Here is a 141,126-nt window from a genome sequence, read left to right as displayed (position 1 = left end):
TGTGTTTATATGAGGTTCAAGAGCAAGTGAATGTCATCGATGGTGACCACACTCAGAAAAGTGGTGGAGTGTGGATACTGACTGGAAAGGAGCACAGCGAACTTTCTGTGGTGATGGAAATGCTCTGTGTGTTCCACCCATGGGCACACTGGTGAAAATTCGCCAAGCTTTACATGGAAAGGTTTCTGCATTTTATTATGTACTAATTAAACTTTACTGAAAAAATCGATTGTCCCATATGGGGGTAAAATTTGGGGGAGGGGAACGAACCAGCATATTCAGCCTGTTGTCAGGGTTCGGCCAGAGCTTTAAACTCGCTTAGTATGACAAGCAGGCTGAACTCACAGGCTTTCATAGATTCATAATTCAGCCATTCTGACTATTCAGCATTTGGGTGAGAAACCATTCGTTCCCACCCAGGCCTTAGGAGAGGGGAGTTCAGACACATGGGGCGACTTAAAATAAATTAGCCTAGGATGACCAGAGGAACTTTCTAGTTGCCACACAAAATGTTGCCACAATTTCTGTGAGAAAGGAGATTTTTAGTTCCTCTTAAAAAAAAGAAGAAAACACTACTGGGATGTAGTCATGTCCATCTTTATTAAGCAATGCCAGATTATCTTCCAAAACATTGTTAATTTATTTTCCCACCACTGGTGAAAATATAAGAGTTCCAATACTCCCCATCCTTTCCAAACCCTTGATACTGTTGGTTTGAAAACATTTGTTTCAAGGGTTCATTTTAAAATATACATCAGGCCTGTGACACTTCTCTCCTCTAAAAACCCTCCCTTCAGAGTTACAATGAATCCCAATCCTTCCCGAGCCCTGTGTGGCCTGGCCTTTGCTTGGGCACCCTCCCTGCTTCGCCGTTTTCCGCAGGTCCGGCTTGTTCCCTCTCCCGAAGCCCTTTGCACTCCCTGTTCACACTCCTCACAGCTCCCTGTAACTTCCCTGCCTTGGCACTTCATGAGCACCTTAGGGAGACCAACTGAGTGTTTAAAATAAAAATATCTTTGCATCACAGAAATATGTAAGAATATGTTGACTGTTAACAGATATTTTCACAGTTTGGACTCGTTTCTTGCTTAAGTTGTTTAGATATTAGAAAAAGATACACTTACTACAAATTAATAGAATAAACTAAATGAGACCCAAAAATGGGCTTTTGATTTTAAATGTTCAATTTGTTCCTATAAACTTTGTCAATAAAAATAATCAACAATGAAGAACAAAAAAAGATTGGAAGTTCCACAAGGAGGGAGCAGGTGTGGCCTATCCCACACCATCCTGCGGGGTCCCCTTGAGTATCTGTTGATTGAATGAGGAGCCTTGCCAGCCAGGGGCCCCCAGTAGCCTCAGAAGGCTTGCCTGCTTTCCTTTTTGGGCAACAGAAGTGGGGACTGACGCCAAAGTGTGTGCCGCCCCATCCCAACTTTTTTGTATTGTGGCAAATGCATGGACTTAACATGAATGGTCCGAGCAGCTGTGAAGCGGAGAAATCAGAGCTGGGCAGCCGGCACCTGGAGGGACGGGGAGTTCCCAGGAGAAAACAAGACTGTGAAAGCACTTAGGAAGGTCAGCAGTGGATGACTTCTGCTGTTTTTAATGCATGTCTGGGGACCTCTGATCTTTGGTCCCTGTCAGCAGCAACCCTGCGCCTCCGTTTACACTCAGTGCAAGCTGAGCAGCTCAAGCTCCCAGGAGCAGCCCAGCCATGGGTTCCCAAAGCCAGGGCTTTTGCCTGCTGCTCTACTTCTGTGCTCTCCCCAAACTGTTGAGACCAGGGCTTTTCCTCTCCCCAATAAAGCAGTCAGTTACTTCAGGTGCCTCTTGTGACATCCCTGATGAGGGACGTTTCCATTGGAGCTTTGTGTGCCAGCTCCTGCCTAGCCCCTGCCTTCAGTGGCCACTGTGGGCTGCCCACCAGAAACTAGGTTTCCTCAGCAAGGCCCCTCACTCCCATTCTTTGCTGTATAGAGTTGGGAAGGAGCACACCAGAGCCAGCGCTGCGGGGGCCCCTGTGGATGGCAGCCAGGAGCCCTGGGTGAAGCTTCACCTTGACCCTGGGAAGCCAGCTTCTGCATCTCCTAGTCTCTTACCCCTGAGCCCCTAGGTAGTTCAGAGAGCTCACGGGCCCTTCTGTGCCCTGGCCAGTCACAGGCTTTGAACCAGATAGACCTGGACTCAGATCTCACCTCCATTCTTGATGTTGTGACCTTCACTTCTGTCCACATTGTCTTCCCCCGAAACCCCTGCCTGCCCCCTCCAATTATGCCATCCTTATTGGACTCTGCTGGTTCCATTCCCTAAGGGCTTTGTGGTTTGGCGTGACCCCAGAACTTTGAACTGCCGTGAAGGGGCAGCCGAGGTTCTTGAACACAAGAGTTGGAGAGGCCTTCTCTGCCGCTGCGGCCAGCCGCCAGAGGACCCTGGAAGGGCTGGAGCTCTCAGCGAGGGGCATGAGGCCCAGGGCTCAGGTCATCACCGGCCAGCCCGATTTGGACCGGAGCTCGTGGGGAGAGGCAGGCAGCCAGGAATAAGTAATCCTCGTGGTGCTGGGGCCAGGGCCCAGAGGCTCTGCTCTCGGCGCTGTCCTTGACCCTTGCCCTCGCTCCTTTCCTTAGGGCTGAGCCCCAAAGCGCTGGCAGGCAGCCTCTTTTCCCTGCTCTTGTCAGCCAGGGAAGCACAGGGCCTCGGGCTCTCAGTGCCCCGGCAACCCTGGCACACATTTAACCCATGACATACAGAGGGAGACAGCCCAGAGGGCGGGCTGGGTGGTGGCAGCGCTGAGCCTGGCACCCCGGTGTCCCTTCACGGTCATGCTCTCTCCCTGACATCAGAGCCAGAATGTATAATCTGCATTTGAGAGAGAAGAGGGCAGGTTTCAGGGCCCAGGCCCAGCGCCGTTTCCCTTAGAGCCTTCTCACTGGTGTCTGGGGGCACGAGAATGCTGGTTGGGGTGTGGGTGGAGGAGTCATAGCCTCGGTTCCCTGAGATCCTCTCTGGCATAATTTTCAGTTAGGTTTCACCTTAAAGTAACCTCATATATCTGAACTAGGGATGTTTTTGTTTTTTAAAAATATTTTATTGAGTTTGTTATACATTTGTTCCACAGGACACAAGGAAATGAAAGGACTGTTTCCTTACAGGAAACAGGCAGAGAGCTGAGGAGGACCAAGATGAGTCGAGGGCCTTGAAGGGCGCATTCCTGGGGTAGACAGGGCGCCCCGTAAGGAAACTGGACTAGGGACTGTGTAAACCTGGTTCTTGCAGTGATTTGCCATGTGACGCTAGAGAAATCACTTTCTATTCTTATTTACCTTCTGGGTAATAAGTGAGGAGTGTGGGCTAATCTCATCCTCTGAGGACGCAAATTAGGAGAGCAGTGCTGTCTGTGGAGAGTTAGAGGCTAGAGCCCTTTCTTTTGTTTACCATTTGGTTATGTGGGCATTGCCTCTACTGCCAGCCTTGTCCCTTCTGGGACTTGGGGGCAGACCTGGAAGAGAGCGTGTGTGCATGTGTGCAATTTTATCTGCACATTATTTTTCCTCTCTGCAATTTCAGGGTCATGCTGAGGCAGCCTGGCGCCTGACAAGTGAGGGGAGCCTGCCAGGGGATTACTGCGAGCAGGAGCAAACAGCGAGACGGCAGGACGGCTGGCCCCCGGGGAGCAGGGATGGGCAGAGCAGCCTCTGAGTCCGGGCCAGAAGCACCAGGAAGGAGGCCTGGGCCCTGGCTGCGAGCTTGGCACATGTTCTGCTGACCTGAACTGGGATCAAAGCAGCACCCTGCTGAGCCGCAGCTGTGCCCAGGCCCCGAAGGACTCCATTGCAGCAGCAGCTCTACAACCCCTTATGAAACTGCAGCCGGCGCTGTGCCCATCGGGAGAAGGGACCTGTACCTCGGATGGGAAGTGGAAGAGCAGAACCTAATTCAAAGAGGATCTTGGTCTTGACAGCAGTTTTGCAACACCCATAGAGCATTCTGGTTTCTTCTCTCAGGGCTAGGGCCTGGTTCCCCTCCCCTGGCAGAGGGGTTGGGCCGGGAGGACCATCTGACGGGTGGATGTCTCTTGCATGGAATCAGTGCTGCCTGAAGCCCTCATGTTCTCTCTTGTGACTGGGATTTAAGGGCTTCCCTGCTGCAGGGGACGAGGGGCTGCCTCGGCATCTGCTCATGAACCACAAGGACCCCGACTACTCCAGACTGGACTGTTTCAAGCCACCAAAGAAGGGGGCCCCCACAGCAGGCAGCCAGCAACCCCAATGGACTAGAAGGCTGGAATGGACTGACCTCCCCCTCTCTAGGGCAGCGGGAGAGGCGGAGCACCTGTGGCCGAGCTAGTGACAGAGAGACCCAATGAAGCCATAAGCAGCAGCCCAAGTGGCTCAGGGACAGGAAGCCACTCCTGCCCACGTGGTTTCCCCTTACCCTGAGAGAGCACGTGGCTTGGGACTCCTGCTGCTGTCCCCTCTGCAGCACACGCCCTTATGCCCTAGAACAGGCAGGCCCCAGCTGTGGCTGGCCTGCCCGTGGGCTGGGGAAGGAGCGGCCACAGCGGCACCCGGCTGCCCGCCGGGCTGGCGGTCCAGCTTCCAGGGGCCTCGCACCATGAAGTGCTCCCTGCGGGTGTGGTTCTTCTCCGTGGCCTCCCTGCTGGTGTTCATCATGTCACTGCTCTTCACCTACTCCCACCACAGCATGGCCACCCTGCCCTACCTGGACTCCGGGACCCTGGGGGGCACCCACCGGGTGAAGCTGGTGCCCGGCTACGCCGGCCTGCAGCGCCTCAGCAAGGAGGGGCTCGCTGGCAAGAGCTGTGCGTGCCGCCGCTGCATGGGTGACGCCGGTGCCTCCGAATGGTTTGACAGCCACTTCGACAGCAACATTTCCCCTGTCTGGACCCGAGAAAACATGAATTTGCCCCCTGATGTCCAGAGGTGGTGGATGGTGAGAGAGCCGTGGCCTCTCCTGCCTCCCTTTACTGCTCCTCTCCAGGGCTCTGTCCCCCGGCCCCGTTTGGGAGTCACTCTGAGCCCCCTCTTGGGTTTGGGCTGTCCGTCTTCGGAGCCCCGGAGCCTTGACAAAGAAAGAGGCCCGTTTAACCAGAGCCGTCGGCTGGGATCACAGATTCTGAAGGGCAGAGTGAGCTTTGGCCTGGAAGGAGAGAGAGCTAATACTCTCTAGTGCCTGTAGGGGCCGAGCATAGACCAGAAATGCCTGCTGGACCAGGCAGGTGACGTAGACGAGAGAAGGGTCCGAGTGAGAAGATGGTGAGGAGTGAGGACCGTGACAGCAGGGAGAAGGCCTGCCTTTTACAAGGAGGCAGCCCCTCTCAGCTTCGGGAATTGTTGCAGTGCAAGGATACGACTCATCACTGCTGGATCTTCCGACCCTTCGAGACAGCCTCGAAGTCCAGCTTTGCTTTTTTTTATTTCCTAAAGTCCAGATTTTTTCCCCTCATATTCAGGGAAGCTGTGAGGATAAGCCCAAGGCTTATGCTTCCTGGCCCAGACTGTCAGATCCTAAGGCTGGGGGGTTGTCAACAGTGGAGGGGTCAGCGCGAGCTCCACAGGCCTTTCCTGTGACAACGTGGAGCCCTCGAAGGTTCCTCCTGCTGCTCATAGTTACAGCCTTCATTTTATGGGGAAAATCAAAGGTCAGAGAGTGCACAGAGCTTGTCCAAGGCCCCAGGTCCCCGTGGTGGCCGCCTAGAGCCAGAACAGGACTGCAGACAGAGGAGGACCTGTGGGCAGGCCTGGCCTCCTGCCTACAAGGATGGGCATTTTCAGCACCAAGCATGCTCCTGAGCTGAGATCCAGCGGAAGCTGCTTCTCCCCCCTGCCCCCCAGTGCCCCCCTTTAACCATGAACTTAGGAATTCTCATCTCAGAGCTAAGCTCTCTCTCTCTCTACGCTGAGTTCATGCTCTTGTTCTCAGGGGCCCTTCCTGTGCTCAGAAGAGGCAGAGAGGCAGGCCCACCCCACCCTCTGTGTATTCTGTGCCCCGAGACTGCCTGCTCGGCCACAGACCTGAGGGAGTACAGCGCAGAGCACAGGACATTTTAAAGCCCTAGTTTTGACCTTACCAGTTGGTGGCCCATAGGCCAAGGCCAGCCCACTCAGTATTTTTAAAATACTTGCAATAGTTATCAGCGTTTATGAATCAGGATATTTCACACGAAATTCACATTTTCACCTTCTCTTGAAAAATTAGAAAATTTGGTTCCTCTGGGCTCCTAGTCCCACATAGCGACACTTGACTAAAGTTATCCCTTATTGATGAATGAGTCCGCCTCCTGTTTGCCATAGGTCCCACCTGCCACTTCATTCCTGTGTGTCACCTGCCTGGCCCTGTAGGCATTTGAGTGCTGCCTGGGCCTCATTTTGTGGGTTTTAGCTGTGACTGGTGGTGGGACAAGCAGGGGACCAGTTCCATACCAGCTGTCCTGGCAGTGAGAGAATTTCTGTCCTCCTGCCTTCTCTGGAGGGCCCAGGGAGCAGCGTCACGTCCGCCATGAGTTATGCCCCGCGCAGCTTCTGTCACCCCCAGCCTACAGGCTGAGTTCCGGGGACACCCTCTGCAGACCGATGGGCAGTGAGCCCCTGCAGCTCAGCTGGGCTTTCCACATCACCTGCACCTGGAAATGGCCTCTTTGTGTGACTCAGGGCTGCCCTGAGGGGACAGTGGAGCAGGGGCCTCTTCCTATATGGGGAGCCCACCCGAGAAGCTTCTCTGCTCCTAGCACACGCCTGCAGGTCCCTGGAGAACATGCCTTGAGCCCGGAGCCCCTTCCAGGGCATCAGAGCAGCTCAAAAGGAGACTTCAGTGTTGTTGAGGGGAGGGTCTTCGCTGCGTAGAGAATTCCTGCTCCCTGACAGCCTGGTTAGGAGTCGTGTGTGGCTTGGACGCTGGAGGGTGAGGGCAGGGATGAGAGGCAGGCAGGAGTCCTTCCCTGTTTACACCTTCTCCCTTCCCCTCCTGTCTGCAGATGTTGCAGCCCCAGTTCAAGTCGCACAACACCAACGAGGTGCTGGAGAAGCTATTCCAGATAGTACCAGGCGAGAACCCCTACCGTTTCCGGGACCCCCAGCAGTGCCGGCGCTGTGCTGTGGTTGGGAACTCTGGCAACTTGCGGGGCTCTGGCTACGGGCCAGATGTGGATGGGCACAACTTCATCATGAGGTGAGCTGCGGGGAGCCTGAGGGTAGGCCCGGGGCAGGCCTTCTGGGGCATGGGCTGGACTCCTTGGCCCTGTCTGGCAGTGTAGGAGTTGCCAGCTGCTGGGGTTGCTATTGGTCTCTAACACCCAGAGCCTTCTGTGGTAGGTTCTCACTTTTGTTGGGGTAGATGGGGAGGCAGAATTCCCATTCTAGACTTTGCTTGACGCCTGTACTCAGTTTCCAACTCTGAACTACTCTGAAAAGAGCTGAAACTAGACTCTTGGCTGACTGCAGGTGAAAGCTCCCACCAGAGGCCCTGCTAACCGCCTGGTCCGCTTAGTAGTTGCACCAGGGGCGAGGGCTCCAAACCAAACCAGCACCTTGCTTGATAGTCACAGGTGATTCCTCCTGGAAGACTCATAGGAGACGGATGTCCTGGGCAGGAGAAGAGGCTGTCTGGTGCCTGCTCCGGGCTGCTGTCCCTTATGTCTCAAGGTTTAGATTATATGGAGGCTCACTCATTCAGTAAGACATTGGTGCCCAGCCTTGATGAGAGGAGAGCTGGGACAGAAAGGCTGAGGACAGAGATATAGAGCAAGAAGTCTGGGGGTGAACAGGGACTAAGAGGAGACTTGTGAGCTGATCATCAGCCGCTGCTTCTGCTCTGAACCTGTTTTCTGACTTCTTCGCTGGACTTGGGGACAGGAAATGCCGCCCGCTCCTTGGAGGAAGAGCCTTAAGAGTAAGATACTGAAAATGCCCAGTTTTCACAAAGCATCTCTTAGGATGAGCATCCAGGTTTCCCAGGAGGCGGAAGGAAGGGCTGTGTCTTAGAGACTGTTGCTATCTCCATAGCAACACCACATAGCAGCAATGTCTCTGAGGCTTTCCACATTCCTTGCAAAACCTTTCTTATGTTGAGAATGGTGGGATGTGGGAGAGGGTGAGTTCCATCCAGAAACTCAGAGCCACCTGAGATTCTTCTCATCGTCCAATCCTGGCACCCAGAATGCCAGGGAGGCAAGCTGGGAGCTGAAGAGGGGCCTCTCTTTACCCAGAGACGGTGGCTAAGATTGGGGAATCACTCCTGTGCAGCTCTAGAACACTTGGGAAGCCCAGGGACATGCTCTAAACTACCAGAAGGCCCTGCCTCCCTTGCCCAGCCATCTGCATCTTGGTGATGGCTGGGAAGCTCCAGGGTAGAGCACAACAGATGAGCAAAAAAGGCTTGGTTGCTATGACACCTGGGTGGCACCTGGTCAGGCCAGCTGCAGAAAGAAATTCACAGATGTTCCCTCACAGGGACTAGGCTTGATGTGGTATGTTGCAGTGGACCCCAGAATCTATTTGTGGAAGGGGTGACCCAGATGTTAATTGGCTGTCTGCTTCCCTAGAAGGAGCCAGTTAGCAGTGAAGGTGGCTCTTTGCTCATAGGCAAATCTTGGTTTGGAACCAGTGGGGAGGCCTCCCTTCCTGCAAGTAGGACCAAATATAAGACCCCACTGTGAGGGCCAAGCTGTGTTATGATGAGATGGTGGCTCTACCCAACTGCCTCCACCCCCAGCCGCCGCTGCCTCCTGAATGTCTTCTGAGCCCTGCTGACAGCTCCAAATGGAGGTGAGCTGGTCCTGCCTTAGCTTTTCTGCAGATAGAGCAGTTCCTGGCGTACCGTAGCCTTGCTGTAAATATGTGAATGAGTGGAAGGAACTAGGCAGCAAGAGCCCAAACCTTAGGCACGAATGTGTATCTCCCCTGCCTGCGCCCCTGCCCCTATGTGCTTCTTCGGCAGCTGGAGGCAGCCAGGGGCAGATAGAATTCTAGAATGCTTTGCCCTTGAGATACAGGGATACAGCTCATCCTCTCTGTCTTGCTGTGGCCTCTTTCCAGGGCTTGGCTTCTTCAAAATGAATCAGAACCTCAAAGCGAAATTCTGTCTCTGAATGCTCGCCATGTCCCCCTGTCTTGGAGACTCTGAAATATCTTCCAGGCTTCTCATTTGGTTCATTCCCAGGCTTTTGAAAATTGATGCCTGCCCAGCAAGTGGGAGGAACCTGAGAGAGGTGGAGGCTCTGCAGCAGGGCCCCCTGAAGAGCGGGGGGGGGGGGGGGGGGCACAGTGGTGCTGGCCAACAGGTCCAAGGAGGGACTTCCGCCGGAAGCTCTGGCTGCCAATTCAGTGGAAAAGGCAGATGGGGGGCTGCCTTCCGAAGCCAGCATGGGGCATCTGTAGCCCTTTGATGTTCAGGACCAGCTTGGTCTCCTCATTTCTGGTGACATGAGATTTGTTTCTTGAGTCCTCAGAAGATTTAAACTTGACCCCAGCTCCTGACGAGCCCAGGGCCCAGCCGACTTAAGGGTCACCAGCCAAGACTTCCGCTGCCTGCTGACCCCTTCTGTACCCCCGCAGCGGAGAAACACCATCCCTTTTAAGCCTTCTTCCCCGACCTTCTCTGTTCCTCACAGAAGTGAGGTATTACTGGGGGAAAAAAGAAAAAAAAAAAAAACATCAAATTTTTATACAAAAAAAATGAATTAACTCTCCCCAACCCTGTCTCCTGAGAGTAAGAATTATTAACAATTTTAATACCATTCCAGATTTTTCTATTCATATTCAAAAGTGTTTTTTCTTTTTCTTTATTGAAAAATAGTATACTATTTAGCTTTAAGTTTCCCTTTTCTGGGTTGTAACTCCCTCCTGCTGCACAAAGTAGGTATTCAAGAAATACATATTATAAGAAAAGAAGTGGGATACCTCACACTACTTGGTTTTTTCACCGAGTAGCTCTTGGACTTATTTCTTACCAGTACATGTAAATCTATTTCATTCATTCTGATGGCTGTATTCCATTATTTGGGCTAAAATATATTAACCAGTTCTTTATTGTTTGATTGATTGTACTTTTCACTATTCTAAGTGACATTTCAGTGAATATCCTTGTACACATGTTTTTACACATTTACACACCCATCTTATAGGTTGGGTTTCTGGAAATGGAATTGCTGGATCAAAGTGTACATCCATTTATATTTTTGATGACTACCACCAAGTCGTCCTCTAAAAATCGTGTACCAGTTTCTATGGCAGTTTCTTCTCACGTCAACCTCTTGTCCCTACAGAATGAATCAGGCGCCAACTGTGGGCTTTGAGCAGGATGTTGGCAGCCGAACCACCCACCATTTCATGTACCCCGAGAGCGCCAAGAACCTGCCCGCGAACGTCAGCTTTGTGTTGGTGCCCTTCAAGGCCCTGGACCTGCTGTGGATCGCCAGCGCCCTGTCCACGGGGCAGATCCGATTGTGAGCCGCCCTGTGGGCTGGGAGTGCAGTATGGGTGACGGGGCCACCTTGGGAGGAGCCTTCCTCGGGACTAGATCTTAGAATCCCTTTAACTGAATATTTTGGCCATGGGGAGCTTATGAGGAGAGAGGCAGAAGTAGAGAGGGCCCCACGGCGGGCGTTAGCTAAGGCCTGAGCATATTCTTTGTCAGTCCCTACATGGCTACAGCCAGCATATTGGTGGTGGAAAGGTGAGGAAAGAACAATCCCATTTTAGTCTCCTTTCCAGGAGGTGGTCCCTGACTGGCAGCTCTGCCTTCTGAGAACTTCCTTCTGGCCTATTGCCCTGTCACGGCCAGGAATCTCGGAAAATTCAGTTAAACCAAGTATTTTTTAAACAGCTTTATTGAGATATATAATTCACATACTGTACAATTAACACACTTAAAGTGTGCAATTCAATGGTTTTTAGTCTAGAGTTGTATGACTATCACCACAATTAATTTTAGAACAGTTTCATATTCTAAAGATGAAAATCTTTAATCTAAAAATCTAAAGACCTAAAGATACCCCTGTACACCTTAGTCATCACCCCCACTTCCTACACTTCCCGCCACGGCAGCCACTAATCACCTCTGTCTCACCATGGGTTTTGTGTGTATGCAGCAAAATGCAAGTAACTTAAAATTTACAGGGTGTTTTTTTTTTAGATTTTATTTATTTATTTTTAGACAGGTAGGTTGGGAGGGACAAAGAGAGGGAGAGAAACAATGTGTAGTTGCTTCTCATACCCCCCATACTGGGAACTTGGCCCACAACCCAGCATGATCCCTGACTGGGAATCAAACCAGCAACCCTTTGGTTTGCAGGCTGATGCTCAATCCACTGAGCCATACCAGCCAGGGCAAAATTTACAGTTTTAACTGTATAGTTCAGTAGCATTAAATACATTTTCATTGTTTTTCAAGCATCATCCCTACTCATCTGTAGGAAGTTTTTCATCATCTCAAATGGAAACTCTGTAGCTATTAAGTAATAACTTTCCATTCCTTCTTCCCCCCACCCCCAGATAACCACTGTTCTTTCTGTCTCTATAATTTGACTATTCTAAGTACTTCATATAAGTGGAATTATACAGTGTCCTTTTACATTTGACATTTCACTTAGAATAATGTTTTTCAATTTCATCCATGTTGTAGCATGTGTCAGTATTTCATTCATTTTAAAGGCTGACTAGTGCCCTGGCTGGTGTGACCCAGTGGACTGAGTGCCAGCCTATGAACCAGGGGGTCTCTGGTTTGATTCCCAGTCAGGGCACAGGCCTGGGTTGCAGGCCAGGTCCCCAGTAGGGGGTACTCAAGACGCAAATGCACATTGATGTTTCTCTTCCTCTTAAAAAAAATATGTGTGTGTGTATATATATATATATATATATGAATGATAATAAAGGCTGAATAGTATTCCCTTGGATGGATATGCCATATTCTGTTAATCCATTCATCTGATGATGGACAATTGTTTCCGTCTTTTGCCTGTGTATTTTTAAACACTGAAGTATAAGTTCCCATGTCCTGACTTTATGTTTAAAAGCTGAAATAAATGCTATCAAGTATAAATCCCATATATTCTTAGAAAAGGGAGTGTGGGTTATGGGTGCCATGGCTGGCTAATAGAGAAGGAGGGATTTGTGCCAAATATGGAGAGTAGGGAGAAGGTTGGTGTGGGCACAAGTAAGAGCACACATATGGTGGGTTTGAGGTGATTGCCTAATTCAAGTAGAGAATTCACAGCTGAGAGTTAAGGGAAGAAAAGTTGGGGCTGGCTTATGGAAGGCCCCAATGCATGTCTAAAACACCCTTATTTCATCCTGAAGGGCGAGGGAGCCATTGGAGGTTTCCGAGTGAGGTAGTGCAGTGATGTGGTGTGGGAGAGCAGTCTGGAAGCAGGGCGGCCTGTCGTGAGGCCGTCATCACTCAGGCCTGAGCAGGAGGAAAGGCATCCCTGGGCCCCATAGGGCCATCTAAATACTTTTTGTTTGTTTGCTTGTTTGCAGCACCTATGCCCCAGTGAAGTCCTTCCTTCGAGTAGACAAAGAAAAGGTAAGCTCCCTCCTCCGCCCCCTTCTTTATCCCCGCTTCAGCAGAAACAGTGCAGACCTGACTCCTGGTGTGCCAGGTCCTGTTGCTCAGGCATCAGCTAGTACCCTTCCAGAACCTTCAGTGTCCCCATCCATTGGTATGCCTGACCTCCGCAGAGGCTGCAAGGAACCAGGGAACACAGATGAACAGGTCCACAGGCAAGCATGGAGGAACTGGCAGAAGCTGTTCAGAGGCCAGCCTGAGTCTTAGGACCCCAGGAGCCCCTCATATGCCTGTCACATTTTCTTCACCCAGGTCCAGATCTACAACCCAGCCTTCTTCAAATATATCCACGACAGGTGGACAGAGCATCACGGGCGGTACCCTTCTACAGGGATGCTGGTGCTCTTCTTTGCCCTGCACGTGTGTGATGAGGTGGGTAGCCCAGTCTGGCGGTAAAATAGTGGGACCCATGGCACAGAAGGAAAGCAGCCCTTCTCAGGGCTTAGCGGTGCCTCGTGAGGGATGCGCTTCTGTGGGCAGAAACCAAGCGGCTTTGATTCCCAGTTTCTAGGCAGTAATGTGTAGCTCTGAATTTCCCAAACCTACCACTTTAATGATTTTACCAAATCTGGAATCACTTCATTTAAAAGTTAAATTTATTTACGAAGGAAATGTATTACCACTACCATAATTGATATTACTTGCCATAAAGTAACCAAAAATATAAATAGAACGGAGATAGTGTGATTGCCTCCCATAGCTGCGGTCCCCAGGCCTACCATCTTGTGTGTTAAAAACGGAAGTCATTCAAGGAACCTAATCTTGCTAGTGGGCAGGGCTACTGTGCCATGCACTTCAGTGCTCAAGCCCATCACACCCACTTTTGCCAGTAAATTCTTCAACGTATGGCATTGGGTACTTGACCAGCTTACAAATAAAAGTACTATTTTTTTTTTTTTAAGAGGAAGTTAGTAAGGGTTGGACTAGCCCTGAGCTGGGACGTTATTCTTGAAGCCATCAGAGGAGCAGAAGGAGAGCTGAAAAGGAGCAGCATTCTCCCTCTTGTCAGTGTCCTTAGCCCAGGTCCAGATGTCCCCTCTTCCCGTGCCTCCCACGCTGGCTCTGGGGATGGATTAGCAGCCGGCCTCCCGGGTTGTCACCGGGTTGCCATCGGGTCGCTGCAGCTCCTTTCTCCCCCATTACCACCCGAGGCTCTCCTGTGTCCTGTCCAACATGGTCCTCTACATGGAGTGACCTGCGCCGTCCTCCCCTACAGGTGAACGTGTATGGGTTCGGGGCCGACAGCCGGGGCAACTGGCACCACTACTGGGAGAATAACCGGTATGCGGGTGAGTTCCGGAAGACCGGTGTGCACGACGCCGACTTCGAGGCCCACATCATCGATATGCTGGCCAAGGCCAGCAAGATCGAGGTCTACCGAGGCAACTGAGAAAGGCCTGGCCGCGACCCTTTCGGCCCAGCTGCCAAGTGCCGGTGCATACTCCGGGTGGGGACTAAAGGCTAGCCCCAGGGCAGCATCCTCGGCCTGGCGCGATGGTCTCCAAGCAGTCCCAGGACACGGTCTGGACCGAACAGCGAGCGCCGGCTGTTCCCTGCCAATCACGAGACACTGGGGGCCTGGCACCAATCAACGCTGCAGTCAGGCGGAGCCTATCTTAACCAATCATGTGACTCAGCTCCTTGAGTCAATTTCCGGCGCCCGCCGGGCGTCTCCTCCAATCAATGGCCTTTGGAGGCGAACCGGTGGCTTCTCAAACCCCACTCGCCTATGCTTTTGGGTAGGATTTTGTTTCACGCTTTTTAAGGAGTAGAGGTGGTTTCTGACCTCTAAGTACTTTATTCAGGCTTGGTTGGAGCTGTTGCAGTCACTTGCGGGCCTGACCCCCGCCAAGGACGCCGAGAAGGAAACAGAGGGGAGCGGCAGCGGCTCGGCTTCCCCTCCCCGGGGTCCCTCGTGGCCGAGGGGGCGCCGAGGAGCGGGCCAGGTGGTTTCTAGGAAGCGCTCTTTCACCCCAGAGAAAAGCCAGAGCCCTCCCGAAATGCTCCAGGCCTCCGAAAGAGTTTTAGACCCCGTATTTCTGTTATCAGGCCGAGATGGGTGTTAACCCACCAAAGAAATGCAGTGAGAACCCAGAGGGCGCGTGCGTCCCCTCATCCTCCCACCTCCCCTTCTCCGTCTTTGGCCACCCTATGGAATGGCCTTTCTGACCAGGGCATTTAGTGTCTCACTAGAAAACGAATTGTGTTCACCCTTTTGTGGGGGGGGCAGAATTCGCCTAGGGCCTAACTCTGGAGCATAGGTTTAAAGAACTGGGCAGGGGACAAGGAAGCCCCCTCACATCAAATGTAAGGTGCTTCTCTCTCACATGTATCCTTGGCCCCTACTGTTCGCTACAACCTTTAATGTCTCTCCTTAGGCCCTGGGCCTCCACACCAGCCTACTTGCTCTGGAAAAAGAAAAAAAGAAAAAAAAAATCTTGCCCTGGGACTGATTGGGGCACTGCTGCTTTTCTCATTCAATCTCTCGCTTTTCTTCCTCCATCTCCCCCCCTTCTCTCTGTCTCACACACACACACACATGCACGCACAAACACACATGTCTGGCTGGCTCAAAAGAGGGAGCATACATGTAGGGGGAAAAGGCTGGCGATGAGGAGCCCAGCTGCCTGGTGCATGCACCTTCTTCACCCACCACCCCAAAGAGGAGTAGGAAACCTCTTGCTTGGGGGTGCAATTTGCTTTGGGCTCATAATTTAGTTAACCTGAAATTCCCAGATATGGCTGACCAACAAAGATTCTTTAAAAATTCTGCACTGGCCATGGAAATAGCCAGGAGCCTCGCTGGGGAGGAGTAGACTTGCCCCTCTGCATGCCTCCTCCCCGGCCCATGGGTCCCGTCCTTCCTGCTCACCTACTGCCTTCTTGCTCTAACTCACTCTCCATTTCCAGCTCGGGAATGGGCTGGGAAGCTAACAACCAGGGATTACATCTGGAAGCTACTTGCATGACTGAACCCAGCTTAAATTCCTAGAGGAAGCTGCTGATGGTATTCTCACCCTTCAAGGTTGGAGAAGTGTAGGAGGGGAAAAAAGCTTCCGTGAAGCTTCCAGACCACTAAGAGGACCCCCCACCCTGCCCAGCAGTGACAACACAAATACCATACCACCCTTTTTCTTAGTGAGTTGGTACCACCAAGCAGCCTCCTGGCCATTGGAGTAGTTCCTGCAGCTGGCTGAGGGAACAGTAACCAGGAGGGTATTAGAAGAGGGTTGGAGCGGAGCAGTGGACACCCCCAAAAGTTAATATATTGAGAATTTAGTTTGAGTCTGTACCTTCCTAATTCCAAAAGTAGGTAGAATAAAGAATGGGGATGGATTTAGGGGGTGGCCTCGGGTGGATTGCCTCTCAGGGCCTCCCCTGCCACTCTGGAGAGCCAAGGCACCAGCCACTCTTGCCCATCTCATCTCAGTGCTTCCTGAAGAGGCTGTTTTGAGTGTTTAGAAGATGAAAAAACAATGGAATTATGCCAAACAGTATTGAGCAGAATAATTTATTTCTTTTTCTGTTCTTTTTTGTTTTAAAACATTAATAAGTCCCCGTTCTGAAAGAGCTAGGTCCCAGCATCCAGCCCACATCTCCTTTTCTGCAATAGTTATTTAAACAAATGTATTTTTATTTTCTTTCCTTTCTCTCTTTCTGAATTAAAAAGAACAGAAACATTGTATAGTCGTTTGCCTGTTTTGAAATGTTTCACTGGGGAGCTGTGCCCGAGCAATGACTAAGATTGTTGGAGGCATGCTTGAGTGGGGGTTGGGTTGGCTCCCCGACACCTTCCCCTTATACATGAGGCCTCCCAACCCTGGACCACTCGCTATGCCCTTGGGAGGGTGGTCCTTGACCACTGTCCTTCAGGGTACCCAGATGAGTAAGCAGGGAGGAGGCTGTCTACTGCCAGGGGTCAGCATAGCACGCAGATCCAGCAGGCACTGGCATGGGGGCTTTCCCCTCCATTTCCAGGCTCTCGGGAACCTCGCATGATACCATAGGTGTGGGTTGGCGGGAAGTCAGCAGTATGGTAGGAGCAGGTGCCACAGGCTTCTGAGATACCTGTCCATGTTATTTCCTGGGGCCATCTGGACCCACTCGAGCCTACTTCCATTATGTTATGGAATGCCACTGAACCAGTTTTATAGTTTGGCGGGTCAGATAACATGGACCTTATGATGGACCACTTAGGATCTATAGTCACTTGGTGTCCCACAGTTCAGTTTCTACCAATGCCCAAAGAGTTGCTTTTCAAAAGAATACTTTTTGTTGGAGGAGGGCATTGGTCTTTACCTAAAACCCTAACGCTCTGGTCTGTAGTTCTGTTTGGAGTTGTCAGAGACACTCCAGTAGCATTGGGTTGGCTGAGTCATAAGGCCTGGTGGCAGGATGGGGTGGGCATAGCCTGGACTGCTGAGAGCCATTTTTGTCCAGGCCTCCTACTCAAAGCTGGCTGCCTTATGTATCATAACTGGTTGCAGCAGCACTCCCTAATGTATCTGTTGCCTCCAAAACCAAGAGCTCCACCAAATCATGTCTTTTGCTTTTCTCCTTTATGTTGGCCAAGGACTGTGTTGCTTTGATCCAGCAAAGATACCACACCTGGAACCACAGGTTGGCATTAACAACTTGATTACATTTGCAGTAAGATACTGTCATTCTCCATGACTCAGACGGTGAGTAAATGGGACTAGGAAGAGAACACCCAACGCTGTATAGGTCAGGTTTGATGGCAGCACCGATCTCTGCAGATCCTGTGGAGATGTGGTACTGACTTTTGACCGATTATCTTGGAGATAGTTTCAGGGACTTCTTTGGCCCATCCCATCATAATCACCCTCACTTCATAGGTCAGGTTGCCAGTATGGGGATTTTGCCAGGTAGAAAATATCTCTTTTCCTTTTCGGGACTGAGGAAATTACATTAAAGTGGGTCAATGGTCTCATTAGACCTGCCATTAATTGGACTTCGACCAGAGCTCCAGCTATCACTTGCCATAATAAGCTCTGACTCTGATTGGCGGACCACACTGGCACTTGGGTCTGAGAGCCTGTACCTGATAACTCCTTCAGGTCCTGGTGTTTCCCTTTTCCCCAGTGCTCTGTCACTCTGGGAAACAGGTCCTTCAGGAAAGGCTTGGGGATAGACTCACCTCTGAGCTATGTTAGAGGGTCACTCCTTAAGACCCTTGGAATTCCCTTGAAAAAGGGGCTTCAGATGTGACCTGAATTAGGTCTGGGAACTGGGTAAGAAGCTGTGAATCCCCATCATTGTGACTCAGGTTTCTTAGCACCACTAAAATTTTCCCTTCTACATACACTAGGTACCTTAGTAGGCTGCCCAGCATCTATTCAATATTTCATTTCTAAGGACCCGAATGGTCAATGAACCACTGTCCCAAGTCCACATTAAGTCAAAACTCTAATCACCATACTGTGGTTGCAGTGAATGTGCCTACCTGTCTCAGGTAGTTAGGTATGTCTTTCTGGCTTTTATTTTACTGGGATCCCATTTTTCTCTGACTTACAGATGACAACCACTGCAGAGGTGCTCAACAATATTGGTGCCCAAATCATAAATGCATTATTAAAATTAATTTTTAAAATGCAAAATACAAAAACATATAGCTTAGCCCTGCCCCGTATGGCTTGTTTGGAGTGTTGTCCCATAACCAAAAGATTGCAGGTTCAATGCCCAGTCAGGGCACATACCTACGTTGTGGGTTTGATACCCAGTCTAGGTGCAACTGGGAGGCAACTGATCGATGTTCTCTCCCATCAATGTTTCCCTCCCTTTCCCTCTAAAAGCAATGAAAAAAAAGTCTTTGGGTAAGATAAAATAAGTAAAAACATATAGCTTAATGAATTGTTATTTTTTAGAAATTTATTCAGCAAAGATAGAATAATGTATAATTGATATAGATATAGACAGGATTATATAAATGTGTATATAATTTCTGTGGTAAAGGCAAACAATGAACAATTTCCACTGCCATTAGGATACCAAAATTGACTGAAGAAAATGAAAAAAGAGGTGGTTGCACATATTATATGGGAGAATTAGAAGTGCTAGATTTTTATTTTGCCATCTTTATTGAAATATAATTGACATGTAATATTGTGTAAGTATATAAAGTATACTACATAGTGATCTTATATGTATATATATTACAGAATAATTACTATAATGTTAGTTAACTCTTCCATCACCTCATATAGTTAAATTTTTTGTGTGTAAGGAGAACTTTTAAAATCTACTCTCAAACAACCCAATTAAAAAATGGACAAAGGACCTCAATAGACACTTCTCCTAAGAGGACATGCAAATGGCCCATGGACATGTGAAAAAATGCTCAACATCACCAGCCATCAGAGAGATGCAAATTCAAATCACAATGAGATATCACCTCATACCTGCCAAAATAGCTATCATTAATAAATCAACAAACAACAAGGGCTGGTGAGGATGTGGAGAAAAGGGAACCCTAGCGCACCGTTGGTGGGAATGCAGATTAGTGTAACCACTGTGGGAAACAGTATGGAATCTCCTCAAAAAATTAAAAATGGAACTGCCTTATGGCCCAGCAATTCCACTGCTGGGAATATACCCTAAGAATCGTGAAACACCAGTTCAAAAGAACGTATGCACCCCCATGTTCCCAACGGTGCTATTTGCAATAGCCAAGTGTTGAAAAGCCCAAGTACCCATCAGTGAATGAGTGCCTTAAAAAACTGTGGTACATTTACCACAGTGGTAATACTACACAGCAGAAAGAAAGGAGGAATTTCTGCCCTGGCTGCTGTGGCTCAGTGGATTGAGTGCTGGCCTGCAAACCAAAGGGTCACCAATTCAATTCCCAGTCAGCGCACATGCCTGGGTTGTGGGCCAGGTCCCCAGTAAGGGGTGTGTGAAAGGCAACCACACATTGATGTTTCTCTCCCTCTCTTTCTCCCTCCCTTTCCCCTCTGCCTAAAAATAAATAAATAAAATCTTTAAAAAAAAAAGGAGAAAAGGAATTCCTACATTTTGTGACAGCAAGGATGGAACTGGAGACTATTATGCTAAGTGAAATAAGCCAATCAGCAAAAGACAAATACCATACGACCTCATTTAGAACTGGAATCTAATGAACAAAATAAACTAACATGAAAAATAAAACTAGAGACGTGGAAACATGGAACAGATTGAGAGTTGTAGAAGGGAAGAAGTGAGGTGGGGAATAGAGGGAAGAAGGGGAAAGGATTAGTCAAAGGACATGTATGAATGGCTCATGGATGTGGACAACCGAGAGGGGATTGACTGTGGGGGAGAGGGGTGGGCTGGGTGGAGGGGGTAAAAGAAAAAAATTGGGACAACTGTAAGAGAATAAACAGTACAAAAAAATAAAATCTCTCTTAGCAACTTCCAAATATAGGAAATTATTTGTTAACTGTATTTGCAAATATTGTTAACTATAGTCATTTATCTTATAATTAGAAGTTCGTACCTTTTGACCGCCTTCATCCCCCCACCAATCTCTGTCTCTGGCAAGCCCAGTCAGCGCTCTTGTTTCTGTGAGTTCATTCATTTTTTTTAGATTCCACATACAAGATCATCCAGTATTTGTCTTTCTCTGTGTGATTTATTTCACTTAGCATAATACCCTTACGGTCAATCCAAATGACAGGATTTCCTTCTTTTTGCTGAAAAAAAAAATGTCTCTACATTTTCTTTATTCATTCATTGGTGGATGCTTAGGTTGTTTCCATGTCTTCCATGTAATAATGCTGCAACGAACATGGATGTACCAATATCTCTTTGAGACAGTGATTTAATTTCCTTCAGACATGTACCAGAAGTGAAATTGTTGGGTCATATGGTAATTCTAAATTAATATGCAAAACCATGAAGCTGGACCCCTATCTTACATCACTCACAAAAATTAACTCCAAATGTATTAAAGAGGTAAATGTAAGGCCTGAAAGCACAAAACTACTAGAAAAAAAAAACAGAGAAAAGCCCCTTGACATTGATCTGGCAATGATTTTATGGATATGATACATAAAGTACAAGCAAAAATAAACAGGTGGGACTATCAAACTAAAAAGCTCCTGCACAGCAAAAGAAACAGTCAACGAAATGGAAACACAACCTATGGAATGAGAGAAAGTATTTACAAATCACATATTTGATAAGGGGTTAATATTCAAAATATATAAGAAGAAACTCCTACAAGTCAACAGCAAAAAGAAAAAGAAAACAAATCTATTTTAAAATAGCAGAGGATCTGATTTCTCCAAAGAAGATATTCAAATGGCCAACAGGTACATTAAAAGGTGCTCAGCATCACTAATCATCAGGGAGATGCGAATCAAAAACAGATTTACGATGATGGCTATCATCAAAAAGATTAAAGATAAGTGCTGGCAAGAATGTGGAGAAAGGGGCGCCTGTGTGCACTATCAGTGGGAAAGCAAACTGGTACAGCCCTATGGCAACAGTATGAAGATTCCTTAATGAATTGTTTTAGTATGAGCACACATGTAACCACCACCCAGGGTGTGCGAGCAGACCAGAGGCCTCCCCACTGCGTCTTCCTTGCCAAGGACAACCCCTTCCTTCCCTGAAGGTGACCACTATCCTGACTTTCCATATTCACTTGAGTCTATTTCTGGATACTCTATTAAGTTTCATTAGTCTGATTGACTAGACCCAAGTCCATATGGAAATTTAGTTTATAATAAAGATGGCCTCTTGAATCACTTAAGAAAAGATAGACGTTTAAATAAATTTTATTGAAATAATTAGACAACCATTTGGAAAAAGATAAAATTAGATGCCTACCTTAAATCATTCACCAAAATGCCGAATGAATCATGAATCAACTAAATGCAAAAAATAAAATCCCAAAAATGGTAGGTCTTTGACATCTTCAAACAGATCACATATATCCTTGTATATCAGCTTTGTAGTTGGTTTTTGGATTCACATTTTTTTTCATGCTCTATAGTTTCCCATATTGCTAAAAAAAGGGAGGTTTTTCATCTTTTTTTGTTTATTTCAAATATTTTGTTAAATCTCCCCTTCTGATGTAACTGCTCTCATTTTATGTGTCCAGGTGAGTTTATACCTTTTTTATTCCTTCCCTATTTCATGAATGATAGCGAGGTCATGAGAGGGAAAGTTAAGTGTGATGGTAAAGCATCTAATTAGCAGACATCTTCTTTGATTCCCTCTGCCTCTCTCCACACAGTTGTTTTTTTGTGGTTGCTTACTTAACCCCTCTCTGTCAATGAGGAGGCTCTTTAAATCACTGAGAATTGAAGGCTGTTCTCTCTTCCGAAATAGTGAATCGAGAAGCTGCTTGGGAATTTTGCGTACGTGTATGGGATGTGGCTTACCTACCATCTGGGCGGGCATTAGGGTTGCTGGGCAGGAAAGCAGCCATTCCATGGCCTGTGGGGTGGGTTAACGATAAGCTAGGTTATATTACTAAGCACCCTTCAAGCTCCCAGGGGCTTAAAATAACAGTACATTTTTACTCTCGCGTCACGTTTTCATCAAGGGGCTGTGCTCATCATGGTCACTCAGGGACCCAGGTGGACACTGGCACCATCTGTGGTGGATCTGTGGCCTCGGGGGAAGGGGAAGAGAATCTGGTGAGCCACACGCTGGCTCCTATAGTTTCTGTCAGGTTCCAATTTCTTGATATCAGAGAAGTCCCATGGCCATGCCTCCGTCTGGTGCCATGTTGGGTAGTACAGTCTACAGTAATACAGTCTACAACAGAGGGCTCTTTGGAAGGGGTGGGTGAAGATACACCGGGGCTGGCATGCTGGCTGGATGCCAGGGGAAGGGAAGGAGGCGGTGGAGTACTTTCCCCACCCCAGGGACCGCTGCAGCCTGCCGTTCTGCAGACAAGGAACTGCTTCCTGTGGCATGTTTGGCAAGGTAAGAAATCATTCCTTGCTAAGGTGAGGGGAAAGGTAAAATCCTAAAGCTACTCTAAGAATCAAATTATTGCTGTCTGAGTGTGAATTAGGAATCAATGTTCCTTCTCACTGCCCTTCCCAGAAAAATCACAGCTTCTGCAGCAAGCCTTGCCCGGGTGACAACTAACCCACATAAACGCAAGAAAATGCCACCTCCCCCCATGCTTGCTGCGCCGTGGGTATCATGACCAGCTGGTCCCTCTGAGAGTACAGAATTCACACCTTCCCTCTAACGGGGGGCGATGCTCTTGAGAACAGTGCAGGCTTTCGGGCAGCACGGCTTCTCTCCAGGGAGGAGGCGTGGTGAAGTGGGAGGACCGTACGGTGCCTGTCTGCATTCAGATGGATCTGAGTTCAGTCCTCCCTATAACTGTCTTTTCTTTCTTTAATGAAAAACAATACACATTCATAACGAAAATAATTCAAACAATTCATTATAATATAGAGTCAGTTATGGAAGGCCTTTGGCAATTTTTTTAATCTGTAATTTGTCATGAAATTGGCAAAGGGACCCCACAGAAGGAAAAGAAAGCCAGATGCCCTTGAACCGATGTTCCTGTCTCCCAAGCTGTGTCCCCACAGCTCTTCCTGCGAACCTGTCTTCATGAAATATCACGCTAAAGACCACTTAAGGGGACAGTCTGGGATCTAAGCTTTCTTTGCTATAAGTGAAATAACTAAATTTTAAGACTTGAGCATATTATTTTTTAAAAATATCAGTCACCTTAACCAAGTGGTCAGTCTTAACATCGCCATTCTATACTTGTGAGACCAATTTTCCATCCAGAATTCCAAATGATTTGTGTAGCTACTCCACCCTCAAGGAGGAGGAGCAAGAGGCCCACTCCTTAGATGTGCACTGTGCACAGTGACTTCCCTCCAAAGAGTAAAGTATGCAAGGGGGGAAGAAAGAAACCTGACAAACACTGCCTCAACCAGGTCATCGAGGTCAACATCAGTGACTTCGATGACACTGTTGACCCTGAGGACACGGATGTTACATTGACCATATGTGCCTTTGATGTGATGTGATGAAAATAGAACTGCACCTCTGTGGTTTTTCTCCCCTAAATCTATAACCCCAGTCCCATCATGAGAACATCAGAGAAACCCCAAGAGAGGAGCATCCTTCAGAATAGCTGACCCATGTTCTTCAAAATTGTCGAGGTCATCAATGACCAGGAAAGTACAAGGAACTGTCACTGCTCAGAGGAATCTAAGGAAGTTCCTACGTGACAACTAAATGTAATATGGTGTCCTGAACGAGTCCCTGAAATAGAAGACTGTAGGGGAAAACTGGGGAAATCTGAGTATGTACCAGTATCAGCTCATTAATAAATGTATCATGCTAAATAACACTAGGGGAGACTGGGTGCAGGGGGATATATGGGAACCCTCTGTACTATCATCTCAATTTTTATGTAAATTTAAAACTGTTCTAAAAAATAAAGTCTAAAAAATTATTATTTTTAAATGGAAAGAGTCGGGGAGAAAAGTGTCCAGTAAAGTGAACCAAACACATTCACTTTAGACTTTATGGGAGCAAGAAATAGTTTTATTGTGTGAATCTACTGAAATTTATTTTATTCTTGTCCTTAAATCAAGGATATTATGATTGAAATCTGTGATTCTCATTGAGTTTATTTCTATGACTACCTTTTTCTTTCTTTTTTTTTTTTTTACTCCTCACCCAAGGTTATATTCATTGATTTCAGAGGAAGGGAGAATCATCAATGTGAGAAACACTGACTGGTTGCCTCTCTATGTGCCCTGAACAGGGATCGAACCCCCAATCTTTTGGGTAGGGGATGACGCTCCAACCGAGTCATGTGGCCAGGGCCTACCTTCGTCATTTCTAGAATTTCCAATCCTGTTTTATTTCTGCCCAATGGTATGCTGGTAAACTGCCCCATCCAAAAACAAAAAACCCCCCTCTGATTTGTAGCATCTGCTGACCTCTGTGGTGTGTAAATACTCCTAGCATGGCCCAGTTTTGAGCCACCAGTGAACTAACAGTTAGCACTAGTGAGCTTCAACGTGCTACTGCTTTTGTCTAAAAAATCTCTTGCTCTTGCCCTGACCAGTGTGACTCAGTTGGTTGGGCATCATGTGCAAAGCAAAAGGTCACTGGCTTGATTCCCAGTCAGGGCACAGCCTGGGTTGCAGGTTCCACCCCTGGTAGGGGTGCGTGAGACAACCAATTGATGTTTCTTTCTCCCCCTTTCCCTTCTCTTTAAAAATAAAAAACATTTGTTGCTCTGTTTTAGTAAAATGTATTTTCTCTCTTTGAGCATAGAAACATACATCAAGTCTCTTATCAGGCCATTCCATAAAATAAATTTTATCTGGGGTGAATTTATTTTGATGTTGTTTGCAGTCTTTCTTAGCATTGAATTTCTTCTATCCTCACAGTCCACAAATGGGTTTAGCAGTTGACTCCATCCAGCTAACCCACTCCTCTGGCCCTTGTTCTAGCACCAGGCCTCCTGGTACTTGGTGATCTGGGGATATCAGACTGGACAGGCAGTCAACTGAGCTGCTTGCTAGTTACTGGTGGCAAGGGATCCCCCAATCCAAGTTCTCCTGCTGCCTTTCTGGGCCCAAGTTTTAGCAGAGCCCTCTTGTCCGGCCAGGGTGCAGGCCAAGTTCAGTCCAGCTCCCTCCCTGCAGCGAGCCGTTTCGGTCCGGCCTTGTGGACAGGGCTTCCAGTCTCCTCCACAGACCCTAACAGCCTGTAGCCACTCCATTTCTGGACTGGAGCCCAAAGCTTTTGGCTTCAGCCACGCTCACCATTTTGCATCTTTGCCCCATTGCTAGACCACAGAAATATTCACCTTGTTTTTGGCTCAGATGGTCTTTTCTGTTTTCTACTTTTCTGTATCACTGTTGTTTTGGAGTCAGCACGGGCATCACTTCACCAGAATACTGGCACTCCCTCTTCCCTCCACTGCCTCCTTCCCATGCCCTGCCTGTGTCCTTTAGGAGCGCCCACCCACCTCACCTGGTCCCCGGCCTTGCTGGAATTTGCTCCCTTTTCAACCACAACCTTTCTTTTCAGAATCCCTTCCCCCACCTCCAGCTGTGGCTTGCATCTGCCCCTCACACAGACATCTCCCTCTCCCTCATATCCATTCCCGTCGGGGCCCTTTGTATCTCTCCACCCCCCCAGTCACCATGGCTCTAGCCCACACAACACAGCTTTGGCACCATTTACCTCCTAACATGACCATGATCACTCACAGCCAATGAGCAGAGCAAAGCATTTTAAGACCTACACAAATTCAGAAAATTTACTGCCCAAGAAGTGCCACTGCAGGAAACTAGACTAAGTAATTTGTAATACTGAGAAAGGACAAGCTTTTCTAGCCATGATATAAAATCCGTATTTCTTAAAATATCAATAAAATGTAACATTAAAATTAAACTTTTGTGTAGCAGTAAGAAAAAATGTTTGTAAAGACAAACTAGGAGAACATGTACCACTCAAGACAAAGTTTAATTTCCCTAAAATAGAAAAGTGGCTAAAAATTATTAAAGATTGACAATCCAATAGTAAAATGCTGAGACAAGTATGGGCAGTATCCCAAGAGAAAATACAAATACCCAATACACTGAAAATTTGCCAAACCTCACAAAATACAAAACAAAAAAGCAATGATGTAATCAATTTTTGCTGTTCAGCACGGCAAAGTTTTAAAAATTAGTACTGTACAGGGCTGGCAAGCAGTTATGAAAATAGGTAGTATTTTTGTATAATTGCAATAACATAAGTTGATAAAAATCTTTGGCAAACTAACTTAGCAATGTATTAAAAGGTCAGACGTCCCTACTCTTTGACTCAACAATTCTACTTCCAGGAACACGTCCTAGAGTGAGTCTCCGCAGGGCGCAGAGATGAGCAAGGGTATTCACGTGGCACTGTGGCAACGCAGCACAGTGGAAACCACTGTATGCCTATCGCTAGAGAAGCCATGAAATAAATGCTGTGCAGCTACACGCTGGAATGATGCCAAAGTATGCTGGTAAGTGAAATGGCAGATTGCACAAGAGTGTGAATAGAATGTTCACATTTTTAAAAAGTGGGCTGATATATGCAAACAGAAGGCAATATATTGAACATTCACCAAGCTGCTAGCAACGGTGACCCCAGAGAGGTGGGGACAGAGGACACTTGCACTGTATTTATATAGGTATACACTCAAATATATATTTTATGAGCATATATTAGTCTAATAACCAGAAAAATACAAATAAAGACAAATCAAGATTAGTAAAATGTTTCATAATTATTTAAAAATTTTTTAACATAATGAGTGATGGGCATAGCTCTAATTAATTTGTCCATATTCATACCATGTATGAATTAAAGTAACCAACAGACCCACTATTACAGATGAACAGCATAATCCAAGTTTCCATAACTTCATTTCCGGACTGTGCTGCTCACCTGCAGGCACAGTGTGACACCCATGGGTAAGAGCCAACCCACGTGCCCGGGCATTTGTCAGAAAACTGCCCAGTCTGTCTCCAGGCTGCCATGACGACTACCGGCTGCCTGAGCGGAGAGACAACTGCAAGAGGAGGTCAGGCCCAGATCCTTGAAGGTGTCACCTACCCTCGCCAGACAAATCCCTCCAAAGGTTCAATGACTTCCATGTTTCTCACCCAATCTGAGGTTTATAAAAGTAGCCATGATGCTCACCCAGGGAGAAACACGGGTATCTCCTCTGGCACAGAGAACAGAGGTTAAAGGGATTATTAACGGGAACATCTCTGGATTTAGGAAAAGGAAGATGGCCCCCAGGGCAGGAGACACTGGTGACTGATCTGTCAGGGACAGAGGAGAGGGACAGCTCACAGGCCTCACTGCCGGCAGAGGCTCCCTCATGTCACAGCCACGTGCCATCCACGTGGTGGGCCTCTCCTCCACTCTATCATTTCTTCAGGGGCTGAAGGTTGGTCCCAAACCACTAGCAGGAAAATATGAAAGAGATCCTGGGGCCGGTGATTACCAATAGTGACCAGATATTATAAAGAGAGGGGAAACGATGGCTTTAAAAAATGAGGGGAAAAGGACTAAATTTTCCAAAATGCAAAATTTTCCTTCTACCTTTCCCAATTATTTGCATAATTTTTGTCAAGTCCAAACATAATTTAAAATGAGGTAGGTAGTTTCTCTCTACGCATGTCTTTATCTTTTGCTGACTGTCCAGGCCTGCGTTGTGAACGGACGAGGTTCCTGGGCAGGGACTGGTGGAGCTCCTCAGTTGGCTATCTTCTCAATCTCGTCCAAATCATCTGTGTCCAATCTTTCTATTTTCTTATCTGAGGAAAAATAAGAAAGATTCAGAGAGAGAGAGCAACAAAGGCCCACTGTGGAGACACGCACCTAGGGGAGGCAGCACAGCAGGGAGACAGGGAGGACAGGTCTCTGCCCGATCGAGCCCTGCCACTGGCCACATCCTTCCTTCCTTTAACCCCAAGGCTTCTGGTACCTGAGGAACAGACACTGACCGCAACAGTCAGAGCCCGAGGCCCCTCAGCCTGGCCAAGGGGGACCTGTCATTCGAGTCCCCGACGCTGACTCTCCAGGTCTGCTCTTTGAGGACGTCCATATGGCAGGGATGGAGGGCAATGTGGACAGGGACAAAGCTGCTTTAGGGGTCACAGGAAAACTACCCTATCGCCACCCCCGGATCGGCCCCTCTAAGGAGAGGGCCCTGGCACAAGACACTCCCAGGGACTCACTAAAATGCTCCTGGATTCTGTTGAGGATGTTCATGCTGTGCTTGCTGTCGACCATGTTCACCGCCAGGCCCCTCTTGCCAAAGCGGCCAGTGCGCCCGATCCGGTGCAGGTAGGTCTCGTTGTCGGGGTTCCCGTCCTTGTCCACGGGAAGGTCGAAGTTGATGACAACAGACACCTGTTCAACATCGATACCTGCACGGAGGAGAGTTGGAAGACGGTTAAGGATGGGAGGAAAAACATCCCTGCCTCACCCACAGTCCGGCCACCAACTTCTGATGGAAGGAGCCTGGCTGGTCCGACTCTGCGATTCAGGGGACAAGGGGCATGTAGCAGAACCCAGAGGGAAACCACAGAACTTGGGCAGGTGCTAACAAAGTTAGGAAGTCAGTAGGAGAGCCTCCGCTGGACACAAGTGTCTGGAGATGCGGCTGACACCTCAGCGGCTGCCCCAAGAAGGACAGGCGCCGTTCTCAACCGGTCGGGTGCCTGCACTTTCCCTTCCACCCGGTCCGGACTCCGGGCTTCTGTGGGAGTTCTCAGCTGATGAGGGAACCCAGTCTGTCCTAGAGAAAAACGTCACCACCAACCCCGCCTGATCTCTTCCGAACCGTCTGAGTTTTTCACATAGAGGATTTCTCTCGCTGCCCCGAGTCTGGCAGACCGCGACAAGTTCTCTGCTCACCACGGGCACACACGTTGGTGGTCACCAGCACCTTCTCTTTGCCCTCTCGGAAGCGCTCGATCACCGCAGCCCTCTGCTCCACCATCATTTCACCGCTCAGCAGAGCCACCTGGTGGCCTTCTTTGGAGAGCTCTGCTGCCAGCCAGCTGGCTGTTTTGCGGGTCTGAAGGAAGAAAACATTTGAGAAATGAAGTTCCCTGAAGGAAATATTTTTGATCTGGAATAAACTTGGAAGCTAAGGGTTAAATTTCCTAAAACTGATAACATAATGGTGTACCAGAAAGTAACAATGTCATCTGAGTAGTAATCTTACAAAAATATTTAACCTGAAAATAAACACAAGCGCAAAAAATCAGAGTAAGTCTACTTACTAGCCTGGAATCTTTTAAGGCATCTGTGTCATGACAGGTGGAGAAACTGTTCTAGATTAAGAGAAACTCAAGAGACAGGACAACTAATGCAACAATTTTTGACTGGCTCTTAGGCTTAACAACAGCAACCAAAAGCAATCAAAACCTTTTTGGTAACGAGGGAGAAAATGGAATATGGATGAACTGTTTGGGGGACAATATCACCATCACTGTTAAAGGTGGTATTATGGTCACTTAGTAAGTATTTAGGTGTGAATTGTTACGATGTCTACAACTACCTTTAAAATAACTCAGCAAAAAAGGTACAGATAGGTCACACACATGGATATGAATAAAGCAAACGTAACTAAGTGTTGACAATAGGTGAAGGGCATAAGTATTCATTTTATTTTTTTCTTTTCTATAGGTTTGAAAGTTTCACCTGAAGTTGGGAGAGGGTTGCCACTCCACTGTCTTCCAACAACAGAGTAAGATTTGTCTTATTATGGCATCCTTTAAATAGTACTCTGAAGTTTTCTTCAGAAATCTTAAAGATTCCTGAAAAAAACTTTTTTTCTATTATACATGGGATCTAGCCTTCCATTTTCTAAGTGTTCACATTTGAGACTAAAAAAACTAATTATTTTGTATTAACTTTATAACCAACCATTTTGTTTATTTTATTTTTCTGACAAATATCAGCTGATTCCCTTGGTTTTTCTAGTAATACATCATACAAATAATATAAAATTCAAGAGGCTCTATTAGGTTATATACCCCTCAGGAGCCTAAGAAGAAACTGCCTCTTACATCTTCACAAATTGTTTCCTTCCTGGCCACAGAGGAAACCTGTCCCCCTCAGCACGCAGGTGGAGCTGGCTGAGGAGGGAGCTGGGCAACACCTTCCCATGGAGCCCCTTCCCAGGCAGGCCTGCTGCTGCTGCTGCTGCTGCTCAGGCTGCTACTCACATGGCAGAAGATCATGGCTTGAGCAATGGTGATGGCCCCGTAGAGGTTACACAAGGCCTGGAACTTCTCATCTCTGTTGTTGCACAGGACATAGTACTGCTTGATGGTGTCCAGTGTCTCCTCCTCACGCTTCAGTTTGATAATGTTGGGGTCTGGGACCACTTTCTGGGCAAATTTCCATACAGAGTCTTCGAAGGTGGCAGAGAAAAGCAGCATCTGGCAGTTCCTGGTCAGCATCCTGCAAGGGAAGGCCCAGGTATTTGGCATGACCCTGTGTTTATCACTGGAGCCAACAGAAGCACAGCTTCCCCAGGCTTGGGTGGTCTACGTCCCTGGGAAGATGGCAGAGGTGGAGAAGCACTGCGGGGAAGAGGCAGGAGCAGACACGGGGCAGGGACGAAGTGGTGGTAGATTCCCTAAGTCTTTTTCCTCAACCCAGGCTGGTGTGGCCCATCAAGCACATGCTTCTGAAGGTTCTGAGGCAAAGAACCCAGCAGGAGCAGAAGAGGAGCTGGGTATCACAGGACGAAACATCAAGAAGACTTTTACTTGTGTATCAGGAGGCTGAGAAGTTCCTCCCGGGTCCAGAGTCCTACCTTTGGATGCGGATGCTCTGATCTTGATGGCCCTGAGTAGCTATCATCACATCAGCCTCATCCAGAACAAACACCTTGATCTTCTTGGGGTCAATGAACTTGAGCTTGGCGCACCAGTCCAGAACAGTTCCAGGGGTGCCAATGACAATGTGCTCACTTATCTTCTGACCTCTCTCCACTGTGGGGACAAATATGTTCTGTGGGTATTTCCATGACAAAACCTGCTTTGGAAACCAAAGCTTTGGCCACACTTCCAGAGCTAGTAGAACAAGTTAATTCCAGATTTTAAAACATACAAGAGTGTTTTCCAAGTCTTTGTTTTTTCTACTGTAAGTGCGCATAATGACACCTACTTCGTTGCATATAGGTAGGATTAAATCCTACACAGTGAACCCTCAGCAAGTGCTGGTTTCCCTTTCCTACCTTGTCCTATCATTCAACATGGCCCAGCTCTTCCTCTTTAGCATGACTCTTATTCTTTTCATACCATTCATTCACTCACAGTTCACTGACTTCCTCCCAAATTGGTAATTTTTAGCCCCAGGATTCTGGACCAGTGATTTTTTTTTTTTTTTTTTTTGCTTTGTTAAATATTCTAATTGTGTAGACAAATTTCCTAAGTACAAATTCTCTTTGATTGAAACAATACATCATTCTCAAACTGTAGCTGACGGGAGTTGAAAGTGATATAACCATCTATCAAAATTATTAATGCATTTAGCCTTTGACCAATACGTCCACTATTAGGAATTAATCCTGTATATGTATTAATATGTGTGAAATTATATGCATGTATCAATAGTTCACTAATTAAGCAAAATATGATACATGCAATGGATAACATCAATAAAAGTATAAAACCATTTAAGAACTGATATAGAACAATCTCAAAAATATGTTATTACATATAAAAAACAAGATAGGTGCAGTTTGTATACCAAAAGGGGTGAAAAAGAATACATGTGATATACGTGCAGGTACTAAGTATACACATGTTATGTAGTTACATACTCTTAGACATACACTATACACATACATTATTACTTAACTGTAGCTGCAGAGTATCTCTGGTAGAACACATGAGAAACTGGTTAGTACTGGGTGCCTTTAGGAAGGAGAAGTAGGTGGCTGGGACAAAGAAAAGTTTCTATCATATATCCTTTCAATTTGAAATGTGTGAATGTCTTAACTATTTTTAAAAAAGTTTAAAAACTTGGGGAGAAAAGGCTTTTTACTAGAAATTCATCAACTATCCATTAGAATAATTTAAAATTAACTTTAAACACACTGTAGTTCTCAACATTCACTGCCCAAATCAAAATTGAAACTTTAAAAAATGATACATTAACCCTGGCTGGTTTTGCTCAGTAACTTGAGCACCAGCCTGCGAATCAAATGGTCGCAGGTTCAATTCCCAGTCAGGGCACACGCCTGGGTTGTGGGCCAGGTCCCCAGTAGGGGGCATGCAAGAGGAAACCTGTCGATGTTTCTCTCGCACATCGATATTTCTCTCCTCCTCTTTAACCCTCCCTCCTCTCTCTCTAAAAATAAAATCTTTAAAATAAATGAGAAAAGAATGCCAGTCTCTTCAATGAATACAATCAACTGTATTAGCTGCCATTATAATGTTTAAGCTTTCAAAAGAAAATCAGAATTAGAATTTAGGAAAGCTTGTATGTGCCAGTGTAAGTCTGAGTTTCTCAATGTGCACAAACTTCTCTGATGAGTTTGGTGGTGATATTAAATCATGTAATTAAAATTTTTGTATAATAAAATAGGTCAACATTTGGAAGATCAGCATAATTCATTAAGATAGTATTTTTAAAATTTTTCAAATGACCAAGATATGACATTAAAAATCTTTCTTGGGCTAAGGATACACTGAAAGTGCAAGAGAAACCAAGGAATCTTAATGTAACAGTATGAAAAGTTCATTAATGATTTCAAATATCACACTGCAACTTTTTTTTTTTAAGGAAGAAGGAAGGGAAGAAGAAGGAGGGAGGGAAACATCCATGTGAGATAGAAACATTGATCAGTTGCCTCTCTTGCATGCACCCCAACTGGGGACCGAACCCACAACCCAGGCGTGTGCCTTGACCAGGAATCAAACCAGCGACCATACCAGAGACAAATCAAAGTTGCTTTGTGCGACAACGCCCAATCAACTAAGCCACACTGGTTAGGGCTCAACTAACTTTTAATTAGCACTTGCTAAGTTTTGGTGTAGCACCCAAAAGAAAAAAAATCTAAAGATTTCCTTCATATTCTTCAAAAGTAAGTACTTGAAAAATTTCTCAATTTTAAATTTTAATAAGGCAAATATTGATAAATATAACCAGTGTAAACAAAAATGTTTTGGGGTCGTATGAGTGTAAGAGACCAAAAAATTTGAGACCCGTTGCTCCAGGCAATTATAAACTACTGGGTCAAAGGGATGTCTCTCCAACTTTTCTCGGTAATGCCAACTCTCTCTTAAAGTGTTGTACAGTGTACACTCCCCACCCGGAGTGTGAGCATTCCTGGTCTGCATCCTTACTAATACAGATTTCTTCATTTTTGCCCATCTGAGAGGCATACGGTGGTTTTAATTTGCATTTTTCTGATGACTAATGAAGCTCATCTTTTCATGTTTACTGGCCATCTGAATTCCTTCTTTTATAAAGTGTTTTTTCAACTGGGCCTCTTTTGTCTAACCTCTTCTTAGATTGCTTCCTTTTTTCTTAATGATTTGTAGTTTTTTATGTTCCAACAACTTCCTAATGACCTACTTTCTAACTGCCCCACCTCCCCATTTTAACCCATATTCTCTACATTATACTCTGTGGAGCACACGAAGAAAACTGCTGATTTTAGTAAGACCAAGTAAGCCGTACATGCTCTAGGTTTACTCTTGCTAAAGCTGTGCTGACTTTTCAAGAAAGGTATCCGACCTCCACCTACATCCTCAGTGCTGCCTCTCTAAGAAGCTTCCAGAGCTCTGGATGCCAAATTCAAAACCCCATCTTTTCAGTGAAGAACTCCAGAGCCCACGGATTTTCTAACAATACAAAAATCTTATTTTAAGAGGGGAGAGAACTGTTAACAAATTAGCAAGTAATTAGGTAGATTAGCTAAAAGCATTAATTGGAGTTCTAAGGTCAGACTGAATCAGAGTTGAATAATCATCATCGCATCTTCAACATCCAAACCCACACCACCCTACTGTGCTCATCGCTTAGGTCTCACCCCTTTATACTCACATTTATTGCCTCGAACAGCATAAGCAAGCTTCAGTTCTGGATGAAATTTGCCCATCTGCTCAATCACTTTTCCTGTCTGAAGCGCCAACTCATATGTTGGGGAGAGGCACAGGCACTGATAGGGAGATTGTAAAGGATGAGTTTAGGAGAACTTTTTAGTAATAAACAGGCTCTAAAGCAACAAGTACGCTGATGTTATTACCACTTGAACGGTGCAGGGAACGACATCATCTCCAACCAGACCTTCCAGCTTGGCTGGCTGGATGCTTTCGAAAGCTATTGTCTAAGGCTGCTTCCAAATGAATTCTACTCAGGTTCTGCTCTGCCTGAGCCACGGTTTGAAGCATAGGAAACATTCAGACCCTCTAGGGGCACCCTCATCAATCTCCCACCAGATGGCGCTGCCCTTCCCAGGGCAGGTAAGTCAGCGCCCCAGGATTCCCCAGCTCTCACCTGGGGGTATTTCTCTGCCAGTTCCACTCGGCTGAGCATGGCCAGGACAAAGGCAGCTGTTTTACCAGTACCAGACTGAGACTGGGCAATCAGGTTCTGTGGACTGGATTAAGGAAGAAGAGGGACAAAGGTAATACTGGTTAAATGCCAAAAAAGGTGTCAAAATGTTTTTTTCTGGGAGGTAAGAATATAGATTTTCCTCCCTTTAGTCTAGGTTTTCTGAATTGAGCACAATGATAAATTTTTTATATATTGTTCAAAAACTGCTTAAAAATTATAGGAAATAATGACTGTTTTAGATGGGTTCACATGGAGAAAGCCTCATTCTAGATGCTAGCATAGCTGGTGCCCTAGTTTTGTACTCTATGGGCCCTGTGGACATTAAGACTGCAGAGTAAGATCTGTGCCAAGACGAATCCCCAAGGACATTTTTTCTGCGCTATAACGTGCCTCCAGGACTTGGCTTCTTCTACATGTTCTCTTTTCCCATCTTTATGGAAAACGTAAGATACCAAGTCAGACAGATGCTTTAGAGGGAGCTTTCACATTTCACTTCATGCAACTCACTGTCATGGAAATAGGTGGCATTTTGGCCATTAAAAAAATATTGTAATTGTCCTGGCTGGTGTGGCTCAGTGGATTGAGCTCTGGTCTGTGAACCAAAGGGTTGCTGGTTCGATTCCTAGTCAGGGCCAATGCCTGGGTTGCGGGCCAGGTCCCCAGTTGGGGGGTGCGTAAGAGGCAACCACACATTGATGTTTCTCTCCCTCTCTTTCTCCCTCCCTTCCCTTCTCTAAAAAGAAATAAACGAAATCTTAATCCCCCCCCCCTCCCCAAAGAGGTGCATACTCACGGCTCAGCAAGCATCAAAGGCAATGCATTCTCTTGTATCTTGGATGGTCGGTTGAAGCCCATGGCGTAGACTCCCTGAAGAAGCTGTGGTTTCCTGGGAGGCCAGGGAGAGAAAAAATAGATTCCTAGTTGTTGAGATTGTTCTAAAGGCCTAGAATTTTATCATTCCCTACATCTAGCAAAGAATGATGCATCCTATCTTTGTCAGATATATCTTCCTAAGCCTTAAAAAAACACTATCTAAAACAAAATGAAACCATCTTTTCCTATTGAATTTTAACCTGCAACTATTATACAAATCATAAAATATAAAATTAATTTCCTTTCTTGGAGAAATTCATGCTTTCAGCAGACCCACAAATGTGATTGGCCTTGGAGGACAAGTGCTCTCTGGATACTGTGAGGGTGGTATTTATTAATTCATGGTATAAAATAAATTATAAAAGACATTTAAAAGTAACACTGCTTCCTATGCTGCTAAGATATAAAAGTCCCTTTGGAGAATGGGATTTCAGTTTTAATTTCTCAGTGCAGATAATAAATTGAAACCAGTCATTTTGTATTCAATGGTCCTGCCAAAGCCAGCTTGGAAAAATCAAGAGGTAACATCAGGTCAAAATCAAGAACAGAAAAGCCCCAACTTCTTATATAAGCAGCTACACCACAAATACCAATTAAAGTTGCTATTACGTTACATTTACAATAAGCTTTCTACTTCCTCTAAATTGACAGGGTGTTTAACAAAAATCATACTAGATTAATTACAAAGAAAAGTCAAACTGAGTCAAGCCTTCTGTTCTCTAAGCCTTCACTGGAGTTCAACAGGCTCTCCAAAAGGCAAATTATTCTGGCCTTTGTTGGTTCTTAGACACAAAGAACTTTGAAAACATAACCTTTGATGTCTGCCATTTGGAAGAAAAGGCTTTAATGCCAGCAGATTCTGATTTGGTTGTCAAGGAAACAAAGTCACTAATGAATGAGGATTTTCAAGTGATCCAAGAACTTTCAGTGGCTCATTTTTTTCTTTTATTTTGTAGATTAATTCAAATCTTTTACGTACAGAACAGACCAAGTATATTAGGTGACCTAGGTTTCATTCTTTGTTTCCTTTGGCTACCAACAGCTAAGTCAGAGAGAAGTTGCCTTTTCAAAGAGGACAATTCATCACTGGTTGAACTAAGAGCTCTAGTCCTTTAAATGAAAGGAACTTAAAAAAAAAACACAAAAATAACCCATTGATACTTAGAAAAGCAAACTGTCAGAAAACAATAGAGCACATGTAGCTGCCCTAATACAGTTGATGAACAGAGCAGAGATGACAGATTTGCTGAATGAAGCCCCTGAGAAATAACAGAGAAGTATAATTTCCTGAAATTATTTAAAAAAAAACAAACCCAAAAATAAATAAATAAAACACTGTTATTATCTATTACTTCACTAACAACTTGATTTGGTTCTAGTTGACGCTAATATTTTAAGTGACTTTTACTCTAAAGCAGTGGTAATAGCTGGCAGAAATGTGGCCCCTATTTGCTCACAGTGCACATACTATGGATTTTGCTGAACAAAGGCAAGGAACACCTTTATTCCACCACTTTCTTATTCATCAGCTATTTTCTGTGATTTGGGTGCTGGCAGGCAGCGAGAGTAGTAGTTATGTCTTGCATTATTCGTAACACACAGCACAGTGGCATGTACATAAAACCAATGATCCATAAACACCTCTTTACTACCTTACTGAAGAAACAAAAAACGTGGTATGACCTTTCATAATTACCTCTTTAAAATAATGACACGTTAGAAGTCATTCTTAGCACAGTGCTATATGTGTGCTCCCCTAAGACTTAATTCTGCATTCTGGATTTTTTAAACGCCAGAATGTTGAAGGCTACTTTCCACTGCAGGTCCTGGGAATCCTGTACAGGCTCTTTTGACGGATTTTATAAAAGCAGGTAAACTGTTCTTAAGATCATAAACCCTATAGTCTAACAAAAGGGCTTACCTAATAAGAAATGTTCCTGACATCCAGAAATCACCTGTCAGCCAATATTTTATTGAAAGTTCTAAGAGCATAAAAGAAAAAAGACTTTCAGCTACGATGAATAAATCTGTGGCATGTAAATATCCCTATCAAGAAAAGGAGAAATGGGAAGCCAAGAGACAAGGGTGTGAGGGAGACCATAACTCTAACCTTTTTCATACTTTTTGATGTTTGCATCCTATGATTTATTAATTAGTCAAAGAAATAAATACGTTAGGATCTTTTTAAAAAGTTAAAAGTAAAATTTCCCCAAGAATCTCTGAGATGCTAAATTTTATAAAAGAGGAACTGGTAAGAAGCAGCTCAGAGGAACAAATACTCACAGCCGAAGCTCCTCGAAGGACTTCACTGAGTAGAGAGGGGACTTTGGATCCCGCTGCAGAACTTCCACTTGGTTGGTGTTATCGACCAGGTTGTTTCTGATGAGCTTGTTGAGTAAGGACTGAGCAGCTCTGTCCTCTGTTAGGAGAAACGTGTAGATATTCTTTATACTCACCTGACAAACTCCACCCTCATGACACCCCCCTTCCCCTTGATGGAACATCCCCTAAAAAAGCTATCTATGTTCGTCTCCGTTTCCTCTCCTCCCCTTCTGTTGAATGTACACTGACTAGCTTTTTATTAAGCCTCTCCACTTCACCTTAGCCCTTGTCGAGTTCACCAATGAACCCTACACTGCCAAATCAATTCAACAGACAACATTTAGTTCTCTTAATCAACTTGTTACCTATATTTAACTCCCTGCTTTGGAAACATTTCCTTCTGATTTCTGGGAGACCACTGTCCTTGGTCCTTCTACCTCACTGACTCTGTCTTCTCAGCCTCCTTTGTGGATTCCTCCTCTTCTTCATCTGACAACTCAGAGTGCCTCTGGCTCCAGAACAGCAAGTCCTGAGTCCTACTACTTTGTCTCTTGCTACAGGGTTTCATGAGTAGTTACCTTTCTCTTCTTCATCTGCTTTTTCTGCAGTGACATTGGTTTTGATAACACCTACACAAGAAAACAGCTGTCATAATCAAAAAGGCAGATATCAAAACCACCCAGAAGGTGGGACAATGTAACTATAAAAATTATTTAAGTGGTCAAAAGGTAAATAGTTGGCATTTCTTTGTGTTTAATAAATTTTTAGTAAGTTTTTAAGTGCATAAGAAAATTTCAAATTTCCAGAGATTTTGGCTGACTTCAAAGCAATCAGAATGTCACCTCTGGCTTACTTTTCCTAATATAAAATATAGCTTTATATTGGCAAACATAATTAAACGAGAAAATAAAGGTATTAGAAATTAAAAGGAAGAGGTAAAATGATCACTTTTTATAGAATGTATGACTATAAACTTGCAGGACTAAGTATTAAGTAAACAGAAATCAGCAGCTTATATAAACACAGAGATGTAACTGAAAAAATCCTATTTATAATAGCAACTAAAAAAGATAAAATACTGCACCTAGAAATAAAGTTAACAAAAAATATGCAAGACTCACATGAAGAAAACTTTAAAATACTCATAAAAGAATGCAAAGAGTTACAGCTAAGAAGCCCACAAATAAGTTATAATGGGACTCTTAAGATATTCACTTAACCCAAAAGAAGGCAAGAAAATAGGCAAAGAAACAAAATCTGAGGAGACAAATAGAAAACAAATAGTAAAGTTGCTAACCTAAACCCAATGACATCAATAATTACATTAAATGTAAACAGATAAAACACTCTAATTAAGAGATTATTAGAATGGATTTAAAAAAAAAAAGCAAGATCCAACTGTCAGTTGTCTACAAGAGGCACACTTTATAAAGACACAAAGAAGTTGAGAGTCAAGGGACGCAAAGAGATTATCATGCACTGTAAGCACAAAAGGCTGGAGTGGTTCCCAAAATGCAGAATTCAAGACAAAAAGCATCACCAGAAATAAAGGGGAATATAAAAGGGTTCATTCATCAGGAAGACATACATGTGTATATACCTGAAAACATATCTGCAAGACAGATGTGTTTTTTGGACAGAAGTCCTAACAAGACAGAATTAAAGAAAGAAACAGACTATCCCATAATTGTAGTTCAAAGTTTTAACACCGCTCTTTCAAAAATGAAAAGAACTAGACCAAACAACAATCAAGACTTAGATCTCAACACCATTAACTACATTGGCCTAATTGACATCATAGGACACCATACACAATAAGTGCAAAATACGTATGCTGCAAAGTCAAATGGCAAATATAGGTGGCAAAAGTATTATCAACTTCTATCACAATTAAAGGGTTAATCTTAAAGTACAAAGTTCTTCATATTTAGAAAAAAGACAAAAAGCCCAATAGAAAAATGGGCAAATGACACAATCAGTTCAGGAAAGGGAAATACAAATTCTTTTAAACTTATGAAAATATTCACCCTAATGATGACACACAAATTAAAATATATTATGTTGATCCACCATTTTTTATTTAGCAGATCAGCAAAATCCCGTTTTTGACTAAAAATTCTGTAGTGAGGCTGTGGGGAAACAGACTCTCATGTTTTACTGATAGAAATATAAATTGGCAAAATACTTATTGAGAGTACCTTGAAAATACTGATAAAAATTGCAAATGCATATCTTTGACCTCATAAATCCATTTTGGGGCAATTTATCCTATAAATATATTTGCATTCATATAAAAAGAATTAAGTCCAAGGTTATTCCATGAAGCATTGTTTGTAACAGCAAAAGAATGTGACCATCTATCAACAGATGACTGGTTAAATAAATTGTGATGTATTAACACAATATAATATGATGCAATTACAAAAGAGTGAGAAAACTCCATGTACTGATAGGGAAAACTTGCCAAGGTATGTTGCTGAATGAAAGTAAGTAAGTATACTGTGTATACTATGCCATCTTTTGTGGAGGGTGGGGGGCGGAAGAGAGAGAGAGAGAGAGAGAGAGAGAAATGAACTGTATTGTAGTCACTTTTTATAAAAAGCAGCTTTGGTCCTGTGGTGTGGCTCGGTGGACTGTGTGCTGGTCCACAAACCAAAAGGTCGCTGGTTCAATTCCCAGTCAGGATACATGTTTGGGTTGTGGGCCAGGTCCCTAGTTGGGGGTATGCAAGAGGCAACTGATCGATGTATCTCTCACACATCAATGTTTCTCTCCCTTTCTCCCTCCCTTCCCTCTCTCTAAAAATAAATAAAATCTTTTTTTTTAAAAGAAACTTTGGAAGAATATTAATAATCCAACAGAGTGGTTTAGTATTATGGGTTAAGTCATGAATCATCCCCCGCACCCCCAAAATTCAAATGTTTAAGTCCTAGGAATGTAACTAAAAAAATGACCTTATTTTGAGATAGGGTCATTGCAGAGGTAATTAGTTACCATGAGATCATTAGGGTGGCCCTTAATCCAATATGACCGATGTCCTTATAAAGAGGGGAAATTTGAACACAGACATGCACACAGGGAGGACGCCATGTGAAGAGGGAAGACAGATCAGGGTGATGCTTCTATAAGCCAAGGAACACCAAAGAGTACCATATCCTTCCTCATAGCCCTCAGAAAGAACCAACCTTGCTGACACCTTGATCTTGGACTTCTGGCCTCCAGAACTATGAGACAATAAATTTCTGTTGTTTAAACCACTCAGTTTGTGATACTTTGTTATGGCAGGCCTAGTAAACCAACATAGGTAAAGACTGGGTAAATAGTGGACCAGATGAGAGGAAGGCCTCTCACCTGTTTATACTTTCTGAATTTTGAACCCAGATTAACCTTAAAAAAAAATTAAATAAATTTTAAAGAAATATTAGCAAGTGAACAGAGACAGTACAACCCAAAAGTGATTCTTGATTTCAAGGAGTCAGGAGCTAAATAACATCTGGAAGAATAACGTATACCCCTCAGTGTGAAACCGACTTTACTGGCTGTCAAATCCAGTGCTGACATTTGCAGAACATGCTAAACGAAAGCTCCTTCTCACATGACAGCTATGAGTACAAAGCAGATGCAAACTTGTAGCTTGTATTTAGTTCACAGTTACTAGTGACTCACCATTGGTATCTGGTTTGACTTTCTCTTCCTTGATCTGCAAATTACTCATCTGAATGGAAATAAAAGAAAACACTTGAGAACAGAGCCACAGAATAGCTTAATACCATGAATTATTTATTAAGCTAACGTATACAAGTATATGTAATAAAATACAAAGGGGAGGGTTTTTACCAACTATTAGGAAGCAATGTTTTAAAACATTAAATTACATCAGCCTCCTGATAAGCAAATCGGTTAGAACCAGATTCCAAGTATGTTTAGGCCTATGTGATATTCATAATATCACTGCTAGATTAGGGTCCTGGGTTTAAAAAGATCTGAAACCACTTCTGTCTTTTAGGGAAGATCTGATGCTAAACGCTAGATTGTAAAATTTAGAGTGCCAGAACCATATACTATATCATATTTTTTTATTTCTTTGTGGATAGCTGCCAGTTTTATACCTTTAATCTGACTGGTCCCTTGAACTCCAGTACTACATTTCCAAATGCCTGAGGGGTACTGTGCAGAAAAGAGTTAACATTAAGAGACATGACTATTATTCTTAGGAAAGCCAGGTTGCAAAGCTGGCCACTTGCTGGCATCTGGGAATGCGGATTGTGAGAGGGTTCCCGCTATTCCCAGAACTGTTGAGGGGTTCACTGACTATGTTTGCAAAAACATGTGGTTTATGTTAACATCTGCTTTCCTTTGGGAGTCCAGAGTTTTGGTACAGGCTGGCAAAGGATGACTATGGGACAGCCCCCCTCTCCCAACCCCAGCCCAATAAAACCTCTTAAGCACTGAGTCTCTAATGAGCTTCCCTGATACTTCACATGTGTTGTTACACTCTGTTGCAGAAAGAATTTAGCACAAATGTGGAGCGTGTGACTTCACTCTTAGAAGCTTGTGCTTGGCCGCTACTGGTGTGGCTCATTTGGGTGGGTGTCATCCAAAAGGTCACTGCTGTGATTCCTGATTAGGGCACATGCCTGGGTTGTGGGTTCAGTCCCAGGTTGGGAAGTGTACAAGAGGCAACTGATCAATGTTATTCTCACACCAATGTTTCTCTCCCTCTCTTTCTCCCTCCCTTCTCTTCTCTAAAAATAAATAAATAAAGTCAATTTTTTTTTTTTTTTAAGAAGCTTGTGCTTGGTTTTCTCTGGACCCCATGTGCCCCTGCTTTTTGCTAATTTTGCTTTGTATCTTTTCATTGTAACAAATCATAGAGGCTGAGCAGAATTATATGCTGGATCCTGTGAGTCCTCCTAAGAAACCATCAAACTTGGACAACTCTTGGGGACTCCCAACACAGGTATTTACCAAGATGTCCCCCTTACCGCAAATTCAGAACAGTCAAAAGTGAACTCCCACCCTCCATATCAAATCTGCCCTTCTTCCCAATTCCCTAGGCCTGTTATTAGCACTTAAAATATCACCTGTGGGATTTAGGTTGAAAACAGTAATCTTCGCCTAGATCTCCATTTTCTTCTTTTTTCTAAATCCTTCCAGTTATACCCCACAATTATCTCTTGAATCTATTCCCTCATCTTCATTTTCACCACCCAATATACACCTTCTATTTCTGAGCTATTAGAGTAACTTCTACACTAATCTCTTTTCCTTTAAACATCACTCCTTCTAAATTCTGTTCTCTGAAGTCCAATAAATCTTGCCAGCTCTCAATTTAATGTTGTCAGTATCCTGAAACATCCCCAAACTAACCAAATAAAGCAAGTTTTGTAAGTTATCAAAGTCCAAAGTACACTCACTACAATATTTTCTACATCACTCCTACTACAACCCAATAACTCAAGCTGCAGTAAAAAAAGAGTTCTGATTCCTGCTCTCTAGCCAAATGTGCATTCTATTTTCCTAAAATGCCTTCTATTTTCCCAAGATGTGTATCCTCCTTCATGTATTCTATTTTCCTAAAATGCTTTTCACCTCCATCTCTCTTAAAATGACTCAATCTCTAATATACTGCTCAAATGTAAGCTACTTGAAAAATAATTTCCCTGATATTCTTACTCATAAATGTCCTCTCCCTGCTCAGAGTTCAGTTGCCACATTATTCTTACCATTTTTCACAGCACTTCCCACATTCTAGCCTTCCTAACTAGACACTGAAGCTTCTTCCCGTTCTCCACTGAATTTGGCCCATTTCAACTGTATGCTGACAAATTGACAACCCTCCCAAAACAATTAAAGGGTGACTTGAGGAAAAAAAATGCAATTTAGGCATTAAAAAGTTATAAGATTTCACCCTACAAAAACAAAACCACCCTCCCATACAAAAAAACAAAACCAAACCCAACTATATTCCTAAAATCGTCATTATCACTAAACAAACCTACATTTAGATATAACCGAAAAATCACAATTTACACTATAATTACCTTCCAGTTGATTGGATCTTCATTAATAAAAGAAGAACCAGCATATGTAACTAAATGTCACTTTAAACATCAAAGAAACAATTCGCAGTGCCTCCCGCCCACATCTATAGTAGACTGAAATATATAAAAACCTGTATCTGTTATTCTGCTGAGCTACAAATTGCCAACGACGTTAATTTAAGCATGGACCTAAAAAATGTTAAAATAAGAGTAGCTCAGACTCGTTCTACTCTTCATGAGAAAGAGAATCAGCATCTAAACTTGCCTTTCCTTAATAACCCCACTGAGATGCAATCCAGGAAAGACAGCGCACGTAGCGGGGACAGATCTGCCACAGGATAAAAGTCTTTAACCGGCCCAGGTGAAGAGAAAAATCTCGATATTGATCTCTCTGGGCGCAAATCAGTTCTGATTCCCCGTGGGCCACCGGCCTGCCCCACCCGTGGTCCTCCCTGTATTCGAAGCAGGGTCCGCTTGGGCCCTCCTACTTCCTTCCCCCCCTGGATCTGAGGCCACTGACCGATTTGACAGCCGCTTCCTGCTCGTCCACTGCCAGGGCCCACGAGTCGGTGGCCATGGTCCAGAGGGAGAGAGGGCAGCTCCCGAAAAAAATCACCGCACTGCGCGCCAACACCGGCCCTGAGCCCGCAGCAGGCGCGAGGACCACACTCACGCGGACCGGAAGCGGCGGTGCTGAAGTGACGTCAGTTTCTGCCCGGCTCGAGACGTCACCATTCCGCGCCGGGCTTGTCTCGGGCCGCACCTCTTCCCGTCAGGCGCAAACCTGAGGCGTGTCTCGTCAGGCGTGTTCTCTTGGTGATTTACTTCCCGCTGACAAACCCTAAGTTTTATTTTCAAACTTGGCACGCGTCACTAAATGTATAAATCTCTGAACTCTAAAGCCTTACACAAGGGTAAGTGCTATGAGAATACTACACAATGTCAGTTTCTACTGTTAACAACGCTTTAACAGGTAAGGCAACGAAAGCCAAAACGAAACCGGAAAGCCCTTAAGTCTCTCCGCCCCCGCCCTCACCTCATGGTCCCAGCACTATAAAAAATACAACAGCGGTATCATTTTCTCCTGGGTCATTCCAGTCTTTATGCATACCCATCATAGCACAGGTATTTTACATAGTCCTAAAGAAAGTGTGCATACGATTTAAAATTTCCCCTTTTTATTATACGGCTAAGTATTTCTTAGTGTCATTTTTTAAAATCAATGTAATGATAACAATAGCCCATCAAGCCCTTACACATAAATTGTATAACTCGTTTCTGATGTTTTGGCATTAATTGATAATACTTCAGTGAGCATTTCCACGCCATCAAAAATCATCTTGTTGCCAATTTACTTTGTCTCTCCGCACTAGAATATAAACTTTAAAGTATTTTTTATAAACATTGACTTTTTTTTTTTAAAGCTTTATTTTCAGAAAGGGGGGAAAGGGTGGGGGAAAGAAAGAAATACAAGTCGGTTGCGTCTAGTACACAATGACCAGGGACCCAACCCGCAACCCAAGCGTGCGCCCCGGCTGGGAATTGGACCGGCAACGTTTTGCTTTGCCGGGCAATGCCCACCCCTAAGCCACACTGGTCTGGGCTCTAGATCTTGATTTTTGGTTACTTAGATGTATGAATTTGTTAAAACTCAGAACTGTACACCTCATTTTATCGCACCTCACTTTATTGTCCTTCACAGGTGCTGTGTTTTTTTACAAATTGGTGAAGGCAATCCACCAGCAAAAAGATTACCACTCACTTTATTGCCATACCTGCTTTATTATGGAGGTCTGGAACTAAACCCACAATATCTCTGAGGTATGCCTGTATTTAAAACGTTATTGTATTGTATATAAATTATACCTTTCAATAACATTGATTTACAAAGCAAAAGAAGTGAACTGTTGATACATGCAACAACACAAATCAGTGATTTGCTATCTCAGACATTATGTTGAGTGAAAGAATCCAGACACGGAAAGAGTACATGGTACATGATTCCATTTATATAAATTCAAAACAAGTATATCTAATCTATAGTGATAGAAACCAGAACAGTGTTTGCCTGGGGATGGGCTACAGTCAACAGGATTGATGAGAAGGGCACAAGGGAACTTTCAGGGGTGATGAAATGTTCTGTATCTTAACTGGAGTGGTGGTTACTCATGTGTACAATCGTCAAAATTCAGAACTGTCCACCTAATACCTGTACATTGTTCTATGTATGTCAATTAAAAATGAAACAAACACATTGTAATGAAAAAATCAGTTTAAAAAATACTGGTAGTAATAATTTCAATTTATTTGTACTGTAGAAAAGGGGGTGGCGGCTAAGAATGTTTTCTCAGCTCTTAGCCACTCATTAAAACAGAGGGCATGCACACACTATGCTACAGAAGTGAGAATGCCAAATGCCATATTATCTGCCCAAAGGACTAGTCTAATTCTCAGCGTCCTCACCAACAGTGAGCTCTTGCTAGGAGACAGCACCATAGTCTCATTCCATTTTTGGCAGCAACCCTGGGAGAGACTGTTAATTGGTTTTCTGAGGAATTGATGCTCCTTCTGTCCTACTGTTGAAGTAATCACTTTTCAGGAAAAAACACAAAACCAAATTTTGAGGCACCTCTCCCTCTTACTCTTTATCTCAGATGTCTACACAGCAAAGCCTTCAACAGCACTAAAAGAGTTCAATTGGAAGTTCTTTGTCGCAGAGCTCCATAGAGGAAAAATTGAGGTGTGGGTGCCCACTGCCCCCTTTCCATTGCTATTTCACTACAAAGTGCAGCTGCTCTAGCACTGAAGGTGATTCCTACATTGCTTCCACTTAAACCCAATTCCTAGGGCTAAATGTGGTCACCAGAGTTGAAGGTAGGATTTTTGCTTGCATTGGATTTGTAGGACATTTATTGACACTTCTTTTTATTATTTCTCTTTCTGCGCTTACAAGGCGACTGATTGGCATTTGTTTAATCCAGCCGAGTGCTGTCAGGGAGGTCTAGGCTGAGAATCCAACTGGGACAATGAAACCATCCCCGCCTGTTTGGAGCAGCTTTGCCAGGACCACCACATCCTCCCCTCAGCTAGCATTTATATTCCAAAAGAGGGGCGTCCAGCCTGAAGCCAGTGAGAATCCCACTCATGAGAAGGGTTTTCCTAAGCAGCCTCCTGCTGTGAGTCAGATTTGGTTAGACTGGGCAGTTATAAAACATTTTTTTAAATGCATCTTTACGATTTACTTGCATCACCCCATTTAATTCTCACAGCCTTCCTGTTATCTCCATTTTACAAGTAAGGAAATGGAGGTTCGGAGAAGATGACTTCCAAGATAATATGGCCTAATAAGTAGCAAATACACTACTTGAACTCAGGGTAACCCAATTCGAGAAAGCAGTGGGCAACAAAACCAAAAACCAAGGGCGGAGTGAGAGACCAGCTCTTTTGGGACCTGGGACTTTGGTCAAGAGCCCAGCTGGCCTCTGAGTGGCCGAGGCCAACAAGCCAGCCAGTCACCAGAGGCCCTTCTCCGGGCTACTTTCTAAGTAGTCATTGGAGGGAAAGTAGCTACTTTCTCCAGGCTACTTTCTAAGAACCTGATACCTATACCTGGGCCCAGGAGAAACCTGAAGAGGGTCCCTGAAGTCTACAACAGTTTGGGTGGTGGTAGTGAAGGAAAAGGGCCAGTCCCTTCTTGCAAAGGTGACAGGCCTGGTATCATACAGGCTGTGTAGGAGACTCAAACATGATGTCACCTGTTCTTTCCAAACTTTCCAAATGGGCTTCTCCCCAGAATTATTTTGTATAGTACATCTAATTATTGAGTTACAAATCCTTTTTGGAATAACAATAGATTTTTTTAAAAAGCCTGCCATTCTTCCTTATAATATCTTTCTAGTCCACTTTCTTGTGCACTTTCAGTACAACCAATGACATCCTGGCATTTGCTGTGTGTTGAGACTGAGGGAATAATCTGGTTTCTCAGACGCCAGCCTTTTCCAGATCCAGTATGTCCTGTAGACCTCTGCTAGACCAATTTTCCCACCCAGACGCCCCAAAAAACAATTTAATCATTTCCTGTGTTTTAAGGATCTATGATAATTTACTGGTAAATCCAAATCCTGTTCAATCATATCTTCATTTTCTACCTAACAAGTCTTTTCTCTGCCCACACAGCTAGGCTGCTCACCTTACTACCCTTGCTGCATACTGTGTTCATACTGGTGAAGTTACTTTAGTCTTCATAGGACCAGTCTACCTAAAGCACTCTTCTTGTCGCTTGAAATCCCACTTTTTTCTCGTAAGCAAACTCCTCTCCTTTATGAATCTTCTCTAACCTCGGAAATCTTTACTTTCTGAATACCAGTGGCACTTCGAATGAAATGGCCTTGAAGTTAAATAATAAACAATGCCCTGGCTGGTGTGGCTTAGAACTGTGAAGCAAAGGGTGGCCGCTTTGATTCCCAGACAGGGCACATGCCTGGGTTGCAGGCCAGGCCCCCAGCAGCAGGGGGCACAGGAGAGGCAACCACACACTGATGTTTCTCTCCCTCTCCTTCCCTTCCTCTATCTCTAAAAATACGTAAAATTTAAAAAAAAGAATTTTTTAAAAAGTTGATTTTTAAAAAACAAAAAAGTGATGGGGACGACACAGGAGAAGAGCTTTCTGATTTTTATTCCTTTCCTAGGACTAGAAAAGTAGAATGTAGGGACTTTGTATTTGCTGGCATCGGCCTTCTTCCTGATTACTGTATTTTGCTGTGTACAATGCACACCCACATTTTTGGCCCAAACTTTCAGGAAAAAAAATCTTTTTTTAATTCAGTTTTTCATTTATTTATATTTAGATACTTGTTTTTCGTATTATAAAAGAATTTAGCATTTCCTTTTGAATGGAAATCATTACAGATATTGTTACTCCTTTCTAGTTATACTTTTAATGCATAATCACAAATAAAAGAATTAAAAACATTCATATAAATATCTATTTATATAGAACTACCCATGTAAAATGTGCACCCTTATTTTTCCCTCAAAAATTTGGGCAAAAAAAGTGCACATTATGCATGGCAAAATACAGTATTTAGCCAGTTTTCTCTGGTTTACCAGCAGGAAAAGGGGAATGTGAACACTCCTTTGGCAACCAAGTATAGCTCTTGGCCTATGGAGCCATCCCAACTACTTTACGTTGAAATGTCAGCTTTGAAATGGAACAGTAATATAAGGTGATGACTAGCTTATGGAATATGTGAGTCTTCACTTATATATGATTACTAATATCAGCAACCAAAACATGTTTCCTTCTTATAGTCTGATATCTCAGTAACATGAATGTCACAATTAAGTTGCTTACGTATTCTATTGTATCTAATGTATTCTATTAGTAAAGAATACATCAACAGTTGATTAGTTCTTATGCATACAGCCAATGAACAACCCTCAAAAAACCAATACAATCTGTTGTTTATAGATAATGAACATATCCAGAATCTTCCTTTGGATTGAAATCTCCTTTTCCCAAGTGAATTTCTGTTTTCTAGGGCACAGTTTATCATTGCATATATAGGAACTTGCTAAAAACAGTAGAAGAAATTCTGGGGACTGAAGTTCACCAAGAGCTCAGTACATTTTATATCATCGATGTCTCAAAAGTGGACATCGTCACAGAAGCAGCTGAGGTCCATTGAGCCCTGGGAGCCAAGCACTGGAGGCAATGAACATGGTCTGCAAAAGAATACGGACTGCAGTGACGCTGGGGAGACATTCCAGAGCCATCCATGACAGTTGAGTCTTACCTTTTTAAAACACACACACTCCTTTGGGAGTCTCTGCCAGGAAGATGCGTTTTAACTCAAAGTACTGCATACACTTCAGTCTCCACAAAACCTATCCAGTGAATTCTAAGGGGCCCAAGCCACCAGATTAAGAACTGGTAATCTAGGTTTTTACCAGATCCCATTTACTTCTACTATTGAAGAGTCTGAAGCTCTTCCCTTCCCATTTTCCTGTCCATATTTAGGGCTACTCAAGTAGACAGGTTGTACATGTTGTGAGAAGGTGGGGGTATGCCTGGTCTACAGTCTTGTGAGTTTACAGTCCTTTAATTGTTCCCTTTGTTTCTATTTATTTCAGGGTTGGTCCATAGGACTTCAAGAGTTGTGGGGGGAGGGGTGTTAAATCTCTTCTAAGGTTGGTCAAAGTTGGCCAGAAGCATAGAAAAACTCTGTAGAGTCCAGTGGAGGAATGTGGAGGACAGGCAGAGTGTTAGTCTCTCTGCAGTATCTGTAATGTTAGATTAAGGTAACCATCTGGAAGCTGGTAGTGGCCCCTTCCTTTCCCAGGAGACAGATCTAGCCCTAAAACAGAAACACAAGGAAGGTCTGGGATTGTAGTAGTACTCCTCACAAAACACCCCTCTTCCAAGCCCAGTCCTAGGTAAAGTGGCCATTCTGTATCAAAGTCTAAGAGCAAAAGAGGACTCCTTTTGGCTAGGGTTTCATATTGTTCTTGCAACTCAAGTCTCACATTTGTGCTGTTACATTGTGGATACGAAGTCTTCTCCAGGTATGAAGGAATGTCCGTTACTATTTGCTCTAACTACTCTGCACAAAGATGCCAAGTAAGTTAAGGACAGAGTAAAGGTTTGACAGTTCCTCTTGCCTTGCATAGATAAATGGCTGTAGTCCACCTAGTCCCTTAGTTGTACTTGTTTGTATTCCAAGCACTGAACACAAATGTACAGTAACCCTTTAAAATCAAGATGTCAAATATGTGAACTCATTCCCCAGCTCTTACAAAACTTGCCTTCTGGGATCTGAAAACAAAGCAAGAATTTGTGACTACTGCAGATTACTTCTGAAGCTGGCCATTTGTGACTTGAACCCAGTTTTCACTAAGGATCCAAAACTCAGATCACCTTTTATTTGCCTGGGGCTACTAAAGGATTAAGGTGATGGTAGGGATGTAAAAAAGATGGGCAAGTGCCTGTGAGACCAGGTTTTATAGCAAGCTAGAGCCAGCTCTGATTCTCCATAATGACTTTTTCACAGGATTTGCTCACACACAAGCAAGGTACCCACTAGTAATCAGATGTGGACCGCATACAGGTTGCATGTGCTGAGAACAGGTCATGGTCCTGCAACACAAACTTGCATACACTGAAGATCCCAGGATGGCATTTTGGTCTGTGCTTAGCAAATCCCTTCCTGCTCTGGGTATCAGAACAGAACTGGCTAACAACGCTCAGATGAGCTTGCCCACCCCAAACCCAAAGCAGCAGCTCACAGGTCTCCTCTGGTGCCTCTCACCTTACTCCAAACATGATGGGAGGCTTACACACTTATCCTATTTGGGCGCCGCCCCCTACCCATGTTCCCTCTTCACCTCTATTCTGTCACTTCCACTAGGGCCAGGGTTGGCCTGAACACTCCTACCCCAAGAATGGGCAGGGGTGGTCAGAGAGCTCCTGAGCAAGTGATTAGCCACAGCATCTAGATTAGTGTAACAATGGGGAAAACGCTGGCCAAAAAAAAAAAGACAAAATTTCCAAAAGGTAAATTTCTGTGTATTCACGCCTAATCTTCAAAAGCTGTGTCAACAGTTGTTTCTACCTTCCCCCATCATTTGCACAATTTCTGTCGAGTCCAAACGTAATTTAAAATGAGGTAGGTAGTTTCTCTCTACTCGTGCCTTCATCTTCGCGGTGACTGTTGAGGCCTGTATGTGAAAGCACTAGTCTCCCTTGTAGGGGGAGCCAAGGGCGGGCACCAGTGACTGGCAGAGCTCCTCAGTTGGCTATCTTCTCAATCTCGTCCAAATCATCTGTGTCCAATCTTTCTATTTTCTTATCTGAGGAAAAATAAGAAAGATTCAGAGAGAGAGAGCAACAAAGGCCCACTGTGGAGACACGCACCTAGGGGAGGCAGCACAGCAGGGAGACAGGGAGGACAGGTCTCTGCCTGATCGAGCCCTGCCACTGGCCACATCCTTCCTTCCTTTAACCCCAAGGCTTCTGGCACCTGAGGAACAGACACTGACCGCAACAGTCAGAGCCCGAGGCCCCTCAGCCTGGCCAAGGGGGACCTGTCATTCGAGTCCCCGACGCTGACTCTCCAGGTCTGCTCTTTGAGGACGTCCATATGGCAGGGATGGAGGGCAATGTGGACAGGGACAAAGCTGCTTTAGGGGTCACAGGAAAACTACCCTATCGCCACCCCCGGATCGGCCCCTCTAAGGAGAGGGCCCTGACGCAAGACACTCCCAGGGACTCACTAAAATGCTCCTGGATTCTGTTGAGGATGTTCATGCTGTGCTTGCTGTCGACCATGTTCACCGCCAGGCCCCTCTTGCCAAAGCGGCCAGTGCGCCCGATCCGGTGCAGGTAGGTCTCGTTGTCGGGGTTCCCGTCCTTGTCCACGGGAAGGTCGAAGTTGATGACAACAGACACCTGTTCAACATCGATACCTGCACGGAGGAGAGTTGGAAGACGGTTAAGGATGGGAGGAAAAACATCCCTGCCTCACCCACAGTCCGGCCACCAACTTCTGATGGAAGGAGCCTGGCTGGTCCGACTCTGCGATTCAGGGGACAAGGGGCATGTAGCAGAACCCAGAGGGAAACCACAGAACTTGGGCAGGTGCTAACAAAGTTAGGAAGTCAGTAGGAGAGCCTCCGCTGGACACAAGTGTCTGGAGATGCGGCTGACACCTCAGCGGCTGCCCCAAGAAGGACAGGCGCCGTTCTCAACCGGTCGGGTGCCTGCACTTTCCCTTCCACCCGGTCCGGACTCCGGGCTTCTGTGGGAGTTCTCAGCTGATGAGGGAACCCAGTCTCTCCTAGAGAAAAACGTCACCACCAACCCCGCCTGATCTCTTCCGAACCGCCTGAGTTTTTCACATAGAGGATTTCTCTCGCTGCCCTGAGTCTGGCAGACCGCGACAAGTTCTCTGCTCACCACGGGCACACACGTTGGTGGTCACCAGCACCTTCTCTTTGCCCTCTCGGAAGCGCTCGATCACCGCAGCCCTCTGCTCCACCATCATTTCACCGCTCAGCAGAGCCACCTGGTGGCCTTCTTTGGAGAGCTCTGCTGCCAGCCAGCTGGCTGTTTTGCGGGTCTGAAGTAAAAAGAATTGTTTTAAATGAAGATACCTGTAAAACAAAAAAATGAAAACACCTGCAGAAAAGTGGCTTTTGCCCATCATATACATGAAGGCCCTGCTGTATTCCGTCAGCACATTAGGCGTAAATTTTTCAAATGGAATTTTAGCTATGTGATTTTTTGGGGTAAGTTACTTAAATGATTTTAGTGTTCATCTAGGAAAAGTGTGGTTTCAACCAAAGATTTTCATACCTAAAATGTCTGTATTCTTAATGTTTTAACACTGTTTCACTGGATTTTTTAAAAGATCCAACTATATATGCTGACTATAAGAAAAAAATTTTTTAAAAGATTTTATTTATATTTAGAAAGGGGAAGGGAGGGAGAAAGGGAAAGAAACAACCAGTTGCCTCTCACACACCCCCAACTGAAGACCTGGCCCGCAACCCAGGCATGAGCCCTGATGGGGAATCAAACCAGCAGCCAACACTCACTCCAGTGAGCCACACCAACAGGGCTGTTTCTCTGGATTTTATTTGAGGTTTTTTCCAAGTTCTCTCTTTAAGAAGTGGGGTCAAAGAAGGTTCAGATTTTTAGTCTTCCCCTTTTAATTCCTCATAGTTTGAGGAGAATATGCCCTGGGGCTGGTGGAAATGATTCACTTCCTTTCTAGTCCCACAGAAGAAACCTGTCCCCCCTCAGCACTCAGGTGGAGCTGGCTGAGAGGGGAGTTGGGCAACACCTTCCCATGGAGCCCCTTCCCAGGCAGGCCTGCTGCTGCTGCTGCTCAGGCTGCTACTCACATGGCAGAAGATCATGGCTTGAGCAATGGTGATGGCCCCGTAGAGGTTACACAAGGCCTGGAACTTCTCATCTCTGTTGTTGCACAGGACGTAGTACTGCTTGATGGTGTCCAGTGTCTCCTCCTCACGCTTCAGTTTGATAATGTTGGGGTCTGGGACCACTTTCTGGGCAAATTTCCATACAGAATCTTCGAAGGTGGCAGAGAAAAGCAGCATCTGGCAGTTCCTGGGCAGCATCCTGCAAGGGAAGGCCCAGGTATTTGGCATGACCCTGTGTTTATCACTGGAGCCAACAGAAGCACAGCTTCCCCAGGCTTGGGTGGTCTACGTCCCTGGGAAGATGGCAGAGGTGGAGAAGCACTGCGGGGAAGAGGCAGGAGCAGACACGGGGCAGGGACGAAGTGGTGGTAGATTCCCTAAGTCTTTTTCCTCGACCCAGGCTGGTGTGGCCCATTAAGCACATGCTTCTGAAGGTTCTGAGGCAAAGAACCCAGCAGGAGCAGAAGAGGAGCTGGGTATCACAGGATGAAACATCAAGACTTTTACTTGTGTATCAGGAGGCTGAGAAGTTCCTCCCGGGTCCAGAGTCCTACCTTTGGATGCGGATGCTCTGATCTTGATGGCCCTGAGTAGCTATCATCACATCAGCCTCATCCAGAACAAACACCTTGATCTTCTTGGGGTCAATGAACTTGAGCTTGGCGCACCAGTCCAGAACAGTTCCAGGGGTGCCAATGACAATCTGCTCACTTATCTTCTGACCTCTCTCCACTGTAGAGACAAGGTGGTTTTCATGGGTATGTCCATGGCAAAGCTAGCTCTCTGAGAAAGTCTAAAACTGTGATGTAATTTTTAAAAAACTTTATTTATTTTTACAGAGAGGGGAAGGGAAGGAGAAAGAGGGAGAGAAACAATGATGTGAGAGAGAAACCTTGATGGGTTGCCTCTCACATGTCCCCAACCAAGCACCTGGCCTGCAACCCAGGTATGTACCCTGACTACAAATTGAGCCAGCCACCATTCAGTTTGTGGGACGATTCCCAACCCACACAAGTCAGGGCCTATGATGTACATACTTTAATGCAATTGTTTTGATGTATGCATTAATATTCTAAGGAAAGGTTAGGATATCGTTACAGTATTTAATGGACACACACACACAAAAAGACAATGCTTAAAAGATACAGTAAGGATATAAACAATGATAAGGTAAAAAAAAGCTTCAGTGGTATTTTTTCATTCTATGTTCTCTTTTAAAGATCTGTTATCCTTATTTCTTTTTTGGGGACATTGTTCTTCCTAGACAATGATTGCATTTCCTCACAAGTAGACTTTTTCAAAGTTCTCAGTCTAGTGCACTCTGCCCCTAGCTATCCCAGCAGATATATCAAATAAGTCGGTTGTCTTTACATGCCCAAGCCAGGGTCAGGAAATAAGGTTCTTTATGAAAGCCTTTGTTTTTTCAAACACAATCTACCTCTTTTTAAAGTGCTTCTCAGACTAGATACAATCTTGGCCCTACACTCTGAGAATCTGGTTCTTCATTTTCAATTGGATTGTACTTACTGATTCAAATTTTACTACTTCAGTTGTACTCTTGACCAGACATGTACAAGCTCCCTCTAGTCACAGCCAAAATTTTGCCCAAATGTGATGTTGAGTCAATTCGAAGCTAACAAATGCTTGCTTCTCATTTCAGTAAACAAATAATTTCTGCCCCCATAAAAAATTATTCAGAATCCTCTGCCATTCTAACTCAAATCCAAACTACAATATTTTAAAGGTCTCATGATAATTTTTCACTAAGTTTTATTTTACTTTTGTCCTCAGAACTGACTTCACAGCAGGACATTGTATGCAGAGTAGATTTCTGCAAGTCATAAAGTCATAGGTTTGTGTTAAAGATCCATGGGACTCAACCAAACCTCTCAGAAAATTTTAATTACTTAAATTTTATCAGTTTGTTGTAAAACAAAAGTAGAAAATATGAATAAATAAAATAGAATAAGATACATCAAGGTTGCAAGTTTGATGCGTGGTCAGGGTACATACAAGAAGCAACCAATGAATGCATAAATAAGTGGAACAACAAATTGATATTTTTCTCTTTTTCTCATCCCCTTCCTCTGTCTCTCTCTCAAATCAATACATAAAAAATCAAAAAACAATAAAGCTCCCAGAGTTAACTGCCATGAACATTCTAGAACATTTTTGTTCTAATGACATTAAAAAGAAATAATTAAATAAATTCAGAATTTGGATTATTTTATAAGCAAAAATTTGTGTTCAAAAAAATCAAATGTGCCCTGGCTGCTGTGGCTCAGTAGATTGAGCACCAGCCTGCAAATAAACCAAAGGGTCACTGGTTCGATTCCCAGTCAGGGCACATGCCAGGGTTGCAGGCCAAGTCCCCAGTAGGGGGCATGCAAGAAGCAACCACACATTGATGTTTCTCTCCCTCCCCTCTCTCTAAAAATAAATAAATAAAATCTTTAAAAAAAAAAAAAACAAAAGAAGAAGGACCTCACTTTATAAAAAAGAAAAGTCAAATGTAATGGCAGGGGGAATGTGAGGGGACTATTCTAGATTGAAAGAAGCTTAAGGAGATACAATAACTAAATGCAATGCATATACACTGATTCAATCTTGGTTCAAAAACAAAAGAGCTATAAAGAAACACTTTGTGGATAATTGGGAAAAAATGAATATGACTAGGTAGTAGTTATTAGAGAATCTGTTAATTTTCTTGGTTGTGCTAACGGTATTGTGGGTATCCTGAAGAGTGTCCTCATCATGAAATGCATACTAAAGTGTTAGGAATAAAAAGTCAACAATGTCTGCAATTTACATTCAAGTAGTTCATCAGAAATATCTATATACATGTGAAGGAAAGATGACAAAATTATGTTAAGTTTTTAAATCTAGGTGGGGAGCACACATGTTTATTGTATTATTGCAACTACTGCATAAAGTTTTTCAAAATAAATAGAAGTCATTAGCTTAATGAATTAGGATTACATATTCATACTCACATTTATTGCCTCGAACAGCATAAGCTAGCTTCAGTTCAGGGTAAAATTTGCCCATCTGCTCAATTACTTTTCCCGTTTGAAGGGCAAGCTCATATGTTGGGGAGAGGCACAGACACTGGTAGGAAGAGCGCAGAGTGAGAATTCAAGACAATTGCTCTTTTGCAATGGGGAATTACCATCAGGATTTAGTTAGTCTTCCAGCTAAGGCTAAAGGAAAGAATATATAAAGTATACACTGTTTGATTCTTTAAACTGCAAAGTCATCAGTGAGAATTCTTAGGGGTCAGAACTCTGGCTTGGTAAAAACACTTGAAAATAGTTCTTGGCCAGTAGAGTACCAAAACCTACAAGTAAGTAAGGATCTAAAATTCAAATTGGAGATTAGCTTCCTTTTCCCTTTCCCAGAAAGTTCTCAACTTTCTAATGGATGAATAGTTGTAGTTGAAAGAGATTTTTCCTGTAAGTAACAGAGCCAAGCATAGCAGCAGTATCCCAGAACTGGCAAACCACAGAAGGGAACAGGATTTTCGTTGTTAATAGATCAACTATGGTGTTTGTGCCCAACTGAAGGGGCTCTAGTTTACATAAAAAAGTAATACAAGACATGCCTTTTAATCCATCACATGGCATTTCTCTTCTAGCTATGCGTCAGCAGAAAATCCAAATTCACCAAGCCCTTACCTGGGGGTATCTGTTTGCAGCTTCTACATGGCTGAGCATGGCCAACACAAAGGCAGCTGTTTTACCAGTACCAGATTGAGACTGGGCAATTAAGTTCTGTGGACTGCACAAGGAAACAAACTGTTTAGGAGCTTAAATCTCAAGTGTCCTTTCAGTTAATAAAAATGAAGAATAGTCGGGGGAGGGGGTATAAGGGGACTAAACGGTAATAGAAAAAATATAATAAAGATTTATATATATATATATTTTTAAATAAAGCTTTATTAAAGAACTAATAATCGACCCTGGCTGGTGTGGCTAGTGTACTGAGCACCAGCCTGTGAACCAAAAGGTCGCCTGTTTGATTCTCAGTTGGGCACATGCCTGGGTTGCAGGCCAGGTCCCCAGTTGGGGGCATGTGAGAGGCAACCAATCTCGCACACTGATGTTTCTCTCCCTCTCTTCCTCCCTTCCCCTCTCTCTAAAAGTAAGTAAAAAAAATATTAAAAAAGGAAAAAAGTGAATAATCAAAATTAATTGTATTCTGTAGCAGAGTTATATATGCAAGCTTCACAAATACAGAGCACTATAGAGAGAAGATTTTATGGTGGGATTTTATCTAGCCTTGAAATAGCAGCCAGTGATTCTTTTAAAATGTGAGTCAGCTCATATCAATTCTCTGCTCAAAAACCTTCCAATCAATCCCGATTTAATTCAGAGTAAGTTAAAATCCTTATAAATACCCTTGTGGGGGCACAGAAAATAATTTTCCTTCTACCTTCTAAATTCTAGCTGGGCTGATGGTCAACATGAGGCAGATTACAGTTAACAGGAGAAAATGTCCAAAATTTATTCTGGATGTATATTTCGCGGTGCCATAAGAATATGAGACCTGAAGATGCATTGGGCAGTTGAGGTTTATATGCCATTTTGGACAAAAGAAAGTGGGGAAAGGGTCTGGGATTTCAAAGGAAAGGGTAGGCAAATTATAGGAAGATAAGAAACAGCAATCATGGTAAACAAACCCTGGCAGCTCGACCCAGAAACAATGGGACACAGAAGTAAGTTCAACAAACAGGCTTTCCTGAAGTTTCTCCCTGTCTGCCACATTTAGGTCGTATTTTGAAGCTATGATGTATCCTTCCTTTAAGCAGGTTTTTCTATCTCAATTCCTTCAGGAGGGTCAAAGGTTCTTTCTGAGTCTTTTGTTTGTTTCTTTCCTTTTTTTTTAGATGGAGGCGAAGAGAGGGCTCAGAGGGAGAGACATCTCGATGTGCAAGAGATACTTTGATCAGCTGCCTCTTGCATACCTCCTAGTGGGGACCTGGCTTGCAGCCCAGGCATGTGTCCTGACTGGGAATTGAACCGGCAACCTTTCAGTGTAGAAGCCAGCACCCAGTCTGCTGAGCCACACCAGCCAAGGCTCTTAGTCTTTTGTTTCTTAATAACTAGCTTAAAATAAATACTCCAAAGGGCACATTTTGAAATGGCAAAGCTTTGGTCTTTCTAACCATATAACATCCTACCCTGATCTGGCTCCCCATTACCTCTCTGCTCTCATTTCCTACTACCCTTCCCCTTTCTCCACCCCCCACTGTGGCCCCAATGCTACTGTGAAAACATTCCAGCCATGCTCCTGTCTTAGGGTCTCTGCACCAGCTGTACTCTTCCTGGGACAATAGTTTTCAGATGACAACATGTCAACTCTCTCCTCTCCAAGTCTTTTTGCTCAAATCTTTTCTCCTTCAAGTTTTTGCATCACCTACGTGATGAGATACTTCCCTATGCACTGATTTAAAGTTGCAACCTACTTTGAAGTACCTTCACAAACAAGATTGGTAGAGAGGTATATTATGAAGTATAGTAGTAAAATGTTAGTGGTAGGCTCTAGGTGATGGGTATGTGGGTGTTCACTATAAAATCCTTTCAACTTTGTTGTATGGTAGAAAATTTTCGTAATGAAACTGCAATCAGGGGCCCTGGCCAGGTATCTCAGTTGGCTAGAGCACTATCTCCAATACACCAAGATTGTGGGTTTGATCCCCCATCAGGGCACATACAAGAAGCAACCAATGAATGCAGAAATAACTTGAAGAACAAATCAATGTCTCTCTCTCTCTTTCTCTCTCTCTCTCTCTCAAATCAATTAAAAAAATTAAAACACCATCTGGAAGCTTACTAGGAATGGTGAACCTCTGTCCCCACTTCAAATCTACTGAAATGAGAATTTGCATTTTAACAAATTCCTAGGCGATTCATATGCTATGAAAGTGTGAGAAGCATTGCACCAGGAGACAACCTTAGTAATTTTACTATCTGGTATCCTAGAACACTGTTTGGTTTTTGCCTACTATATTTGACACAATACATTTCAAAAAAATTTTTGTAAGTTTTTAAAAAATCTTCACCTGAGGATATGTTTACTGATTTTTAGAGAGAGAAAGGGATGTGAGAGAGGGAGAAAAACATCAATATGAGAGAGAAACATTGATCAGTTGCCTCACCTCTCCCGTGTGTTCCTTGACCGGGGATTGAACCCACGACCTTCTGGTTTACAGGACAATGCTCCAACCAACTGAACCACCCTAACCAGGGCTGACACAATAAATTTTATATATCCATATAATAAAATTATGGTGTATATGAATGATGTAAATGTATATTTACCAATATAGATGATCTTAAAAAATTTTGAAAAGCATATAAAATTTTTATATCCACCTAAAAATATATATATAGCCCTGGTGGAGTGGCTTAGTGGATTGAGTGCTGGCCTGCAAACCAAAGGATTGCTGGTTCAATTCTTAGTCAGGGCACACACCTAGGTTGCAGGCCAGGTCCCAAGTAGGGGGCATGCAAGAGGCAACCACACATTGATGTTTCCCTCTCTCCTTCCCTTCCCCTCTCTCTAAAAATAAATAAATAAAAATCTTTTTAAAAAAAGATAAAAATATATATTTTATATATACACACATATGTAAGCCAATATAGAAAAGAGTCTAGAAGTCTCTACTCCAAGTATTAATAGTACGTCATTGATGGAGATTACAACTGATTTTTTTCCTCACTTTTCATTGTTTTTTTTAAACATGTTTTTCTAAAATGAACATGTATTACTAGTATAGTTTTTTTTAAACAGTAAGTTTCTAAACAGTAGAAAATTAAAAATGAGATAAGGTTATGTCAGGACACATACGGCTCAGCAAGCATCAAAGGCAGTGCATTTTCCTGTATCTTGGATGGACGGTTGAAGCCCATGGCGTAGACTCCTTGAAGCAGCTGTGGCTTCCTAGAAAAACAGTTAATGATGCAAGTCAGTCTCTTTGGTTGAGGAAAGAAGCCAAATATCTGGGAATTTTTTTTCTCTTTTTATCTGCTATTACCTACAGGTTATAACTAACAATACTCAAACTGTGCTGAACTGAGCCTAGTGTTTAAGTGCAGATAAAATTTTTATAGATTACCTGGAAATTTTACTTAATTGTTCAAAGCGGCTAATTAAAAAAAAAAAAATTAAACTTGTGTTAGCTAAAAATGTTCTACTGTGATGAAAAAATATGTATAACCGGCCTAGGATTTCTATCTAAACATAAAGAAAGGGGAGAGTAAAAAAGCAAAAATATACTCACAGTCGAAGTTCCTCAAAAGACTTCACTGAGTAGAGGGGAGAGTTTGGATCCCGCTGCAGGACTTCCACTTGGTTGGTGTTATCGACAAGATTACTTCTGATGAGCTTGTTGAGTAAGGACTGGGCAGCTCTGTCCTCTGTCAGGAGAAAGAGAGGAAAGAATTTTAAAAATCCATGAAATCCACCATGAGCTCATCTAAATTTAATTGTCCTTGGTATTTAAAGCAGTAATATATGTACTGGGACTTCTAATCAAGGTATATCATCGTTTTGATTTATAAATATATTTAATTTTTTTACTAAAGAGAAAAGTTATGACCCTAGCTGGTGTGGCTGAGTGGATTGAGCACAGGTCTATGAACAGAAAGGTCGCTGATTTGATTCCCAGTCAGGGCACATGCCTGGGTTGTGGGCCAGGTCCCCAGTTGCAGGCTTGTGAGAGGGCAACTGATCAAGGTATCTCTCACACAAACTGATGTTTCTCTTCTTCCCTTTCTCTTCCCCTCTCTCTAAAAATAAATAAATATATATATTTTTTAAAAGAGGTTATGATACTCATATCATCCATTTGGGCCTGATATTCTTCTTCAGAACTCTATTCCTAATAACTGTCCTTTCCTGAGATTATCTATTCCTCTAGACCCAAATATTTATTCTCCAATTTGCACTTAATATAAACTTAAGATGATTAAAATTTAACAAATATATCACGACAATGAAAAAAACACAGAAATTAAAGTCTGTCTTGTATCATATAAGCAATTTGCATCTCGTTATCCATGTTAAATATGCTGAAATATCATTAAGTTTAATTTTATTAGACAATGGGGATGCAATTTAAAACTCCTTTTATAATGCCCTGTAAAAAAATAATTATTCAGGGAATATTTCCTGCTGCTGCTGCAGTTCATCACTTGTTCAAAGTAAAATTTCTTTAAAATGCAAACAATCAGAATTCTTTCACCAACGACTGTGTTGAACTTTTATTAGCACTGTGATTCTCATTAAAGTCAAGCCCAGTTAGGTGTAAAAAGGAAGGCTCTTAAAAATCCATTCTTAGCCCTGGCTGGTGTGGCTCAGTGGGTTAAGGGCCAGCCTGTGAACCAAAAGGTCACTGGTTTGACCCCTGGTTGGGCCACATGCCTGGGTTGTAGGCCAGGTCGGGGGTGTGCGAGAGGCAACCAACTGGTGTTTCTCTTACACATCGATGCTTCTCTCCCTCTCTTTCTCTCTCCCTCCCCTCTCTCTGAAAATAAATAAAATCTTTTTTAAAAATCCAATCTCTTAGACTGTAGAACCTTAGTAATATAGCTCTCAGGCAGTGTTACCTTTCTCTTCTTCATCTGTCTTCTCTGCATTAGCATTGGTCTTGACAACAGCACCTTTATCAGACACAAAGTGGCTGTCATTCAAAATCATATCCCATACCCAACAGCTGAGACAATTCAAATTCTACATTAGAAATGTAAAAGCCTGAGAAGCAAAAAAATACAATGAGGAAACCAAGCCACACATAAAAACATATTATTGTTCCTGAATAAATAAAGGTATGAGACACTGTGGCTTATATTTTAATCCTTTCCTATTCTGAGTCCTCTCGCCATACCTAAAAATGTTAATTTTTACATTTTTACATTCCCTCACACCATTAATATTTATGAAATGTTATATAAAGATGATTACAGAAGTCACTGATCAGAAATCACCTTAATGCTCAACAGAGGAATACCTATACAAATCAAATTTCATCAAAATATGAATACAATAATGTCATTAAGAATCTATATATAATTAATAGCAATATATATCAATGTTGTAGTTATGTAAAAATATGCAAAACACAGATTGTAAGTGAATTCAGTGAGGTACATATTACAATTTCCCCACTATAATATTAAATATAAAAACAAAATTTCAAGGGAAATCTTAGATTTTTGGTACATGATTTCATAATAATTACAATAGGTTAACTCTCAGATTGCTCATACTTTGTCTAGTTCATCTCAAATTCAGGAATATTTTTAAAAACGAAATAATCTTTGTCAGTGTAGTCTCCTGGTTAGTAATACATTTAATAACGTATAAGTCAATTAGTCATCATCGTGCTTATATGAAACACAATTAAAACAAAAGTCCAGTTTGTTGATTTCCAAGTCAAATAACTGCTAATATCTGCAAGCCCCTGTCTAGTTAGTTACATATATATTTTTCCAGACAGTTATGTCCAAAGAAATACTGAAGTAAATCACATTTGCTTTCAGACTAGCTTTTAGTTACTCACCATTGGCATCTGGTTTGATTTTCTCTTCCTTAAGATGCAAGTTGCTCAACTAAATGGAGAATATGAGGGGAGGGAAAGTGTCAGAAAAATCACTTAAAAGATTTTGAATCAACAGAGCCTCCCCAGTGACGCTGGAGTGACATGAGCCCCTCTCAAGGCCTATTCATTAGACTCTTCTGCTGAGCTGTTTTTGTAATCCCTAATTACAACCCCTAGAATTATAACTTATGAGTTTGTTTAATTCTCTGATTACAAAGATCTCTCAATAGAATATCATTTGAGTTGTCATGCTCTCATATTCCAAACAAGAGGAGATTTAAAGAGATAATGGAAAATGCATCTGTGAGCAGGATGTTGCAGGACATGTTGGAGCCACAGGATCACAGCAAACAGATATGCAGCTTCACTCACATTGAGGCTGCCTTGTGCTGGATGTCTGGTATTTTCAACTAGGAACAGCTTGGAGGATCATGGCACACTGTGTAATCAAAATCCCCAGCAGGCTGAAGTGGGAATAGGTAGCAAAGGACAGAGCGAAGAGACATTTCAAAGAAGGAATTTTCAAGACTTGGGTCAAACACTGTAAATTAAGAATATCCTGTCAGGATTTATGTCTCCTAGAAGAATGAAAATACCCTTTTGGTGGTCAATCATACCTCAATAAAGCTGGGGGGGGGGGGAGAAAAAAGAAACTACCTTAAAGACAGGAGATATTTTTACTTCTAATTGATCTTCAGATATAACATAAAGCAGGTGCTATAATCTTTAACATATTAAGTGGTGCCAATGACAATCTAGTGCAGGTAAAAGTATGAAAATCACAAGAATGGATATTTCTTAAAGCACCACCCACATAGGTTCTTTATGTCTTGAGGCTCATTTTTGTCTTTTCTCAAAGACCACGAAGGGGGAAAGATAAGGGAGGAATGAAAAAGTTGTTTTGTTTTTTAAAGATTTTATTTATTTATTTTTAGAGAGAGGGGGAAGTAGGGAGAAAGACGGGGAGAGAAATATCAGTTGCCTCTCATATATGCCCCAACCAGGGACTGAACCGGCAACCCAGGTATATGCCCTGACCAGGAATCAAACGCGGGACCTTCCACTTTGCAGGACGATGCCCAACCAATTGAGCTACACAAGTCAGGGCAAATGTTTGTTTTAATGATTGGTTAATTAGGAATGGAGGAACTTCTACTTACAGAAACTGAAAAGGGTGTTTCTGGTGTCTCTGCTTTGGTGTTTGGGGGGAGGGGAGGGCACACTGGAGAGACTGGCAAAAAAGGAAATTGGCAAAAAAAGATCATCAGAAAGCAGTAAATATTCTTCATTAATTTCGAAGAATAGATAGCACCCGAACAAATAATGAATATGAAGGAACCAGCACAGTGCATGGTATATAAGTGGGTTAGGCGTTCAATATTTTTTAGTCTTCACCAAAGCATTCCTCCTCCACATCCTGCCAGTGAACCCAGTTTAAGTCCAGTAGTAGTCAGGGTTGTTAAAACAGAGACAGACTTATTGGCAGTATTTACAAGAGTAAGGTTAATAGTACCCACTCCTACAGTGATAAATGCTATTTAAAATAAATGATAGGGCTGAGGTCTAAATAAGTTAACAATGTATAAAAGTTAGAAATATCCATTACTGTAAAGCATTTTAATATTCAATGGCAAGAGGATAAACCATCCTTTTGTTGACAGATTGTTCAAATTGAAAAGTAAATAGTTAAAATAACTAAAATACAATGTGTAGGAAAAGTTGGTAGCAACAATGTAAATGAAACAAATAGATGTTTTAATACAATGTATCAGAATTCTTGAGAGGTTGCAGCAGAATCTATAAAACAAACAGCCTTCATTTGGCTATAAGAACTCAAAACCTGTAAGGCAGAAGCAACAGGAAAGTGAAGTTTGTACCCACTGCAGTGTGAGTAAACTAGACATTGACACTTATGTTGAAAGTAATTGGTTCAGATACCTCCTTCTGCTTTATTTGGACCAAAAATGAAAAACCAGTTTCACTTGCATCTTCATTGGAAACCATTTTAAAATTCAGGAAATTAACCAAAAGGAAAAAAGGCAAAAACACCCACCTTATAATATTCACATTTTTAATGCCTTTAATATTTTAGTTTTTAAGATACATTAAGATAATTGAAAACTTTAGTGACACATAGCATTTGATTCAAAAGCTACCTGAGATCCCTGGGAAATAAGGAAGATTTCATGGTAAGTGACTACATTGATTAGGGAGGGCCTCAGGCAAAATGGGGAAGTGGGAGTCTTTCTTACTCATCAAAGAAATGAAACTTAATGAATACTTAAAATACAGTAACCCAGCACTGTATATGTCCCAGTCACCTATGTCATGCACTGCCTGTGGGGATCCTCAGTGAGAGTTCCATAAAGGCAGAGGGTAGCAGAGGTGTTTTTACTCATTTGTTCAGTTTTGGAATATTGTGATCTATTATAATTTACTTGTGAATGGTTAGTAGAGTTACAAATTCTATTGAGGGTCAACTAACTAATCCATGAAGTACAGACAAGTAATTTAAGATTCCTGCAAAGAAACTGAATTACAGATAATAAAAATAATAATAGCTATCACTTATATAGCCCTTATATCAGGTGTGTCTATAACTCAATAAGGTAGGTACTATGATCACCCTCATTTTACAGATGTGGAAACTGAGGCACAAAAAAGTTAGGCAGTTTGCTCAAGGTATATAACTAGTAAGTGAAGGACCCAGAATACCAATCCAAGTCTGTTTAGATACAAAGTCTAAGGTCTTAATCTCTGAACAAAAGTGCATCTCATAGATAACAATAACCTCAAAGAAAATAATAATCTAAGGATGATACGATGGTGTAGCTGCTTTGGAAAATAGTCTGGCAGTTCCTTAAAAGTTAAACACACAATTACTATATAACCCAAGAGAATTAAAAATACTATATGGTCACACAAACACTTGTGCATGAAATGATCATAGCAACATTATTCATAATAGCCAAAAGGTAGAAAGAATCCAGATGTTCATCAGTGGACATAATGAGTGGAAAAATAAACGTGGTATATCTATACACTGGAATATTATTTGACAATTAAAAGGAATGAATACTGATACCCACTGCAACATGGATGAACCTTGACACATTATGCTAAGTGAAAGAAGCTAGACACAAAAGACCACAAACATATTTTATGATTCCATTTATATGACATGTCCAGAATAGGCAAACCTAAACAGACAGAAAGTAGATTAGTGGTTGTCTTGGGCTGAGAGGTTAGAGGAAGATAGGGAGTGACATCTAAAGCATACAGTCTCTTTCTGGGGTGATAAAAAAAGTTCTACAATTGTGGTAATGGCTGCACAAGTCTGTGGATATAGTAAAAATCAGAGAATTGTATGTTTTCAATGGATAAAATATATGGTATGCAAATACCTCAATACAGCCATTATTTTTAAAAAAAGATAATAGGGTAAAATCCCACCATAATACTCTACACGTAGGGTGCCAGGATTCAATTTTGTAAAATCCAGGGTTTTGTTGTTGTGAATAAAATGGCTAGTATAGATCTGCTGAAAATGATAGGAGCTAATCATATTATGTCTATTTCATTATCACAGGATGAATTATGAATTTTCTGTTCTGTCTTAAAGACAATTCTAACCATGCAAACTCAAACAAATAAGAAAATGACAAAGCTACCAACTCCTAATAAACTCTTTTAGGCATATTAATGCGTTAAGAGAATGACAATCTAATCTGACCTAATAAGAAGTTAGTGTGTCCTGGCTGGTGTGGTTCAGTGGATTGAGCACTGGCCAGCAAACCAAAGGGTTGCTGGTTGGATTCCCAGTGTAAAGCATATGCCTGGGTTGTTGCCAAGTCCCCAGTAGGGGGCGTGCAAGATGCAACCACACATTGATGTTTCCCTCTCTCCCTCCCTTCCCTTCTCTAAAAATAAATAAATAAAATCTTATTTTTTAAGTGAAAAAATTTCAAAACTACTTGAAATATATATTCATATTTACAGTGGCTATTAATGTTTTTTTCTAAGTGTATATTGTACCTTGAGATATTGAAGTGTAAAGCCTGAAAAGGAAGCACAGTAAAACATTTTAAAACATTGTTTATTTTATCTTTATCTCAGCTGTTATTACTTTTGTATCTGTTTTATAATGTACATGATATATTTAACAAAATAGTATAGTATGCAATTTCTAAATAGATATATATATATTCAGAATTCATGTCCAAAAGTTTCTGATAGAGCCAGGTAATGGAAAAACAGACTATACAGCTTATTTATTCAATTAACAGTGCCTGCTAGGCTAGGCATGAGAAATGCTGAGATGAACAGGCTAATGGCCACAGCAGAGAAAGTGGATGCCATGATGAAAATGGGAACATTATGTGAAACCAGGTATACCGAGTCCTGAGCCCTTCTCCTGCCCCTCCACTCACACCCCTGACCACTGACACTGACTCAGACCCCTGCCCTCCAGGCAGGAAGTCTGAGGACCCCTCTCTGCAAAGCCTGGCCAGTCAGGAGAAAAGTTCTGAAGACATTAAAGAGATAAAGGTCAGAATTGGTAATCCCCACTCACGTATTTAGAGCTTTCATTTTTTTAGTCACCTACTTTTAAATATGAGTAGATAAGAATTACAGACATCTGAGAAGTCTCCGTCATGAAGAAATAATGAAATAGATAAAAGCACCTAATGAAAAAAAACTAATATTATCCTCAAAAAGATGAGAGGATATTATAGCCATGGAAGCAACACAGGATATTGTTTATAAAAAAAGGAACACTTCCCTGACTCTTGTGGCTCAGTTGGTTGGAGCATCATCCCATAAACCAAAAGGTCCTGGGTTCAATTCCTGGTCAGGGAACATGCCTAGGCTGCAGGTTCAGTCCCAGTCAGAGCACATACAAGAAGCAACCAATCAATGTTTCTCTCTCACATTGATGTATCTCTACCTCTCTTTCCCCCTCCCTTCCCCTCTCTCTAAAATCAATAAGCATATCCTCATGTGAGGATTAAAAAAAAAAAGAACAATAAGGGGGAGGAAAGTTAGCTCTTGTAATTAAAAACATGATACTAGAAACACAAAATAGGCCAGAAAACGATTGAGAAAAATCTCCCAGGAAATATGGCAAAAAAGACAAAGATGGAAAAAAAAAAAAAAGGAAAAAAAATAACTCTTTTCAACAAATGACACTGGAACAATTAGACATGTGAAAAAAATGAACCTTGATCCATACTTCGTACAACATAAAAAAATTCAAATGGATCATAGGCAGTAAATGTAAAATTTAAATCTCTAAATCTTCAATTAAAAAAAAAACAGGTTAAAAGTTTTGTGGCCTTGGGCGAAGTGTTTTTCTTAGAACACAAAAAGGATTAATCATTAAAAAATTGATAAATTAAAATGAATCAAATTGAAAATGTTCTTTGAAAAGTACTGTTAAGAAAATAAAAGGACAAGCTGCAGCCTGGAAGAATATATAGTAGACCTCCTTATCCACAGTTTTGCTTTCCATGAATTCAGTTATCCACAGTCAACTGTGGTCTGAAAATATTAAATGGAAAGTTACAGAAATAAACAAGTCATAAGTTTTAAACTATGTGCCCTTCTGAGTAGCACAATGAAATCTTGTAGCATCCTGCTCTGTCCCTTGAAACATCCCTTTGTCCAGCGGGTACACACAATACAGTAAGTTATTTTGAGAGAGAGAGAGGTTCACATAACTTTTATTATAATTATTGTTATAATTGTTTATATAGGAAAAAACAGTACATATAGGTTTGGTACCATGTGTGTTTTCAGGCATACATTGGGGGTCTTGGTAAGTATTCTCCCTGGATAAGGGGGAACTACTGTGTACACAAAATACAAATCTATTAAGGACTTATATCCAGAATATATAAAGACTTCTCCCAACTCAATAATCTGATTTTTTTTGTTTCTGATATCTCATTGTAGGTGTACCAAAATACTTTCAATCTCTGAAAGCTTTCTTTTATTATGGAAAACTTCAAATATTTACCAAATACGAAAACACTGATTCTCATTTACCAATAAGAAAACAATCTGATTTTTAAAATGGACAAAAGATTTGCAAAGTCACTTCAGAGAACTTACATGGATGGCAAATAAGCACATGAAAATATTCTAAACATCATTAGTCATTAGGAAAAATATAAATTAAAATCACAGTGAGATACCACTACACACCTATCAGAACAGAGAAAAAACTGGTTATGTTGCGCTGGTGGTGTGGAGCAACTTGAGTTCTAATTCATCACTGATGAGAATACAGTATGGACGGTACAGCCACTTTGGAAAACAGTCTGGCATTTACTAATTTAAAAGAACCCAACAAATCCCATTATTAGGTATTTATCCAAGAGACATGTAAACATAAGTCCATACAAATATCTACCCTAATGTGACAGTAGCTTATTCATAATTGCCAAAACCTGGAAAATACCCAAATGTCCATCAATTAAGAAAAATAATTAAATTGTGTACATTCAGACAATGGAATATTACTCAGCAATTAAAAGGAACAAACTATTGATACATATAACAACATGGCTGAGTCCCAAATGTGTTATGCTAAGTGAAAGGAGCCAGATTTTTCAAAAGATCACATATTGTATGATTCCATTTATATGACGTTTTGGAAAAGGCAAAACTATAGTGACAGAAAACAAATAAGCAATTACCAGAGATGGGTAGGGGGGAGTAAATGCAAAAAGTTTGAGGGAACTTTTGGGAGGGGGTGATGGAAATATTACATATTTTGATTGTGGTAGAGGTTATACAATTAGATGCCTTTGTCAAAATTCACAGAATAAGAGTAAGTTTTATTACATATAAATTATACCTCAGTAAGTTTGACTTAAAAAAATTAGAGGGCCAGTCAGAGAGATCCACCATTCAACTAATAAGAATTCTTGAAAAAGGGAATAAAGAAAACACAAAGGGGGAAAAATCAACAATGAAATTTTTCAAGAATATTTCCCATAACCAAAGGACCAGAATTTGCCAGAATGAAAGGGACCCACCCAGAGCCCAGTAAAATGGATGAAAATAGACCCATACCAAGACATATCATAATGAATTTTCTAATACTGGAGATAAATAGAAGATTCTCCAAGATTAGAAAGGGAAAAACAGGTCATATCAGGATTCAGAATCAACAACAAATATAGAAATCTTAAAGTCAAGAGAAAATATGCCTTTAAAATTGGGCAGGAAAATAATTTCCAGCCACACTGTCAATCAAATGATAGGGCAAAAGAATATATTTTTGGAAATGCAATTTTAAAAATTTACTTCCTGTATATTTCCAGAAAGCTGATGGATGGCTCCAGTAAATCAAGGAAGATGAAGAGCGGAGATACAGAAAGGACAGGATTTAATGCAAGAGAAGAGGAGAGAATCCCCAGTTGTATTGTAAACATAGTGGGAACTAGTCTAGTATGAAGCAGGCTAAAAGACCTAGGAAAAATGGAATTGATAGACCACTTGATGTGTCTGCATATCCTGAGATAAACTTAGACAACTAGCAAAGAACTTAGGGTGGAATTGAAGTACAAAGAATAGAAAGAAAACACAAGACAATTATAAATTCCAAGCAAAAACAAAAAGCTTTATAGGAAAGTAAAACTATTCATGTTATTAATAATATAAACTTGAAATACTGATGAACTAATTGAAAACTACTATATCATAATGAAAAGATAGGGAATGACAAGGTGCACATGTATGGTGAGGAAAGGAGGATGGAGGAAAGATTCAAAATCAATAAATGCTTAAAATTGGAAATTCAGGAAGCAGCAAAACAAGCATGTTATTTAGGGAGAAAGGTCAATATGTAAATCACTTTCTTTTTTTAAAAAATTTTATTTATTTATTTTTAGAGAGGGGGAAGGGAGGTAGAAAGAGAGGGAGAGAAACATTAATGTACAGTTGCCTTTCTCCCGCCCCCAACTGGGGACCTGGTCTACAACCGAGACATATGACCTGACTGGGAATCTGACCAGCGACCTTTTGATTCACCTGCTGGTACCCAATGCACTGAGCCACACAAGCCAGCCTGGGTCTTTCTTTCTCTCTTTCTCTCTTTCTTTCTTTTTAAGATTTTATTTATTTATTTTTTAGAGAGAGGGAAGGGAGAAAGAGAGGGAGGGAAACAACTACACACATCTATACATTGCCTCTCGCACACCCCCTGCCGGCAACCCAGGCATGTGCCCTGGCCTTTGGTTCTCAAAACAGCACTCAATCCACTGAGCCTCAACAGCCAGGGCTAAATCAGTTTCAAGAGAAAGTCTCCGGGGAGGGGAAAAAAACTAGTCGCGGTGGGAACCAGTGTTAAAAATTGACTGTTTGAACTATTTGTGTTATTACGTATTTATCAGTTATAAAAAATAACACAAAGCTCTTGTTCTCGAATTCACAGAAATAAGTACTAACAGAAGACGTATGTTCAAAGCAGTATAAGAATTTACGAGTGAGTTTAAGAATTCTCTAGGTGAGAGAAATTAATTCCATACATAGTAACGTTTAACACATATCTTGCTTACTGGGTGTCAGGCCCAGAACAAAGTTAAAGCAGGTCAGGAGAGGATTTACTGACTGCCAAGCGTAGTGAGTGGCTCATTCATCATCACTTAACGAAGATGAGGAAGCACATAGGTATAGGTAACCCATGGTTCTTAAGCCCAAAAAGCTCAGAATCGGTAAGCGGAAAAGGGCACATACGAAAGTGATACAATCCATGGTAATGAGTGCAATCTACCATCAGCCCGGATTCTAGGAAGACAGGCAGGTGCCAGGGCTCTTTATAGATGGGAACCCTCACCTGCGCTTATATAACACGGGAGGTGGGTGGGTAAACAAAGCCAGGCCAGGATCCAGGCTCCATCCCCGCCCGCATCCCAACGGGTCCCGACCAACGCAGGGAGTGTTCATTCACTGGGATTTGATTGCCAAAACTGACCGTCTGAGCCTTTTACGGCTGACGGCCAAAACTGACCGTCTGAGCCTTTTACGGCTGAAACCAACTCACCGACTCGGCCGCCGCTTCCTGCTCATCCACCGCCAGGGCCCACGAATCAGTGGCCATGGCCCCGGAGGTGGTTGGGATGCTGGTGCTGGCGTACTCGGCGGCTGGCGCCGAGCGATCGTGGGCTCCCGGGGGTCGCGGTGAGCCCGGCTCCTGCCCCACGGAGGGGTAAGTCATTCGCTCCGGCGCAGGGGACCGGAAACGGCGCGCCGCAGTGACGTCGGAGTCCGCGTCGGCCCTAGACCCCTCGGGGCTGTCCCTTCTGTCGCCTCAAGATACGCACCCTCACCCCTGCTTAGTCCACGCTTTCTTATGTAACTTCCAGAATCGCGGACTGAGGTAATTATCTTAAAAGTGCCTAAACTCTTGTCAGCTGGCTCCAACCGCAGAGCAAAACCATAATCCCGCCCAAGACAGTGAGATAGAAGCAGTTGATACAGACTGAAGATACCGAAACACAAAACCGTTGCAGATAGTCACCAAAATGCATATTGAAACAAGCAGATCTTTTTCCTCATTTTTCAGGTTGGTATTTTCAAATGTCCAGGTGCTGGCCAGGGTGTTAGGAATCATCCCTGTTAAACACCGTTTGGTTAAATATTTGTCCCACAGACTATGTGGCAACACCACTTAGAGGAATTTCGCCTTGAAAAATGCTCAAGGAAGGTCCGAGGGAACTGTGTTCCAGATAGAGGATCGGAGACAGGAAAGAGCAAGGATGTTTGTGGAGCTGAACAGACACGGAGTTTCTGCGGGGACTGAAAAGAGCAGCGAAGAAGAGGTTGTTAAGAAGTGGATGAAAGGTGCAGAGCAGCTTAACGAGCAAAAGAGTTCACTCCAGGGAACCCCTCCCATCCGGCATGACTTTTGAAGTTAACTGTGTATAGGTTAGAGTCCCAGCTCTCCCATGTAAGGATTTTGACTGGGAAAATTTTTTAAAAGGCAAAAACACCGTGTGCTTTTAGAAGAGGTAAAATAAGGGTTAAGTGTGACAGATGCTTTCTGCTAACTAGAGTCATACAAGCTTCTCTCCCCTTGTTACTTCACTAGAAAGAAGTTGGGCATTTTCCTGCAACCTGAGAAAAGGAATCCCCACTTCTCCCACTTTGTCAATATTCCACTACAATGAATTAATTTCAAGCAATAGTGGTCTCTCTGTGGAATTTTACCTGGAGAGTATGAGTAAAAATGGGAGAGGATAAAGCAGTTCCCAGCCATCCTTGTCATGATTCTTTCCCTCCTGCACCCTTTAGGGGGTTAATTGGGGGGAAATTTTTTTTTTTGGATCCTACAGATGAGGATGTACAAAAAGAAAAAGGCAAACACATAGCCCTGGAAACCATGACCTTCATCTCATCATGTAAGAAGCAATCCTGGGAATAATTTTTCAGAGGAATATTGATCACAGGGCTAAAGGAAGTTAATGAATTTTTTAAAAAATATGTAATGCCCTGACTGGTGTGGCTCAGTGGATTGAGCACTGGCCTGTGAACCAAAGGGTGGTGGGTTTGATTCCCAGCCAGAGCACTGTGCCTGGGTTGCGGGCCACACCCCCAGTTGGGGGCATTGAAGAGGCAATCTATTGATATATCTCTCTCACATCAATGTTTCCCTCCCTCTTTCTCCTTCCCTAACCCCTCTCTAAAAATAAATAAATTTTTTTAAAGTTTAATGCGGTTAAAAATTAAGTTATCTAAGGTGCCACTGTATATAATAGGATACACTTGTGCAAAACAAAACTTGAATATATGCTAGTACCTACTATACAAAATATTTAAGACACAAAACTGATAACAGTGGCTGCTTCTAGTGAGGGACTCTAGAAATCTGGGGTGGGAGAGACTTCCTTTTCATTATGTATACCTGAGCTTCTGAAATTTATTTTCCATGTGTATGTTTTCATTTTAAAATTATGAGTATTTCAGACAAGAAAGGGAATAATATAATGAACATTTAGGTTCCCACATCAAGGCTTAAGAAATAAAACAAGACTCAGTTGAAGTACCTGTGTATAGCCATCCCATGAGATAGCTCCTGAATTTGGTGCTCATCCTTCTCATAAATGCTTTCAGCATATGTTGTTTATTCTTTTTAAAAAGGAAACTTAGCTCTGGAAGGTGTGGCTCAGTGGATAGAGCACTGGTCTGCGAACCAAAAGGTCACCAGTTCGATTCCCAGTCAGGGCACACGCCTGGGATGATGGCCAGATCCCTGCTCTGGGCATGCCAGAGGCAACCAATCAGTGTTTCTCTCCCTCTCATTCTCCCTCTCTTTCATCAGTGAAGGTGCTACCCTAACAATAACTCTGGCAACATAACAAAGTTATGGAGGCTACAACCTATATTACTTTATTTTGAAAGTGCAATTTGTATAATTTTGGCTTTCATATTAATTGTACTGGCACAGAATTCTGACCTATTTCTCAGATTGTTTGGGCTAAATATGCCTAATCTTTTTGGGCCCATTTGGGTCAGAACAAACACTAGTCTCTCTTGGTTTTGCCCTTTGCTGTCTTATGCTCTTAGTGCCTTCCTTCTCCCCTCTCTATAAATAAATAAAATCTTTTTAAAAGAAACTTAAAAATAAGCATCAGGATTCTAGACTCTCGTACCTCCATCCACTATACCTGCACAATGTGAGACTCCTGCTAAGGGGGAATCTGGTCTCTAAACTGTAGTATGGAGAGAGGACTCAGGAACAAAGAGCATCACATTTGAATTAGGCAGCCTCTTCTCTGAAATCATAGGAAGTACCCATCTTACCATCTGAGGATTCAACCAGATCTCAAGGTTACGGCCATCGGTCCAGCGCCTGGCCTATGGCGAAGGCTCAATAAATATTAGCTATTATTATAGTGGTGATGCAAGGAAGACACCTAAATGTGGGGGAAAAAAGTCGCGTTTCTACTCTCGGAGATACTCACGGCGCGCACGGGCAGGGAAGCAGAAAGTACCCCAGGACACGACGTTGGCCTCCGCTGCCAGCAGCCCCAGGCATTACCAGGCAGCATGGCGGTTACCTCCACCAACGGCCTCCCCAGCCTCATTGGCTGAGGTGTGGAAGCCAATCAGCGTGCCCACGTACCTTGGGGCAAAGGGTCTAGGCTCTAGCAGGGGCGCATTTGTGTAAGTTTTGTTACTTTTTGCTTAATATATCGCTGTCTGCACTGTCTGGCTAGACTGGGAACTTCTCAGGGCAGGACAAAGCCTGCTTTCTTTAATGCTGCTCTTCAGTACTAATGCGTAATAGATACTCATTTGGTGAATAGATAGATTAGGAACACCCACCCCTTGGGGAGAGCAAACTCTAATCCTTGTCTCTGAACAAACAGGTGAAAGACTGCATTCTGGAGTTTAGGCCCTTGCTACTCCAAGTGTGATCCCCCAGAAGCATGGGTGTCCCCTGGGAGTCTATTAGAAACGTAGAATCTCAGGCCCACTTCAGACCTACTAAATCGGGATCTTCATTTCAAGATCCCAGCTGACTCCTATAGCATCTTATGGTCTGAAAACAACTATTTAGTCATTTCCATTTGATCTTATAGCAAATAAATGAACATTCTAAGTCCATTTTATAGATGCTAAAAGTAACTTCGGTGCCATGGGAGAGTCAGAATCTAGGACTAGTATTTACAAAACCAAGTATTTAATTATCTGGAGCCCGTTATCTTCCTCATGCCCCAAGATGAGGGTCTGCCCATGTTCAATTGCAGAGCAAGCCATGTGTATAGATAGTATTCTCTCTTATCGATAGGCCTATTTGCTTAATCCAGAATAAGAAGTTTCCTAAAATACACAATTTGCACATTGTATTGATATAGCTTTCCTTCTATTATGTAGTTGACATCTACAAGAGAAAATTATCATAGAGAACTGGGTAATTATCTGAATAATTCATGTACAAATTCATATTTAGAAGGATGTGATTTTGGGGCCTCAAATTACAATTTCTCCTTGTTGCTATCGGATGTGATGCCTGCGGGAAAGTCCCGAAGGGAGACTCAAACCCTCAGCCAGGACTGTTGTTTGCTTTGAGCAGGAAAGAATTCAAAAAGCAGCTGGACAAGAGGTTAAAGCAGAAGCAAGTTTATTGAGCAGAGAAGATAAGCAAGAAAAGCCACTCAGCGTAGCAGACTCTTCTCACAAGAGAAGAAAGTGAGACCCCAACTGTCTCCAGAGGTTGAGCTTCTATCTGTTTGCAGTTTCTTTGGAAAATTGCTGGTACAGGGAAACAGAATAGGGGGAAAAAGTTGCGATTAACTTTAACCTTTACGAGGTGAAAGGTTAAAGTCCTTGTATTTGTTGTCCTTGTGTTTTATTTTATGGTATGTGTACTTGTCCTTTTATGTTATGGGAAATAATAAGGTACTGGTGAGTAGCTATTAATCAATCTTTGCAGGAATTTTCATTGTTATGGAGGCACCTCGTGGTCTGCTTGCATCTCTGGTCAGCCACGTTCCATGTCAGGCAGCACGTAGCACGCCCCTGACTTAACTTTGCTTGACTTTAGTTAATTTATATAGTTCTTGTGCCTGTTTCCTATATTAGGTGAATAAAAACATTTTTTAAAAAAATCTTTCATCAGTGAAGGTGCTACCCTAACAATAACTCTGGCAACATAACGAAGTTATGGAGGCTACAGCCTATATTACTTTATTTTGAAAGTGCAATTTGTATAATTTTGGCTTTCATATTAATTGTACTGGCACAGAATTCTGACCTATTTCTCAGATTGTTTGGGCTAAATATGCCTAATCTTTTTGGGCCCATTTGGGTCAGAACAAACACTAGTCTCTCTTGGTTTTGCCCTTTGCTGTCTTATGCTCTTAGTGCCTCAGTTTCCTCAGCTGCTAAAAGCAGATACTAATAGTAACTCATTATAAGGTTATAATGATCAAAAGCTTAGATCAGTGCATCCTGCATATGATTGGTCAACAAATGTTAGATGTGATGATGATTACTGAGTTGCTGAGAACTGGGAACTTATGGTGACTTATTTTTTACTTCCTTTTGATTTTTATCTATTTGTATAGAATGCTATTTTACATAAAAAAGTAAAATTTTTCTTCAATATCTTTAACCCTGTTATGAACAGTAGCACAATTTCATACCCAGGTATTTCGATGTATCAGATGATGTATGTTATAGAGTATGGGTTTCGGGGTGAGATGTGGGTTTGAATCCTGGCTTTGCATCTTACTCTTCAGTGTGAACAAGAGTAAGCCTCCTTACGAAGCAACGTAGTAACATCATCGATAAAAAGGGCATGCCAGTTGACCAGCCTCATACAGTTTAAAAATAAATAATCTCTGTGAAATTTTTAATATACCTTGCATACAAACGTAAACTATTGTTTCTCAAAGGCAAACCGAGGGCTAGATGCCAAATCAATGGTCCCTCAACGATTAAATTACTGCTTCCACAATAAATCCAAGAAGGACTGACAAGGACAAACGTATCCATAGGCTCATTATATCAAAATCTTTCAGGTCTGCATACTATTCTGTAATTAAAATAAACTCTACGCGAAGAGCTGTGACCTCTAGAAAACACGTGTCACCGTTTCTTCTTATTAACCATATCAACTGTTAGGACTTTTCATATGGAAACCAAAATGTCAGCCTCCAGGAGTCCGCATCCTACCCTATCCTGTGACGTGCTCCGATCCTTCTTTCCCCGCCATTGCATCAGCCAATTTAGAGCTGCGTTCCCAGAAACTGACTAAGAAGTGCTGATTGATTGGCATGTTTATTGACCAATAAAGACTCGTAGAGTTAAGGGGCTGTGGGGCACTTTCCATCGGCGCGCTCTGGTTGGACGGAGCAGTGCGCGTTGCAGCCGGTGTTGGCCGGGAGCCGGTACTTCTGCGCGTCTGCGAGAACAGGTAATCGCCCGCTACTGGAGGTGGGCTCTGACAGGGGAGTGCGGGACGGCGACCCTTGGGAGAAGGACGCGGGTCTCAGAAAACTGTACGGCGAGAGCGGCTGGGCTCAGGATCTGAAGGCGCAGCGGCCACAGCGGGTCCTTGGCCCAGGCCTCGCGAGGCTTCTGGAAGCGGACTCTGGGCTGGAGCCGCGGCCAGGGCAGCTCCCTGGAGCACACGGCAGCCGAGCGCTGGGAGTGGAGCGGCCTCGGGTAGCCTTGCAGAGGACCACGATCTTGGGAGGATCACGGTTGCCATTGACTACCCACCCAAAGCTGAGGTTTTATTTCCTAGGGGAGGGCGGAACGTGGGGGAGGGTGGTCAAGGGCGGAATCTCTGTGATCCATTCTCTAAATTCTTAAAATTAGCTAAATTACTGATATTGGTCCAGGCCCCATTATGTTCAACTGTTACTTTCTCAGACAGTTTTCGTTTCCTGTGTGCTTTAAGTCCATTCAGAGTTTGCTCTTAAAGATTTGTTAATAACCTAATCATGAAATACTTTGTTAGCAACCACTGTACTAGACGCTGAGGACGTACTTGTAATGTTGAGCAAAAAACAGCCATGATTTCCACTGATACGTAGCTTACAGTCTGATGGGAAGATGGACATTAAACAAGCCTCCAAATGCGTAAAATTAGGAAGGAAGACACCTGGGGTTTGGAGAATAAAATATGGAGAATCTGATCAAGAAGGAGAAGGCTTCCTTTAATAAGTCTCTGAAATTGAGATATCAAAAATGACTAATTAGGAAAAGAGAAAGAGTAGGAGTAGGGTAGACAGCTCATCTGGCAAGTGAAGAGCTTGTTGAAAAGTCCTTAAACCGTAAGGCCAGTGAGACCCAAGGCACTCCAGGCTTTGACAGCTTCTGCTGAGAAGTGGCATCTGAGGGCCCTCCTTTGTGCTACCTCTGAACCCCTTAGAGCCTGCCAGTTTATTTAGACATATATTGAATAGGTGAATCGGTGGTGGTGACACAGATTTTAGTAGTCCCAGCCTTTATTTGGCTTATTATTGTCAATATAGTGGATTCTGTTACATCATACTGCAGTTATTTCTGTATATGACTTTCTTCCCATTAAAGACATAGACTCTAACTCACTTAAGGTCCTGGTACCATAGTACACATTCAGTAAGTTGAATGAATAAGCCACAATGGAAAGTACATGTATCTCGGAATTTCACTTATTTGCCTCAGGTAGTCCACATAGAGGAGGAGCAGCAAACAGTGTAAAACAGCTAAAATAGTGCTGCTCAAAATTACCACTGTAAATTCATTTTTGTGACCTTTATTGAGATTGAGAGCCATGATGAGGAGGGATAAAAAAGAATGTGGTGTGACAAAGTTTCTAAAAGCTCTAGCCTGGACTCCTTAGCATAGGCACAGAGTCCTCAGATATGGGAATTGCAGTCAGCTACTTGGCTCCATCAGCCAGTGTTTCACCATCTTTTTATCCAAAGGGCTTTTGTTTGAATAATGAGTTTACTGAGTTGTGAGTAAATCAATTGAAATTTTGGTTGAAACAAAATCTGAGCCCTGACCAGGTGGCTCAGTTGGTTGGAGCTCTGTCCTGTACATCAAAAAGTTGCAGGTTTGATTCCCAGTCAGGGCACATATCTAGGTTGTGGGTCTGATCCCTGGTTGGGATGCATACAGAAGGCAGCTGGTAGATGTTTCTCCCTCACATTGATCTCTCTTCCTTTCTCTCTCTCTCTCTCAAATCAATAAACATAACGTGAAGTGAGGATTTTTTAAAAATCAGGGAGTTTCATGTTCACTGTATACATATTTATTGAATCTTACTCACGTTAAAGCAGGGGTAGTTCTAGGATAAGGGCAGAGTCCGAAAGGAAGCGTTTGTTCCTTTGGATTGGTAGTAGACAGTAGTCTGGAAAGTTTGTTTGTAAACAAGAAGCAAAGGCTGCTGGAGTTTCAATAGCAACTGCCTGTTGTCTTAGGTAATCACAGAAATAGCCCCTGGAAGTTAACTCAAAGTTCCAACGTACACTCAGGAACTGGGCAGTTCCTGTCAGATGGCCCCAGCTCTTAACAGCCTAACTTCTCTCTGCTTTTTCTCACTCTCTGGCTTGCTGTAATTTAAGTTAGAACAACTCAGACCTTTTCTTTTTCTTCTTATCAGAAGGAAGAAAACTTGGACTAAGTAACTTAACAGCATCCATTCAGTTTCTTTAGGGCTTTCTGCTTTACAAATTGCTTCCTAATACTGAGTGGCTTTTGAGTTTCATACCCCATTCAGGTATGGTGGGCAGAGTAGATACTACTTTTCTACAAAAAAGGGAACAAAGAACAAAGTGACTTATTTAAAGTTTAGAGTTGGGTCAAAAATTCTAGAGACTTTTTGTGAATGAGATGGTTCCCATTTTTTTAGGCGCCCAGTACTGTGTGGTCCTGCAGCCCCATGCTCGTAGATACCCTCCACCAAAGCCCATCACTTTTCCCCACCTGCCTCAGAGAAATCATAATATATATGAAAGAGCTTTGACATTGTAAAGTTGTTTTACTTCTTAATTTTCCTCTCTTCCCCTGACTCAGCCCTACTTCCTCAGAGTGGCTACCACATTCTCACTCCCTAGTAACCTGATAGCTGCGAAAACAGCAGTTTACCCGTTGTGATTCTGGGGTGCTCAGGCCAGGTGGAGGTGGGGTCATGCCTGCTCCTTGCAGGCAGTCCCTTGTGCAGATAAACTCATACCCAGGTCCACTGCTGCTGACAGCAGCCTCCCCAAGATATCAGGCCTCCCTTAGGGACATTGGCTTTTGAGATAATGGAACTTTTCACAGAATGTGAATTAAAATGTAGGTTAACACAGAGCTGGAAAGGTCCTTAGACTAAGTTATTCTAGTGTGGACCCCTCTTTTATTGGTGAAATGAAGTAACTCAAAGAGTTAGATCTAGGTATCCTGAGCATCCCCCTAGCCCCCCACCCCCCACCCAGCAACAGTGGGCATCTCTGCTAGACTATAAGTTGTGTTTTTATTCCCATTTCTTAATTCATGGCCTAGGGCCTGGCACAGAACGGATGTTCCTTTCATGTTTTGGAATGAATGGATACATGAAGAAACCATCTCCTGCTTGGCATAGGAAGGAAGAACAAACAAGGCTTCTGTCTGCTGGTGCAGCAGGTTTTCCTAACCCCTAACCCTAACCCCAACTGAGGACCCAGCCCGCAACCCGGGCATGTGCCCTGACCGGGAATCAAACCTGTGACCTTTTGGTTTGTGGGACGATGCCCAACCAACTGAGCCACTCTGGCCAGGCCTTGTGCAGCATGTTTTGCTTTGATGATTATTTTAGCTTTGAACATTACAACATTGAGGTTTTAGGGTCAAACTGCTTACCCATGTCCTGCTTTGACTTGGCCTGAAAAGCCAAGAGTCTTGTGTAATGACTGTCTACTTATCTCTTAGTTTCAATTCCCCTAATTTTTCTTTGGTTAGTTCTGTAGAGTTGCTTTCAAGATGGACTCAACCCTCACAGCAAGTGAAATCCGGCAGCGATTTATAGATTTCTTCAAGAAAAATGAGCACACCTATGTTCACTCATCTGCTACCATCCCATTGGATGATCCCACTTTGCTCTTTGCCAATGCAGGCATGAACCAGGTAAGGATTTTTTCCCTTTTTCTTGGCTATTCGTCCTCATAAGAGGCAGCACAGCCGTGATAAAAGCAAAGCTCCCAGAGTCAGACAGTCCTGGGTCTGTCTCCCACTGTGTGGTCTGGTGGAACTTGCTTTATGTCATTGAACCTCTGTTTCTTTGTCTGTGAATTGAGGAATATTAACAGTGTTTGCTTTACGTTGCAGTGAGGAGTAAATAAGGTTAATGCATTAAAAATGTTTAACACAGTGTTCGAGTAGGTCCTCAAACAGTAGCCATTATTACTTTTAATTGTGATGAGAGACCGTGATGTCCACAGGTAAAACTTGTATGCCTCTCAAGAAAAATACAACCTGTGTCTGTAGTCTGTAAAGTTTTGCCTTTTTTTTCCCCACTAAGGAAGAAGCTGTGTTTTATTAGAATCTTGCTGAGCCCTGAAGAGCTCAGCTATAGTTCACTTAGCTATTGGGATTCTCCCTCATATCCTCACTATCTTTGCTTTTTCTTTATAAAACAAGTCAGTTCTTCAGGACTCTTTCAAAGCTTTGCTTTCGCTCTTGTTCTAGGACATGCAGTTTTATTGGGGGTTTTATTTTTTAGCCTCTTTCTTGAAGCTACTGCCACCAATGCTGATCTAGATCTGGATCCACTGCTGAAGAAACTTTATTAAAAGTAGGATTTGTGTTTGGGGCTGTTGAACTGTAAAAGGTACTTGAAAGTCTTATTGTTAAACAGTTTTTTCTTGAAATACTGGGAGTTTTCACTATGCCTGTGATGGTGAAAACTATTTACCAGACTGATGCCCGCCTAGAAGCGGATTCAGGCCTGCCGGCGCCCTCGTGGCTCTCCTGGGGCTGCTCTGGGAGCCCAGCTGGAGCCCAGCCTGAGCCCCGCAGACCTGCCGGCCCTTGGGGGCACCTTACTCTGGCATAAGTTGATGTTATTTTTTTCTCTCAGGCTTCTTTTCTGGTATGCAGAATTAGAGGCAGTAGGGACATTTTCTGTGTTGCATAACATTAATTGTGGAATTATAAAAATGAGAATGTTTTCAGTTATGTATGTGAGCCCTATGCATACACCTGGAATTGGGGGTGCCAATTTTAGGGGGACCCATTCGCAGTGATGGGTTTTTGGAATCCTGGAAGGGTTCTGTTCCATGTAGGTATACTGAGGCACACGTGCTGACTGTACATGGTGAGAGAGCCACGGCAGTCGGGCGTTTGTAGGCACTCCCTGAATAATGACAGCTGTTAACCGACAGTTAGCGCTTGCTATGTGCCAGGCACTGCTCTGTGCCTTTTACATGTATTAATTCATTTAATCCTCACTCAATACCTTCCTACTGAGACACTGAAAGCTCAAGTAAATTGCCCAAACTCACATAGCTGGTAAATGCTGGAGTGTGGATTTGAACCCAGGCCATCACTTGCCACTTGCTTAACGTTTTCGCTATATTTCCTCTTAATCAGAAATACTTTGACTGTTTTGTTTTTTTAAAAAATTGTATTTATTAGGCATCTGCTTTTTTTAATACACTCACTCACTCACTCACTCACTCTATGCTAGTTGCTGGATTTCCAGAGATACTTAAGGTAGCTTTTGCTTTTAGGGAATTCATGGTCTAGCACAGGATTATCCAATGGAACTTTCTGGAGTAATGGAAATGTTCTCTATCTGTGCTGCTCAAAATGCCAGCCACCAGCCATGTGCAACTACTTAGCTGACTGAGGGACAGAATTTTTCACTTTAAAAAAATTATGATTAATTACTAATTATTCCACTTAAATTAATTTAATTTTTCATATTTACAAGTGGCTAGTGGTTATCAAACTGGACAGGTCTAGTGGGAAAAATAAGAGGAAGTTACACATATAACAATGATACATCAAAATAATATGGTTTCTTTACACATGCAATCACACTGATTTTACTCTATTAGTGTAGGTCTCAAATTTTTTTCTTCCTTATCACCTTTACTACCAAGCCAGCACATCAGTTTTAGAATCAGTTCTTCCAGAAAGCTGATACAAGCCTTGACTGTCAGATTTGTGAGGAAGTACACATTTCAGTGCATCCACCTTTGGCTATTATCTTAGATCTGGCAGGCCCTCCTCTGCGTAGGTGGTGCCACCAGTGGGGACCATTAGAGAACTAGGACCAGGGAGAAGCTGCTTCAAGATAGGTTGCCTCTGCTGCAGCCCCGTGTGGCCACCTGCCTTCCAGAAGTTTCTATAGCCTTTGCTAATTAAATCACAAACCAGTTTGTGTGTGGTATCTTCCTGCCTGTGTGGCCACCTGCTATATCTACAGCTCTTTAAAAGTTGAAATGTGCCCCTCGTTTTTTTAGTTCAAACCCATCTTCCTGAACACCATTGACCCATCTCACCCTATGGCAAAGCTGAGGAGAGCTGCCAATACTCAGAAGTGCATCCGGGCTGGGGGAAAACACAATGACCTGGACGACGTGGGCAAGGATGTTTACCATCACACCTTCTTTGAGATGCTGGGCTCCTGGTCTTTTGGAGATTACTTCAAGGTGAGCTCAGAGCAGGAGATCCCTTGGGGTTTTGAGCAAAACAGTCATCACCTCTGAGGGAAGTGGGTTCTAATTTTAAAGCACTTAGGAGTGAATCTCCTAAGTCATGGTATTTTAAGACTTTCTGGAAGCCATACCTATAATTTGATGATTTCAGTTCACATTTGGATTTCTTGCATAAATTGATAATCAGTCCTGAATTCTGCTGCATTTATAATGAAGATATTGTAGTTTTATATCTGTGTCCCCAGGATCTGAATTTTTTTGTCTTCACGCTAAACAGTAGAATAAACCAAACACTGGTTTGGCCCTGTCCCACATCTTTCTTTTTGTTCCTTTTGTAGGAATTGGCATGTAAGATGGCGCTGGAGCTTCTCACCCAAGAGTTTGGCATTCCAGTTGAAAGGCTTTACGTTACTTACTTTGGTGGGGATGAAGCAGCTGGCTTAGAAGCAGACTTGGAGTGCAGACAGATCTGGCAAAACTTGGGGTAAGAATGCAACTCACATTCGCAGAGAATGGAGGACTAAAATGATTTTTGAACTTAGTGCCGGAGTGGGCTCTTAGGACTCAAAGTGCATTCCCAGTTCCCATTTTGCAATGAAGGTGAGGGTGACTGGGAGTAACTTATTCTTTGGTGCGCGCGTTGTTTCTTACTAGGCTTAATTGGTCATTCTGTTTTGGAAAGCCAATGTGAGTCTCTGTCATATATTTTTTTAATTTTGGTATATTTTTAGAAATTGTACATATAGTGCATAGGGTATAAATTCAAACTACATAGAAATGTGAAAATAGGAAGCAGGTCTCTAAGATTAATCATGGTTAATAGTTTGATACCCCATATATACTCGTCCAGGCTTTTTTAATATTTCTGTAGCTCTGTATCTTTTTAAACAGAGAGATATTCCTCATATGAAATAGTTTATCTCTTACGGAAATGCAATGGCCTCAAACAGGTCTGCGACAGATGAAGTTTGGGTTTTTGTTATTTTTTTTATCTGGGGGGTGTGGGAATGTGGGGAGGGGGGTGAGCTGGCGGAGGAGGAGCAGTAAAAACCACTTGGATTTTTTTCATATGTAGTATAATTGTACAGTAAAATCATGTAGTATAAGAGGCAGCCTGATAGATGAGCTGTATGTGTTCTGTGCTTTGACTGAGTAGAATTTGTGAAGTGCTGCACCAGGAGGAACCTGCCTGTGGGTGCTGTACCCTGTGGGCAGCTGGGATGCCCATGATGTCCTTGTCTCATGTTCTTGTTCTTTTTACTGAACTTGGTTGTCCTTTAGTGCACAGCTTTTTAGGACACTTAAGCAGTGCTGCTTTTTTTTTTTTTTTTTTTTTTTTAACTTTTAACTCTAGGTATATTATTCTAACCCAGCTTCCCCTTGTACTTGGCCTGAAATGCCTACTTGCTTAGACTATAGTCTAAATGTACTTGGACATTTTGGGTGGTAACATGTGAAACTTAAATACTAATCTTGACTTTTTTTTTTAAATGTATTTTATTTATTTATTTTAGAGGGGAAAGGAGGGAAAAAGAAAAGGGGAGAAACATCAATCTGTTGCCTCTTGCCTGCCTCCAACTGGGGACCTGGCCCACAACCCAGGCATGTGCCCTGACTGGGAATTGAACTGGCGACCCTATGGTTTACAGGCCAGCACTCAATCCACTGAGCCCCACCAACCAGGGCTAATCAGCAGGGGTTTTTTTAACACTTATACTATTATATCGTATGGTCATTTTTTAAAATGACCATTTATCAAGAAAATTTGCTTAAATTCTGGTCCTATTCAGCACACTTTCATTTTTATGTGTTTATTTCTAGGCTTTATCCATGTCTTCACATACTTTTTTAAAGTTATGACTGGAGCATGTGTATATTTTGTATTCTGTTGTGATCAGTGTTGAAGAATCATGTTCTGCCTCCTTAAGAGAACCTATAAGCAGTCTTAGCATTGGTAATTACCAAAGAGTGGCCCGTCTTTGTAGAAATTTATAAGGATCTCTTTTTGTGATAAATGCAAGTCTGTACTAAATGGTTGTCAGTGGCTATAACTGGCCTTATTTTCCCCGCTGTGTGTAGGCTGGATGACACCAAAATCCTCCCCGGCAACATGAAGGATAACTTCTGGGAGATGGGTGACACAGGCCCCTGTGGTCCCTGCAGCGAGATCCACTATGACCGGATTGGTGGTCGGGATGCTGCACATCTTGTCAACCAGGACGACCCCAACGTGCTGGAGATCTGGAACCTTGTGTTTATCCAGTATAACAGGTGACCATGGGGCCCTGAACCACTCCCCCACTAAGAGCAGCGCCTCTTCTCAAGCTGCATAAAGAGGGACTCGGAGCACGTAGCTGTCTTCTCATCCTGCTCTCCGGAGACAGTGGGGCAGTGCTAAAGCCGGCACTAAAGCCATCATGGGCTCTTACGTCACATTCTTTAAATTTTGTTTCTCAAGTGTTCCCTCTGATCTCTGGGTCAGGGCCAGGCCTATTTTTTATTTTTTTAAAGATTTTATTTATTTAGTTAGTTAGTTATCCTTGTCCGAGGACATTTAGAAAGAAAGTAAGAGAGAGAGAGAAATGTTAATGTGAGAGAAGCATCAGCTGGTTGCCTCTGTGTACATCCCTGGACTGAGGATCCTGGGCCAGAGACCAAATGCACAGCCTAGGCTTGTGCCCTGACCTGGAATCGAACCTGCAGTCTTTCAGTTATGGGACAATGCTCCAACAAACTGAGCCACACTGGCCAGGGTTTATTTATTTACTTTTAGAGAGAGGGGAAGAGAGGGAGAAAGAGAGGGAGAGAAACATTGACCAGTTGCCTCTTGTACACACCCCAACAAGGGACTGAACCTGCAACCCAGCCATGTAACCCAGGCATGTGCCCTGACTGGGAATCAAACCAGCAACCATTCTGTTTTTGGGATGATACCCGACCAACTGAGCCACACCAGTCAGGACTGGGCTTATTCTTTTACAAGTTAGTTTTATTCCCTATGATACACACTTAAGAGCTATTTCTATAATGTTGTTTTTGCTGTATTATTTTAAAGTTTATTTCCTTTTCTTTTTTAGATTTTACTTGTTTATTTTTAGAGAGAGGGGAAGGGAGGGAGAAAGAGAAGAGTGAAATATCCATGTGTGAGAGAAACATCGATCAGTTGCCTCCCTCACACCCCCAACCTGGGGATGTGCCCTGTCTGGGAGTCGGTTGGCGACCTTTCTGTTCGTAGGCTGGCACTCAGTCCACTGAGCAACACCAGCCACGGCTAAGTTTATTTCCTTGAAGCTTTGCCTCGCTCCTGCAAACCCCCAGAGTACTTCTCTTTACCTTTCTCCCTTCGCTCCCCTCCTCCCACCAAACTAGGCAGGGGCAAATGGCAAAAAGTCAGTCTGCAAACTGCTATGTAAATGAGTTTTCACCAGCAGGGGCAGGTGGCAGCCTGAGTCCTTGTTTCAGCTTCCTTTTTCTCTGGGTCATGCAGGGAAGCAGATGGAGTTCTGAAACCTCTTCCTAAGAAGAGTATTGACACAGGGATGGGCCTGGAGCGGCTGGTATCTGTGCTGCAGAATAAGATGTCCAACTATGACACTGACCTTTTTGTCCCTTACTTCGAAGCCATTCAGAAGGTACTAGTCCTTTGCAAATACTGCCAGCTTCTTTGGAAGTTCCCAGGCTGGACTTTTGTCAGGGCTGTCAAATGTCGGAGAACCAGATGCTGTGCCAGCTGAGGGTACCTGTGGCCACCTGCCAGCTTTGTTATTAATAACACAAGGCTCTAGGCACAAGGCGCTGTCACTTGTGGAGGGCCAACGGCCAACTGGAGGCTCTTCACTCCCACTCTCACCTTTCTTGGGGTTCTCAGGTCTGGCAAGAAGATTGTTCTTCCTCCCAATGCCCCTCAGTCCTCTCGGAACCTTTTAGGGCAAGGCAATGCCAGAAAGGCTGTCTCCTCATACACGGCCTCCTCGATTTATCTGTAGGGCACGGGTGCCCGGCCGTACACTGGGAAAGTTGGTGCCGACGATGTGGATGGGATCGACATGGCCTACCGGGTGCTGGCTGACCATGCTCGGACCATCACTGTGGCACTGGCCGATGGCGGCCGTCCTGACAACACAGGGCGGGGGTAAGTATGCTACTCGCGGGGCAATGTTAGGACTCTGTGGATCGTTAGCTATCCTTTATTATTGTTTCCTTTGTCTTCTGGCTAGTTGGAGGGAGGCTTTATTATTTTAGGAAGTTTCAGCTTGCACTAAAAAGTTGTCACTATACTTTGGCTGGTAAGTACAGGTGAGAAGCATTGATAGAATATTGGCAGCAGCAGGGTAGGGGCAGGTCTTGGTTTTGACCAGCTCCAGGCAACTTCATTACTGACAGGCCGGGCTGGGGACAGTGGATGTCAAGTCCACCATTTGGTCTGTGTTTCTTACCTCCACCTTGGGTCAAGAAGACAAACCAGAATTACCCCAGGTCATCCTTGATGCACGTTTGTGGGTATATTACTGAGTTTTGTGCTGAAGTTCATGGTAATGACCTCGGGAATTCAAAAAAGAAGCAATCAGAGGGTAAAGGGTTCTTCCTCTTACAGGTATGTGTTGAGACGGATTCTCCGCCGGGCTGTACGATATTCCCATGAAAAACTCAATGCCAGCAAGGGTTTCTTTGCTACGTTAGTAGACGTTGTTGTCCAGTCCCTGGTAGGTCTCTGTTTCCCTGCTTGCTGCTTCTGTACTAAAGCATGTATCTTAAGAGGGCTAGGCCGGGAGGTAGCATAATGTAAAATGAGAATTTTTAGAGGGGTTGTGGAATAGTCCCTGGCTTCATTGGGCCCACATCTGTCCCCTTTGCCAGGGAGATGCATTTCCTGAGCTAAAAAAGGACCCAGATATGGTAAAGGACATCATTAATGAAGAAGAAGTGCAGTTTCTGAAGACTCTGAGCAGAGGGCGTCGCATCCTGGACAGGAAAATTCAGAGCCTGGGAGACAGCAAGACCATTCCTGGTAAGGACCCCTCTTCCCCTCTCCTGGGCTGTTCTGTCTTTCAGGAGGAGGGAAGCCCGTTTTTCACAAACTGGCAGTGGACTCCCGTGTCTGCAGAGGCTGGGCACTGCTTGTGGTGAAAAATGGGGTTTATGTTAAAATTATAAAATACATCATTGTGGTAAAGTATTTAAACAACATAGAAGTAAAAGTGAAAATCCTCTTTCCCAAATACATTTCTCAGAGGTGAGAGCTCTTAAGAGCTTGGTGTATCAGGACTTTGCTCTGTTCACATATAAATTTGTGTGTGTGTATGTGTGTGTGTTTTCAAGCAGAAATGGGAACATGGAGTATATACTGGTTTTTGAAACTTGCTTTAATTTTTACCACACAGAACAAATTAATTCTAAAAGCGTTTTTCTTTTTTCTTTTTTCTTTTCCCTTTTTTAATTTTTTACTTTTATGTCTTCTGAAAGTTTTTTTTTCCTTATTGAAATGTAATGTACAAGGGGAAAGCCTGATGAATTTTCACAAACTGAACATACTTGTTTAGATTAAGAAACAGCTTTGCTAGGAGACCTCTCGTGCTTCCTCCAAGTGAGTTCCAAAAGATTTGGTGGATATTTTGATAAGTTCATAGAATGAAATCTGACTTACTGTCCTTTCATCTCGTCTGTCACTGTCACTGTCCTGAGGGGCACTTGGGTTGGAAAAGAAGGGGGCCACCCTTGCCCCTTGACACGGTTCCTTTGTGCTGTGCAGGGGACACTGCTTGGCTCCTCTATGACACCTATGGCTTTCCTGTGGATCTCACTGGACTGATTGCTGAAGAGAAGGGCCTGGTGGTAGATATGGACGGCTTTGAAGAGGAGAGGAAACTGGCCCAGGTACAGAGCTTAGGCACTGAGCAGGAGACACAGCACCTACCAGTGCAGGACTCGGCTGCAAAGCAAGCAAGAGTTTCCTTTCATTAAACTCTTTGAAATTCTGGTTTTCCCTAGATAGTGGGTCTCAACAGGAGGCATGTTGGCACCTCAGGGGACATTTGGCAATAATGTCTGAAGATATTTTTGGTTGTCACAACTGGGAGCACGGTGCTGCTGGCATCTAGTGGGTGGAGACCAGGGATGCCACTCAACACCCTGCCGTGTGCGGGGCAGCCCCCACCAACGAAGAATCACCTGGCCCTATGTGTCAGTAGTGCTGAGCTTTCCCCTGGGCACAATTTAGCAATTTTGAGTGCTTCGGAGTTCTTTTTCTTCTACATTAGGGTAACTGTGCTTGTTTCTCTTACTGGCAGCTGAAATCACAGGGCAAGGGAGCTGGTGGGGAAGACCACATCATGCTGGACATTTATGCTATTGAAGAGCTCCGGGAAAAGAGTCTGGAGGCAACAGATGACTCGCCAAAGTATAATTACCTTTCGGACTCCAGTGGGAGCTACAGTATGTTACTGTGCTCACTGGGGGGCAGGGGGCGGTGGGTGGGGGGAAATGGGCTTTCAGGAGACTAGCCTCAAGATTAGGTACCTGGGTATCTATGGTAGCCTCCCTGTAGTGCTGTAGGGTCATGCTGTGTGATTTTATACTCAGAAACTCTTGGTGGGTGATTTTTCTTAACTCTTTATTTTGAAATAGTTATGGATTCATAGGGAGGTTTTTTGTTTGCTTTCAAGTTTACAGGGAGGTTCCTTGTACTCTTCACCCAGTTGCCTCTCATTGTAACGTCTTACAGGAAATGGACATTATACCATTCACAGTGGTTGTTGAATTTTGCATTGGGGATAGTAACATTCTAAGGTTATGAAGAATCAAAAGAAAAACAGGCACTACATGTTTTTGCTCTTTGGCTCCAGCAGAAATACCTAAATCTATCCAAGCAAGCCCACAAGAATATATGCTTTGTGAATTGACCTTGAAGTAGGGATTTTATTACCGTTCTTAAAGAACTGCTAATCAGATTCACCAGGTTCCTGCTTGGTAGCTCAGAGTTAGGGTGACCAGCCGTCCCAGCTTTCCCAGAACTGTCCCAGTCCTGACACTGAAAGTCTTGCATCCTGAGAAACCGTAGGGTCCAAGCGACCCAGGACAGTGTGGATACCCTGCTGAGTGCTGTATGCTCTGGTGGAATGCAAGTGCATTAAACCTTTTTGTGGAGTCTAGTGTGCTTGCTTCCAGAACAGGATTAGATGATTAGGCCCTACAGAGAGTCAGAACTAGAATGCAGCAAAGCCAGGTGGGGTGTGAGCGGTCACTGACCTCGTGTCCCCGACTACGCAGCGTTCGAGAGCACAGTGGCTACAGTGATGGCTCTGCGCAGGGATAAGAAGTTCGTGGAAGAAGTGTCCACGGGCCAGGAGTGTGGAGTGGTGCTGGACAAGACCTGCTTCTATGCTGAGCAAGGAGGACAGATCTACGACGAAGGCTACCTGGTGAAGGTCGATGACAACATGGAAGACGTGAGCCAACATTCTTCACTGTGGGCCAGAGAGGGGGTCTGACAAAGGGCCAGGGCTGGTCCGGGGTGGCCCCTCTGGCTCCTCAGCACTCTGGGCCTTGGGGAGCAGACACGACTGATGGTTGACTTGTGTTCCATGGTCCGTATTTCTGAAGCTGAGGGAGCTGCTTTTGGCACCACGCTGCTTCCACGGCCATTAGGTCCCCTTGCAGCAGGACGCGTGCAGACAGGCTGCGTAGGCTGATCCTCAGTTCCTCCATGCTGTCTCCGTAGATAAGGAGAGGCAGTTCCCCGAGGGGCAGACATCCTTGTCAAGGTTTCAGCCTCCAGCTCTGCCACCACTGACTCTGGTCTTGGATGAGTGACCTAGTCAAATATATGTGGCCATATATAATGTGGCGTGTATATATAATGGCAACTATGTCATAATAGTGCCTGTGTATAAAAACATATAATGGTATTAATGGTGTCTATGTATTTATATACATGCCAGTAAGGAAAATCTTAGAGAAAGTGTGTGTGTATGATTTGTATATGTAAAGAGAATTTATTACATATGTATTTACTGTTATTTATTGGTCTCCTTGACTCCTTTTTAGAAAACTGAGTTTACAGTGAAGAATACCCAGGTGCGAGGAGGGTATGTGCTACACGTAGGAACGCTCTACGGCAACCTGAAAGTGGGGGATCAGGTCCGACTGTTTATTGATGAGGTGAGTTGAATTACGCTGGTCAGCATTGGGTCTGGTTAGTAATCATCTCCTTTTTCTTTCTTTCTTTTTTTTTTTTTTTTAGAGATATGGCTAAAGAAGTTAGTAGGAGTCTTTTTTTTTTAAGACTTTATTTACTTATTTTTATTTATTTATTTTTAGACAGAGGGGGAGAAAGGGAGAAAGGGAAGGAGAGAAACATCAATGTGTGGTTGCCTCTCGCGCATCCTGCCTGCACGAGGGAACCTGGCCTGCAACCCAGGCATGTGCCCTGACAGGGAATCAAACCAGCAACCCTTTGGTTTACAGGCCGGCACTCAATCCACTGAGCCGCACCAGCCAGGGCTCCTTTTTCTTTTTTTAATTTCAACTTTATTGAGGTGCAGTTGACATATAAAATTGTATGATATTTAAAGTACAGTCACATGTCATTTAACAATGGGGATACATTCTGGGTAATGTGACGTTAGGTGATTTCATCGTTGTGCAAGCATCATTGAGTGCACTTACAGAAGCCTAGATGGTATGGCCTACTACGCACCTAGGCCATATGGTGAATCACACTGTGTGTGCGGTTGTCATTGACCGGAACGTCGTTGTGCAGCACGTGACTATACATCATGGTGATTTGATATACTTACTGTTCGTTGTGAAAAGAATTCACCTCCTTGGCTTTAAATTGGTCCATCATTATTATCACTCCCAAGTAAAATTATAAGTAGACTATTGTAAGTAAATTTTATGAGGGATGTATGTGAGAGTTAGATCTATGTGTTCCCATGTCAGACCACAGTGATTTCAGTTGAGATCCTACAGACTTGTTTTCATGGATTGCCTTTCTCCAGGTTAACCTCAAATACTTCTTCAGGAGCTGAGGATCTTGTATTAATTAAGGGACAGCTTCTACTGCATGTGACAGAACTCCAAAATAACAGTAGCTTAAAATGAGTTAGAAATGTGTTTCTCATCTAAGAGTCCAAGGTGATGAAGAGGCTGTGCCCTGCAAAATCACTGGGCCGGCTTTCCCTTGCTTGTGGCTCTGCCATCATTCCTGGGGTATTATCCTTGATTTCATGGTCCAGGAAGGTAATGATCAGATGCATTTTCTAGGTCGGATTGACATTATTTTGGAAAGAGCCAGACTGTAAATGTTTTTGGCATTTTGGAGCATTTGGTCTCTATCACTACTACTCAACTCTGCTGTTGTGGCACAAAAGCACCACAGGCAATATGTACATGCATGGGTGTGGCTGTGTTCTAATTAACCCATTTCATAAAAATGGATGGCAGGCCAGATTTGGCTCATAGGCCATAGTTTGCTGACTCCTCTCCTAGGCAGGGGGAAAGATGAAGAGGGAAGCATGCCTTTTCCCTTTAAGGGTATGCTAACAATACATTGACTAGAACTTAGTTACATGGCCACACTAAGTTGTAAGGGAAGCTAGGAAATGGAGTCTTTATTCTGCACAGCCATGTGTCCAACTGAAAATTCTAGCACTTGGGAAGAAGGGGAGAGCCAGTATTACGGGACAACTAGCAATATGTTGCAGACCCCACCACCAGCTGGCTCTGCCCTTTACAGCCCCGACGGAGACCTGTCATGAGCAACCACACAGCTACCCACATTCTGAACTTTGCCCTGCGCTCTGTGCTTGGGGAAGCTGACCAGAGAGGCTCCCTGGTTGCTCCTGACCGCCTTCGATTTGACTTCACTGCCAAGGGAGCCATGTCCACCCAACAGATCAAGAAGGCCGAGCAGATTGTTAACGAGATGATTGAGGCAGCCAAGGTAGGTGGGATCATGCGTAAGCCTGTGGGTCCTGAACTGCACTCCTTCCCGCACCATCGTTTTCTGTCCACGGAGCTTCGGCAGCCCAAACGCTCTCACTCCATCGTACCATATCCTGTCCTGCACACAGGTTTGCTTGGAGCATTGATTCTCAAACTGCCGCATAGAGGGGCAGTGGTGGTGTTCAGTGGAGGGGCCTCAGGGCCTCTGGGGAGCAGGAAGAGAGAGAGATCTTTCCTCTATTCCCTGCTTACAGCTCTTCCGGTTATCTCTGTTTTACGTAGAGCACATCCACATAAGATTGGGTTCACAGTTTACCAAAGTATTTGTTGGAAATTCCTATTTTGACCCCTTGACTATACATGGGGCCTTCTTTCAGGAGGCTCCAGGCACATGACAGGCTACGCTGGGATTAGAAACCCAGAGGCCTGCCTGCAAGCCCACACTCTCCCTGGTGCTTCCTGCTGCACCTCCAAAGAAGACCTTTCCAGCTTTTTTTGTGGGTGTGTGTGTGTGTCTCCTTTCCACGCAGCCTGTCTACGCCCAGGATTGTCCCCTGGCAGCAGCCAAGGCCATCCAGGGCCTGCGGGCGGTGTTTGATGAGACCTATCCTGACCCTGTGCGTGTCGTCTCCATTGGGGTTCCCGTGTCCAAGCTGTTGGACGACCCCTCTGGTCCTGCTGGCTCGCTCACTTCTGTTGAGTTCTGTGGGGGAACGTGAGTACCTCAGGGGTGCGGCAGACGGGGGATCACTGCCATTACCTTTGGAGAATGTGGGTCCTAGACCAGCTGTTGTTCATCTTAAGGCTGAAGTGAAGTCCTGAGAAGTGCAGTTGGCAGACAGCATTCCCAAGAGTCAACATCCTAGTGTTCGTGTCTGATGTTAAAATGCCCTGGGCTTGTGACGAAATGCTCTTTCTAGGAAAAGGAAGCACTTGCCACGCAAGTGTTCGCTCTTGTTCCCTGGGCTTGTCCTGTCACACAAGAGCTGGGATTCTTGGCCTGTGAACTCAGGATTCAGCAGGGCCATGGAGTGCTCATCGAGCTCCTGATCTGGTCCCAGCCCCTTGCCCTTCTTGGGACCTCACTTAATGCCCTTTGCCAGCTTGAACAGCATCTGAGCAACAAACCCCATTGTCTCAGAGCCCGAGCCAGGCCCCACAGAAGGCCCAGCTCAGTTAGGCTTGTGACAGCCACTTACTTCTGCCAACTTGAATGCCTTCCTAGCACTTGGGACCTCCATGGGGTCTTCTGGGGGTGGTTATGGTGGCCTGGAAAATTCCTGCTTCCGAAGGAAGCCTGATACAAACATTCTGGGGGCCACAGTGGAGCCCACCCAGGGCCTCCTGCAGGCCTCGGGCAGGCAGGGGGCAGGAGGGTGGGTGGAGGGTGGGCTAGGAGTCTGGGGACCAGGTCCCAGGCCTATTTCTGCCTTGACACTCTGCACAGCGCTCTTTAGGGCACAGAAAACAGCTTTCAATGACTCTATGCCACCCTCACAGAGTAACTGAGAGACAGTGAACATTTGAGTATCTCTGAGCAATTGGGGAATAAAACCTGTTTAAGGGGCTGTGGTAAGATTTTAAAGGTACTGTCCAATATTCTTGGCTAGTGAGCTGGGATAGGAGAACATACTTAGGTTCCATCAGAGAGAGCCAAAAACGTGAATGAATGTAGAGCCCACCAGCAGTCATGTTGTATCAGGTATTAGGGACTGCAAACACTTTCATTTGATCTCATTTGATTTTTGCAACAGCCCGTGAGGGAGCGTAACACCCTTTCACACGTGAGCAAACAGGCTCAGAAAGGTGGTGTCTTGCTAAGTGTCACCGTGCTGTCCATTCCAGGCCTTCTCTTCCCTGTCAGGGCCAGAGTTTCCCTTAAACATGAAGGGCCTTTTTCCACTGTCCCCCGGTGGGCGCTTTCCTGGGAGCAACTACGTCGGGGGGCTCAGGGCTGGAAGAGCCAAGGGGTGCGGTGGGGACCGTGGCTCCTGGGCTTCCTCTTGACCACGGCCTTTGTGTTCTGCTCTCAGTCACCTGCAGAATTCAAGCCACGCGGGAGCTTTTGTGATTGTGAGTGAAGAAGCGATTGCCAAGGGCATCCGGAGGATTGTGGCTGTCACAGGTGCTGAGGCCCAGAAGGTGAGCAGGGCAGGCTGGGTCGTGGCCTAATTTGAACGAGAGGAGCTTAATCTGCAGATCCAGTGCAAATGGTTATGTGGCTGCTGCAGTCAGAAGCAGAAGCACAGGGCTGTCCCCAAAATGCCCTCCAGTTACCCCTGCCTGGCAGAAGAAAACCCCCAGTGCAGAAGACTTAATAGCATCTATAGCTAATCTTTAAAATATAAGTAAATCCTGCCGCCTTCTCAGGAACATATCTGTGTCGAGGAGGGTAAGCCGTGGTTTTGTTGTGGCGTCCAGTGCCCCCAGCACTGACCCACGGCTCCCTGGGGGTATGTGTCTAGGTGGAGATGAGGACAGCTGCTTGGGGTGGAGACTGGGGCTTGCGCCTGATGTGTGCCGAAGCCCGGCAGGGTGAGAAAGGCTCCGACTTGCGAGCTCTCAGTTAACCCTCGAAGCCGAGTTAGTGCCGCCCTTCTGCTGGCCAGGCATGTGAGAAGGGTGCTCCTTTTTTGGGTAAGAGGCTCCCTGAAAGAAGAGAAACTTCTGGTGTCCTAGGGATGTGTTGTTCCATAGCATTGGCCACGGTTGTTTATAGATAGAATAGTGAGGCTGGAAGTTGCCTGGAGTCTACAGCCCTGACTGTCCCCTCCCAGGCCCTCAGGAAAGCAGAGAGCTTGAAGAAATCTCTCTGTGTCATGGAAGCCAAAGTGAAGGCCCAGACAGCACCAAACAAGGATGTGCAGAGGGAGATCGCTGACCTTGGTGAGGTAGGGCGGCTTCCCTGTCTCCTCCGGGCCTTCTCGGTACCGGATCCTGGGTCTGATGAATCAGACACACCCTGTCCTTAACCCTCAAGTCTTGGTTCTCAGTGCAGTGAGCCTTTGGACTGACTTCTGTTGTTAGGGAGCTTTGCACTAGAGAGTCCATGGGTTTTGGCCTGCAGACCCCTGAAACCTGCCTGCTGCCCCCATTGCCAGTAGCAGGGAAGCCCATCCTGAGCATGAGTGGGCACTGGTGTTGAGGGAGTTGGAGGTGCTGTAGATTGTCCAGTTTCCAGGCCTCTGGTGTTTGTTAATATCCCGGGGCTGCCAGTGAGCCCCTCACAGGCCATATATGCTCACTGCCTGGTAAGGGACCAGGACTTACAGAGTTCCCAGCTATTTACTCGGCCTCTTTCTCTCCAGCCCTGCTCGTTAAAACTGCCATAAATAACTACCTGTAAAGTGACTGATCTGCAGGCCAGTGGATACCTTTTTGTCTTTTGTTTTCTCTCTTTCTCCTGGATATTAATCGGGGAGGACTTCAGTGTTCAAAACCAGAAGAGTAGGCGGGGCCAGGCTGGAGCCTCACATCCTAGCTCTTGTGGTTCATATCTGAATGGTCTTCTGGCTCTGGTCCCAGGCCCTGGCCACTGCAGTCATCCCCCAGTGGCAGAAGGATGAATTCCGGGAGAATCTCAAATCCCTAAAGAAGATCATGGATGACCTAGACCGGGCCAGCAAAGCTGACGTCCAGAAGCGAGTGAGTCTTGCAGGGCCAGTGGCTACGGGGGAACCAAGAGGACGGGCCCAGCAACGTCTGTGGAGACTGCTGCTTGGGATTCAGCCGGGGCTTTGGTCCTGAGACCTCTCTCCTGGACTTCCTTCCTTGCAGGTGTTGGAGAAGACAAAGCAGCTCATTGACAGCAACCCCAACCAGCCCCTCGTCATCCTGGAGATGGAGAGCGGCGCGTCAGCCAAGGCAACCTAGGGGCTGGGGCTCCAGGCACTGCCCTGTGCCTGTCTGCTGCTTATCTCCTCCTCTCGGGGGCTCATTGGCCCTCTGGCGGCTGAAGTCTGAGCGTCGTGGCTCTGAGCGGAGTGGTCACCTGTGGGCCCACTCTCTCGGGTTGAGGTTAGGCTGAGCCATGGTGGCTGGAGAGCTGTGGCTCCTGGTGGTGGGACGCAAACCTCCGAGAGTCAGTGCGGGCCAGGCCCTGTGCTGGGGTCCTCCTCCACGCAGGCTCCTAGGGCCAGCACCTGCTCTAGGAAGGGGGTTCAGGAAGTGCTCTGAAATCTAAGCTCTGCAAACTCGCTGCACTCATGGCCCTTCCCTAGGGCCATGGCCTGATGCCGGCTTCTCCCACAGGCCCTGAATGAAGCCCTGAAGCTCTTCAAGACGCATTCCCCACAGACAGCTGCCATGCTCTTCACGGTGGATAATGAGGCTGGCAAGATCACATGCTTGTGCCAGGTCCCCCAGGTGAGAATATCCTGCAGCCTTGCTCCAGACCCTGCAACCCCGTGCCAGTGGGAAGTGGTGTCTGTAGCTTTTCTGAGGGAGCTCGGTTCTTAGGGTTGTTTGCCCAACCCCACGTGTGTTTGCACAACCCCTAGTTAGAAATGGCCCTTCTCCTGCCCACCTGTCGGCCACCTGTAGCAGCCCTTCCCCTCAGGCCTTCTCCTTGGTGGATGTGTAACTGTGCTGACTGATGCCTTGTCAACCCTGGTACCAGCTTTAGGGTCTGCCTCAGCCTCTTAACAGCATCACCCAGGGCAGGAGTTGGTGTCCATGATTCCCCCACCCTCTTTCTTTCCCTCCCCTCTCCATACCTCCCTCTGTCCCCTCCTCTGTCCTGACGCCCACATCACCTTCGTGTCTTCCAGAATGCTGCGAACCGGGGCTTGAAAGCCAGCGAGTGGGTGCAGCAGGTGTCAGGCCTGATGGATGGCAAAGGTGGTGGCAAAGATGTGTCTGCTCAGGCCACAGGCAAGAACGTGGGCTGCCTGCAAGAGGCCCTGAAGCTGGCCACTTCCTTTGCCCAGCTCCGCCTGGGAGATGTGAAGAATTAAGGGGAGGGGCAGTTTCCACTGGGAAGTGTCTCTCCCACACCTGGATGTATCTGTCCAGCCAGGAGCTCTCCATCTGCCATACGATGAGTCTTGGGACCTTTAAAAAACGCCACCTCTCCTTCTAACCCAGCAGTAACTGGGACTCACTTGGGTGCCAGCCTGTGACTCAATGCCCCCATAACATTTCTGCCTGGAGCCTTCACCTCACACCACCAGTGTAGAACCACTATCCCAGGATTGCTATTTATCATGGTCATCCTCATGTCTATAAATAGTTCTCTGCCAACCCCAGGCTCTGGGTCTGCAGGAAGGAATCATTTTTGCTGCAGAAAATAAAAGGACCACGTGCAATAATACTTGGTGACACTATGTGATTTCTATCCCTACTGCCCCCATGGATGCCCCCTATGTGACAGCCCAGGTGGCTTCCTGGGTGAAGAATAAATACTAAGCGACTCTTGACCCAAAGATGGATAGTGAGCATGGGGACCCTCCCTGGTCCTGGACTAGTTCACCCGAGCCTAATGAAGACCTCTCGGTTTGGGAACTAGTGTGCTGGGAGGTTAAAGATGCTGCTTACCTGTGCTGGCTTCCGCTGATTCCATGTCCCCTGAGTACAGCAGCCTAGTTGACATGGAGGGAGGAGCAGCAAAGGCCAACACCTATCACAGGCAGAGGGAGGGAGCCGAAGCCTTGGCTTGAAGCACATGCCAAATGAGTGTTGGGGAGAGAGGTCATTGCAATCATTCAACAAGTGTTTATGCCAGGCAGGGTACTGAGTACAGGAGTGACCCAGACAAAACGTCATTGCCCTCTTGGGCAAGGTAGTGGGGAACACATAAAACAGTCACACAAATAATTGTAAAAATTAATTACGATCTTCATAAGTGGAAGGAAAAGGACATATGTCCTGGGACTGCCCCTGGTCCGGGAGGCTATACAACCCAGCCGGGCCATCCCAGGGCCCACTTAACGCGGACCTACCCAGTTGAATCCATCTGCGGAGCCCTGCCCGTCCTTTGCAGCCCCAACGGCGCTGTGCAGCGCCCGCCGTTCTCCCTCCAGTATGGTAGGGGGCGCTGCGGCGCAGTTTGCCGCTATCCCGACAGCCCTCGCGAGAGTGCTCGGCGGAAGCGGTTCGCTCGCCAAGCGCCGCCATGCCGGGAGATCACCGCCGTATTCGGGGGCCGGAAGAGTCGCAGCCGCCGCAGCTGTACGCGGCGGAGGAGGACGAGGAGCCCGAGGCCCGTGACCCCACTCGGCTGCGGCCCGTGTACGCGCGGGCTGGGCTGCTGAGCCAGGCCAAGGGCTCAGCCTACTTGGAGGCGGGAGGCACTAAGGTGCTGTGCGCTGTGTCCGGGCCGCGCCAGGTCGAGGGCGGCGAGCGCGGCGGTGGCCCGGCGGGAGCGGGAGGCGAGGCCCCAGCCGCGTTGAGGGGACGCCTAATCTGTGACTTCCGCCGCGCACCTTTCGCTGGCCGCCGGCGCCACGCTCCCCAGGGCAGCGGCGAGGAACGCGAGCTTGCGTTGGCCCTGCAGGAGGCTCTGGAGCCGGCTGTGCGCCTGGGCCGCTACCCACGTGCGCAGCTCGAGGTGTCAGCTCTGCTGCTGGAAGACGGTGGCTCGGCGCTGGCCGCTGCGCTCACTGCCGCCGCGCTTGCCTTGGCCGACGCGGGCATTGAGATGTACGACCTGGTGGTGGGCTGCGGCCTGAGCCGCGCGCCGGGCCCCGCACCCACCTGGCTGCTGGACCCCACGCGGCTCGAGGAGGAACGAGCCGCCGCCGGCCTCACTGTGGCGCTCATGCCCGTGCTCAACCAGGTGTCTGGGCTGCTGGGGAGTGGGGAGGGGGGACCGACCGAGAGCTGGGTCGAAGCTGTGCGCCTGGGCCTCGAGGGCTGCCAGCGCCTCTACCCTGTACTACAGCAGTGCCTGGTGCGGGCTGCCCGCCGGAGGGGTGCCGCTGCCGCGTCCTGAACAAGAAGCCAGAGGAATGACGGACGCCCCACGAAGGTACCCGCACCGTCGGCTTCCAGACTGCACCTCCTTGAGAAGTCTGAGCACGAGGGAGGATTTGGGGAGGTGCACACAGAACTGATGCACTGAATCGCTATGTTGGAACGATTTTTTGCAACCTGTTCTGTTAAAGATACTCTTCTGCTGGAGCTGGCTCCCCACTGTGACCTAATTAAGAAACCTACGAATGCAGTGGGACTCCCAGGTTGGAAAGGACTTCAGCTGAACTTACGTGGAAGCCTGGACCTGAAGGTACTACTGTCCTGTAAGGGATGGACCCTATGCAAGCCTGCCAGTAACTTCCTCCTGTGTAACGGGGCTGCTTTTGAGAGAACGGACAAGGGGGCTGTGCCTCTCTCTTATCAGAGCTAAAACAAAACACAAACCCTTTTATACCTGAAAAAGCCTTCTATTGTGGTTCTTCTTGGTCCAGGATTTAAAAGAGCAAGGCTCTTCTGAGTTGGGTAGTGTGTTCTTGGACTCCTGGTGTCCCGCATTGTCTAAATTGTACCCTGTCCCTTAGTGTAACAGGAGGAGACAGGCTGAGATAAAAGAAGCTGCAGGGGCCGATGTAGGGAAATGTACTTTGTAAGAGAAGCTGCCCTCAAGTACCAAAGTCAGGGCTAATGCTGAAGTGAGGCAAGAGTGGGGCAGGTTTTGTGGACCCAGCAGCATTCTGGGTGTGCCCCCAGCCTCTGGTTTGGTGCTGGGAGAGACCACAGCTACGGGTCGGGTAGCTGTAAAGGGTTTGGGTCTCCGTGGAAGCCCGATCCTAGGCATCCTTGGTCTTGTGCCGAGCAGCACAGCCAGAGGCGGCCTCCATGGCTGATAAGAAGTGGGGAACTGGACAGGCTTCCTTAGGTGGTGTCTTTTATCCTGTCTCAGCTCTTGGGAGGGCGGTAAACTGCCAGGAGAGTTGGTGCTGGCCATTCCGTAGGGCAGAGCCAGCCTGGCTGACCACAGGGTGGGATCTTCCCAGGGTGGCTCCTAAGCCCCATAGGTTTGTGCTCAGGTCTGGATTGGAGGAAAGCAGGGCAGCCTGGTCCCATCTCTGTGCCCTGGTTTGGTATGAGCTTCTGAACTTGAGTGTCTTGGGCCTGCTCAGCTTTTCTAGGAACGGCTGGCCTGGAGCAGCCCAAGGACCAGAATGAGACTCAAGAGACCAAACCAAGAACCCGTGACCAGGGAAAAGAAATACAAACTTTATTTTTCCCCTTCTGTCATACATGTTTCCAAAGCAAATATGAAATAGAAAGTATCACCCCAGCAAGAGACAATAGAAACAAGGACATAAAAATGATACCCTTACACTGAAGGATGGCTTTGTAGGGTATATGGAGTATCTGGACCCAAAAGGGATTGTGTGGGGTACATGCCGGGGACCTTAAAGCTCAGTTTCAGATGAAGGGGAACAGGAGGTTTCCTGTACACCACTGTGGCTGGAGAAAGCTACGGCTGGGGGACCGGGGTGGGGAGCTGCTGTGGGATGCGCCCCACCCTGAGGACTGCTGGGGCCCCGAGGGGCGGAGCCTGTGAGCAGTACCTGCAGTCAGAGAGGGCCAGTGGTGCTTCCGGGGGCCCTGTCCAGCTGCCCTTCGCAAGGCTGGGCCCCACTTCTTGAGGATGGTGCTGGACAGTTGTTCTGTACCCCACCCCTGCCAGCTCCCGCACTGTCATCTGGATCATGACCTCCAAAGCCAAAGCCACCATTATGGGGAGGCTTCCCAACTGGTCTGGCTGAGCTGTGCCGCCACTTCATTGTCTTCATTCCAGAATGGGGGCCTCCAGTTACACAGGTGCCACTAGGAAGCCTTAAAACAACCACACAAGGCAAAGAAGGGTGCTGCCTGGCACGGCGCCTGGAGCGGAGGAGCCTGGAGGGGTTTTAACCTACTGGCTGCCCTCCTGGTCTGATTCGTGATTCTTCACCTGCAGAAGAAGCAGAAGCGGAACTCTGGCCTCACCAGGAAGGCTGGGAGGCACGGGATGGCTAGGAAAGGGAGGGCCACCTGCTGCTTATCCCAGCCCCCACCCCCAGCTTCCTTTTTTGGCAGCTCAGAGCAACTCTAGATTCTTCTGAGACTTGGGATCCCAGAACCATCACACAAAAGAAAAGACTCTCTCCATCCAGCCCAGCCTTCCCAGATGTGACCCAGGCCTGGGCAGCAGCAGTAAAGGGCCCTCTGGAGCCCAGCAGGCCACTGGGTAGAGGAAGGGAAGCTGGGCAGCTCGGCACTGCCACCGCCCCACAGGAGCCCAGCCTCGCCGAGATGGCCCACACCCCAGCGGGGGTTGGCCCACCTCAGGGACTGCTTGTGGGGGAGGAGGATATGACAGGGCAGGGCACGTGTGGGCTCTCGGATGCTGCACAAAAGGCTGGTATCAGGTCCAAGTTTGGATGTTCTCCATCCAGGAAGGTATTTTTCCACCGCTTTCCTGGGGAGCATGGTACCGTGTAGACATCCTAAAGACTCTGGGGCAGCGAGTCGGGGCAGGGGCAGGAAAAGGGCAGAAATCTGGGTTTTAACAAGCTTGCCAGGTGTTTCTAAGACGAGGGAGCCGGGGCCATGAGGCATACCTGTGACTTTTCCTCTACAATACTCAAGGCCCATGCCCTGCCTCCCAGGCGGAGGTGGTATTTCAGCCCAGAACTGGCCCAGCTGACCGACTGAACCTGAGTTGAGGGGCTAAGCAGGGTGCAGGCCGTATTCTGGGCATTTCTTGTGGAGGAGGATAGGCCTCCCCACATCCACCTCTCTGGGTTCCGACACAAACCCTAGTCCCTCCCCTGCTCACAGAGGCCTCAAGACCCAAACACAAGGAGGGTGAGGATGGGGGAGGCCCCAGGCCACCTACTGCCTCCTCCGGGTCTGTGCTGTGCTCCGTGCTGCCTGCCTCTGCGTAGGCCTGGGATTCAGTGGTTCTGTAGGAGGAACCCTTAATTCCAGGGCCCCTATTCTCTTCACTGCCTTCTGTCCCTGTGCAGGGAGAGTCACCAGTTAATGGCTAGGTCTGGCAGCCCTAACTGATCCCAGAGAGGCTGCTGGATGCCCAGCATTAATCTAGAGTGTCTAGGGCTTGTGAGGCAAGATGGGTTTGGGCTGGGACACTCCTCTGGCTCCAGATATCTACTGAGTGGGTTGGGGTCATAGGACCACGTAGAAGCCACAAGGATCTTCAAGCCACAGGAACAACCGGAGGGATTGGGGGTGGGGTGGGGTGGGATGAGGGGAGCCCTGCTAATAGAGCCCAAGGCAGGACTCCAGGTGCCCTGGGCACCTTCAGGAGGGGGAAAAGCTGGATGCTGCTCAGCGTGTGGGGTCCTAACCTGGAAGCAGGTCCCTCTTCCGGTCCATGTGCTCCAGGCTCTCCAGCAGGTGGTCCACCTGGGCTTTGATCTGGCTCAGCTCCTCCCTGATGGAGTGCAGCTCTTCAGCTGGGACTGTTGGGAAAGGATGCAGAGCAGATGCTCCACCAGGCCCAGGAGGCCCCGCCCTGGCCTGGCCTGGCAGATGAGGGCTGTGCCCCTTCACTCACCCTTTATCTGTCCTGGGGACATGGGGCTCTTCCTGGGGGCCCTGTGGGGGCTGAAGCTTCTCTTGACCCCCATTCCCGTGTGGGTCGTCCTGATCTTCACAGGGATGTGGTTGATGAGCGGAGGGATCCTCTGGTATTCGTACACCCTGTGGGACAGGACAGAGGGAGTCAGGCCAAGCAGGCCCTCCTGTTTGCCCAGACCAATGAGGCAGGACCCACTCACCTGTAGGGAACATCTTCTCTGTACAGCTTGTAGTCCAGGTCATAGTTACTGCTGCTGCGGCAGAGACAAATGAGGGAGGGCTCACTGCCCTGGGCCGGGGTCCTCACCCAGACTGCAGTTTAACTTGGGGAAATAGGTACGAAGCTTTTCCTTAGAATCCCAGGATCCTCCCCTGGAAGAGCCCTGAGGGACTTGATCGCGGTCGCTTTGGGAGACCCTAGCAAACCAGCTTCTCCATGGCTGGCCTCTGACAAGGAGGACCTTCCAGGTGGCAGGAAGGGGACAATCGCCCGCAGGCTTCTGGCCAGCCAGAGCTGGGCCCTCCAAAAGCTCTGCCTGACCCAGGCACTGCTGACATTCTGGATCTTAGACTGGCAAGGGATGAAAGGAAAAAGTTAAGTCAGGACCCAAAGCCATGGTGGGGGTGTGAGAGCCTTTAATCCTTGCGGAGGGATCACGAGGATGCTGGGCCCCTCATGGGCAGGGCAATCCGAGCAGGATGGGGGTATGGCCAGGCCCCCTTGCCCTTTGATCCAGGCCCTGGGAGAAAGGACCGGCCTGGAAGGTCCCAGGCTCTCACTGCCTGGCCTCACCCCTTCTCTCAATGCGCCATCACCTCCAGGGAACCGGTACCCAGGAGGGATGGGGAGATCAATGGAGAGCGACAACTGGGTCCTGGCCTGAGCAAAAAGTCCCGGTGGGGACACAGCTGCAGGAGCTTAGGGCGCTGCCTACGCCTGAGGCTTGAGTTGAGAGGAAATGTGATATACCGGGGGCAACAGTTTCTAAAACAACTTTGTGGTATCGAGTGCCCACAACCCCCGCTGAGGCCCGGCCCACGAGGGGCGGGGCCCATGGGGGCCACCGAGGCAGAGTGGAGGACATGGGGTGCCTTCCCCTATACCCCATAGAGTCCCCAGGCCTGCAGATAAGATTTCGTGCCACCCCTGCCCCTCCCGTTTCTGGTTTCACGCAGGCTGGGTGGGTGGCCTGGAAGTCTCAGGGATGCTGATTCCGGTGGTGGGAGGCCTGTCCTTGGAGAAAGGAAAGGGAGCCGGCAGAGTGTGGGGGCGTTGCACGGTCAGGGGCTGGGTGCCACACCATGCAGGAAACAGGCGGTCTCCTGACGGCTAGAAATGACCAGCTGGGACAGAACTCAAGGTGACAAGTTTCAGCAGAGCACCACCTTTCCGAGAAAATACTTGCTTGTCTGGTCCCCTCGGGCTGGCCAGGGGCTCTCTTACCCGGACTGGGTGGAGGCTTCAGCAGACCACCTGAATTGCCACGGCCAAGTTTACCGCACTGTAGCATCGGTGGTGGCTCAGTAGCAGAATTCTCGCCTGCTGCCCAGGAGTCCTGGATTTAATTCCTGGCCAATGCAAAGATCAATTCTTTCTTTTCCCCTTTACTACATTTTTTTCTAAAGTGACATTCTAATTAGATGGTAAAGGAATAGTATTTCACTGGCTCCCAAGTGCAGACTTGGGAGCTACCTGACTTGAAACAGACAGGATGGGCTTGGGGTTAGGAGTTTAGCCCGTAGCACTGCTATAGCAGCCTTTGCTGCAGACGGGGGGGCGGGGGGGAGGTGTCCCTCTGGGCCCGAGGGTCTCCCTGCTCTGCCCACCCCCGACCTTTGCTCAGTCTCAGCCAGGGCTGAGGCCTGTGCTCTGGACTTGTGGCCTTGCCCCTTTCTCCCTAAGGGGCAGCGGCCTGGTCACTGGTCTGCAGCCGTGTCAGTGCCAGTGGTCACAGTCTGCAAGCCCGGGCTTCCCACAAAAAGATAAATAAAGTGTGTCCTCAGGATGGTGGGATGAGCAGAGGTCGAGTCACTTCCTCAGGTGTCCTCAGGGTCAAGGACAAGGCTGGGGGTGGGGAGAGGGGACCAAGGGCAATTCTTCCACCGCAAATATTTCTCTCCAGGTTGACAAATTCCATGTTGAGGCCAAAATCACATGGCCTGGACTTGACCAGTGCTCACAAAGAGGCCATCCAGCAGCTCCGTGGTCACCAAGCTCCATGCTGAGTCTGTCCTTCCTCTGGGCAACATCGTACGAGGTCAGAGCCATAGCTGCCCACTCCTGCCTCCCCAGCCCCCAGGGACGCACTTCATTCACTCCACTGGAGTCCCCTTAAGGAGGCCACCCGCGCCCCAGGCCTTGGGTGCAGGGGCCGCTCTCCATGGAGTCCGAGCTCCCGTGGGACAACAGCCAGCAGCCCCCAGGGCTCCCCTGTTGCTGCGCCTGCTCCTCTTTGGGGGCCGGCAGGACCGAGTCCGAGCTTGCTGGGCAAGAGGGTGGTGGCAAAGGAGTATGAACTCTAAAGAAGGCAACTGGGACTAAAAAAAAGAATAAGGGGTTTGTTCAGCCTCCAAAGTGGCCAGGTTAAAAAATGGGGTGAGAGAACGGTGGGAGAGAGCCCCTTACCTCCCAGCGGACAGATCATCGTTACAAAACTGGGTTAACAGATATCCCTAGATAAGAGTCTCACACGGGAGACCGCTAACTGACAGACCGCATACGCAGTTCCGCATCACAGCAGACATGCAAGTTTAAAAAACTGGATTACCCACGAGCACACATCTATTCATAGCCCAAAGCAAATGCAACGGACAAGCTGCCACACTGGCATTTGTAGGGTGTCGCGGACCCTCAGGCTGCCACTGGCAGAGAGAGATTTGCCCTGATCTCTCCCTAGGTCAACCTGTCCTGGAGACCTGTCAGAGCAGCACCCCTGCCCTGCCATGGCACCCCACTTATGGACATATGAGCTGGGCACAATGCAAAAGGAGCCGGGATGCTTGGCACCAGAGTGTTTCCACGGATGCTGTTGCTAAGAGCGACCACCTGCTCACTGCCTTCCGCCTCCCCTGGTGGCAGGACAGAAACCACCCAATTGCCACCAAAGGGCCTGGAGCTCAGTGTGACCATCACAAATGCCCAGCCAAAGGACAAAGGACCCGCTGTGTTCACACATACCCTCCTTGTGCCCTTGAAAGTGGCACCTTGGCTGGCAGAAGTTGGTCACCAACTTTCTGAAAATGTTTAAAGTTTTCTTGAAGATTTCTTTAAGTTTCCCAAGTTACTGTCAAGATTTCACCCAGAAAGGTTCTTACTTGTTACTTCCCAAACACCTATACCTGGAAAAAGTCCCCCAAGAGCCTCCCAGGGTAAGGCTCCCCTGGGAGGATCCACACCCCCTGGCCACAGGTGGGAGGAGGGTCACCCTTCTCTCCTGCAGAATGGGGGCTGGGTGGCATCAGTGAGACAGGGCCTTACAGACAAAACAGGAGGCCCAGGGAGAAAGGACCTCCTCAGACACCACAGGGAGTAGGACAGGCAGCCTGAGCTGGGGTCCTTGTCCCAACCCAGGAGAACCCAAAGCCCAAACAGCCTCCCTCCCCAGCAGGCAGACTCACCAGGAGGTGACTGTGTCCCACTGCCTCTTCTGGCCTGGCCGGGCAGGGCTGGATCTGGGCTCTCGAGCCATGTCTAAATCTGAAGAGAGAGCAAGAGAGTGGGCAGAGCATGAGAGGAGAAAAGGAGAGAGGGAGGGAAGGGTGCAGGAGGAAGGGCCAAGTGCATGTGGGCTCCCGCTTGCTTCCTGGGCTGGCCCTTCCCTGCTTCTCAGCCCTGATGTGGGCAGTGTGCCCTGAAAGGCAGTAATGAGCAGCCTGGCCTGGCCTCCTATGGACCCGGGGACCTTCTACCCTGGGCTGGACTCAGGCTCCGGGGACACCATCTTCATCCTCAGAGGACCATGGCGCTGAGATGAATCCCCCCACCGTGGAGTATCAACAACTTGAGACAACCATGGGAGAGGACTGCTTACCTCCCAATACAATTACTTACAAAAGGGACTCTATACCACAGGTATCTCCCAGGCCCTGGAATTTGGGGGTGGTACCATCCAAATGCAGGAGGGCAGATGCCTGTGATCCTTGTGTCCCCTGAGGAGACATGCAGCCTGAGTCCGGGTTAATTCTTGAGTGTCCTCCAGCTGCCTGTCTGCCCACCACCTGCCTGCCCTGCTGCCAGGTCCCACACCCCCAGCTGCCTCTGGGCTAAGCCCGTGGGCTGGCTGCATCTGAAATGGCCAGAGTGCTCTGAGTGAGAAACCAAGCAACCAGCCAGCCTGGGTCAGGGAGCTGACACCCACTGCCCTCTCTCGGTGGGGAAGTCAAGAGTCAGCCGAACCCAGCTCAGGAGAGGGCTGAGAAGTCAAGCAATGTAGCCATCCGTGCTCCAGCCATGGGCAGATTGTCTCATTTCTGGGTTTTTTCAGTGTTTACCACTCTAGATATGGAGGCAGAAGGAGGGGAATCCTGTTTACCGCTATAGCCCTGCAGCCCACTCAGGGCCTGCCATTTAGTAGGTGTTCAGAGTATGTCTGCTGGATACATGAATGGAACGCCATTAAATCACCTCTGGTTTTTGTCTATGGGTTTGGATCAGACCCCGGAGTTTCACCTATGACTTTGAGGCCCCTCCTGGAGCCCACCCCTTTCTTCCTGAACCTGTGGTCACCACCCATGGCCCGCTTTGGCTGTCAAGGCAGTAATGGGATTCAAAGGAGCTATAGGAGTGCTCCTTTGGGGACACATTCAGAAAGGCCTCAGAAGGGCATTGGAGGAAAGCACGTGGATCTACACAGTTCTAGCACTTGCAAAGGCTATGTCCCTGGACTCGACAGGGCACATACTGCATTAGGCCACACTACCAAGACAGGGAGTCATAGCCTCTCTGCCTAATACACAGAAACAAGCACAGGGAGGCTGCTGAAATGAAGAGACAAAGAAACATGGCTCAAATGAAAGAATAGATCAGAATTCCAGAAAAAGAAGTAAACTAAATGGAGATGAGCAATTTATCAGAGGCACAATTCAAAACATTGGTTATAAGGATGCACAGGGAACTTAGTACCACAACAGCATAAAAGAGACCAAGACAGAAATGGAGGATGTACTAATGGAAATAAAGAAAAATTCACAAGGAATCAACAATAGAATGGAGGAAGCTGAGAATCAAAACAATGGTATGGAAAATAAGGAAACAAAAAACAACCGATCGGAACAAGAAGAAAAAAAGAGTCCAAAAAAAATGAGGACAGTGGAAGGAGCCCTCTGGGACAACTTCAAGCACATCAACATTCGCATCAGAGGAGTGCCAGAAGAAGAGAAAGAGCAAGAAATTGGAAATCTATTTGATATAATAATGAAAGAAAACTTCCCTAATTTGGTAAAGGCAATAGACATGCAAATCCAGGAAGCACAAAGAGTCCCAAACAAGATGGACACAAACAAGCCCACTCCAAGACACATCATAATTAAAATGCCAGAGGTTAAAGATAAAGAGAGAATCTTAAAAGCAACAAGAGAAAATAAGTTAGTTACCTACAGGAGAGTTCCCGTAGACTGTCAGCTGATTTCTCAAAAGAAACTTCGCAGGCTAAAAAGGATTGGCAAGAAATATTCAAAGTCATGAAAAGCAGGGACGTACAGCCAAGATTGCTCTACCCACAAAGCCATTGTTCAGAATTGAAGGGCAGATAAAGAGCTTCCCAGACAAGAAAAAAACTAAAGGTGTGCATCATCACCAAACCATTATCATATGAAATGTTAAAGGAACTTACTTCAGACAAGGAAGATCAAAACTATGAACACTAAAATGGCAATAAACACATAGCTATCAACAATTGAATCTAATAAACAAGCTAAGCAAACAAGAAGAACAGGGACAGGATCATGGGTACAGAGAGCGTTTTGATGGTTGTCAGATGGGAGGGGAATGTGGGGAAATGGGTGAAGAGGTGAGAGGATTAAGAAGTACAAATAGGTGGTTACAGAATAGCCATGGGGACGTCAGGTACGGTACAGGAAGTGAGTAGCCAAAGGACATATATACATGGCACATGGACATGAACATAGGGGTGGGGACAGCCTGAGGGAGTGGGGAGTGCTGGGTGGGGGGCCAAAGAGGGGAAAATTAGGACCATTGTAACAGCATAATTAATAAAATATAATTTAAAAGAAAAAAAGGAAATGAAGTATACAATTTTTAAAAAAGACAGTAATGAACCTGAGCTTCCTCCTTTTTCTATTCCCCAGACTTCCTGCAATGCGCTCACCAAGAGCACCTGCCGCTGTGGCCAGGAGACTGGCGATGATGCCCCCGCGGCACCGCCGGTCCAGGTGAGTAACGGGGAGGAAGCTGGCGATTCGGCATCCCCACTCTTGGCCCCCGTCTTCCCTTTCTGACTAGGATTCATTCACCCAAGAAAGTGCTCAACAAATGCCCACACACCAAGGTAAAACACCTGCACTTCCTTTTTGTCTGGTTTTTTGTCTGTTCTTTTAGCATACTCGTGGTCACATTCACAGTTGCAGTGTCCAGAGGGACAGAAAATCACACCCATGTCTACTGCACGGGGCATCAGTGCATGGGCACTTATAAAAGCCTGCTGTGCCCAAGCCAAGAAGGCCCAGCTTGCCGTTCACTTTGGGCTGTACATCATCACTATCCCTTAAATCTAGAAATACCCAAGAGGCATCAATCACGAGACCAATTTTTGGGTCCAGTGGGAAAAATCATTCATGGCCATCAAGTTGCCTGTCGAGGCTGGTTATCATGAGGGGCTGGTGGAGTGTCTGGGAAGTTCACCGTCAGTGGCAAACCGTGTACAAGTGTGTGGTGGCATCTTCTTCGACACCTGCCACTTGCAGCGCAGAGCAGGCAAGCATGGGGTCATGGATGGGCCCCACACCCGTTCAGGGGCTGTGTTGGTCAAGATTCTCTTCCAGAGAAACAGAACCAATAGGATGTACGTTCAGATAGGAAGAGATTTTTTATGAGGAATTGGCTCACATCATTAGGGAGGCTGACCAACCCCAAGAACTGCCGTGGGCGACCCGGAGACCTAGCAGGGCCGGTGGTGGTACAGTTCCAGCCTGAGGACCAGCAGGATCCAGACTCAAGAACTGTGGCAGTTTCAGTTCAAATCTGAAGGCAGGAGAAAACTGATGTGCCAGTTCAAGGCGGTTAGGCAGAATATTCCATCTTACTCTTGGAAAGGTCAATCTTTGTTTTATTCAGGCTTTCAACTGATTAGTCAGCCTATTCAAATGTTAATGTCATCCATAAACACCATAACATACTCCCCCAGAATAATGTTTAGCCAAATATCTGGGCACCTCATGGCCCAGTTAAGTTGACACAAAATTAACCAATATAAAATTAACCAACAGCGGGAAGTGGGGTGGAGGTCTTTGCCTGCATCATCTCATTTAATCCTCATGACAACCTCGCAGGGTAGATAATAATAGTACCTCCAACTTAGAGAAAGGCTACTGTATGCTTTTAGGGTCACGTGGAGAGCAAGTTAGGAGGGCAATGACATCTCAGCCCCCTGTCTCACAACCGCTACGGTGTTCCTAGGAGTTAGAGGACTCACTCAGAGACACTTAGCTACAAGCAGAGCCTGGTTCTGGCTGTGCCTCCGGGCCATGCTACCATTACACAGGGCTGCTGCATCACCTGCTCTACCCCGCACAGAACGCAGTGGCTGGCGAAGCCCCTTGTTAGAGCATGAGGCTGACATGGCCAGCACTGCCGGCTGGAGTCCGGGTGCACCAGACTTGAGTCATTCTTTTGGCCAGTCCACATTTGAGCCCCCTCCTGTGTTAGAGGTGTCCCCAGCTTTGAGGCAGAACCTGCCTCCCATGAAAGAAGATAAAAATGTCCCTTTCCCAGCCTTCCTTGCAGCTAAGGCCTGGGCACATTTCCTGGCCCCTCCAATCAGGCCCACATGCCCAACTTTGAATTAAACCTGCTGATGTGAAGGAGCACATCTCAGGAATCGACAGTGACAGTGGCAGCAACTACACCCAGCTTTCCAAGGCGATGGGAACTCCATCCCACGTTGGTGATGCTGACTGTGGCGTCTGTGCCCAGCAGAGGCAGTAAGTCTCTCTTAGATTTGACCTTTTAACGTGCTGGGTCTCCTGGGAACTAACCACTATCTTCAACAAATTCCTTTTCTGCTTGGAGTCTCCAGAATCAGCCTCTGTTGCTTAGAACTAAGAACCTCGATTGATACAAAAGAAAACGAGGAGCCAGTGTGGCTCAGTTGGTGGGAATGTTGTTCCACAAACGGAAAGGTCCCGGGTTCGATTCCCAGTCAGGGCACATGCCTAGGTTGCAGATTCAGTTCCCAGCTGGTCCGGGTTTGTGTGAGAGGCACCTGATTGATGTTTCCCTCTCACATCAATGTTTCCCTCCCACATCAAAGTTTTCCCCCCTCTATCTCTAAGATAAAATCAATAAGCATGTCCAGGGGTGAGGATTTAAAAAAAAAAAGAACTAGGAGTGGATGGAGTGAGAAGCCTGGAGGGAAAAGGAGGATGACGTAAGGCTGGCAAGCGGTCAGAGGACAGTGAAAATCCAGCGAGGATCAAGGGAGAGGACACCAGCAGCCCGTGGCATGCCATGGTGATGCAGTCAATCCTGCGGTCCCCCCAGAGCAAAGCACCCATCAAAGGCAAGGCTTTGGGGCCTGCTGGCTCCTGCTGCAGAAGAGTATAAAGATAACCCTGAAGTCAAGGGCCACTGGGCAGGGTGTTTATGCTAGTGGCACTATGTGGCTTAAAGGAAAAAAAAAGACAAGCTTGAAGTCCAAATTCTCAGCTCAAGGCATGGTTAGAAAACCAGGGAATTTTTGTAACTTGCAACTGCAAGGGTGAGAGAGTAGGCCAAACTTAAAGCATGATCAGTGGTTATAAAGTGACACCATCAGGTGGCTTCACATGCTTGCTGGTCTCTGTGGGAAGATGTGGAGGACTTAGTTTGTCCCCCTCCCCCACGGAGCCTCCCTTGGTCATCCTGAAGGGCCTGGGGGCAGGCACTCACTAGCCCTTTGTCAGACCCACACCCCAGGCATCCAGGGCCCTTCTCAACCCCCCTTGTCGTTAGTGGCTGGGCTGCAGGGCGGTTGGTGGCTGTGGGTGGGTGGCCTGGGCACCACTCCCAGGCCCATAGCACCCTCCTGGTGAGCGTCCGCCGCCCTGCTCCCTGAGCTGGCCGCCTGGAGGCCAGCGCCCCGGGTGAGCTGGGCCTCAGGCAGCCTGCGCTCGCCCGCACCCCCATCCCACGTGTGCACCCGTGGCCAGCAGCAAGCATTTCCCCGAGTAATAATCTTGTAATGGTCTTGTAACCACCTCGCCCCGAAGGAGTCCCCTGGCGTGCCCTACCCCACCTCCCTGTGTTTTCTCTGGACTGAAACAACAAGTGAGACCCCGGCAGGACCCAGAGGGCCAATGACTGCAAATCTGGGATGAGCATTGAATCACCAAAAGAACCGAGAGATTTTGCTCATTTATATTGGCAAAAACCTCGGAAAGTGATCCAGGAGTGGGTTCTGAGGGTGGACACTGGGGAAGGAAGAAAATAATGTTTTTGGGATTGAATATATTGATATTTAGGATTCTGTGTGGCTTATTTGAGTAGCTAGGATGGTTCTAATTGTTCATGCTGATGCTTGCTTAAAACTTGGACTCAGTTGTGGCCAAATAATATGAGCTAATAGCTAATCATAATAAGGAGAATGAGAATAGCTAGGACTTACTGAGCATTTGCTGTCCGCCAGGCAGTTTCAAGCACTGTACTTATTTAAAATTTATTTAGTTAACAAATGGAGTTTAGATGGTATAATGTTGATGAAGGAATAAAAAAATTAGGTCACTAGCTTAGCTGAGCTAATATTCATCAGTGTTTACCAGTCTCACCAGGCACTGTCCCAAATACTTTAATATATTCACTCGTTTTATTATCCTCATCTCACAGAAAACAAGGCAGAGAGGTGCTGTAGGAACGGGGCTGCACAGCCGGAGGTGAGTTTGAATGCAATGCACTTGACTCCTCCCCAAACCCCCCACCCCCCACCCGGGTCTGTGGAAATATTGTCTTCCAGGGGACCAGTCTTTGGTGCCAAAAAGGTTGTGCGCCGCTGTGTTAGGGGGACCAACTGTCCTGGTTTGCTTGGGACGGAGGGGTTTCCCAGTGTTAGGCACGATAGGTAGGACACCAAGGCAGGGAGGAGGAGAGAGACATGTCTCATGTCAACTCAGCCGTCCTGAGCCTGGTCCGACAACATTGCCAGGTGTTCCAACAACACAAGAAACACTACGTTAGCCCTGGAAGAGGGAAGCCCTTGAAATTCTATGTATCGTTTCCACTATCTGAGAAAGAACACCCTTGAAACTGTGTATTCATCCCAAGGTCTAGGCGGGGGAAGAGGAGGGGGTCCCCGGAGCCCAAAGAAGAAGCCCATAAAACAACTTTGGTTAATTGCCTACCGCTGTTCATTATCTGTTTTAGAGGGAGTCCCTAGTGCCTACAGAAAGAGCCATAAGTAACTTTGGGTAGCTGCCCAAGCTTTAATTAACTGTCTCCTGTCATGTATCTCTTTTACAACAAGAGGAACAAATAAAGTCTGGAGCAAGACAAGGATTTGGGCTCACAGACCCCCACACATACCTACGTTTGGTAGTCACATCCACCTGGGAAAGCTGGTACCACCTTTATGCATCAATCAATATGTAACATCTTCACCCCCATCCCACCAACTCTACAAGTCCTTAGAACAAAGGACCTGGTGCTCTTGACCCCCTTGCCCTGCTTTGCCCGGAACCTGTGCCTTTCACCCCCACCTCAGCAAGGCCTGTTCTCTTCCATGAGAACCTATCACTAATAAACCCTGCTTGCACGCTAATAGATTTACTGATCTGTAATTCTTTACTGTGTCAGCAAGAAGAACCGAGTTTCTCCTGTAACACCAACATGTGGGACTTCGAATGCTAAAACTGGAATGGTTCCAGGCAAATTGAGACAACTGTTCCCCCTCCATGTTAAGTTGCCCAAAGTCACACAGTTAGCAAGTGGCAGAGCCTGGCCCCAAATTCAAGGGGTATGACTCTAGACCCAAGCTCTCTGCCTCTCTCTACCCATGGTTCTCGAACCAGAGCCTGCATTTGAAGTATCTGGAGGTCTTGTTAAAACCCGGATAGCCTGTCTCATCTTCAGAGTTTCCCCAGGACAAAACTAACTTTGGGGCAGCTGAGAATTTGCTTCTCTAACATGTTCCCAGGTGATGCCAATGCTACTGGTCCAAGGACCAACATGGAGAACCACAACATTGTGCTAACTTGCCTCGGGACAAGAAGATTGCCGTGGATTCACCAGGTAGGACCTGCTCACTGCCACCTCCACCTGCAAACCCTGAGGAGGCCCTGAAGCCATGTCTTTTGCTATTACATTGAGAAATACACTGATGAGGGACATATGATAGTGGCAGGGATGCTGAGGGGAAAGGCTGCAGCAGAATGGGAATCTGGTGCCTGGGGCGTCAGAGCCTCGGGGGCCCTGGGCTGCCAGCGCTGGTGGCCCCAGCAGAGGCGGGCTGCCCTAAAGGCAGCCCCAGGGTCGGCGCTGCTGGAGTGTACTCTGCAGTTCCGCGCCTGCAGCATGATGCAGGGGTCCGCCCAGGCTGGCTTTTCGGCAGAATCTGGGCCACTATTTCTGGCCGCATAGGTGCCCAGCCTGGCTCTCTGACTCCCCCGAGGGTCCTGTGACTGACCGTTGTCCTTTTTGAGTTTTCAAGTTGAGGTGAAGTTTTCCTAACATGAAATCAATCAGTGTGGTGGCTTTTAGTACGTTCGTAGTTACGATTGGTCTACGTTCCACATTTATTTAAGTTCTACAACATTTTTATCATTCCAGGATAAAACCTGTACCCGTTAAGCAGCTATTCCCCATTCTCCTGCTGCTGCTGGCAAACACCAATCTATTTTATTTCAATGGGTTTTCCTGTCCTGAATATTTCATATAAAAGGAATCATACAATATGTGACCTCTTGTGACTAGTTTCTTTCACTGAAAATAACATCTTCAAGGTTCACCCACCTTGTGGTATGTATCAGTACTTCATTCCTTTTAATGGCTGGATAATACTTCATGCACACACCACAGGTTTCCTACACATTCATCCATTGGTGGACATTTGGGTTGTTTTTACCTTTTGGCTATTGTGAATAATGCTGCTATGAACTTTGTGTATAGGAACTTGTTTAAATTCTTGTTTTCAATTCTCTTGGGTACATCCTTATGAGTGAAATTGCTGCATCATATGGCAGTTGTGTTTAACTTTTCGAGGAATTGCCAAACTGTTTTTTAACAGTGGCTGCACCATGTTACATCCCCACCAACGGTGTATGAGGGTGCCAGCTGGTCCACGTTTTCATCAACACTTGTTATTGGCTGTTTCTTTGGAAACAGCCTTCCTAATGAGTTTGAGGTGGTATCGCCTTGCGGTTTGCTCCGGATTTCCTAATGGCTAGCGATGTTGCTCACTTTTCATGTGCTTGTTGGGCACTTGAGTGTCATTTTGGAGAACTAACTATTCAAGTCCTTTGCTCGTTTTTGAATCATTGTCCTTAGGATAAATTCCTTCTCTGCCATGACTAGCCAGAGCTGTTTCTATCGGTTGCAACTAAGAATTGTGATTGATACACTTCTCCCCACCCCACGGCCCCAGGCCACACTTCTCCCTCCAACCAGCAAAGCCACGCCACGTGGGCACATGACAGTATGCAAGTGCGCCGTGGCACCTTCCGGACAGTAAGGACATGCCTGCCTGGATCCTCTCACCACCGTAGGCAGAGGAGGGAGACATAACAGACCCCCGGGCAGATAATCACGAGGGAAGAAGGAACAGGAGAAGCAGGCAGATAGAGCAAAGGCAGAGGGTGTGAATGGGACACAAAGCCAGCAGAGGCAGTGGCGAGAGGAGCTGGAGCAAGAAATGAAGGACGCAAATGAGGCTTCTAAGTCTATGCATTGCTCAGGAACATGGAGCCTGGAAACATCCAGAGGGTGGCCGGGGTCCCCTGGGCGAGCAGGGAGGGGACTCGGGTGGGCAGGGAACTATGGCACCCTCTGAGCCTCAGGCACTCCCCGGTCTTCCAGGGCCATCCTGGTTCTTCTGAATTCCCCTTCAAAAAAAGCACTCACGAGTTTGGCTGCTTCATAACTTAGTTTAATCTTTTGTGGAGTGCATCCTGGGCTGCGAGGATTCTCCATCTGCCCCAGAGCATCCAGCCCAGATGGAGGGGAGCAGTCTCATCTGATCCCTGGCCTTGGCTCTTGTTTTGCCACCTAATCAAGGCCCATCTCCCCAATCAAAAGCAGGCTGAGGGGCCCCAGGCTCCCCTTCCCCTATGCTAGCCTCCCTATTGGCCCTGCCCCACCTCCTGCAAGGTCTGGGACCTCTTCGGATGTTGGGCTTGAGGTCCTGGCCTGGCCCTTGTTCCAGACAGATGGGCAGACAGGCAAGCAGGGGGCCGGTGCACCCAGGGAGAGACAAGGGAGAGGCATGGTCGAGTGTCAGGGCCCTGGGTCCCACCGGGAAATGTGCTCCTGAGCTGGGAAGGAAGCAGAACAGAGTGAGGGTTGATGGCAGCCCAGGGAGTCCTGGGATGGGGACCCTGCTGCACTTGACCCAGAAATACCCTTGGCCATGGTCCCATGTAGCTCCGACCCCCCAGCATGTGCTGCTGGGAGCCAGTTCTCAACTAGGCTTCACCTCTGCATCCCCCACCAGAGTTCACTGGGTTCTAGAGAATCAGGTAACACTGAGGAACCCGACAGGTCCCCAAATAGCTACTTTAGTGACAAGAGGAAGGGGCCTTGGAGAGATCCCCGGCCAGGCTGTCCTTTCAGTCCTGCCTCTGTGCGGATGCTGCGTTGTGTGAGGCTGGGCCCATCCTCCCTCTCAGGGTATCTCAGTGGCCCGTCTTGAGCGGGCATTCTCAGTGGCCCCGTGCGCTCAGACACTCTCTAGGCCTGTGATCTGGATGTCCTGGCAGACCAGATGGGGCCAGCAGCTACCCCAGGGGACAGGGCCACAGGAGGGGAGCCATGGAGGGCCCTCACCAAACTGGCAGATGTAGCGATTTCGGGTTTTGCAGCGTTGGTCATTCCAGTTGAAGGCTGCTGAGGCCTGCAGCTCCACGCAGTTGCCAAACCTGCTGGGCCAAGAGGTGGGGAGCTCAGGAGGGACGTTATTAGGAGCCTGGGAGAGGCTTAAATCCTCCGTCCCAGCAGGCCCCCTACAGCTAAGAGGCCTCAGTGCCTGCATCCTGTGTATGGGGCTTCTGGGATCCAGACCCAGCCCAGGCACCCATCCTGCTCCCCAGACCACTGGGGTTCTCCTTGGGGTGGGGGAAGTGCTGGGAGGTCTTGGCACACCCCCTACCTAGGCCAACACTCAGCCACAACAGCCAATGGGGGTAGGGAGGGGACCTGGAACACAGGCCCAGATCCTCCCTCCCAGCAGGGGGAGGTGCGCCTGGGAGCTCAGCCCGGCTCACTTCCTCTAGGAGGGGGGCCCAGGGCACGGGCCTGGCTGCCATCATGGAGGCTGAGGGAGGGTTGGGCGAGATAGTTGAAGTCCTTGGTGGCCACACAGCCTGACCACCTCCACCTCTGCCCCCCCCTGCCCTGGGCATTCCTGTGACTTTGAAGACCAGGGCGGGACCACATAACCAGAAGGCCCTGAGTACAGGCTGGCTGGTGGGTGGATGCTGTGTGAATGGATGCAGGCGAGTGGATAGCTACAGAATTCGGGAATCTCTATATTCATACACAGGGGTCGGGAAGGGGAATGGATAACAGACGGAAGGGGCCGTGGGGCAGGTGGATGGATAAAACCTTCTTGGGTTCCTTTTTCTTGTGTGAACACCTGGAGGCCCGGATGTGCCTCACCTCAGCACCCAGCTGGGCCCTGGCTTCCTGGGCACCTGGGTGTCAGGGGAGGCCCAGGCCCTCAGAGGGCTCAGGCAGGCAGCAGGCCGGGCAGAGGCTCCCCAGTGGCGCCTGAAGGCGTAGTGAGCAGGCCCAGGGGAGCAGGTGGGCCCAGGGGAGGGGCACCCCAGACTCACCCCTGGTTGTCAGGCTGTCCAAAGGCAAAACTGGCGAAGGACTGGTGCTCCCCGGTGGACCAGCGGAAGGCGTCCTTAGCGGCCTTGTAGGTGAGCCCTGGGCGAGGCAGCCAGGGTGGCCCCATGACCCGAGAAGGAGGGCCCCGAGCCCTGGGCCTGCTGCCTGGTGCCCGTCGGGTCCCAGCCCCCAACCCCGCTTCCCTGCTCTTCAGTCCCCCTGCCGTTTTCTCTCGCTTCGGCCCTCTCCCCAGGGAAGGGGGTGGCCAGCCTGACGCCTGGCCCGTTCTGGGCTCCCAGCCCGCACCACACCCTCCCTGCCTGCTGGTGGGTGCTCTGGGTTTCCCCAGCCCAGGTTCCTGCGGCGTTGCAGGGCATCCCAGCCCCCGCACTCACCGATCCAGAAGTTCTTGGTCTCAAAGTCGCTGTCGGTTACCTCGTTGCTTGCCTCCAAGCGGCCCAGGTAGAAGGCGAGGATGTCTTGTACTTTCTGGCTCTCGATCTGGGCGAGGACCCCGCCCTTCCCCTGCAACCCCCACTCTGGGTCACGCTGGCAGGGCCCAGGTCTCCGGCCAGCCCCGCCTGCCGCCCCACCGTGGCCACTGATAACAAGCAGGTGTGGTGGCTACGCTGTCGTCACCACCCCCCACAGCCTCCTGCCTCTCGGGGTGGGGGGCCCTTTTCCGCCCCTCCCCGCACAGGGGTCTGGCCTGGCAGCGCCCTGCCATCGGAGGGATTTTGTTGTACCTGCTCAGTGCCTTAAATCCATCGGAGTCGCCTGTCGGCATTAGTAAGTCTAGAGATGCCAATGAAAACCTGGATTTCTGGTTCTCCTAAAAAATGCTGAGTTCTGGCCTCCCTGAATCTGCTTGCTCCCCGCAGGTGGAGCTGAGTCAGGATAGCTCCTTAGATGGAGCTTGGGTGGGGCCTTGTCCCTGGTCCTTCAGTTCATTAAGTGACCTTGTGGTTTCTATGGGCCTCTGAGTGGACCCCTGCTTTATGCTAAGGGTGACGATGCTAAGGATGAGAATCGAGTCAGAAGACGTCAAAGGAACCGTCTCTTAGTCCAGGGTCCCTCCATTAAGACTCCTGCTTGAAACCCTAGGGGGACCCCTGCGAAGGCAGGGGTCACCTGTCACCTGGCATTTCATCTTGGCTCCGTAATAGGTGTCTGCCTCCGAAGACACCATGAAGCAGTCTCCGTCGATCCTCAGGTCACAGGTGTGGAAGGGAAAGTGTACCTTGGCTGGGGAGAGGGGAGCCCGAGTTTGTGTGTGGGGATCTCCTGTCAGAATTGTTAACCCTGCCCACTGTGCTGGGGAGCTGAGCTCAAGGTGCCACCCGCTGGAGAGTGGGCGGGGTCAGCGGTGTGCTGGTAAATGTGTAACAACCAGCTCTCTGCCTCAAACACAAAAAAGTTTATGATTCATAGCATTTGCCAATTTCTGTGGTGTAAATATCCACACCATGACTCATATCAAACTATCAATGCCACTGAACATGGAATTGGGAAGAGATATACACAACGGGCAACTATGAGCTGGTCTGAGCCAGATCCAGCGCACCATTGAGGGGGTCCCGGGAGGGGCCCGGCTTTTGGGGGCTGTGGGTCAGGACTCACTGGCACACTGGGCTCCCCCGTAGCCTACGTCACAGACACAGGAGCACTCCTCCTCCCGGAACCGGCCGTGCACGCACTGCACGCTGCACCGCACTGCCAGGGCGGGCCAGGGAGACACAGTGCTCAGCGCAGCCCCGGGCCCCCTGCCGCCCCTCACAGCCTTTGGACATGCAGGGACTGGCCGACCACAGAGAGATCGCCCCCCTCAGGGATGGAGCCCACTGGGCTTCCAGCTGCTGTCACATGTGGCGTCTTTGCTTTGACCATGTGGTAGAAAGAAGCAAATTGGGGTTTGGGGGGTGATCTACCTGTGGTTACAGAGCTGGGGTCAGGGGACAGTGGGAGAAGAATTGACTTCTGAATCCTAGTTCTGTCTTCCTCCCAATACCCCACAGCCTATGGGGCCGATCTGATTCCATTTTGAGTCCCCTGCACAGCTCCGGGTCTGGCAGTCAGTGCTCAGGGAAGCTTGTTGAATGACTATGCGCAGTGGGCAGACCAGCACATACAGGTGTCAGAGCCCCTAACACACTTGGTCCTCCCTCGAAACTCACTCAGGGGGTGCAATGCAGCCCCTGGGGGCACCCCATGAGTGTGTGCATGTGAGAGAGTGTGTGCATTGGGCTCAGGCCCTCCGCAGCCCCGGGGGCTGTGGGCTGGGCCTAGACTCCACTCCCTGGGTCCCTGGCGCCGTTGTGATCTGGAACCCCAGGTGCTCCTCACCTTGGCAGTATCTACCCGTGTAGCCAGGGGGACAGTGGCAGTGGCAGGTGCTGATGTTGAGATGCCCGTGGTTCCGGCAGCTCATGCGACATGGGTTCCTGGGGACCTCTGTCCAGAGAAGGAGCAAGCTCTGAAAGGAGGACTCCTCCTGGCAGGTGCCTTCCTGGAGCAAAGGCCCCGGGCTCCCAGCGCCCCTCAGGATGCGGCCCCCTCATCTCATCACCAGACTGAGCTCCCATATGCCCACCACCCAGAAGGAGGCAGGCAAGGTGGGCACTTACCACAGAGCCCCCCTGCGTGGTCCCAGGCTTTGAAGCAGCCCGAGACGCTGGCAGTGCAGAGCGAACACCATGCGCCCTTCTTATAGGGGACGATCGTCTTCCCATTGACCTCCCAGTTGCCTCTGTGAGAACAAGCCCCAGGGGGCTGGAAGGGCCAGGCTGGGGCGAACTCTACTGCCCACCCCACCCCTCCCTTCAGCTCCTTCTGGCCCAGGCAGGGTGCCAGGGAGCTGGGTGAGATGGCGGGGGGCAGGGGTGGTTTCCTAGGAAAGAAAAGAGTGCCTCTGAACAAACACTGGGAAATTCCCTGCAAGCTGGTGGTGCTTCCAGAAAGGGGCATCTGAGGAGACCACATTCTGCGTGGCCGGAATCATGGGTGCTGCCACCTCTGCACCTGATTCTTGACCCCTTTCTTCCCTCTCCCGCAAGGGTGTGGACCAGGAGGTCAAGCCCTTTTGGGTGAGTGGGTGGGCATCTCTCCTTGGGTGAATGCACCCTCCCTCCCCAGACCGGCCCCGACAGCCCAGCATGGTGGGGCTTACCCAGGAGCGTAGGCGCACACAAAGGCTTCCATCTCAGCCTGGTCCCCAGAGCAGGGATGTCGCCCACAGCCCAGCTGGCTTGAGGTGGCCCACACAAGCTGTGGGAGACACAGTGGCTCAGAAATCCTACTGGGCCACCCCCACTGCCAATCAGGGGCCAGCAGCACAGGTGATGCTCACCTGGGGAGGGAGGATATAGCTTTGGCCCCAAACCAGGCAGGCAGACAGCTCCCACCCCCGCTCAGGAGTAGCTGCTGTGATGGGCAGGGCTATAGGGTGGAAATAGTCTAGCAAGGCTTTCTGGGTCGGGGTGGGGAGCAGAGGGGTGAGGGTTAGCAGATACCAGAAGTCAAGGGGAAATTGTGAATGGGTGGAGGAGAGTCACAAAAGAAAGACTTGGACGTGAAAGGCCTTGTGACAGATTGCAGAAACGGCCACATTTCTCGCTTTAGCCGCCTTTTAAATGTGGCTTCACAGCCCTTTGCATCAATAGAAGGACTCTCCCATGCCCTGAGTCTGGCTGGCCCTATGGCTTACAGCAGAGGGGATATTGAGTCAGCTTTGAACCTAGGCCTCGGGAGACCCTGCAATTTCCACTCTCATAAAAGCCTACGTAAGCCACCACGTGAGCAAGCCTCCTGGAGAGGGAGAGCCCTCCCAGGGCAGAGAAGAGCCCGTTCAGGCCACGCTAGACAGCAGCTTCTGGCCAACCCAGCAGCTGGCTGCGGTTGCATGAGTGGGCCCAGCCAAGGCCAGAAAAACCTCCCAGCTGATCCCAACCCAAATTGCCCACCTGCAGAATGGTAAGACACTAAATTTGGGGTAGTGTATATTGTGCAGCAAAAGTTAAGGGATACGCATCTTTAACGGTATTCAAAACTTAGAATCAATGACAAGTTGGAATTAAGAACAAGTGGTCAAAGGAAATCTGGAATGATCTATGACCATTTCTAAAAGTTGAATCAGTAATTAACAATCTATGCATACACACACACACACAAAACAACCAACCAAAAAATAGAACAAGGCACAGATAGTTTTAAAGAAGAGTTATAGCAATAGAAAATGAAGCAAAGCTTCCAACTCATTTTAGAGGTCAGTGTGACATTGCCATAACCCAGGTAAGAGCAGTATGAGAAAAGAAAATCAGAAGACAATTTCACTGTCAAATAATATTTAGGAAACCAAATCTAGCAATGAACAAAACCGAAACAACACCCCCCCGCCATCACATTATTTCACATCAAATGACATGCAAAGTAGGCAGATTCTCAAAATATTTAACAAGCAGTAGCTGATCAAAACAAATGTTGGGCTGGAGCAGGGTTCTATGGCCCCACTACTGTGCCTGGCATTCATCTTTTTGTTCTAAATTATAGGAGAGATCCCAGGGGTCCCAGGGAAGAGGCTAGACCAGGTGCATTCTGGGAACTTGGAGTAGCAACTGTTTTAGCATTTGAATAACTGTTATAGCATATGACACACCCTGGCTGTTGTGGCCCAGTGGATTGAGCACTGGACTGTGAACCATAAGGTCACCAGTTTGGATCACAGTCAGGGCATGTGTCTGGGTTGCACAGGTCCCCAGTTGGGGGTGCACAAGGTTTCTCTCTCTCACTTTCTCCCTCCCTCCCCTCTGTCTAAAAATAAATAAATAAAATCTTAAGGAAAAAAAAAACATATGGTGCATAGATAAACCTTCAAGTAGGAAGATAAGGAAGAATGAACATTTTAAAATACATATTAATGTTGGTATTGTGATTATGTTTTTTTAAAAGTCATCTTTTATTGTTATTTATTGATTTTAGAGAGGAAGGGAGGAAGAGAGAAAGAAACATCAATTTGTTGTTCCACTTATTTATGCATTCATTGGTTGATTCTCGAACGTGCCCTGACCAGCGATCGGATTTGCAGCCTTGGCGTATTGGGACGATGCTCTAACCAATGGAACTACCCGGCCAGGGCAAAAAGAGTCATTTTTAGACATATATACTTATTTATAGATAAAATTGTGTGATGTATGAACTTTACTTAAAAATACCGTTGGAAGGCCCTGGTTTGTGGCAAGAGTGCAGTTGGCGCGATCGCGCTGGTCGGGCCTCGCAGGCCTGCAGGCGCGTGTGCTCCGTGACCCAGCCATTCCCCTTCCTAGGTGTGTCCTCGTGAAACTCAGGGGCATGCGCACAAGAGGATTGGAACTAAGACGTGCATTTCGGCATGATTTATAATAGCAAACACATAAAAATAACCTAAATGCCTGTAAATTTCAGTTTATTCTCAGTGAATCACCCATTGGTATCTGGATCACAGAAGTAAATCTTACAAGTATGGTCTGGAGTGATAAACACAAATGCACCACATAAGAGTTAATAACACCTGTCCCACCTGCATGAGCAGAAAGGGTAGAAAAACACTTTCACATGCAGTAAAGGTATGACAACATGCTTGGGATTTTGCCTGTGTTTTTTGTTGTTTTCCTTAGCACCTAAACAATGCCAGATATATGGAAAGAAAAACAAAGGAAACATGCTTGGGAACAATCCACTGGGACTTCAAGAAAGTTACCAGTGGGGAAGGAAACAAGAAAGGGCAGGAAAAGGGCTATAGTTTAGTTTAGATGTTGTTGCTGTTTTAAAAAGATGAGAAACAAATGCAGTTAATGTTTTCTAATTCTGAGTAGTGGGTAAGCGGGAGCCCATTATTTGAATTATGTTCGAAACATTTCATATTTAAAGCTGAAAAAATAAAACCAAAACATAAAAATGGGAGGAAAATCGGCCGCTAATTTTAAGACAGACTCTAGCCATTCTGAGCTGACCCCCACCGTGCTGGGGCCTCGGAGCCGGGACCCCAGCCTCACCTGCGTGTAGTGGGCGCAGGTGGCACCGTGGGCACACTCGGCCTCCGCGTGGTGGTACCGCTGGCCCTCTGCGAACCACAGGCCCACCACGTGGACAAAGGACGCTGAGCCCACAGGCAGCAGCTGCACATTCCAGCCCACCTGTGAAGTGGCCCGGTGAGAGGACACCAGGCTTGGGGCTGGGCCGCCACAGAGGGCCGCCCTGGCCTGAGCCTGTCGGGCTAGGTTCTCACTCCAGTCCTGGGGGAGGTACAAACAGAGGCATCAGCAGGAGGCCCTCTCCTGCCCTCTCCCACATGTTCCCGGGCAGCCAGTCCTGCAGAGAGGAGGGCCCTGGGCCAGGCATCCCACTTGGCTGCCGGGCTGCTCTGGGCAGGGTTTTATCCACCTCACCCGGGCCAGAGAGGGTCAGGCAGGGCCTGCACAGAGCTCTCCCAGGTGTATTGGGAAAAGCCCAGGTGCTGTCTGGATCCCCAACCTAGGGCCTGCCCCCCGCAGGACTTCGAGCCGCCATCCTCCGGACCCCTGTGTGGGCAGCCTGTGGCCCTGACCGTGGCACCGCCATCCGAGGGGGACAGGTGCTCAGAGGGAGTAGTGCCAGCCCAGGCGACGGGAGGGGTTTCTGCAGCAGTTTTTCCCACCTGGTAATGTGAGCCCTGGGCAGCGCCCAACCTTTTACACTGGCTCTGTGTTTGCCTTGAGCTACACCCGGCCCTGGCCATTGTCAGAAAGGCTCAGCTTCTCCTTCTCATCTCCCCTTTGATGCCAAAAAGCCATGGCAGCCATTTCGCCCCACCCCCCTCAGCCTTGGAGTGTGTCCGGTGCCAACAGGAAAAGGACCAGTGCGGGCGTTGGAGGCCTCCTGGGCCCGGCGCTCTGGTGCCAGAGAGCAGAGGTCCCCAAGCAGGTCTAACATGCTCGCCCTTCCCAGGCACCAGCCGACCTTCCCCAGCCCCACCCCACCTCCACCCAGCAGCACCCCCTTCTGAAACAAGGCCCCCTGCAGTCAGGATGATGTGCACGGTCCCATCGCCATGCCCTTGGCCAGCCTAGTGCCTCATTACAGCTGCGTGACCTCCAGCAGTCCCCTAATATCCATGAGACTCAACGTCCTCTATGTAAAATGGGGACACTAAGGTCCGGATAGGCTAAGATTATTGTGAGGATTAAATGGACACAGAGAGGCGAGTGCTGTGCTCAGGGGCCTGGCCCACCGCGAGCCCTGGGCAGGAGCCATAGTGATTTCACTGCTGATGAAGCCTGGAGCTGGGGCCCCTCAGCAGCCCAAACCACCCCCAGGGCCTCGGCTCCACTGGACAAAAGCCCCAGAAGCCTGCAGGGGTGCCCCGGGCCAAAGCCACAACTGTGAGGGAGGCGGAGGGGGGACTTCATCTGCACCTTTTACAGAATGCTGTTTTCTAAGGCTTTTGCTGACCGGGAGGGTGGGGAGGCAGAGCAGGAGCCAGGACCTGGGCCTGAAGGAGGGGCAGGGCCGCTGCAGAGCAGGGAGAGGGGGAGAAGTGACGCCCTCCTGTCCGCCTGTCTGCCTCCACCTCCTGGGAAACTGCCCAGGAGCTCCCAAGGTCGCCGCCACTCAGCCAGCCCCAGAGGAGTCCGTGGGAGGCAGCCATGAGGAACCCTGCCCGCCCAGCCTGTCCCGCCCTCGCTCCCTGGCCGTTCACATGGCCGGGGGCAGCTGGGGCCCCACGCCATGGGGGCAGAGTTTCTGGGCCCCAGGATGACACCTCCTACCCCAAAGCCTCGATCAGGAGTGACAGGAAACCCACCTACTCCAGCCCCAGTGAATGAGCGAGGAACGTGGAGGGGCTCCTGCTAGCCACCCAGACAAACCCATGAGGAAGCACTGGGTCCTGGTTCCACACAGGTCTCCTCGAGGTCCCCAGCCCCTCCATCCCGCTGAGACTCCTTTGTGAAGCTCCTCCTGGGCCTCTGGTCTCCGGGACAACGGGGATGGGATGTGAGGAAAGGCCAAAGGACTGCCCTTCTGAGAAGCAGGAAACTGCGGAGCCCCCAGCAACAAAGCTGGGTCCCCACTATGGGCAAGGTGACTGGCTGCACCTTCTGCCCTGCCCAGGTGGAGGGGCACCTGGTGCCCACATGGCCTCCTGAGCCCTCTTCAGCGCTGCCCCTCCCGCCGCCCCCTCTGTGAGCCAGGCCGGGGCACTCACCATTCTCTGCATGTTGGCCGCAGGGGGGTGCACCCGGCTGCGCAGGCGGTTGTGCAGGGAGAGGAGCAGGAAACTCTCCTTCCTGCTCAGGGCTGGGGTGGGAGACACGGTCAGGCCCACCTCAGCGGCGGGACCTGGGCCCGTCTCCTGGGTGATGAAGTGGGGGTCACCATGTTAAGAGGAGAATGCAATTCTGCCCTTAGGAAACAAGACCTGAGGCGGGACGGGAGGGTGATGCATGTGCTAGAAGGATCTGGAGCAGAGGGATGGGGAGATGACGCGGGGAGAAGTCGGGGCGGGAGGGGACAGGTGGACAGGACTGCTTGGGCTGAGAGCCCAGATGGGCGAGGTAAGGGGAATGGGGGCTGGAGGTTGCATGTGAGGAGGGGGCCAGCCCTGGGCTTGCAACAGTCCCCTGGCTGGGGCTCCTCTTGGCCAATTTGTCCCTCCCAGGGCCCCAGCTGCAAACTCCAGGCCATATTACTTCTTGACCCCCAAGCCTGGGTCCACACCCCTTCATTCTTCCTCTGCCCCAGCCCAGCCTCCCCAATCTGTCTGGGCCCCGAGACTGTCCAAGTGTCGCTCTTTAAACCACACCAGCATGCCCAGGGTTCAGGCCTGGAGCTAGCTTCCAGAAGCCCCCTCGCGCCCCTCTGCGGAGGTCATACCTCTTCCACCTTTCCTGACCCAGGACCCCTTACCTCCAGACACTGGAGCCTGATCCTCCCGCAGCTGGAGTGGCAGCACCTCTGCCCAGGCCGTGCCCAAGAGAGCCAGGAGCACGGGCAGGAGGCCAGGCCAGCGGCCCCCCGGCCCAGAGGGGGGCCCCAGCTGCAGCATGGGGCCTGCGGGGCGATCCGGGGGCAGCCTGGCTCAGCTGTCCAGCGTCCAGCTAGCTTCACAGGCTGGATGGAGCTATTCACAATCTCAAGGAGTCAGGCTGGGCTGGCAGACAAAAGGAGGAGGCTGGTGAGTAATCCGTGTGCCCAAACAGCCTCCCATCCGAGCTGGTGTGAAAAAAGTCTGATAGTTGCAATCCGGGCCACCCCTCCAACAGCCGTCCTACAAACCAAGTGGTGTGCACTGACCCCGTGGCCCCTGCTAATCATTGCAGGATTATTAGAGCCCTCGGGGAGCCCTTGGAGACCTTGCTGATTGGCTCACAGACATTCCAGGGCTGCGGATTAACAAATGGTGGCCATGCCCTGGCCGGGACAGTGTCCTTCGGGCCCATCAGTGGCTTTGAACTGACTCCCAGCCCCAAACCCAGGCAGGAGGCGGGGACCATAGCCATGTGCCCTGTGGGTGGGCAGGAACTGGGCAAGACCCCAGGGGAATTCTTTCCTTTCTTGGGAAGCTGGCCCCAACCCCCAGCCATGAATTAAACATGGGCAGGTGGTAACTGCACACCAGACAGGTACCATTGGTGGGTGGGAGCACTGGGGTCATAGGCTGTAGGGAAGTGGGCTGGGGCTGCGCTTGTGGGAGGAAAAGGGTGTAGGACAGCCCGCGTGGGCCATGTGGGGGGGCTGGGCTCCACCCCTGATTCTTCCCCACCCCCTCCCACGTGACTCTCCCAGGCCAGGAGAGGGCTAGGGCAGCAGGAGGAGAGCATGTGACGCCCTTGGCTGACTCCAGTCCTGCTGGAAACAGGTTGGCCTCTAGACAAACGGGCGGTGTAGTTAGGGGGCGGCGAATTGCCATGATGCTTTCGGTCTGGCCGTGGCCTACACAATCCCACCAGAACAGGCTGAAGCCGATCTGCACCGCGGCTCACATTGCTTAGAACATAAAGGCTGTCTTGCAGGCCACAGGCAAATGTCCGCATTCCCCAAGGGGCAGATCAAAGGTTATTCAGCCATGCCAAGGGGCAGCCTGGCAAGTGGACTGCTTCTTCCTTCTGGAGTTTGTATGCCCCCTGACCCCTGGGCTGGCACCCTCTCACAGCTGGGTGGCAACTTCCTGGGAAGCTCTGCTGAGATGCAGGTGTGCTTGGCTTTCCACGAGAACACTGGGGGAATGTGGATATCATCGTGGATACTGGGGGGTGAGATAGAACTAGGCACAGGACCCCTAAGCCAGCTTGAGGCTGTGAGCCCCCTACCATACCCAGGGCCTCAGGAGTTTCTAATCCCTCCAATGTGTGACCAGACAACCTCAAACTTATCCCATCTAGACCCCAGCCATGCCTAATGATAGCAGCCTTTTTCTACAGAGCTTGCAAATCATGTTTTCATATGTTGGGTTCACGTAATTGTTGCAACGACCCTGTGCAGTTGTGGTGCCCATTTTGTAGACGAAGAAGCTAGGCTCAGTGTGTCTGACGGACTTGCCTACGGTCACACGGTGCGTGCCAGCTAATCCAGGGTCTCCATCTGCAGGCTCCCAGACACTGGTGCCGACGGCTGTGATGCCCTCGCAGCCCCTTGAGCTCCATTTCCACAGCCCTGCTCTGTGGTACCCAGAGACCCAAGTCCTGCGTCTGGCTTTGGTGGTAAATGTGGTTAGTTGTTCCGTAGCACAATGCAGGCGCTTGGGACAGGTGGTAAGAAGGTATATTTTGGGGCCTGGAGTTGAGCGACTTTTGAGGGGCCCTGGCTCACTGCAGGCAGAGGTCAGGGTGAGCTCTGTCTGAGGAGCAGCTGAGGGGGTAAAGCGCCAGACCAGACACCTGAGGGCCCGGGTTCTCACCCAGACTCTGTATGACATGGAGATTGTCACTTCCACCCTGGCGTCAGTGTCCAGTAGTGTGAAGCAGGGATGACAGGCCCCGTGGACTCCCTAACCAGGTGCTTGGGACACTGCACCTTGGTTGTCACGGTGTTTCCTCCCCGGCTCAGCCTTTTTACAGGAGCCTGCTGTGTGGCTGGGGTGGGTTTTGAGAATGGGCGTCCCCTTTCTTGCAAGGCAAATTTCCCCAACAAGTGAAGTCTATTCCTATTTCTATTAGCATAGATCTGTTTTATTTGTTCTGAGTTTCATATAAACGGACCCATAGAATATGCATGCTCTTAGGCCTGGATGCCTTTGCTTCACATGTCGGTGAGATTCACGCATGTTGTTGCCTGTATCAGCAGGTTGTTTTTGTTCTTGTTTGTTTGCTTTTCATTGCTGGTAGTATTTCATATTTTCATTCTCCTATTGATGGACATTTGAACTGTATTTAGCTTTTTTAAAAAAGATTTATTTATTTATTTATCTTTAGAGAAAGGGGGAGGGAGGGAGAAAGACAGGGAGAGAAACAACGATGTATGAGGGATCCACTGATTGGTTGCCTCTTGCTCACGTCCAACCAGGGACCTGGCCCACAACCCAGGTATGTGCCCTGACTGGGAATTGAACTGGCGAGCTTTCAGTTCACAGGCCAGCACTCAATCCACTGAGCCACACCAGTCGTGGCTTAAGCTTTTATTATCAATTAAGTTGCTGTAACTGTGGTGGCACAATTTAAATTTTTCTTTTAATAAATATCTAGAAAAGAAAGAAAAGACAAAATCACCCAAATCAGGAAGAAGGAGGGTACATCATCACAAGTGATATTACAGACATCGAAACGGTTGTAAGAAAATACTAAGAACAACTTCTGTCACCAAAACAAACAACATAAGCACAATGGCCAAATTCCTAGAAAGATAAATGACCAAAATTGACTCAAGAAGAAATAGAAAATCTGAATACATCTATCACAATAAAAGAAATTAAGTGAGTGATTAAAAATCTTTCCACAAAGAAAGGCTTAGGTGCAAATGGCTTCTCTGGTGAATTCTATCAAATATTTAAGGAAGGAATAATGCCAATCATATACAAACTTTTTCAGAAAACAGAAGAGGAGGAGAAGAATTTCCCAACCTATTTTACAAGGTCAGTGTTGTCTTCATACCAAAACTGAACAAAGGTATCACAAGAAAACTATCGATCAACATCCCTCATGAAGATAGACACAAAAATCCTCAACAAAATGTTATAAAACCTAATCTAGCCACATATAATAATATTAAACACCACGACCAGGTAGGATTTATTCCAGGGATGCAAGGTTGGTTTTAACATTTAAAAATCAAACAATATAATGCACTGCATTCATAAAACAAAGTATAAAACCCACATGATCATCTCAAAGATACCAAAGAGGCATTTGATAAAATCCCAACCTTTTCCTTATGAAAAGTCTCAACAAACTAGGAACAGAAAAGAAAATCCTCATCCTGATTAAGGGCCCCTTAATCAGTTGGTGTATCTCTCACACATTGATGTTTCTCTCCCTCTCTTTCTATCCTTCCCTCTCCCTCTAAAAAATAAAGTAAATAAAACCTTTTTTAGAAAAGAGGTAAATAAGGTTAAAGGAGGCCATTGGGTTGGGCTCTAACCCAGCATGACTGGTGCCCTTATAAGAGAGGAGGAGATATTAGAACACACATATACAGAGAGGAATCCATGTGAAGACACAGGGAGAAGAGGGCCATCTGTGAGCTTAGGGTAACAGCCCTCAGAAGAAGCCAACCGTGTTGACACCTTGACCTTGGATATCCAGCCTCCAGAACTGTGAGTAAATAAAATCCTGTTGTTAAAGCCACCTGGTCTGTGGTAACCTTGTTATAGCAGCCCTAGAAAACTAACACAGCCCCTGTTAAAACTTTACAGCTAACATACCTAATAGTGAAAGAGGAAAATTAGAAACAAGGCAAGGATGTCTGCTCTCCCCACTTCCACTCAACGCTGTGCTGTTGAATACGCAATTAGTGCAATAAGTCCAGAAAAATTAAAGGTGTCCAGATTAGAAAGGAAGGAGTAGAACTGTCTTTAATTGTATATGATATGATCCTGTATATAGAAAATCCTAAAGAATTTTTTTCAAAACCTACTAGAACAAAGGTCTCAGGATACAAAATAAAAATACAAAAATCAATTGTATTTCTAAAAACTAGTAATAAGCAATCTAAAAATGAAGTTAAGAAAACAATTTAATTCACAATGCCATCAAAAAGAGTAAGACATGGACACATAAAACTATAAAACATTACTGAGGGAAATTAAAGAAAATCTAGATCAGTGGAGAGACATTCCACATTCATGATTGGAAGACTCAATATTGTTATGATGGCAATTATTCCCAGATTGATCTACCAATTCAATGAAATTTCTATAAAAACCCCACAGCCTTAAAAAAAAAAAAAAGAAAAAAGAAAAAGAAAGAAAAGAAAAGAAGACGAAGAAGAAGAAGTGGATCCTAAAATGTTTGTGGAAAATCAAAGGAGTTAGAATAACCAAAACAATTTTGGGGAAAAAAAAGAATTGGAGAACTTATACTACCTGATTTCAAAACTTGTATGAAAATATAGATCACAACCATATGGTATGGAGAAAGGACAGACATATAGATTAAGGGAACAGAATAGACATCTAGAAATAAATGGTTAAATTTGTGGCCAATTGATTTTTGACACAGGTTCCAAGACAATGGGGATAGAGTAATCTTTTCAACAAATGGTTCTGGGACAACTGGACATCCATATGCAAAAGTATGAATTTACACAGTTACTTCATGCCACACACAAAACGTATTTCAAATGGATCTGAGATGTAAGTATAAGAACTAGAACTATAAGAGACCTAGGGAAAATAATAGGAGAAAATCTTCATGTTCAGTTAGGCAAAGATTTTTTTTTAGATCCAGCATCAAAAGCACAATTCACAAAACAAAAAAATTGATAAAACAGATTTCATAAAAACTAAAAACTTTTGGCTGTCAAAAGACACCTTTATGAAATGATAAGTCATACACTGAGAGAAAATATCTACATATCATATCTGAAAAGGGATTTATATGCACTATGCAAAGAATTCTTTCAAGTAAATAATGAGAGGACACACAACAAATTAAAAACAGGCAAAAGATTTTAGTAGACATTTCACAAAAAAGATATATGAATGGAGAATAAGCACATGAAAAGGTAGTAAATGTCATTAGTCACTAAGGAAATGAAAATTAAAACCACAGTGAGATACCATTACATATCCAGGAAAATGACGGTAGTTTACAAGACTGATACCACTAGTTTTAGTGAGATGTTTAAAATTGGAACCTGCATATATTGCTGGCGACAATGTGAAATTGTACAGCTACTTTAAAAAACAGGTTGGCAGTTCTTTAAAAAGTTAAATGTATACTTACCCATAAAACCCAGAAACTTTTAGTTATCTGCCCAAGAGAGGTAGACACACATGTCCACACAAAGTCTTGTCCACAAATGATCATAGCAGCATCCTTCGTAATAGCCCAAAGCTGGAAACAACCCCAATATCCGTCAGAAAGCTGAACTGACAAACGGTGGTATATCCATGTAACAGAATGCATTCAGCAATAGAAAGGGACAAAAATTTTCCCAGCTTTACTGAGATATAATTGACATGGAAAGGAACAAACTTGACTCATGCTACAACATGAATGAACTACAAATGCTTTTAGCTAAGAGAATGAAGCCAGACAAAAAAATGACATATTGTATGATTCCATTTATAGGAAATTTCTAGAAAGGCACATCTCTAGAGAAGAAAGGAGATCAGTGTTTGGCCGGGGCTGGGAGTAGGGACTGACTATAAAAATGCAGAAGAGAACTCTTTGCGGTGATAAAAATGTTCTAAACCTAAATTATAGTGATGGTTGCACAACTGTATAAATTGATTAAAAATTACTCAACTGTACATAGACAATGGGTGAATTTCATGGCATGTAAAATATATCCCAATGAAGCTGTTTAAAATACAAACAGAAAAATGTAGGAAACACTGACCAATTCATTTTATGAGTCCAGTAGTAAGTACACTGATACTAAAGCCAAAAATATTGTAAGAAAAGTAGACTGATGTCTATTATGTACTTTGAAATGAACCAAAACCAAGAAAGATTAATGAATGGGTATGGGAATGAATAGGTGAATAATTTGTGTTAAAAGACGTTTAGTAAAATTGTAGAATCAAATTCCTTCAATTTTGCAGTGTATTTCAAATCTTTAAAAATAAAATGGGAGAAAGGAAATGTAATTATACTGCATGACATGACTCAGTTGAGAGTGACTTTTATAAAGTCAAATGGTGTAAAGCATAATGATGTCATCCAAAAAGAAAAATAAAAACAGAGTTGAAAAATAGGTGGCATATGCCGGGAATGAGGGAGTGTGTAGTGCAAGAACTAAATCACCTTCCATGTCAGTAGAGAGTATCTGATCCTTTGAATGCTGACATTCAGACTCAGACCAGGTCAGCTGCAAAGGCATGCTCTTAACCAACTGCGACAAATCCCTACATCTTGGATTCTGAGGGGCTTGCGACCAACGATGCCCCAGATTCAGGTGTCTGAGGGTCCCTAACTCCCGGAGCCTCTCTCGTGGGAAGGACAGTGGAAAGAGCCACATCCCTTTTTTCAAGGCTGCACCAAAGGAGCTTCTTCTCAGTCCTTCTCGTGTCACAGGGGCCACCCTGGGTTATCACCTCTCAGGGGAGATTTTATTAGTCTGACGGAGGTTTCTAATTAATCCTGCCAGAGCGCCCTCCATAGGAGGGGCCCCGTGAACCCAGGAAACCTCAATTCGTGGGACACAGCGCCACCTACCGGTCAGTTAATAAGGCCAAAGGCAGTAAAAGAATCATTTCTTGAGGCCACTAGAACCTTAACCTCATTTCACAGAGAGGCCAACAGAGCTTTTGCTCTTCACTTTACCCAATGCATTTCATCATCTATTAAATGCCAGGAACATTGCTACGTGTTGGGGTTTTAAATAACCCAAGTCCGAACTGTACTTGAACAATAAAAAAAATAAGTTAAAAGAAAAAAGGATGGCAAGTCCTCATTAGAGAGATTTACAGAACCAGTAGAGGAGAAAAACGACATGAAAATGTTGCAACAGGGACACCAAAAGGAGGCCAACAGTCTTCTGGAAGCAAAAGCTTCTCTGACGAGGCGGTATTGATCTTGGGCTAAGATTTTGAAATTCTGGAGGGGTCTGCTGGACTGACAGGGAGGGTTGTGTGGGAGCATTAGATCCAAAGTTCAGAACTGTCCCACGACCACAGCACAACATCCTGGCGAGCAAAAGGTGGGTACGGCAAAGATCTCAGTGTGACCAGAGACAGAACTGCCCCAGGGGCAGAGAATGACCTGAGCGTCAGGTTCCAGCTGCACGCGCAGCGTGGACCAGCCTGGAGTCCCCTGCCTGTCCCACTGTGAAGACTGTTGTCTGCCACTGCAGAGTGTGAACACTGTCTCCCTACCAAGGGTCACGGGAGGGCACTAAGCCAGCAAATTATCTGATGTGTTTTAGAACACGGCAGAATGAGGACAGGGTGAGCACCAGGAAAACCATTTAAGTGATTATCATCAAAGCAAGGGATGCTAACTCTGAACTCCAGCGATGGTAGGAGGAAAAGAGAGGTCAGAAGAGAGAAGAGAAGTAGAAGAGACCAAATCTGTCAGGCTGGGGGAACTGGAGGTGCAGGGAGAAGCAAGTGAGGTGACAAGATGACACCCAGGATTCTTGGCTCTTCATCAACAGGAAATAACAAAGGAGCAGATTTGGAAGATGAGACTCTTCTTGACATGTTAGCCTGTGTGGCTCCCAGATGTAGCTGCTCAAATATTAGTTGATAAGCAGAATAAAAACCATTGACTTCAAAGTTTGCAGTAAGTAAAAGAATTCCTTAAGGAGATGTAGACCTTGGTTTCATAATTCCTATATGCAGCATATTAAAAGACCCTTTATTTGAGGTGCAAAAAGACTGCATAAGAAACCATCCCAAAGCACAGTGCCTTTCAACAACCATTTAGTCTCATGCTCATGAGCATGCAGGTGACTGTGGTTTGGTTGGGCAGCTCTCCTTCAGGGTGCAGGTCAGAGGGCTTGGCTTCAGGCAGATTTCAGGTCTGTTTCACATGTCTCTCATCCTCCATGATACAGTACCCTGAGTATGATTCCCTGATATTATGGCAAGTGGCGAGAGTCCACAGGGCTGATGAAAATGCACAATGCCTCCTAAAGCCTAGCTCCGCACTTGCCCACCTTTAAAAAAGTCATAGTGGCATTGGCTGGTGTGGTTCAGTGGGCTGAGCACCAGCCTGCGAACCAAAAGCTTGGTGATTTGATTCCCAGCCAGGGCACATGCCTCGATTTTGGGCCAGGTTCCTGGTTGGGGGCGTGTGAGAGGAAACAGGTCTATATTTCTCTCACACATTGATGTTTCTCTCCCCCTCTTCCTCCTTCTTTCCCCACTCTCTAAAAAAAGAAATAGAATCTTTTTTTTAAAAAAGTCATAGTAGCTTAGTTGGTGGGGGTGTTGTCCTGCAAAGTGAAAGGTTGCCAGTTTGATTCCAGGTCAGGGCACCCTGGGCTGCGGGTTTGGTCCCTGGTCAGGGCGTGTATGGGAGGCATCTGATCAATGTTTCTCTCTTTCTCTTTCTCTCTCCTTTCCCCTCTCTCTAAAAATTCTTTTTTAAAAAAGTGTCATACAGACGGCTGAAGCCAACTCACTTCAGTAGGACAAAAATACAGCCTTCTCGTGCACTGCAAGGTCACGTGGCAGATGCAGTGAGCAATTGAAAACAATATCAATCTCCCACATCTAGCGAGCTCCTCACACTGTTTTCTGTCTCTCTATTTCCAGTCATTGGGTCACCTCAGCCTCAGATGCCCTCCTGGTCACCTGTTCCATGGTAAACTGCAAATATCATTGTGTTCAGATATATGGCCTTGGCTCCACTTCCAGATCTTTCCACTAGCTGTGTGATCTTGAAAAAGTCATGCTACATCTGAGTCTATGTCATCTGCTAAAAACTTACCTGGTATGATTGTCATAAAGATGAAATGGGATGCTGTGTAAGAGAAACCCTTGTCCTGAATAAAGCATGCTCTTTAAGAACCAGCCTAAGGCCTCCCTCATCGACATAGCTTTAAATGACTGTCATTTCTTCTCCAGACTTTATAGTTATCCAGTGGTTTCAAGATATAAGAGAAGTTCCTGGAAAGTTCTTTAGAAGTACTGCTCTGTCCTTCAGCCTTGTTGATTTTACTTCTTTCAGAGGGTCTTGTTTTCAATTTCTCCACGTGATTCTATTGCAGTAGAGTCTCTACCACATTACTTAGCACTTACTTGAATAGTCCACTATTTCATGTGTTAAAGACTTAGATGTGAGTCCTGGTTTTTATCATCTGCAACTTGAGAGTATACTTCCCCAAGCCTCATTTTCCTCATAGGTGAGGCAGGGATACTCTCATCTCTGTTACACAGTTTTGGTGACGTTTCAATGAGGTAATGCAGCCAGGGCTCCCAGATGCACGGCAGCCAGTTGCAGCAGGACTCTTTCATGGACCCTGTGAAATAATTCTACAGCACACAGCACAGTACGGAGTCCCAAGCAGGTGTTTTACTGCATAAATACACTATGATTTGTGGATGGAAGTGGCTGTAGCGAGAGCACTGGCTGCTTCCCATAGATCATGTGCTGCAATCTCCCCACAGGTGTGATCAAAATGCACACATACCCTGTTTTCCACATTAACGTGGGCTTACTGGTACATGAGTGTCGGGTTTTCAGTATGAAGTCAGTCGTAATGCAGGATGTTGAACTCAGTGACAGATAGTGACTTCAGAAGGAGGAATGGAGGCTTTCTCTCTCCAGCCAGTCCACCACGGCATGGAGGGTAATGTAAGGCCCGTATCTACTTCGCCTCGGTTCCCACATTCTGTTTTAAACTTAGTAACACAGGAATCAACAGTTTTATGTATGAGGTTTATCTTTTCTGTTGACAAACACTAAACTGAGTTACTACAGATGAAGAATATTTCATGGACATGGCAAGAGTAATTAGAATGTTTGTTTACTCATTCACAAACCTCGTGACATGAAAAGAAAATCTTAATTGAAATCTGGCTTGATAGAAATACAGTGCACAACGTTAATACCATGTTCATGGAGGGCAGAAATGCTTGGTCACCCTGTGTGCCTAACGTCACCAGGGCTCTTGAGAAAAGATCCCATTTACCCAAGTGCCTTGAATGTCTTCAGGACCATCAGCGAACGCTGCACAGGGACAGAAAGGGCTGGACAGAACCGCACATTTATAAACACAAATAATGAGCTATAGCACTTTACAGCAATTACAGAGGCGCTTTGATACCTCCCCAGAGTTGGTCAAGTGTGAGCTGTGCTGCCAGAATGCCCGCGCTGAGACAGGCTGCACTGAGACAGGCTGCGGCTGCTCTGTCCCCATGCCCACCTGCTCTGGGGAGGGGAGGCTGAGCGGGGTGATGGGAACCCTCAGGCTGAAAGGGAGTTTCCTTTGTGCCCTTCCTCTCTCCGCCCACCATGTGACATTCTCGAGTATAAGGCACGAGAACCTGGTGTGGAGAAAAGACATGCTCCAAGCTCCAGTTCTTGGTGTGCAAAGGAATTCCTGGCTTAGATCTTTTGAAACAGATGCTAAAAATATCCTTCCCAACCTCTTGTATTTACTGTCCTGGAGGACAGAAAAAGGAGAAGGCAGAAGGTTTGCAAGAGACAAAAATAGCTGCATCTAAATATCATGAGAAAAATGGCCCATGAGAAATATATAATTCTCCAAGGGATGCTTTGCTCTGAGAAGTCTAGAATCTCACAAGGAATAACAGACATTTTATGGAAAAGAGAAGCCAAAAACGTAACACACTCAGTGCTCTTAAAACAGTGCAATGGTGGTTATGAGAGCCTACGAGGTCTAAGTCAACATTGACAATGAAAGAAGTTTTAAGACTTAGCATTTTAAAGCAGAGGCCAGAAATGGTGATAGGAAAGGAAGCAGACAGAAATCTATACAGCTTTTTCAAACTTACTGCATGTAAACAGAATGTAATCAACACATTAAATGTCACTTCATTTCATCCACTGTTTCCTGCAGACAACTAGGTTTCTCCCAAATTCCTGTGCACAGAAATGGCATGGGGCAGATAACGGACACATCAAGAAAACCTGTGAAGGTTTTCACCAGAAAGAGGGCATTGGGAAAGAATATACCTCAGACTCATTAGTCTATTCCCTCTTCTTTTGGGGGGCAGAGAGGTGACCTCAAGCGTTAAGCCCTTATCTAAAATATTAAAGTATTAATCTAAAACAGAAGGCCAGAATGCCTTGAACTTTTCATGAAGCAGAGCTACCAAGAGGCGGAATTTCTGCTCTCAGGCAGCCAGGCCTCCTGTGGGCTGTCTTGTGTGAGTTAATTGGCTAGTGTGTGGTGTATAAAGTATGCACATTATGGCCTGGCATGGTGACACAGGGTCCCCGGAACTTTATTGACACTCCATGAAGGCAGAAGCCCTATGTTTCTCAGCACTGCTGAATCCCATCGCCCAGCAGAGCACCTGGCCACAAGAGGCCATGGATGAAACAAGACTGGCTTGTGTGGTGAGATGGGCTTGAATCCAAAGAATGAGATCTTGAGTGTGGCCAACACTCAGGGTTGGCTATACCATTAAATTGCTATCTATTAACAAAAATTTTTACTGGACGATGTGCCAAACTGTTCTAAGTGCCACGAATACAGCCATGCAGTGTATTAAGGTTCTGTTGTGAGAGGGCAGGGCTTGTAACTGGCTGCAAAGTCAGTCAACAAACCCATACTCTTTTACACAGTGATGAGCAAAGAAAACAG

At 46.2% G+C, this 141,126-nt stretch overlaps 6 protein-coding genes across 10 annotated transcripts in view; 3 read left to right on the top strand and 3 right to left on the bottom strand.

Annotated features, from left to right (window-relative positions):
• The window catches only part of ST3GAL2 (ST3 beta-galactoside alpha-2,3-sialyltransferase 2), a 42,661-nt gene extending 26,396 nt beyond the window's left edge, over positions 1-16,265 (top strand). Inside the window, exons 2-7 of the mRNA XM_054579201.1 lie at positions 3,568-4,953; positions 6,995-7,188; positions 10,283-10,462; positions 12,495-12,540; positions 12,835-12,954; positions 13,799-16,265. Of these exons, the coding sequence (XP_054435176.1) occupies positions 4,615-4,953; positions 6,995-7,188; positions 10,283-10,462; positions 12,495-12,540; positions 12,835-12,954; positions 13,799-13,972 (1,053 nt within the window). The 5' untranslated portion in view covers positions 3,568-4,614 and the 3' untranslated portion in view covers positions 13,973-16,265. The remainder of the gene's footprint in view (positions 1-3,567; positions 4,954-6,994; positions 7,189-10,282; positions 10,463-12,494; positions 12,541-12,834; positions 12,955-13,798) is intronic.
• A 9,789-nt stretch (positions 16,266-26,054) lies between these two features.
• Positions 26,055-44,588, bottom strand: DDX19A (DEAD-box helicase 19A). Its single transcript, XM_054579200.1, has 12 exons — positions 44,419-44,588; positions 41,521-41,569; positions 38,433-38,483; positions 37,816-37,951; positions 35,453-35,545; positions 34,600-34,702; positions 34,147-34,261; positions 30,905-31,082; positions 30,309-30,546; positions 28,990-29,152; positions 28,308-28,499; positions 26,055-27,884 (listed from the first exon to the last, which is right to left on the bottom strand). Exons 1-12 carry the CDS (start codon positions 44,473-44,475, stop codon positions 27,823-27,825), a joined length of 1,437 nt encoding a protein of 478 aa, XP_054435175.1. The 5' UTR covers positions 44,476-44,588; the 3' UTR covers positions 26,055-27,822.
• Positions 44,589-49,595: 5,007 nt separating this feature from the next.
• On the bottom strand, positions 49,596-72,778 carry DDX19B (DEAD-box helicase 19B). 4 transcript variants are annotated; one of them, XM_054579198.1, is made up of 12 exons: positions 64,602-64,670; positions 63,403-63,451; positions 62,450-62,503; positions 61,123-61,258; positions 60,690-60,782; positions 57,515-57,617; positions 56,834-56,948; positions 54,395-54,572; positions 53,802-54,039; positions 52,852-53,014; positions 52,170-52,361; positions 49,596-51,746 (listed from the first exon to the last, which is right to left on the bottom strand). In XM_054579198.1, the coding sequence occupies exons 5-12, from the start codon at positions 60,749-60,751 to the stop codon at positions 51,685-51,687; spliced, it is 1,113 nt and encodes a 370-aa protein (XP_054435173.1). In that variant the 5' UTR covers positions 60,752-60,782; positions 61,123-61,258; positions 62,450-62,503; positions 63,403-63,451; positions 64,602-64,670; the 3' UTR covers positions 49,596-51,684. The 4 variants fall into 4 exon arrangements, with proteins under 4 accessions (XP_054435173.1, XP_054435174.1, XP_054435172.1 ...); XM_054579199.1 differs by lacking the exon at positions 64,602-64,670 and adding an exon at positions 63,814-63,860; XM_054579196.1 differs by lacking the exon at positions 64,602-64,670 and adding an exon at positions 72,494-72,778 and having other exon boundaries at positions 49,597-51,746.
• Positions 72,779-78,281: 5,503 nt separating this feature from the next.
• AARS1 (alanyl-tRNA synthetase 1) lies at positions 78,282-99,829 on the top strand. Of its 2 annotated transcripts, none has more exons than XM_054579195.1 (21): positions 78,282-78,373; positions 81,874-82,038; positions 84,381-84,569; positions 84,914-85,059; positions 86,655-86,846; positions 88,063-88,207; positions 88,562-88,707; positions 89,170-89,278; positions 89,433-89,583; positions 90,325-90,449; positions 90,863-91,007; positions 91,842-92,020; positions 92,619-92,732; positions 94,312-94,518; positions 95,051-95,235; positions 96,554-96,662; positions 97,298-97,411; positions 98,046-98,165; positions 98,298-98,384; positions 98,772-98,885; positions 99,290-99,829. In XM_054579195.1, exons 2-21 carry the CDS (start codon positions 81,895-81,897, stop codon positions 99,473-99,475), a joined length of 2,907 nt encoding a protein of 968 aa, XP_054435170.1. In that variant the 5' UTR covers positions 78,282-78,373; positions 81,874-81,894; the 3' UTR covers positions 99,476-99,829. The 2 variants fall into 2 exon arrangements, with proteins under 2 accessions (XP_054435170.1, XP_054435168.1); XM_054579193.1 differs by lacking the exon at positions 78,282-78,373 and adding an exon at positions 78,391-78,692.
• Positions 99,830-100,625: 796 nt separating this feature from the next.
• EXOSC6 (exosome component 6) lies at positions 100,626-101,894 on the top strand. Its single transcript, XM_054579022.1, has one exon. The coding sequence runs from the start codon at positions 100,633-100,635 to the stop codon at positions 101,449-101,451; it is 819 nt and encodes a 272-aa protein (XP_054434997.1). The 5' UTR covers positions 100,626-100,632; the 3' UTR covers positions 101,452-101,894.
• Positions 101,895-118,683: 16,789 nt separating this feature from the next.
• CLEC18C (C-type lectin domain family 18 member C) lies at positions 118,684-129,292 on the bottom strand. Its single transcript, XM_054579021.1, has 12 exons — positions 129,154-129,292; positions 128,453-128,544; positions 126,264-126,503; positions 123,404-123,501; positions 122,862-122,983; positions 122,581-122,688; positions 121,858-121,950; positions 121,376-121,482; positions 120,633-120,762; positions 120,240-120,336; positions 119,233-119,324; positions 118,684-118,721 (listed from the first exon to the last, which is right to left on the bottom strand). The coding sequence occupies exons 1-12, from the start codon at positions 129,290-129,292 to the stop codon at positions 118,684-118,686; spliced, it is 1,356 nt and encodes a 451-aa protein (XP_054434996.1).
• Positions 129,293-141,126: the final 11,834 nt, after the last annotated feature.

Source organism: Pteronotus mesoamericanus, unplaced genomic scaffold (assembly GCF_021234165.1).
Source record: "Pteronotus mesoamericanus isolate MK-2021 breed Mesoamerican mustached bat unplaced genomic scaffold, CSHL_Meso_final contig_52, whole genome shotgun sequence".
NCBI classification, from domain to species: Eukaryota; Metazoa; Chordata; class Mammalia; order Chiroptera; family Mormoopidae; genus Pteronotus; species Pteronotus mesoamericanus.
The sequence above is the reverse complement of the archived record's forward strand: the minus strand, read 5'-3'. Positions and strand labels throughout refer to the sequence as shown.

Coding starts and splice junctions, on each gene's coding strand:
- AARS1 (XM_054579195.1), top strand. CDS start 81,895: ATGGACTCAACCCTCACAGCAAGTGAAATCCGGCAGCGATTTATAGAT. Junction 91,008..91,841: donor GGACTCCAGTGGGAGCTACA/GTATGTTACTGT, acceptor CCGACTACGCAG/CGTTCGAGAGCACAGTGGCT. Junction 94,519..95,050: donor AGATGATTGAGGCAGCCAAG/GTAGGTGGGATC, acceptor CTTTCCACGCAG/CCTGTCTACGCCCAGGATTG.
- EXOSC6 (XM_054579022.1), top strand. CDS start 100,633: ATGCCGGGAGATCACCGCCGTATTCGGGGGCCGGAAGAGTCGCAGCCG.
- DDX19B (XM_054579196.1), bottom strand. CDS start 72,667: ATGACTTACCCCTCCGTGGGGCAGGAGCCGGGCTCACCGCGACCCCCG. Junction 53,015..53,801: donor AAGCCATGATCTTCTGCCAT/GTGAGTAGCAGC, acceptor TTTTTACTTCAG/ACCCGCAAAACAGCCAGCTG. Junction 52,362..52,851: donor CACCAACGTGTGTGCCCGTG/GTGAGCAGAGAA, acceptor TCCTCCGTGCAG/GTATCGATGTTGAACAGGTG.
- CLEC18C (XM_054579021.1), bottom strand. CDS start 129,292: ATGCTGCAGCTGGGGCCCCCCTCTGGGCCGGGGGGCCGCTGGCCTGGC. Junction 119,325..120,239: donor GGACAGCCTGACAACCAGGG/GTGAGTCTGGGG, acceptor TTGGCCCAGCAG/GTTTGGCAACTGCGTGGAGC. Junction 118,722..119,232: donor TCGCTACATCTGCCAGTTTG/GTGAGGGCCCTC, acceptor CTTCCTTCCCAG/CTCAGGAGCACATTTCCCGG.
- DDX19A (XM_054579200.1), bottom strand. CDS start 44,475: ATGGCCACCGACTCGTGGGCCCTGGCAGTGGACGAGCAGGAAGCGGCT. Junction 37,952..38,432: donor AGCAGATGAAGAAGAGAAAG/GTAACTACTCAT, acceptor TTCTCCTAACAG/AGGACAGAGCTGCTCAGTCC. Junction 35,546..37,815: donor TCCTTCGAGGAGCTTCGGCT/GTGAGTATTTGT, acceptor CTGGCCTCCCAG/GAAACCACAGCTTCTTCAGG.